This window comes from Amblyomma mixtum, chromosome 10, assembly GCF_055824585.1.
Source record: "Amblyomma mixtum isolate Tamu chromosome 10, ASM5582458v1, whole genome shotgun sequence".
Lineage (NCBI taxonomy): Eukaryota > Metazoa > Arthropoda > Arachnida > Ixodida > Ixodidae > Amblyomma > Amblyomma mixtum.
Window position 1 is genome coordinate 55,235,340 of NC_143021.1, and position 144,179 is coordinate 55,379,518.

A 144,179-nucleotide genomic window follows, 5' to 3' on the forward strand; every position below is an offset into this window, starting at 1 on the left:
TTCATGTCGTGGTAGGCCTGATGGAAGCCGGAGCTCAGATTTGGGTCCAAGGATTTTAAACGTGAATTGAAAAATTGGCTTCAATTCCACGCGGCAAGCGTGACGTCCCGCACAACTGCGCGAAGCCTGCCCGCTGCGTCTGATCTCGAAAGGGGGATCGACACAAAATCGCCGTCGTGGTGAGCAGTTCGCGCGACCTGATCCGCTCGGTGATTGCCTGCTATGCCGCTGGGCCCTGGTAGCCATTGGTAGACAATGTCATGTCCTTTGTTGATGGCAGAGTGATGTAGTTGTCGAATTTCTGCGACCAGTTGTTCATGGGCTCCACGGCGAAGAGCAGCTTGTAAGCCTTGGAGGGCAGCTTTGGAATCGGTGAAAATAGACCACCGCTGAGGGCGCTGCTGACTGATGTGTTCAATGGCGACACGAAGAGCGGTGAGTTCTGCACCTGCCGAACACGTGGGCTGAGCTATCTTAACTCTAATTTCTGTAGTCCTTGCGGGGATGACCACGGAGCCAGAAGAAGTGATAGGGTTCACTGAGCCGTCGGTGTAAATGTGCACCCGGTTTGCATGGCGCTCATGGAAATATTCAAGAGTGACTTGTTTTAGTTATATCGGCGATAAGTTCATCTTCCTCCTGATTCCAGGTATTGAAAGAAACACACGGTAATTGTGCAGGCTCCAAAGTGGCGAGGACGGTCTAGAGGCGGGTGTAAACTGGGACGGCATGTGCATCAATCGTGTCAGTAAACGATGTGCGCGACCTGGTAATAGGAAGACTGCCAAGGTGGTGAGAGGGAACCCGAGATATGTGTCGGAAATGTGGCCTCAGTGCGTCAACTGTTAAGTAGGTAGGGATTGGGTGCTCCCGGGCGATGAGTACAGACGCGCCCGTAGAGGCACATTTTGGCAACCCTAGGCAAATCCGGAGAGCTTGAGCTTGAACGAGACTTCGTATGTTCGTCTTTCGAATGTTTCCAAGTGCAGGGAGGCTGTGGCGAAGAAATCCCATGAATAAGGCATTGTAGAGCTGCATCATCGACCGCGCCGACGCTCCCCACGACTTTCCCTCCAAGAAAGGCGAGAACGTGAGAAATCACTGTCAGTCTCTTTTTCATGAATGAGATATGAGGGGTCCATGATAGATTTCGGTCGATGATTACTCCCAGCAACCGATGCTCTTTACGTAGGGTGCTGCTGTGCCGTTTATGCAGACATTTGCAGACAATAAGCAGACATTTTCTTGCGTGTAAAGGCAACAAGCGAGCACTTTTCGGTTGAAATCTGTAGGCCTTGCTTGTGAAGGTAGGCAGCAAGAATACTTGACGCCTTTTGTAGTCTCGCTCGAACTTGTGGGCGCGTAACTCCGGATGCCCAGATACAGATGTCATCCGCATAGATTGAGAGTTGCGCTGACTTTGGTAGTATATCGACAAGCCCAGCAAGTGTAAGGTTGAACAGCGTTGGGCTGAGCACTCCACCCTGTGGGACTCCACGGGAAGTAAAATGAGAAAATGTTGGGCCATCCTCTGTCTACACAAAGAGAGATCTGTTGGATAAATAGCTGATTATCGAGCAGAATACGCAACCTCCAATCTCGGCAGCTTCCAGAGCGTCCAAAACAGCCTGGTGAGTTACATTGACGTATGCACCCTTTATATCCAGGAACAATGCTGCGGTGAAGCGCTTCATATGTTTTTGGCGCTAGACGGATGACACCAGGTCCACCACGATGTCAATTCAAGAGTGTCCACGTCGAAACACGTATATTATATCCGGATATATGCGGTAGCGCGCCAGGCACCACACAATACGTGTAAGTACCATCCTTTCCGGTACTTTGCCAACGCAACTGGCCACCGCAATTGGACGGTATGATGTCAGGTCAAGAGGCGATTTCCCATGTTTCAGGAGCGGAACTACACGACTGGACTTCCACTCGATTGGAACTGTGCCCTGATTCCATGATTTGTTGTAATACTTTAAAAGGACACGCCTAGCTTCTTGTCCAATGTTTGGAAGTGCAGTGTATGGCACACCGTCGGGTACCAGCGATGATGACCGTCTGTAACAAGCCAGCGCTGCGTCAAGTTCCTCACGGAGGAGGGAAGGTTCATCCGAGAATCACGAGAAGCGGGAACATCGCTGCAATGCAGCGTTGCAGATGGGGCAGATGGTCCGGCAACCCTAGCGTAGAAATCCTCAGCTACCTCGACCTCTCCACGTCGTTGCAAGAGTGCAAGAAACTTGAAAGGGTGCAGCTGGTGTGGGGATGTTCGAAAGGCCACGAACTACATTCCAGATGCGTGACAAAGGTTTCCGTGTATCAAGCGTTTCACAGAATGACTTCCAGCGTTGTTCCTGGAGGGCTTGAATTCTGCGCTGAATTTTCTTTTGCATGCGCCTCGCATCTCTGAGATCAAGGCTGGACATGTGCGTCGGTACCTACGCTCTGCCCTCCGTCGCAGTGATCGCAGGCGCTGCAATTCCATATCGAATTCCAGGTACTTCTTAACTGGGGTGAATAACCATGTCGCGTTCTCTATGGCCTCCTTAGTCTTCCCTTCAAAACTAGCGGATGAACCTTCTCTGCAGGCACCTTCCATAAGTGTTTGAAACACTGAACAATCGATGCGTCGCATGCCTGTGGCAGAGGTGTATGTGGAAAGTTCAGTAATGATCGGATATGTAGGGACATGGTCAAATTCCGCAGCTTTCAATATCCGAAAACCACCGGACGTTGCTGATAAGGCATCGAGAAACGAAAGCCAGGTCAAGGCAGCTGCTGTAAGTTGTCCCTCGAAAATAAGTTGGGGAGCCGACTGCAATACGAAGGTGGGCAAGAAGCAGGCTGCAGAAAAGGCGGTAGGCGACTATGGCTTAGGTTCCAGGAATAGCAGGCGGGAGTTATCAGTAGAGTTCGCGAAGAAAAATAATTTACTGATCATGAATACCTTCATCCGGAAACAAAATAACAAGAAGTAGACGTTAAAGAGTCCCAACAATGACTAAAAATGAAATGGACTTCATTGCGCTCACCCTGGTATAGTGCAGGATGTGGAGGTCCTTGGTAAGGTGCGTTGCAACAACAACCACAGCATGGTAAGGCCTTGGGTTTGCTTAGACCAGAGAAGAGAGCGGAAGAAGTTAGTTAAGCAAAAGGCCATTAACGAGTTATCAGTAAGAGGGAAAGTAGAGAAATTGAGGATATCGCTCCAGAACAGATATTCGGCTCTGACTGAGGAAGACGACCATAATGTTGGAAGAACGAACGATAATCTCACAGCTATGGTTGAAGCAGGCGGTAGGATGGTTCGACAGGATACCGGCAAGCTATCTCAGGAGAAGAAAAATCTGATTAAAAGCGCTAAAACATCAAAGCGTCTAACGCTAAGGATAGAATAAAACTGACAGAGCTATCAAAGTTGCAAAATAAGCGCAAGGTAGCCCACATAAGGAAGTTTAACCTGGAAAAAAGGGAGCACGCTCTAAAGAAAGGAGGAAACCTAAAAAAAACGACGAGAAAACTAAGTATAGGTGAAAACTAGATGTAGGCACTAAGTAAGAAATAGGGTAATGTGATTAGCAATATGGATAAGATAGTTGAATTGGCCGAAGAGTTCTACACAAATCTACGCAGTAGCGAATGGAATCAGAACGTTAATAAGAGAGGCACTAGAGCCCAGCTATGGGACATCCCACCAGTAACGAAGGAGGAAATAAAGAAAGCCCTAGGAGCAATGGAAAGGGGGAAAGCAGCTGGTGAGTTTCAGATAACAGCAGATCTCTTGAAGCACGGAGGGGAGATTGCGCTAGAAAAATTACCCACTATGTATACGCAATGGCGTATGACCACGAGCGTTCCAGAAGCTTCTAATAACGCTAACAGTATTTTAATTCATAAGAAAGGAGGCGTTGCAAACTTGAAAAATCACAGGCCAGTCACTTCACTGCCTTTTGCTTACAAGGTATTTACTAAGATAAGCGCGAATAGAATCAGGACAACCTTAGACTTCAATCAGCCCAACAATCAGGGCGGCTTTCGTAAAGAATAATCGACAATAGACTATATAGACACTATCAATCAAGTGATAGAGGAATGCGCAGAATATATATGACCCCTATATATACCCTATATTGATTACGAGAAACCATTTGACTCAGTTGAAACCCCAGCAGAAAAGCAGGCATTGCGGAATCATGTTGTTGAAGAGTTGTGTGAAAATACTTAAAGATATCTATAACGACTGCGCACCTACCATATTACTTCATAAACTCAGTAATGAAATTCTAATAAGGAAGGATGTCAGGCAGGGAGACACGATCGCGCCAATGCTATTGTCACGTTGTAGTGACGGCAGTCCAGCGGTCAGCAAGACACCAACCGCAACAAACGCAACAAACGTGCTCGTCAGTCGTCGAACTACGAATGTCCGCCGCTCGCGGCATCGCTCAATTTAAAGCCACCGAAGAAACTTCGAGATAACAGGTCAAGATCATCTACAGTAATCTAGAAAAACTTAGATGCAGCTCTTCATGGCTGTGATCAATCGAGATTAGTCCGCTCGCTTCTCGCGTCGCAGACAAAAATGATAACACCCCTTTCCAGCGGCCTTGGGCGCAAACGAACGGACAATAAAATGATACGTGGCACTATTCACCGCCTGTTTACAGCAGGTGTTCCGAAGGCTGGAATGGGCACAGTTTAAGATAGGAGTTAATGGAGAATACCTAAGTAATTTGCGATTCGCTGATTACATTGTCTTGCTAAGTCACTCAAAATACGACCTGCAAAGCATGATCAATGAAACAGACAAAATAGAATGGTAGGTGTTAAAATTGACATGCAGAAGACCAAAGCAATGCTCAACATTCTCTCAAGTAAACAGCAGCTCAAAATTGCTGGTGAGGTGCTAGAAGTGGTAAGCAATACGTGTACTTAGGGCAGGTAGTCGCTGCTGATCCGGATCACCTGAGAGAAATAACAAGAAGAATAAGAATAGAGTGGAGTGCACATGGCGGGCTCTCTGGGACCATGAATGGCAGTTTGTCAGTATCCCCTCAAGAGAAAAGTATATATCAGCTGTATCTTACCGGTACTCACTTACGGGGCAGAAACCTGGACGATAACAAGGAGGGTTCAGCGTAAGTTCAGGAGTACGCCGCGGGATATGGAAAGCAAATGATAGGTGTAACGTTAAGGAGAAGCAAGCGGGCAGAGTGGGTGAGGGAACAAACGCACATTAATGACATCCTAGTCGAAATCAAGATAGAGAAATGGGCTTGGGCAGGGCATGCAATGCGAAGGCAAGGTAACTGCTGGTCCTTTGGTCCTTAAAGGTAACGGAGTGGGTCGAAAGAGAAGGCAAGCCTAGCACGGGGCGCCAGCATGTTATGTGAGTGGATCAGATTAAAAAGTTTGCGCGTATACGGTGGCTGCAGCTCTGAAAGGACCGGTTTAATTGGAGAGACATGAGAGATGCTTTTGCCATGCAGTGAGCGCAGTCAAGCTGATGATGGTGATGATGATTAGGATGATTACCCTATAGAAATGTACGATGGTATGCCTTAGCCTAAGGAATCGGAGCTCAAGTATCTCTCTTTATGTCACAACATTGAATCGCTATTCTGCTTTTCGTAATTTTCCTTACGCCGGAGCGTCACTCCCATCGTTCAAGCTCTCTGAACGGGACTTCGAACCAATCTGGTTAAAATCGACACGACGCGTCAAATAATTGAGTAGCTCAGAACCATCCGTGGCGCTTCAGGCTGACGACCGGCAGGATAAAGTGAAGGACAGAGCGGATCATTCCACGCTTGGCGGCACCGGCAGCACCAAGGAACCAGGCGAAATAGCAATTCAGGTTTTCCCAGGTTCAGTACTTCAGAGCCGGACTGCCTTCGTTGAACATGTTTGAGCGGGACTTGGAACCAATCTGTGCAAAATCGAAACACCGACTCAAATCATCGAGCAGCTCTGAATCACCCGTGTCGCTGCAGGCTGACGACACGCAAGATAAAATGAAGGACAGAGCGGATCGTCCCTCACTATGCGGCAGCGACGGAACCTAGGAACAATTAGAAATTGCAATTCAGCTTTCCGCAGTTTTCAATGTAACGGAGAGCTTCTGCCTTCGTTGAACATGTCTGAACAGGCCTTGGAACCAATCTCTGGAAAATCGACACACCGCGTTAGATCATCGAGCAGCTCTGAATCACCCGTGTCGCTGCAGGCGGACGACACGCAAGATAAAATGCAGGACAGAGCGGATCGTCCCTCACTATGCGGCAGCGGCGGAACCTAGGAACAATTAGAAATCTAAATTCAGTTTTCCGCAGTTTTCAGTCTAACGGAGCGCTACTGCCTTCGTTGAACATGTCTGAATGGGACTTAGAACCAATCTCTGGAAAATCGACACACCGCCTTAAATCATCGAGCAGCTCTGAATCACCTGTGTCGCTGCAGGCTGACGACACGCAAGATAAAATGAAGGACAGAGCGGATCGTCCCTCACTATGCGGCAGCGGCGGAAAATTGCAATTCAGCTTTGCGCAGTTTTCAATGTAACGGAGAACTTCTGCCTTCGTTGAACATGTCTGAACGGGCCTTGGAACCAATCTCTGGAAAATCGACACACCGCCTTAAATCATCGAGCAGCTCTGAATCACCTGTGTCGCTGCAGGCTGACGACACGAAAGGTAAAATGAAGGTCAGAGCGGATCGTCCCTCACTATGCGGCAGCGGCGGACCCTAGGAACAATTAGAAATTGCAATTCAGCTTTCCGCAGTTTTCAATGTAACGGAGAGCTTCTGCCTTCGTTGAACATGTCTGAACGGGCCTTGGAACCAATCTCTGGAAAATCGACACACCGCCTTAAATCATCGAGCAGCTCTGAATCACCTGTGTCGCTGCATGCTGACGACACGCAAGATAAAATGAAGGACAGAGCGGATCGTCCCTCACTATGCGGCAGCGGCGGACCCTAGGAACAATTAGAAATTGCAATTCAGCTTTCCGCAGTTTTCAATGTAACGGAGAGCTTCTGCCTTCGTTGAACATGTCTGAACGGGCCTTGGAACCAATCTCTGGAAAATCGACACACCGCCTTAAATCATCGAGCAGCTCTGAATCACCCGTGTCGCTGCAGGCTGACGACATGCAAGATAAAATGAAGGTCAGAGCAGATCGTCCCTCACTATGCGGCAGCGGCGGAACCTAGGAACAATTAGAAATTGCAATTCAGCTTTCCGCAGTTTTCAATGTAACGGAGAGCTTCTGCCTTCGTTGAACATGTCTGAACGGGACTTGGAACCAATCTCTGGAAAATCGACACACCGCCTTAAATCATCGAGCAGCTCTGAATCACCCGTGTCGCTGCAGGCTGACGACACGCAAGATAAAATGAAGGTCAGAGCAGATCGTCCCTCACTATGCGGCAGCGGCGGAACCTAGGAACAATTAGAAATTGCAATTCAGCTTTCCGCAGTTTTCAATGTAACGGAGAGCTTCTGCCTTCGTTGAACATGTCTGAACGGGACTTGGAACCAATCTCTGGAAAATCGACACACCGCCTTAAATCATCGAGCAGCTCTGAATCACCTGTGTTGCTGCAGGCTGACGACACGCAAGATAAAATGAAGGACAGAGCGGATCGTCCCTCACTATGCGGCAGCGGCGGAACTCAGGAACAATTCGAAATCTAAATTCTGTTTTCCGCAGTTTTCAGTCTAACGGAGCGCTACTGCCTTCGTTGAACATGTCTGAACGGGACTTGGAACCAGTCTCTGGAAAATCGACACACCGCCTTAAATCATCGAGCAGATCTGAATCACCTGTGTTGCTGCAGGCTGACGACAAGCAAGATAAAATGAAGGACAGAGAGGATCGTCCCTCACTATGCGGCAGCGGCGGAACTCAGGAACAATTCGAAATCTAAATTCTGTTTTCCGCAGTTTTCAGTCTAACGGAGCGCTACTGCCTTCGTTGAACATGTCTGAACGGGACTTGGAACCAATCTCTGGAAAATCGACACACCGCCTTAAATCATCGAGCAGCTCTGAATCACCTGTGTTGCTGCAGGCTGACGACAAGCAAGATAAAATGAAGGACAGAGAGGATCGTCCCTCACTATGCGGCAGCGGCGGAACTCAGGAACAATTCGAAATCTAAATTCTGTTTTCCGCAGTTTTCAGTCTAACGGAGCGCTACTGCCTTCGTTGAACATGTCTGAACGGGACTTGGAACCAGTCTCTGGAAAATCGACACACCGCCTTAAATCATCGAGCAGATCTGAATCACCTGTGTTGCTGCAGGCTGACGACAAGCAAGATAAAATGAAGGACAGAGAGGATCGTCCCTCACTATGCGGCAGCGGCGGAACTCAGGAACAATTCGAAATCTAAATTCTGTTTTCCGCAGTTTTCAGTCTAACGGAGCGCTACTGCCTTCGTTGAACATGTCTGAACGGGACTTGGAACCAGTCTCTGGAAAATCGACACACCGCCTTAAATCATCGAGCAGATCTGAATCACCTGTGTCGCTGCAGGCTGACGAGACGCAAGATAAAATGAAGGACAGAGCGGATCGTCCCTCACTATGCGGCAGCGGCGGAACCTAGGAACAATTAGAAATTGCAATTCAGCTTTCCGCAGTTTTCAATGTAACGGAGAACTTCTGCCTTCGTTGAACATGTCTGAACGGGACTTGGAACCAATCTCTGGAAAATCGACACACCGCCTTAAATCATCGAGCAGCTCTGAATCACCCGTGTCGCTGCAGGCTGACGACACGCAAGATAAAATGAAGGTCAGAGCAGATCGTCCCTCACTATGCGGCAGCGGCGGAACCTAGGAACAATTAGAAATTGCAATTCAGCTTTCCGCAGTTTTCAATGTAACGGAGAGCTTCTGCCTTCGTTGAACATGTCTGAACGGGCCTTGGAACCAATCTCTGGAAAATCGACACACCGCCTTAAATCATCGAGCAGCTCTGAATCACCTGTGTTGCTGCAGGCTGACGACACGCAAGATAAAATGAAGGACAGAGCGGATCGTCCCTCACTATGCGGCAGCGGCGGAACCTAGGAACAATTAGAAATTGCAATTCAGCTTTCCGCAGTTTTCAATGTAACGGAGAACTTCTGCCTTCGTTGAACATGTCTGAACGGGACTTGGAACCAATCTCTCGAAAATCGACACACCGCCTTAAATCATCGAGCAGCTCTGAATCACCTGTGTTGCTGCAGGCTGACGACACGCAAGATAAAATGAAGGACAGAGCGGATCGTCCCTCACTATGCGGCAGCGGCGGAACTCAGGAACAATTCGAAATCTAAATTCTGTTTTCCGCAGTTTTCAGTCTAACGGAGCGCTACTGCCTTCGTTGAACATGTCTGAACGGGACTTGGAACCAATCTCTCGAAAATCGACACACCGCCTTAAATCATCGAGCAGCTCTGAATCACCTGTGTCGCTGCAGGCTGACGAGACGCAAGATAAAATGAAGGACAGAGCGGATCGTCCCTCACTATGCGGCAGCGGCGGAACCTAGGAACAATTAGAAATTGCAATTCAGCTTTCCGCAGTTTTCAATGTAACGGAGAACTTCTGCCTTCGTTGAACATGTCTGAACGGGACTTGGAACCAATCTCTCGAAAATCGACACACCGCCTTAAATCATCGAGCAGCTCTGAATCACCCGTGTCGCTGCAGGCTGACGACACGCAAGATAAAATGAAGGACAGAGAGGATCGTCCCTCACTATGCGGCAGCGGCGGAACCTAGGAACAATTAGAAATTGCAATTCAGCTTTCCGCAGTTTTCAATGTAACGGAGAACTTCTGCCTTCGTTGAACATGTCTGAACGGGACTTGGAACCAATCTCTCGAAAATCGACACACCGCCTTAAATCATCGAGCAGCTCTGAATCACCCGTGTCGCTGCAGGCTGACGACACGCAAGATAAAATGAAGGACAGAGAGGATCGTCCCTCACTATGCGGCAGCGGCGGAACCTAGGAACAATTAGAAATTGCAATTCAGCTTTCCGCAGTTTTCAATGTAACGGAGAACTTCTGCCTTCGTTGAACATGTCTGAACGGGACTTGGAACCAATCTCTCGAAAATCGACACACCGCCTTAAATCATCGAGCAGCTCTGAATCACCCGTGTCGCTGCAGGCTGACGACACGCAAGATAAAATGAAGGACAGAGAGGATCGTCCCTCACTATGCGGCAGCGGCGGAACCTAGGAACAATTAGAAATTGCAATTCAGCTTTCCGCAGTTTTCAATGTAACGGAGAACTTCTGCCTTCGTTGAACATGTCTGAACGGGACTTGGAACCAATCTCTCGAAAATCGACACACCGCCTTAAATCATCGAGCAGCTCTGAATCACCTGTGTCGCTGCAGGCTGACGAGACGCAAGATAAAATGAAGGACAGAGCGGATCGTCCCTCACTATGCGGCAGCGGCGGAACCTAGGAACAATTAGAAATTGCAATTCAGCTTTCCGCAGTTTTCAATGTAACGGAGAGCTTCTGCCTTCGTTGAACATGTCTGAACGGGCCTTGGAACCAATCTCTGGAAAATCGACACACCGCCTTAAATCATCGAGCAGCTCTGAATCACCTGTGTTGCTGCAGGCTGACGACACGCAAGATAAAATGAAGGACAGAGCGGATCGTCCCTCACTATGCGGCAGCGGCGGAACCTAGGAACAATTAGAAATTGCAATTCAGCTTTCCGCAGTTTTCAATGTAACGGAGAACTTCTGCCTTCGTTGAACATGTCTGAACGGGACTTGGAACCAATCTCTCGAAAATCGACACACCGCCTTAAATCATCGAGCAGCTCTGAATCACCCGTGTCGCTGCAGGCTGACGACACGCAAGATAAAATGAAGGACAGAGAGGATCGTCCCTCACTATGCGGCAGCGGCGGAACCTAGGAACAATTAGAAATTGCAATTCAGCTTTCCGCAGTTTTCAATGTAACGGAGAACTTCTGCCTTCGTTGAACATGTCTGAACGGGCCTTGGAACCAATCTCTGGAAAATCGACACACCGCCTTAAATCATCGAGCAGCTCTGAATCACCTGTGTTGCTGCAGGCTGACGACACGCAAGATAAAATGAAGGACAGAGCGGATCGTCCCTCACTATGCGGCAGCGGCGGAACCTAGGAACAATTAGAAATTGCAATTCAGCTTTCCGCAGTTTTCAATGTAACGGAGAGCTTCTGCCTTCGTTGAACATGTCTGAACGGGCCTTGGAACCAATCTCTGGAAAATCGACACACCGCCTTAAATCATCGAGCAGCTCTGAATCACCTGTGTTGCTGCAGGCTGACGACACGCAGGATAAAATGAAGGACAGAGCGGATCGTCCCTCACTATGCGGCAGCGGCGGAACCTAGGAACAATTAGAAATTGCAATTCAGCTTTCCGCAGTTTTCAATGTAACGGAGAACTTCTGCCTTCGTTGAACATGTCTGAACGGGACTTGGAACCAATCTCTCGAAAATCGACACACCGCCTTAAATCATCGAGCAGCTCTGAATCACCCGTGTCGCTGCAGGCTGACGACAAGCAAGATAAAATGAAGGACAGAGAGGGTTCGTCCCTCACTATGCGGCAGCGGCGGAACTCAGGAACAATTCGAAATCTAAATTCTGTTTTCCGCAGTTTTCAGTCTAACGGAGCGCTACTGCCTTCGTTGAACATGTCTGAACGGGACTTGGAACCAATCTCTGGAAAATCGACACACCGCCTTAAATCATCGAGCAGATCTGAATACCTGTGTCGCTGCAGGCTGACGAGACGCAAGATAAAATGAAGGACAGAGCGGATCGTCCCTCACTATGCGGCAGCGGCGGAACCTAGGAACAATTAGAAATTGCAATTCAGCTTTCCGCAGTTTTCAATGTAACGGAGAACTTCTGCCTTCGTTGAACATGTCTGAACGGGCCTTGGAACCAATCTCTGGAAAATCGACACACCGCCTTAAATCATCGAGCAGCTCTGAATCACCTGTGTTGCTGCAGGCTGACGACACGCAAGATAAAATGAAGGACAGAGCGGATCGTCCCTCACTATGCGGCAGCGGCGGAACCTAGGAACAATTAGAAATTGCAATTCAGCTTTCCGCAGTTTTCAATGTAACGGAGAACTTCTGCCTTCGTTGAACATGTCTGAACGGGACTTGGAACCAATCTCTCGAAAATCGACACACCGCCTTAAATCATCGAGCAGCTCTGAATCACCCGTGTCGCTGCAGGCTGACGACACGCAAGATAAAATGAAGGACAGAGAGGATCGTCCCTCACTATGCGGCAGCGGCGGAACTCAGGAACAATTCGAAATCTAAATTCTGTTTTCCGCAGTTTTCAGTCTAACGGAGCGCTACTGCCTTCGTTGAACATGTCTGAACGGGACTTGGAACCAATCTCTGGAAAATCGACACACCGCCTTAAATCATCGAGCAGATCTGAATACCTGTGTCGCTGCAGGCTGACGACAAGCAAGATAAAATGAAGGACAGAGAGGGTTCGTCCCTCACTATGCGGCAGCGGCGGAACTCAGGAACAATTCGAAATCTAAATTCTGTTTTCCGCAGTTTTCAGTCTAACGGAGCGCTACTGCCTTCGTTGAACATGTCTGAACGGGACTTGGAACCAATCTCTCGAAAATCGACACACCGCCTTAAATCATCGAGCAGCTCTGAATCACCTGTGTCGCTGCAGGCTGACGACACGCAAGATAAAATGAAGGACAGAGAGGATCGTCCCTCACTATGCGGCAGCGGCGGAACTCAGGAACAATTCGAAATCTAAATTCTGTTTTCCGCAGTTTTCAGTCTAACGGAGCGCTACTGCCTTCGTTGAACATGTCTGAACGGGACTTGGAACCAATCTCTGGAAAATCGACACACCGCCTTAAATCATCGAGCAGATCTGAATACCTGTGTCGCTGCAGGCTGACGACAAGCAAGATAAAATGAAGGACAGAGAGGGTTCGTCCCTCACTATGCGGCAGCGGCGGAACTCAGGAACAATTCGAAATCTAAATTCTGTTTTCCGCAGTTTTCAGTCTAACGGAGCGCTACTGCCTTCGTTGAACATGTCTGAACGGGACTTGGAACCAATCTCTCGAAAATCGACACACCGCCTTAAATCATCGAGCAGCTCTGAATCACCCGTGTCGCTGCAGGCTGACGACACGCAAGATAAAATGAAGGACAGAGAGGATCGTCCCTCACTATGCGGCAGCGGCGGAACTCAGGAACAATTCGAAATCTAAATTCTGTTTTCCGCAGTTTTCAGTCTAACGGAGCGCTACTGCCTTCGTTGAACATGTCTGAACGGGACTTGGAACCAATCTCTCGAAAATCGACACACCGCCTTAAATCATCGAGCAGCTCTGAATCACCCGTGTCGCTGCAGGCTGACGACACGCAAGATAAAATGAAGGACAGAGAGGATCGTCCCTCACTATGCGGCAGCGGCGGAACTCAGGAACAATTCGAAATCTAAATTCTGTTTTCCGCAGTTTTCAGTCTAACGGAGCGCTACTGCCTTCGTTGAACATGTCTGAACGGGACTTGGAACCAATCTCTCGAAAATCGACACACCGCCTTAAATCATCGAGCAGCTCTGAATCACCCGTGTCGCTGCAGGCTGACGACACGCAAGATAAAATGAAGGACAGAGAGGATCGTCCCTCACTATGCGGCAGCGGCGGAACTCAGGAACAATTCGAAATCTAAATTCTGTTTTCCGCAGTTTTCAGTCTAACGGAGCGCTACTGCCTTCGTTGAACATGTCTGAACGGGACTTGGAACCAATCTCTCGAAAATCGACACACCGCCTTAAATCATCGAGCAGCTCTGAATCACCCGTGTCGCTGCAGGCTGACGACAAGCAAGATAAAATGAAGGACAGAGAGGGTTCGTCCCTCACTATGCGGCAGCGGCGGAACTCAGGAACAATTCGAAATCTAAATTCTGTTTTCCGCAGTTTTCAGTCTAACGGAGCGCTACTGCCTTCGTTGAACATGTCTGAACGGGACTTGGAACCAATCTCTCGAAAATCGACACACCGCCTTAAATCATCGAGCAGCTCTGAATCACCCGTGTCGCTGCAGGCTGACGACACGCAAGATAAAATGAAGGACAGAGAGGATCGTCCCTCACTATGCGGCAGCGGCGGAACTCAGGAACAATTCGAAATCTAAATTCTGTTTTCCGCAGTTTTCAGTCTAACGGAGCGCTACTGCCTTCGTTGAACATGTCTGAACGGGACTTGGAACCAATCTCTCGAAAATCGACACACCGCCTTAAATCATCGAGCAGCTCTGAATCACCCGTGTCGCTGCAGGCTGACGACAAGCAAGATAAAATGAAGGACAGAGAGGGTTCGTCCCTCACTATGCGGCAGCGGCGGAACTCAGGAACAATTCGAAATCTAAATTCTGTTTTCCGCAGTTTTCAGTCTAACGGAGCGCTACTGCCTTCGTTGAACATGTCTGAACGGGACTTGGAACCAATCTCTCGAAAATCGACACACCGCCTTAAATCATCGAGCAGCTCTGAATCACCCGTGTCGCTGCAGGCTGACGACACGCAAGATAAAATGAAGGACAGAGAGGATCGTCCCTCACTATGCGGCAGCGGCGGAACTCAGGAACAATTCGAAATCTAAATTCTGTTTTCCGCAGTTTGCAGTCTAACGGAGCGCTACTGCCTTCGTTGAACATGTCTGAACGGGACTTGGAACCAATCTCTCGAAAATCGACACACCGCCTTAAATCATCGAGCAGCTCTGAATCACCCGTGTCGCTGCAGGCTGACGACAAGCAAGATAAAATGAAGGACAGAGAGGGTTCGTCCCTCACTATGCGGCAGCGGCGGAACTCAGGAACAATTCGAAATCTAAATTCTGTTTTCCGCAGTTTTCAGTCTAACGGAGCGCTACTGCCTTCGTTGAACATGTCTGAACGGGACTTGGAACCAATCTCTCGAAAATCGACACACCGCCTTAAATCATCGAGCAGCTCTGAATCACCCGTGTCGCTGCAGGCTGACGACACGCAAGATAAAATGAAGGACAGAGAGGATCGTCCCTCACTATGCGGCAGCGGCGGAACTCAGGAACAATTCGAAATCTAAATTCTGTTTTCCGCAGTTTTCAGTCTAACGGAGCGCTACTGCCTTCGTTGAACATGTCTGAACGGGACTTGGAACCAATCTCTCGAAAATCGACACACCGCCTTAAATCATCGAGCAGCTCTGAATCACCCGTGTCGCTGCAGGCTGACGACAAGCAAGATAAAATGAAGGACAGAGAGGGTTCGTCCCTCACTATGCGGCAGCGGCGGAACTCAGGAACAATTCGAAATCTAAATTCTGTTTTCCGCAGTTTTCAGTCTAACGGAGCGCTACTGCCTTCGTTGAACATGTCTGAACGGGACTTGGAACCAATCTCTCGAAAATCGACACACCGCCTTAAATCATCGAGCAGCTCTGAATCACCCGTGTCGCTGCAGGCTGACGACAAGCAAGATAAAATGAAGGACAGAGAGGGTTCGTCCCTCACTATGCGGCAGCGGCGGAACTCAGGAACAATTCGAAATCTAAATTCTGTTTTCCGCAGTTTTCAGTCTAACGGAGCGCTACTGCCTTCGTTGAACATGTCTGAACGGGACTTGGAACCAATCTCTGGAAAATCGACACACCGCCTTAAATCATCGAGCAGATCTGAATACCTGTGTCGCTGCAGGCTGACGAGACGCAAGATAAAATGAAGGACAGAGCGGATCGTCCCTCACTATGCGGCAGCGGCGGAACCTAGGAACAATTAGAAATTGCAATTCAGCTTTCCGCAGTTTTCAATGTAACGGAGAACTTCTGCCTTCGTTGAACACGTCTGAACGGGACTTGGAACCAATCTCTGGAAAATCGACACACCGCCTTAAATCATCGAGCAGCTCTGAATCACCTGTGTCGCTGCAGGCTGACGACACGCAAGATAAAATGAAGGACAGAGCGGATCGTCCCTCACTATGCGGCAGCGGCGGAACTCAGGAACAATTCGAAATCTAAATTCAGTTTTCCGCAGTTTTCAGTCTAACGGAGCGCTACTGCCTTCGTTGAACATGTCTGAACGGGACTTGGAACCAATCTGGATAATCGACACACCGCCTTAAATCATCGAGCAGCTCTGAATCACCCGTGTCGCTGCAGGCTGACGACACGCAAGATAAAATGAAGGACAGAGCGGATCGTCCCTCACATGGCGGCAGCGGCGGCACCAAGGAACCACTCGAAATCGCAATTCATCTTTTCGCAGTTTTCAGTACTCCGGAGCGCTACTACCTATGTTGAAAATGTTTGTACGAGACTTAGAACTAATCTTCCAAATCGACACGCCGGCTCAAATCATCGAGCAGCTCTGAATTAACCGCGCGGCTTCAGGCTGACGACCGGCAAGATAAAGTGAAGGACAGAACGGATCGTCCCTCACTTGGGTGGACGATGTATGGAATAGATGTCGCCGGACTTAGATAGATCTGCGCAGCTTATTTCAGAAAAGTACGTGGAAATGCTGAAACGAATCGCCACACAAGAAAAGAATGCAAAATATATGTGGAAGAGACTGGAGGCTCTCGAAAAGAAAAGTACTGAGTAGAGAAGTAGAAAATGAGAAACTTCGATGTGAAATTAAAGACCTTGAGTCGCGAAAGCCGAGGCTAAACCTTTAATTTCATTGAAATGAGATGTCTGCAGGCGAAGGTGGAAATATGCGAAGTGAACTCTGTGGCCGATTAGATGGGCGTTTCTTGGCTTGATGCCTGAGACAATGACGCTATTATCAACGACTGCCGTCTTAACCTCTTAAGATTCCCGGTATTATCGTATGATATGCTAGGCAAGCCGTAAGGAACCAGTGGTTGGCGAAGAGGCGTAAATTGAACAACAGCAGTATTTTAGTTTTAGGAAACTCTACAAACCACCGCCACGAATTGCTACAACTGACAAAGAGTGGGCCAAAGCGACATGCGCAGCAATTTGTGTAGCACAGAAATGAGAAAATTTTGATGCCGAAGGCGGACGATGATGCAGTAACTATAGTGCGCAGTGTGCCTGACCTTCCTACATAGTTATGTTTGTCATATGTCTGAAAGTTGTCTTCGGACCACCGCATTGGACCAGTGGTTACGGAGCTCGGCAGCTGACCCGAAAGTCGAGGGTGCGATCCCTCCGCGGCGGTCGAATTTCGATGGAGACGAAATTCAGAGGCCCTTTTTAGTGTGCGATGTCAGTGCACCTTGAAGAACCCCAGGTGGTCGAATTTTGCTAATTTAAACATCCTTTCTTTCTGCAACGAGGGAGCAGAAATCGACACTTTTATCACTACTTTTTCTCTTTGTTTTGATATTTTCATGTTGACAGAAACTTGGTGCAAATACAGTCAGAATAACTGCACCTTTTCCTGTTATCATTCCTTTTTTCTTAAATCGATGAATTCGTTGTGGCGGTGGTCGTATGTTGATGGTAAAGCCGGGTGTTCAGTTTCAGTTCCGTTTCAGGCTATTTCCCACAAGTACAGGGCACGTACGAGGTGTGGCAAGGGTGACGGGATACAAGCTGCGTCAATGGCAGCTTGACTGGTCCCGTCTCTCCGGACAACAGGGCAGCAAGCACCACTGTTCGGAAGTACAGTAGATATATATGATGGGAAGAATAACAAGAAACAATCATTTCATATCGGGAAAAATATACAAAACAAGATAAGTGCAAAAACAGTGAACCAGTACAATAGTCAAAAATGGAATAAAATTGTACAGTATGTGTTAGTTGACAATGTCGAATAATATTTTCTTTGCTGGAACCCGCGGGTGCTCTTCCGTTAGCTTATATTTGCTCAGTGTACTTGGCAACCTGTTTCGAAGCATCTGGAGACCGTAGTTTGTACATTGTCGAGAAACGTGTCAATGTTCATAGTGGCGGGTGGAGCGAGATGACATGTTAATCTGCAAGTCTGCAACGGCTATATTTTTATGAATTTCCGGTTTCAAGGGTGTCAGCAACTGGCGCTCACAAATCGTAGAAAGTTTAGTAATCTTGTATTTACGGAATACATCGGAAGTGTGGGCATTGGGTTTTAAATTGCTCGAAGTGCATTTTTTCGTAAAGTAATCACCCTATTCACTGATTTCTTGGTGCCATTACCCCAAACCAGATGACAATATAATAGATGAGGTGCAAAAAGCGTGTTATTTGGGAACACGTTTTTGGGGAACAAGTTTTTGGGGAACACGTAAAAATGCTGTACTTTTCTCAATACCTAATGCTTTGCAGAGTTTAGTATGTATGTTTTCGGCGTGAAAATCCCATACCATATTTTCATGAAAAACGAAATGCAGTGATTTTGCTGATGAAGAAAATTCTATTTCCGTATTCTTGAACTTCAGTGGATTAATGCGAAGATTTATTTGTTTAGCTTGAATGAGCTTCTGTTTAGCTTCTGATTTGGATTAGTTTTTTTCTAGATTATTAGTGGTTGACCATTTATATAGTTTGTCCAAGAATAGGTTGGCGAATTTGACAAGGTGATTTGCATTTCGTGTGAAAAATGTACTGGGGTCGACGGCGTATATAACATAATTTATGGCGTTATCTCCAGATACAAGGTCATTGATGTAAGCATTGAAATCAGTGGGCCGAGAATACTCCCTTCAGGTACGCCATGCTTATTTTTTTGTAGTGAGGACATTTCATTTCCAATACATATTGATTGATGTCGATTTGTCAGCTAGCTTTTAACCAAATTAAAAGAAATACCACGAACACCGTAGAAGGAGAGTTTCCCTAGTAAGACATAATGATTGATTCTATCAAATGCCTTCGAAAAATCCACAAGAGTCCTAGTGTTATTTGCCTCCTTTCAATATTATCTAAAATTAATTCTTTTTGATGAAGTAGAGCTCTCTCAGTAGATCTACCTGTCCGGAAGCCATATTGCGATGATACATTAGCAGAGTTAGCATCAAACAAACCAGTGAGTCTTATAAAGTTGATTTTCTCCAGTGATTTTGAAATTATTGGTAATATTGATATTGGCCTATAATTTCCTAAGTTATCTATCTTTTTCTTAACTTTTGTACACTACTGTCACTTTAGCAGTTGCTCTGGAAGTACACCGGTATACAAAACTAGGTTGTAAATATGGGTTAGGTATGGGGTTATAAGGTCAGTCACAAAGCTAACCGGCTGCATTTTCATTCGATCTATATCCTCTCATTTGCTTCTCTTCAAAGCATGGAATAAATTGGAGACTTCAAACTAGTCAGTAGAATTCAAAGAAACGGAATGTACTAATGGGGCAGATAGATACCCCTGGGCGTCGGTGTTGTAAGGACTCTCGACTAATGACAGAAAATAATCATTGAATTTTCTACAAGAGCTTTTCTCTCGTACTGTTGGCTATCTATTTTTAATTCCAAGGTTCTTGTCTATGCCTGGAAGGTAGAATTGAAATCAGTTTCTTCCATGCTTGTTTAGAATCCGTAATTTCGTCAGAGAGATGTGCATAATAGTCGCGTTTTGCATGCTTCAAACGCGTATTTAACAAGCCCCGATATTTTCTGAAATCTTTTAGAACTTCAGGGTCACGACTCTCAAGAAAATTGTGATACACCCTTGTTTTAACCTTTATCATTTTTAGTAATTTAGTTGTCATCCAGGGCTTTCGTGCACGTTTCGGTTTCTTTACTACTTTATATGGAAACGGTTTTTGTGCATTGAACAAAACAGTGAAATAAAATGGTCATATTTGTCATTGGGCGAAGTGTAACGTAGCAAGTCATGCCAGTGTGTGATAGCTATTTCGTTTCGAAACAGCTGAAGTGTATTTTGTGTAACATCCTGAATGCTAAAACATTGCATGCAATCTTTTGCGGCTATAGGTTTCGAATCGGCAACGAGAAATATAGGTAAATGATCACTAATTGCTGCTGTTACAGCACCACTAAGTATATTATTATCAAGAATATTAATAATAAGTCAATTGCCGTTGCACTATGTGCACTAATGCGTTTAGGGGATTCTGCAACATTGTAAAATGAACGCGACGCAAGGATCATTAAAACTTTTGGTTCGCGGTGCAAGAGAGAATGTCGATGTTATGGTCACTACCAAGAACCATTGTGTAGTTACACTGATTTACAGAGGAAAGCACCAAGTCTAAATAACCAAAGAACTTGTCTAGGTGGCCTTCGGGTGGCCTATACATGACAAAGAACACAAAATCACCACTCTTTATGCAAATAGCTTCATAATGATCGGTAAACAGTGATAAGTCACTCATAATTTCATAGCCATTTCCACATTTAAGATATAGACAAACACCACAGGCGCGCTTACATCGATGATTCAAAACTAATGGGTTGTAACCATTGTGATGCATAGCATCACTGGCGTCACTGTACCACGTTTCAGTCATCACGGTGACTGTGAAATGTAACTCAAATGGTTCTAGAAATGCACAAAATTCATCTCTCTTATTTCGGACTGATTGCATATTCAGGTGCAAGAAGGTAAGGGTTGATACAGGTCTTCCTTTCATAAGCGAACACAAGTCATTTGGTTTAAAACATTGCTCAAACATAACGCATAAAGGATCCTCTAAACAATCTTTACAAATGGAGGAAAAGTACTACTCAAGCTCTGAGAGATCGTGTACGCTCCGCATGACCTGTGCGGAAAGACCTTCTGTTTTGCGAAGCAAAATCTTGCCGTTGTGATGCCAGGCAAACAAACTTTTGCCCATTGTTTCGTCTTGAACAACAGTTCTCTGTTCCCCTTTGTCAGGTTTTCTGTGATGAACACAGAATCTTTTTCTGTCTTTCACTGCCTTACTCTGTGTCTCGGTCTTTCTGTCGGAGGAAACGAACGATTATTCCAGGTGCGTTACCTTGTTTGGCGGGCAGCCGGTGCAGTGCCCCGATTGATTCCGCGGTAAGCTCAGATACCTTCATCTGCTGGGAAAGTTCATTGATAGTATTGAGCAGGTTGTCGTCATCTTTCTCGTGAAGTCCATGAATTTCGAGGTTGAGGCGCCTATTTCTCCACTCTAGCTCATTTAAATCCTCGCGTAGCTTTGCCACCTCTTCACTGTGGTCTTTTTCCTCGAGCATGTCAACCCGCTTATTCAATTTCTTTATATCCTCGTGTTGCCGTTTCAGCGCCTCAATGACTTTATCATACTTTGAAGACATCAGATTAATAGAGGATTCAATTCCATCAACCTTTTAAAACACTCGGCCCAAGGCCTCGATCTTTGCACTGATGTTGGCGAGAGCTACTAGAATGTCAGAGTCGGTACTAAATTTTCTGCCGCTAGCTCCTCTCGTCATTGCGGTTGACCATTTTGGATATTTCCGTGTTGATGCGAGACGCTGGGCACACCACCAGAGGAAAGTTCAGTCAGAAGGTGTCGGGCATGGGGACGGTGAATCCAAGTACAACTGTACCAAGCTATCATAAGGCTTGCGTATGCGTCGCGCTTCGGCTTGATTTGCAGCAGTTGTTTGCAGCAGACGAGCTTGACGAACGACAACGGCGGTCTTTGGACACTGCAAAAGTTGGAGAAATTCAACAGATTACCACACGTCCTTCCGTCGCTGCCGCTGCTGCCAAAATGATCAGTTCGGAACAGCTGGATTCGTTTTGTCTTATCTGTGATGATTTTGAAATTCTGTCAGTACGCATGAACAAACATCTTCTTTCTTTTCTCTTCTTTTCTTCAACTTCTTTTCAACTCACGCGCATTTCCTGCAATTTATTTTTACCAATGGTTACTATATGTGGTTTCAGGAGGTGACTTTAATATTGCTATCTCATCTCGGCGGCCACCTCCCAATGATCCACATTATAGACAAACGAAACAGGGAAGCCCGTGAACGACGACAGCGTGTTATGTGTCAGCTCTGGACAGGGCACCTCTGGCCAGTTTTAGAAGCGAATTGCAGCAATGTGCCTTTGAATGGCTACTAAAAATAGACAGTGCAATAACATGTTTACAAATAAAATCAGCAAGATTTATCAAAAATATTCTGTATTAGATACTTTTAGCTTAGGTAAAAAATCCGCAAACCCTGGATTATGCCCAAAATGCATAGCAGCATTATGTACAAGAATAGGCTTTGCAATAGTTTCCTCGAAATTGCAGATGCGAATTTTTCGAAGAAGTATAAAACATATCGAAATAGGCTACACATGACATTCAAGCAGATCTCTTTATTTTTACTCTCAATTTGAGAGTTCTTTCAATAAAAGTGATCACTGTGAAAAAAAAAATAATGCCGCTTTGAAACCTGCCAAGTCACCACAGTGTATCTCGTAACTGTTCTTAAATGGCACAGAAATATGCTGCCACGCACTTTCAAACTCTTTTCATGGTCATTTTCTTCAATATTGTCACTGCGGAGTACTTAAGGAGTTCGTCGACTTCATGCCTCTCCGTAACCAACCTTGCGCCTTTCTTAATCCAATAATCGAGTCTGAGGTTCTATCAGTTTTTCAACTTTTTTTGTCTAACTTAAATTTCCAAATGTACTGTTAATAAGGGTTATCCGAACGACGTAAGTAATAACGGCCTATCTCTGTTCTGTCAATATTCTCTATGGGGTTAGAAAAGCTCACCCATAATCGAATTTCAAACTTGTTAGATAAACGTAATTTAATCTGAGATAAACATACTTTAATAACTGAATTTCTCTAAAGCTTTTGACTGTATTCATCATTGTACATTACTTAAACTACAACTCATATCTTAATCACAATGATAATGTTAATCATATCAGAATTGCCGGCAGCGGTCTGTAAAAATCGACTCATGTCAATATCACTTCAAAACATAGTATTAGAAGAGTTCCGCAGGAGAGCAGTATGGGCCAACTACTGTTTAATGTTCATATTGTTACTTGGATGTTACGGGATGTGTATAGACGGCTGCGCTGCGATGGCCAGCACTGAGCTCAGAGGCTCCAAGGACCCAGCTTCGCACTGTCAGCGTCATCGTCGTCCAGCGCACCGCCCCTTCGTCGTTCACGATTCGTTCACAATTCATGCACGAGTCGAGTCCACTGATACCGTAAGTAGTTCACTGGTAACACTATCCCCCTCGGCTGAAGGCAACGTCCCGGTGCGTGTTAGACGTGCGATATCGAGGGTGGGTGATAGGGCTTTAGGGGAGCCTCATGAACTACTTCGGATGTCAGTGGAGCGGACGGGGACTTTGGATGGAGCGGCGTGATCTCATAGGTTACGTCTGTCACTGCCCGTAATACACGATGAGGACCTGCGTAGCGCGGCAGAAGTTTTTCACATAATTCCACACGACGGGATAAGAGCCACAGCAAGACGAGAGATCCGGCAGGGTAGCGCACATCACGGTGCAGACCATCGTAGCGGTGTTTTTGAGCCTATTGGGAGGCGGAGAGCTTGTGACGAGCTACCTGGCGGGCGGCGTCTGCTCAGGCGCTAGCATCACGCGTATAGGTAGTGACAGGGCCAGCTGTGGGCAGCAAAGTGTCGAAGGGCAGTAAGGGGTCTCGCCCAAAGAGAAGGTAGAAAGCAGAGTAACCAACGGTATCATGGCGCGAAGAGTTATACGCGAACAAAAGGCAAGCTGATGTCCCAGTCCCGGTGGTCGTCAGATACATACATGGCGAGCATGTCTCTCAGCGTGCGGTTCATACACTCCGTAAGGCCGTTCGTCTGAGGGTGATAAGCCGTGGTGAACTTGTGACAAACGGAGCACGAACGAAGGATTTCGTCAACTCGGGAGGGAAGCAGCGGCCACGGTCGGTAAGGAGTTGACGGGGAGCGCCATAGTGTAATATGACGTCGTGAAGAAGGATGTCAGCGACGTCAGTGGCGCAGCTGCTTGGAATGGCGCTAGTTATCTCGTACCGTGTGGCATAATTGGTGGCGACGGCAATCCACTTGTTGCCTGAGGAGGACTCCGGGAAGGGCCCAAGTAAATCAAACCCAACACGAGAAAACCGGTCGGTCGGGATGGGAATCGGCCGCAGGTGTCCAGAAGGCAGAACGGGGGGCGCCTTTCGGCGCTGACAGAGGTCGCATGCGGCCATGTAGCGTTGGACGGAGCGGCACAGACCGGGCCAGAAGAAACACCGGCGCACGCGGTCGTACGTACGGGAGACACCAAAATGACCAGCCGCGGGTGCGTAGCCGTAGACAGCAGTGGGAAGCTTAATGTATGGAATCGGAAACAGCATACGAAAAAAGCCGGGATATGTGTAATTTCTACGTCAGCAACGCTTTTCACCGAGGATAATTGTTGTTTCCAAAAGTAAAGGCGAACAACAACGGTACGTCGAGATAAAACCGCCCGATATTCTCATGGTTTTCAGCACGACACGAAAAATACTGCCGAGTCTGCGTGTAGTCCGAATTATTTATTTTTGCCGCGAATATCCATGTTCGCAAGAATGTTCGCAGTTTGTGCTTTAGTGCCGGGTGTCGTTTTGTTCTTATATTGCCCATGTTCATTGAAGAGCTCGAGGATGCAAGACCATACTGTTATGAACACGCGACACTAATTCCTGTCCGCCTGCCACACAGCCACAAGAACACCGTCTACCGGCTACGGTTACCTAGTCTGCACATTCGGCCGCAGCGGCTACAACATCGCTATGATGCCCATCAAGCAGGAGCTCTGCGACTTCATCGTGTTCACACACGTCGTCGTCTCAAGCGGGAACCTCTCCTCTGCCACTGGCCAGTGGTCTTATCGCAACTTCCTCAAGGTAAGTGCTGGTAACTATCTTTCCCCTCGTGGAAGGCCCACGTGTGCCCGGCTCAGAGCGAGCCAAACAGGGCCGCTTGTACCTCTCCTCACACGATCCTCCACAATTCAAGGCCGCTGGTTGTACTTTTATCCTCCTACTCTGCGCCGTTTCCAGTCACAGTAACAACCGAACGCTCCCTGATTTTGACGCGAAATCGTTAAAGGGACTGACAACCCTCCGGTCGAAAAAAATACATGGGGCACTTTGGCTCTCTAATGTGCTGCAAGGCGAAAGCGTTTCCTGGCGCAATGTTTTTTTTTCATATTTTTTATATTTAGCTTTGTTCCTTTTCTTTTTTATTTTATTTTATTTATATTTTATATTTTTATTTTTGTTTCTTTTCTTACTTTCATTCTTTATTTCTTTTATTTTATTTATGAAACCCATGCATTCACTAGATGCGCCTTTATTCATGCTCAAACCCTGAGCCTTCGTGGCGGAGTGGTAACGTCTCCACTTTTAATGCTAAAGGGCCTGGTTCGATTCCAAGCCTCGACACAGTTCTCTTTTAGGTAGACGCTGAAACGCGGACACATTTGCTAACATTCCTTGGTCACGACATTATGAGGCATTAAAGGCTTTCGTCTTAATATTTTCCATCCCGGTGAACGTGAGGCATCGCCGCCGGAAAGCGCGGAGGCAAAAAGTTTTGAAAATACTAATAGCGAAGTGATTAAAATAAAATAAGACGTACTTTACTTAACATCACAGAGTTGCCAGAATCACGGCTAAAATTCCTAGAGAAAGGCGTCCAAACGTGGCCTTTTTTTGCATAATATATGTATTTTCTTCAAGAGCACACTGCAAACCGAAAAACTCCCAAAAAGGAGTAAATGGCTCATCGCGTAGCGCACTCCCGAAAAGGGGTTTTGATACTCCTCAGAATAGAAGTATATCGTCTACTCCTCTGTTTGAAGGGGTACTTTCGGAGTGCTGGAAGGAGTGAAGTGTTACCGCTCTCTAGACGGGAGTTTATTTAGGAGTAAATTTGCGGTCACAAAGGAGTTAGCATGGCAATTAACAGAAGTATTATATACTCCTTTGCAGCTACTTTTATAGTACATTTCAGGAGTACGTGCCTGTTCCTGTTAAGTAGTTTTGACAGGAAATTTTTTTAGCAATTGCCCTTACTATAAGGCAACATTCATGATGCCCAGACGAGTTTATTATTTCACTTGATGAGGAAGCCCATTTGAAATGAAGTATTCCTATGGAAGGCTCATTTTAAAGCCTTCCCAGGATAAATGCGTCGATGAAATTGCAGTGATTTGTTTCAAACAATATTTTATTGTGTACAAAACATTTGAACCAAGTGTTCGGCAGCTTGCTTTCGATGGTTACAGAGAACCAATGTCTTGGCCCCTGTAAAAAAGAAGAAGAGTGCCTTAACCCGCGCTGTCTTTGGGTGCAGAGTTGAAATATCCCAAGGAATAAAAATAGAGATGCCACACTTGAAAGCAAGGAGGGAACCTTGAAATGCTTTGCTGTCAACATACGGGCATGTCATGCTATCGCTGGTTAAAAGGCACGACGTCAAAGGAGGCTCCTTCTGAAAGAAAGATTAGAAAAAAAAGTGCATCAGAGGAATTACAACTCTAAGCTTGAAGTATGATGTGCTTCAAGTGTAGAAGTCAAGTTCCCAAAGCAGTTCAGAGTGCACTTTTCAATACAGTAGGTGTTGTTGAAGTTTAAACGCTTCTCGTGACAAAAGATTAGCTAGTAGAACATAGTAGGTAATCAACTAGCTATAATACATATCTACACCCTGTCGCATGACAGCGGCAAAACGCGTTTTTCAGGGAATCAAAAATTCCAGAGAGCCGCTTTCGTAAACGTTAAGGCAATACGGCGAATGGGAAGCAGCGTCGATGGTGAACATTTTTCCCGTAAAGAATAAAACTAAAAAAATAAAATGGTCTTACTGAGGCACTTGCGCATTCGCGCTGCCTTTGTGTGCGTTCCGGCACTGCAAGAAGCATTGCGATATAATTTTCTTTTTCACTTGTCAGAAGGTTCCCCACACGTTCCAGGCACCATATCAGGACCAATTATTGAAATCAGAAAGTGCAAACAAAAGACTGCATGTGAGCTTCCACTGCGTGTATGCAAAGCGCTATTTCCTTGATGGGAGAACCCGCAGCCGTGCATTTTGAGGGCGTCGTCATTCTGTGTACAGGCACGGCCGCTTGATACAAAGCGCAAAGCGTGGTACAGGTCAAAGGCAGGGCAAGGGTGACTAACGTAGCAGGCACTGTTAGGAATAGAAAGCTACCACCAGACCCACCCTTCCGCCGCCACCTGTCTTCTGTTATGCTTTGCCCTCACATTCGTTGCCAGGATTCAAAAGAAAACATTCTACACAGGTCTACCTGGCTGGGAAAGGAATTTAAGTAGGAAAGAACGCCAACCAAAAAAAAAGCGAAAAAAAAAACACGACGGAACCTTCTTGGTTTTTACCAGGTGTGACTGCGAGCGAGTCACAACGCGTTTTTTAAGCCTTCGATTAGTCATCCGCCGGGTCACTGCTCGTAGACAGTTGATGCAAGAGGGGGATAGGGTTTCTAGGGAGATTATAACATTTCCTTGCGTCTGTTGAATGCGCCGTGACTCAAGTAAGAGCGTCCTGCGCGGGTGCGGCTCAGCGTCCAGCACAAGAGTTCCCTTGAAGTCAGTCTTGTCAACCCGCGCTTCGTTCCTTATTCATTTGTTTGACATCCGCTTTGTGCTGCTTCAGTTTTTCGGGGAAGTGCTTGTTTTCGCCAATGTACTATGTCCAGCTCGAGCAGGGGATCTTGTATTCTAGCGTATGCTTTATTTTTTTTCTTTCGCTACCTTCCCGGGATCAGCAGTCCGAACCGGAACGCTTGCCTCCACGAGTTTCACATAATGGAATGTGTTCGGAAACTGCACGCGAAGAGGAAACTTCTTTTCACATTTTTCAAATGCGAAGAGCTTACAAGGTACCAAATTTTGGAACTAGACGCCTAACGATCCAGAAAGGCAACGCTCAGTATGGTTGCCACCTCATGTCCGCTGCCGACAATCGCTGCTACGGTAAGACGACACCAACTCGGAAAATGTAACAATTTAGGCAATCTGCTTGAGCGCTAAGGCTTCGCCATGTCCTGTGCTATGACTGAAAAGAAAAAAATCGCTTGCATTCTTTGCATAACAAGGCCCTCTTAAAACACAGGAAAGGAAGCAACACATTAGGGCAGGCAATGTTTTGTTCTCAGCACTGTTCGTAATAACGTGACAAAAATTTCCGGACCCCAAGGCTGTGCATTTTCACCTGCTCATTGCCTGTACAGCTTTTCCATATTCATGGGGCGTGAACGCATGGAGAAAATTTGGTCCCTAGAAGAATTGACCCTACTTCCAGTCGTACGTATTAACGTAAACAGCCACGACTGCAGTGCCACTCTCTTTTTCAGCCGCATGCAACAAATTTCTAGATGCTTACTTAATGACCTCTGTGTGAGCTGGCTCCTCCGGACGACGATGAAGCCTTTCGTCTCCGTGCACCCGGGGTTCACAGCAAGCCTTCGCACACTGAAAAGGGAGCGGCGTTAAGTGCATGGGCGTATGTGGCATCAAAGGAGAGTTTAATAATGCTTACCGCTATACACGACGATGATAATCCGGTCTTTTGTATTCTTGCTGTAATACAGCGAAAGAACGAGGGGCCGTCGGTGTCGAGAAAACTGATGCGTCACACACACACCGCCATGTCGGTGCGGCGAAAAGGCAGCAGCCAACACTTGTATGCTGCGTAGACAATGAACGACCAGCCGCTGCTTCTGCACATATTGCTGGCTTGAGTGAGACGTTGATTGCAGCATCTTGCTGCTAAGGTCGATGATGTCCAGTCTCTTATGTGCCGACAAGCGCGCGAAAAGGAGCGGGCGGCAAGCTGGCGGCTGCGGGCAGGTCGACGCGTCACACACCGCCATGTTGGTTCGACTGAGCTAGGCTGGCTAAGCCTCTCGCGGACTGCCGTCGTAGGCGATGCAACACCAAGCGTTCTTCGAACACACTGGAGACTTCACAGGAACTGTCTGTGCAGAGCACACTGCTGCGCAAGGCTGCGACGATCCGGTGTCTTGTAACATGACAAACGGGCTTGAAGCAGAAAAAGCAGAAGCGAGCAGGCAGCGACGAGCGAGCAGGCGTCGTCACCTGCAAGTGCAGCGAACCGGCAGCTGCCACTAGGCGGCGGGCAGACACTAAGGAGTGCATAAAGGGTCTGAAGGAGTATTGAAGCCGATATACTCCTGCTTGGAAAAGTAGTAAAATCATGTGAATACTTTATTTTACTCCTCCGTTTCGCGACAGCGGTAAAAAAGGAGGATTTCCTCATTTTTACTACTTAAAGTCGATTGCGCAATTTTCAATAAGGAGTTTAAAAGCGGACACAAGCTATTTATACTCCTATTTGGGCTTATTTGAGTTTGCAGTGCAGAAGAAAGCGTATCGCCCTATAACATCTGACAGCAACAACGGAGGAAGAAAAGTAAAAAAGACCGGCAAATAAAAAATAACATTCATGCAGCAATGGTAAGAATGAGACTTCAGATTAATTCACAGCTCGCACACCCTTGCGAATACCAACTCGAAACAAGATGCACCTAGCAGTCTGTGCATTATCTCAAATATTCAAAAAGCGGTGCGTGTTACGGGAACATCTGATATCTATAACTGGTTAATGTCTAAGTTTATAAAAAAAATCACGTGAGGGCGTCTTGTAATTCAAGGTCGTGCGCTTCACTCTGAGCAGTTTTCTAAAAACGTTACCGGATTATCAGCTGTTATCATATGGGGCATCATTTTCGTTTGCTTGTTTAGTTATATAAGTAGTCATGGACAAAATTTTGCGGGATGCTGGAGCGGCGTTTTCAAGCTGTCTCTGCATCACTAGGCGGCGCAGTGGCCGCGTCGAGGCTGCACTCGACGATGACTAGGCGCATGCGCGTCCTATATTCGCCCGCTTGCCTGCTTGATAGCTGGTTTCGCATAAGTAACTGCTTTTTCCGAGCTTGGCCGCCGGCGGCCGCTCTTTTCCCAACTTGCGCTCGTCAGCCGCCATATGGCCTCCGTACTTACGCGCGCGCCCGGTGACTGCGATGACATGCACTTCCACGGTTCGCGTCGCATTTGTGCCCTGTTTCTTTAAGGAGAGAAATAAAGCGCTCTCTTTTTTTTCTTTGCTAATCATGTGTAATGTCTTGCCTGCGAACGAGGCCGGGTTTTTGCAAACAGTCTGCTGTATCAAAAACCTTTCTTGACGAAGAGATTCTGTCCATGCACCGCCGCCGCGGTGGCTCAGCGGTTATGGTGCTCGGCTGCTGACCCGAAAGAAGCGGGTTCGATCCCGGCCGCGGCGGCTAGAATTTCTTTGGAGGAGAAATTCTAGAGGCCCGTGTACTGTGCGATGTCAGTGCACGTTAAAGAACCCCAGGTGGTCGAAATTTCCGGAGCCCTCCACTACGGCGTCTCTCATAGCCTTAGTCGCTTTGGGACGTTAAACCCCATAAACCAACCAACCAACCAGATTCTGTCCATGCCAATCAACGGCGAGCTTTAGCGTGCAACGCAACCACTTCGTGACTATCGTGAAATTGTAAAGAAACGAAAGTATTCTTAGGCAGGAAATTTGTTGCCACAAAAGAAAAATGTGGACATAAAACAAAAAAGCAATCCAGGTGTCCATCACAGAAGCCACTTTCGGAGAAGCCGCCGTCAACAGCAATCACGCTTGATAAACGCCGCGGCATCTATTTGTAGAATGTGTAGGAATTGTCGAATGATTAGAGAAAAGAAAAAAGTAGACAGCACTTCATTTCTCTCCTAAAAAACCCGCCACAAATGCGACGGCCGCCGTGAATGCGCACTGTCATCACACTCGGCGGGACGCGCGCCAAGTATGGCGGCCATATGGCTGGTGACGAGCGTGAGCAGCGAAAAGTGACCGCCCGCGGCCAAGCTCAGAAAGAGCAGGTGCTCCCGAGGAACGAGCTATCAGAGAGGCAAGCGGAAGAATATAGGACGCGCATGCTCCTGGTCATCGTCGAGTGCAGCCTCGACGCGGCCACTGCGCCGCCTAGTGGCGCAGAGGTAGCTGGAAAACGGCGCGCCGGCATCTCGCAAAATTTAGTCCATGGCTGTACAATCTTACGTAAAGTTTGAAAAATTTCCTCTTGTGGCGCCGCTGGAAAAAGTTTTTCTGAGGGCTTTATTGTTCGCAGATTGTGCAGTTTGTTAAGGTTTGCAAGAATAGCAGTCCTCTGACAAATGGTGAGTAACTAATGCGAAAATGCGCAGTGAGTGCTCAAAACTTAATTTTACACCTTGCGATAAAAGACAGCGCTATCTGAATAAGACAACGACGACCTTCCAGAGTTTGCCCCGCCACAGTGGCTCAGTGGTTACGGCGCTCGGCTGCTGATACGAAAGGCGCGGGTTCGATCCCGGCCGCGGCAGCCGAATTTCGTTGGAGGCGAAATTCTAGAGGCACGTGTTCTGTGCTATGTCAGAGCACGTTAAAGAACCCCAGGTGGTCGAAATTTCCGGAGCCATCCACTACGGCGTCTCTCATAGCCTGAGTCGCTATGGGACGTTAAACCCCAATAAACCAAACCTTCCAGAGTTTGTTTAGAATAGTTTCCACACGTTCCTTTCAGGATAAATGCTCGCTGAAATACACTTCGATGCTTTTTCTGCTGGAACAATTTCAATATTATCTGAACCAATAAAAGGACAAATTTTAAGAGTTAAAGAAAAGTACCTCCGAACCATAAAGGCTGTGCTTTAGCGTTTTTGCATGCATTACTGAACAATGAGCATTGTGCATTCATTAAGAGAACTGGTTTGCCTCGCGGGCAAGATAAAATATAGGAATAGTTAAAATAGACTTCTCTGGTCAATTTGTGATACATATGTACAAGTGGAATAATTAAAAACATCATTGAAGTGTTCTTTGCTGCGTTTAAAGCTTTTGGCAGTGTTCTAGACATTCTCGAATACGTTGAACAGGGGTCTCAGATTAAAACTGCGATGCGGGCCGCATTGAGAAAGTTGGGACAAAAAGAGAGGTGGGGTTCACTGAAAACTCTGATCTTTCTGTGCGTGAGGATTTGCATCCGGCAATGTGTTCAAGAAAATAAACAAGGGAGATAATTGGCCTGATAAGGAAGAGGTTTCATTTTCTTATCATAGGAATTAGCCTCCAGTTCTAACCCTGCTCCCGGCTTGAGAGTTAACAGTGCGGCGTCAAGTTTTGTGCGGAGATGATTCACAGGGCGGCTCTGAGGTGGTCGTCAGAAGTCTGAGGTGGTGAGTGCAGATAAGACTTGCTCGCTTTCAGTAAAGAGAACAGGCGCTGGCACAAGTACGTGATCCCGAACCTGCCAGTGACTGTTGTCGCTTGGAGCCGCAGAGTTGGGAAAATTTTCTGATCGACACAAACTTGAAACAACGAACACAAACGACCTCAAACTTCTCTCGTAATATGATGCTTGCTTGAACACCGATAAGCTCCATTCGAAAGTGGGGCTGAACATCGGCGACTCACACATCTGTGAGTAAATAGAATTTTTTTAATTGTTCGGTGAGGCCCCAAAATGCGTTTCAAATCTGCGAAAACATCACTAGATTCTTCGGCAATGTGCCCAAGGGACATGAAATTTGGAAAGTGGTCTAGCTTATTCGATTTTATCTGGCGCTACCAGAGTGTTAGTTTCACGTGAAATGCTCAAATTACCTAGATCCTTTTCGTAACGACTCGCTGTTTCCCCCTGAGGTTTAGCTTACGAGATACTGAGAAATCCAAGGCAACGCGGCCACTTCTAATCTCACTGCTAAGTGATTGCCTTGCTTGCCTCTTTAAAGAGCAATCTTACAACGGAGGTTTTTTTTTCAAAACGGTTTCTTTCGTAGCCGTCTCGCGCTGTATGAAAATAAGCATGAAATATCAACTCACCCAGCGACTAGCTTTATACAAATACTATGACTGATTACTCACTGGCATCCACCGCAGCGCATTTATATGGCTACAAAGGTAAGCTTTCACAAAATATTCGTGGTTAATTTTTTTTCCCTGGTCCGGGAGGGAGTTTCAGTGAAAGGTGTGCAGCTTTCTCTTTGTAGCTTGTCGGGTTTCTAGCGCGGCTTGGACCTTGCACTCAGGGCTAGCTCCGTTAGCTCGACCACAGTTGCGGCCGCGAAGAATGACATCACCGAGTAATAGCCTGCAGGCAAACCGCTTATCGAGGAACTCTCGAAATTTGGACCACCTCCCTCGGTAGCGCGCAGTCTGCTGCGGCAGGCAGCAGAGACGGGAAACAGGCACAGGAAAACAGTTCGGGTCACCTGGGCCGCCGAGGTGCTGTGTCCGCCGTCGGGCGTCTTGCTCTCAACTATTTTCATCGGCTGCCCGCCGCGTCGAGGAGGGAAAGGAGGGCTGCCCACGTGATGACGTGGAGACGCGGGCGCCTCTTCCCCGCCTCCTCCACAGCCGCTCTTACGGGGTCGGCAGGGATAAGAGTGAAAGATGCCTCAAGGGAGCGAGGGGCAGCGTGGATCTCCGCAGGCTGTATGGCTGCGCTTTCATGGATGCCATCGAGTAATTAGTCTTCTTCAACGCGACAACGTTGGAAACCTGGTTGGGCAGAAAATACGCTGTCGCCGTTGCCAGGGAAAGTCAAGTGGTGGCAGGGGGTCCCCACACAGCAACCTAGCAGGCAGGTGCGCCACCGAGATCACGTCACGTAGCTGCGTACTCACGACGTGCCCACCGGATTGTGAGCAAACTGCCCGCCGTGGCAGGTGCAGATAAATTAATCATTTGTCACTTCGGAATACCATCCTGGGTCTCACAAGGCCAACCGCTGGAAACACATGCCATCGCTTAACCTCTGCACCACTGAGCCAGGAGTGGTATCAGGACTCCCGGGGACCTATGAATGTGAAGTCGAGAATGATCAATTCCACTTATACGGGCGTTACCCCACTAAAGCAATCGCGTCACACCCTTACAGCGGAGCTTGTCTCCTCCAATTTTTACAAACTACGTATGCTCTCCCTTGGGGCATTCCCCTAACACATTTGATCATACAATTACATTAAAAAGATGGGATGCGCATATGAGACAATCACAAGAAAGAAGACGGGACGGGCACAAACTAGCAACTGAGGTTTATTCAAGAAATCGACATTTATACATAAGCATGTCAGCACTGGCAACAAAGGGTATCAAGGCAGATAGGGCGGATAAAAAACGAGATAAAAATACTATGCGGATTCAGGTCATCATGTTACAGCTGAGCCCACCTCTATAACGAACGTTCACTTGTTACGAACGAAGACGACTTAACGGTGCAGATAAGTATTAGGGGATGGGCACTGTGTTTGAGACAACCGTAGCCGTACGACTCTGTTGGAGCGTTCATGGATGCGACACCAACTCGTCGACGATGCCAGAAACCGCACAGCGTAGGAACGAGAAAGCGTCTCCCACCCCATTCGGTAGAACGTGACGACACCCCCTCCTTCCGAACGAAAAAAAAACAACAGAAAACACAGAATACAAATTGACATTAGCTGCCGGGGGCTACAAGGTCAATCTGTGCGTGCGTGTGCGTAGGCTCCATGCTCCATGCGTAGGCTCAACTCCATGCGGAAGCCTAGTGGGCACAAGACAGGGTCAGCATCGAAAGCGAAACTACCACACGTGGTCGGTGATCAACCAAGATTGGAAGGCTGAGTGCCATTCAGGTCGATGTTTATAGCAAAGAAAAGCAAGTACAGCTTTTCTCACAACAGGGTCGAACTTAACGGCAGCGCGACCGAGGACAGTGCTGTGCAACTTAAACAAAACCAGCGCTGTCTCAAGGATGATCAGAGTCATTCCTTTCAGAACACACTCGGTTAGCAAACTAGGCCCGTTATCTTTTCTTCTTGCAAATTTCCGCACTCTTATTCCAAAACAGGCAGACTTGACGCTGGTTGACGCATGTGACGCTCATGTCATCTTATGAACAGAAACGTGGCTTAATCCAAGTGTCCTGGTCTCGGAACTTTCTTTTTCAAACACATTTACAATTTATAGAAAAGACCGTATTGGAGCTAAGGGGGGCGGTGTTATGATTGCTGTGACCAATTCTGTTCGCTCTTCCTTAGTTGAGGTTGATTCAGAGCTGGAAATGTTATGGGTGAATATCGGACTGGGCTTTCAAAAAATCTTAACTAGTGTCTCCTACAGGCCACCTAACTGTAGTTCGGACTTCGGTGATATTCTTTATCATACTGTAGCTAAAGTTCAGTCGCTGTTCCCAAACGCTCTTTTAATTCTAGCTGGCGATTTCAATTATGCAGGCATCAACTGGACTAAAAACATTGTGCTCAGCGAGTCCACAAATAAAAGTTCATGAAAATGCTTCATATAGCCCAAATTTTTTGTCTAAAACAACTTGTCACGTTCCCAAGCCGTGAAAACGCTCTGTTGGACCTGTTTTTATCACCCACCCTAAACATTCTACAGCATCGATAACTGACAAAATAAGTGACCATTTTGCCGTTCATGTTACTTTTTCTCTCGAAGTCGAGAAATGTGGTCATGCAAAGAAACAAATATATGATTACTGATGGGCGGACGTGGAATACCTGACCTCAATGTCGGTCGATTTCATGCCTTTTTATCGCGATGGTTTTGAGAATCGGTCAGTAAACGATAAGTGAATATTGCTTAGAGACAAATTACTTCAGTGCCAAACTGCATGGGTGCCGGTGTTAAAAATTGCCCCTTGTCACCGTAATGCCTGGTTCACCTGAACAATTATACGAAGTATACACAAAAAGAAACGCTTATACCGCCATGCAGCCAACTCGGAACCGGAGGAGCGTTGGAAGGCTTATCCCGAACAGTCTGTTCTCGTGAAAAAAAAAAAACAAATAAAAGAAGCTAAAGATACCTTCTATAATTCTGATATTTCTAGCATGATCAGGAACAATCCTAAATAATTTTGGAAGGTTGCAAACCCACTCAGGAGAACATTAGAAGATGTTCTCCCGAGTTTGGCCATGGATGACATGTCGGTCGGTGAAACCTGTTTGGCGAACCAGTTCAATATGTTTTTTAGCACTGCTTTTACTGATAAAGAGTCGATTTCTGAAATGGGTCTTCTTGAAACTGCGGGGAAAGCCACGGATGATATCATTGTTTTCTGTACTGGTATAGAGTGCGCCATTGATCATTTCCCTTCGAACTATAGCCCTGGACCGGGTGGCATGTCCACAAAGCTACTGAAGCTAATTAAGCACATATCGGGACCACTGTTGAGCATACTGTTCCAACAATCTCTTGCAAGTGGAAAACTTCCTGTTGATTGGAAAACGGCTCATCTCATTCCCTTGTTTAAATCTGGAGATAAAAATTCCCTCAACAATTACAGGCCCATCCTGCTCACTTGCATTTCGTGTAAACTCCTGGAACACATTATATCTTCCCCAATCTTGCAGTATCTGGTGAATTCCAAGCTCATCTTTCCTAACCAACACGGGTTTCAACGTGGCCGTTCGTGCGAATCACAGCTTTTTGAATTGATCACCGATCTTCACCAATCTGTTCATTCGTCTCATCCTATCGACGCCATATTTATTGATTTCGCTAAGGCCTTCGACCGTGTTCCTCACCACCGATTAATCTATAAGCTTCACATTTTGATTTCGTCACCTCAGGTCACCAAATAGATTGAATATTTTTTAACCAATCGTTCTCAGTCGGTTATCATTAACAAAAATGTCTCTGCTCCTGTCTCGGTGAAATCGGGAGTACCTCAGGGCTACATCTTAGGACCGGTTCTTTTCCTCATGTACATAAATGACTTGCATTAAATCACCTCTAGCAATCGTTTATTCACTGACGACTGCGTCATTTACCATCCCATTAAAAATCCTCGTGATCATCATTTTTTGCAGGATGACTTAAATGCTATTTCTGATTGGTGCACAAGGTGGCAAATGCAAATAAACATTGACAAAACGAAAGCACTCACCTTTACTAAAAAGAGGCAGGTTGCACTACATACGTACTTCATTAGAGGCGATGCCATTGAACATGTATCATCCACTAAATATCTAGGATTTCATTTATCTTCTGGTATCGCTTGGAATGCTCCCATTGAGTACATTATTAACAAGGCTACTAAACATTAGGTTTTCTTAAGCGTAACTTGTATCAAGCTAACCAACAAATAAAACTTCCACCCTATACATCCCTTGTCAGGTCCCAAATCGAATACGCTTCCATCATCTGGCACCCTCACCAAACTTACCTAGTTAACTCCATTGAATCACTTCAGAGTAAAGCAGCCAGGTTTATTTCCTACGATTATTCATTTGGAACCAGCAAAAATATCATTAAGCAACAATATAACTTATTGCCCCTCCAAACTAGAAGACGAAATGCTCACCTATCGTTCATGCACAATCTATATCATGGTTCATCGGAATTTCGAGCATTGTTTCAGCGTCCTGCTGCCCACATATCTTCTCGTTTAGACCATCCATTTAAAATCAGCCCCATATTCGAGCGCACAAATTTGTTCAATTTTTTTTTACCCGCCGCGGTGGCTCAGTAGTAAGGCGCTCCTCTACCGAGCCGGAGTACCCGGGTTCGAACCCGACCGCGGCGGCCCCGTTTAGATGGAGGCGAAACGCAAGAGGTTCGTGTGTGCTGTGCGATGTCAGTGCACGTTAAAGATCCCAGGTGGTCGAAATTGTTCCGGAGACCTCCACTACGGCACCTCGTTCTTCTTTCACTCCCACCTTCCTCTCTTCCCGTACGGCGCGGTTCAGGCGTCCGCCGAGTTATGTGAGACAGATACTGCGCCATTTTCTTTCCTCAAACACCAGTTTACCAATTTATTCACCTCTTTTGGCATCTCACAATGAAACCGTTTCCCTGCAGAAGTCGCCTCCATATTTAACCATGCATCTTTCTTCAGGGCTTTAGAAAGTATCCAATGTGAGGCTGTTTTGATTGCTTTGTTGTTATTGATTGCTTTAGACTTATCTCGTTTTTTAAGCATGAAATGCTTTTAGCCCCCGTTGTCGGCAGTGTGGTGACGTCACGCCGAGACCGAGAGCCACCATCCGGGCACTGAAATCCACTCATCCGGGCACTGAAATCCAGTCATCCGGGCACTGAAATCCAGTCATCCGGGCACTCAAATCCAGTCATCCGGGCACTGAAATCCAGTCATCCGGGCACTGAATTCCAGTCATCCGGGCACTGAATTCCAGTTGTAGCGCCCGGCGACGCTATAAAGCGCAGGCGCTGAGATCGGCGTTCCCGCGACAAAATAAAATACAGAACGACAGCGCGTGCTCGGAGCGCACGCCCGGCACAGAAGCCTGGAACTAGAACTAGAAGCCTAGAAGGAACTAGAAGCCTGCCACGCTGGTCGTCTCTCTCTGGTGCTCCGCTGCGACCCCGCAAACCCTCAACAGTGGTGACCTGGCGAACCGTGCCTTCTATCTCAGCGGCGTTCCAGCATGGCGTACTGGCAGCACCCAAGTTTCGACCCGCCGCTCCCGGCGTTCCGGCCTGCAGGCGTCGGCGGGTGGTTCGCCCAACTGGAGGCTGCGATGTACCTGAACGGCATCACCATCCAGCCGTTCAAACACGAAGTCCTTTGCGACATCCTCCCACCCGACCTCCTGCGTCGGCTCACCTACTCTGCTTTCGGCGGCCGGCCATACGATGAGCTGCGTGCGGCCGTCTTGGCGTACTTCGGCGCCTACTACGTTCCGCCGCCGCTCTACGACGCAGCGGACCCGTTCTCGCCGCCGCCAGCCTCTGGCCCTGCACCGGCCTCGCCCGCGCCCACGCAGCCTTCATCAGAACCCGGCCCGCCTCAGCAGCCCCTCGCCGCCTCGCCGCCACTCCAGTCCAGCGTCTCCGGCCCGGCTTTTTTAGCACCGACCGCACCAGACGCTACCGCTTCGCTTCCCGCAGCCCATGCTGCTGCCCCGGTTACGCTAGCAGTGCTGTGCGATGACTCCACGGCCCCAAGTCCGCAGTCATTCCCTCAGCAGCTCGGTGAGGTGCCTGGCCCACCGCCGTTTGCCACGTCAGCGCACTCAGCGACAGATGCGCCTCGCGCCCCCATGTTCGGCGCCTTCGGCCATACCGCCTCCAATAGGGACGATACGTAGTCTTCGGCACAGCCCGCATCGCTGCCAGCCGAAAGCTCACCTGCCGCCTCATCGCTCATTCCGCCAAAGCCGTCAGTCACTGACCTGAGCGATCGTGCTAAAGGTGAAGTGAGATTGCCGGCACCGCAGCATCTGTCAGATACCAGCACCACTACCCCGGCGGCCACACCGCCTGCCCAAGACGCCGCACCCCAAGCTCTGAGTAATGCAGCAACTGTCCAACCACCAGCTGTGCCTGTTGCTGTCAGCCAGCCGTCTGATGTAGCAGTCTCAGCTCCACGGCCTGTCACTGCCACAACCTCCTGGCAGCCACCTACAGCCAACCATGCCCACATGCGCATCAGCACTGGCCAGTCGCTCCGGACTGTCACTCCCGCTTCGCCCAAGCACCTGGAATTGAGCCCAGCAACTTCCTCCCGCATCGTCCCAGCTGTCACCGTTGTGCCGACGGTCCCACCACAGCTGCTGTCAGTCCATGGAGCCGTTTCGGCCGCTCCTGTGCTTGTGACCGCGTCCACGGCGCGTCAGATCCCCATCGACATCAGCTGCAATGTTCCAGTACCGACGACGCTTGTGTCCGCGGGCAGCACTGCAAACGGTGACGGCCCGACCATGGTCTCCCCTGCTCCCATGTCCGTTGTCAGCTCGGCACCCTGCCTCATTCGCCCCTTGCGCAGCAGCCAGGCTCGTCCACCTGAGCCGGCGCACTCCACCCGACTGCTCTTCCCGGCCCCTGACCTGAACTTACCGGACCTTGTAGCGACCCCGTGGGGCCACTGTTACTCTAGCTGCCTGCTTGACTGCCGTGGCTACTCCATCTCTGCCCCGTCGGCACGTACATTCCGACGTTCCGTCTAGGCGGGGGGCCCTGTAGCGCCCGGCGACGCTATAAAGCGCAGGCGCTGAGATCGGCGTTCCCGCGACAAAATAAAATAAAGAACGACAGCGCGTGCTCGGAGCGCACGCCCGGCACACGCAGTCCGGAACTAGAAGCCTGCCACGCTGGTCGTCTCTCTCTGGTGCTCCGCTGCGACCCCGCTAATACCTCAACACAGTCATCCGGGCTCTGAAACGAGAACATCCGGGCACCGTACGAGACTTAGCGAGATTTAACGAGACTCTGTAAGCCCTCCTACGCGACCGGCATGCAAGCGCTGGTTGGTCTCCAAAGGAGTCGGTAAAAATAACTGCTGCCAGTGCCTTCTCAATGTTTATCAAGATATCAGTCGCTGTGCGTTTGATAATGCACGGAATTATATTTTCCGATTTCTAATAACTCGTGCAAAAAGCACATAAATGCCACGATACACTTCGTTGTCATACGTGATCTCTTAGGGGCTTCGCGCATCGAAGCAAAGCCGCGCAGGCGCACAGGGGCCCGGGGGAGAAGCGCTGCGTTCAAAGGGCAAGGCATCGCGCCGAACGGGCGGTGGCGTTCCTTCCTTCCATTACGGTGTGGTTCGGGTGTCCACCGAGATGGCAGAGAATTACTGCGCCATTTCCTTTCCTCAAAAAAACCTTGCGTTCAAATGGCAAGGCATCGCGCTGAACGGGTGGTGGCGTTCCTCCCTTCCTGTACGGTGCGGTTCGGGTGTCCACCGAGATGGCATTAGGCCCGTAAACATTTCATGCTTACTCTACTCTCGGTTACGGGAGAGGCAGAGATTTTTTTCTTCATGTACAGGGCTATATTCATTGTTGTATTGCGCTCCCTGCCCAACAAGCGTCTCCTCGGTCTGGGGATGACCAACACCTTTGGGGAGTTACGAGAAGCTCATCTTAACAACCAATACTTGCGCCTAAGCAAAACACCTGCGGAGAGCCGCCTTCTGACCCGCTTACACATATCCTACGCAACACATACAGAAGAACGGGTCCGCATCCCTGAAGCCTGGCGCTTTGCACTCCAGGTGCGACCCCTTCCGAAGAACATGACTGCAGACACCCATGATGGTCGCCGTCTCGCGCGGGCGGAGGCTATTTCTCAACAATATGTCCATAAGCCAAATGTCTTATATGTGGATGCGGCCGGCCCACACCATGGGGGTTGGTACACGGCTGCCGTCATCCACCAAAGCACTACAGTTCAGGGCCTTACTTTCCGTGCCCCAAACATTACATTTGCGGAAGAGATGGCCATTGCACTGGCCGCCGCAGATCCAGAGCCCGGACTCCAGGGGCGCCTGCCGCAGTATTGAGCAAGGGCATATTCCAGACCATGCTTTCAAAATTCTCCACGCATGCGAATACACAGGGTTTCCGACCCATCGTACCATCGTGCGGGCTCCGGCTCATGCGGGTCTTGAGGGGAACGAGGCAGCCAACGCTGCCGCACGCGCGCTTACTCACCGGGCGTCGCCTCATCCGCAGCCTGATCCGGAATTCAATTTCAATCCGGCCATCACCTTTAAAGAGATCACCTCTCCTTACCAAAACTTTCATGGTCTCTATCCCCCTCCCTGTAAAGGCCTCACCAGGGTGGAGGAGCGCTGGCTTCTCCGCCTCTATACCAATACTGTACTGTGCCCGGCAGTACTTAAGCACTTCAATTCTTCCTTCTCGGGCGCGTGCCCACACTGTGAGGAGGAGTTTTCGGACCCCTACCACATGGTGTGGGCATGCCCTTCCTGTCCTGCCTACCCACCCCACCTCCACCCCACTCGAGAGGACTGGAAAGCTGCCCTGCGCGGCTGCTCCGAACTCCATGCCCAACAGGCATTGGTAGCTAGAGCCCGGGCCGCTGCGGAAGCTACAGGGATCCCGGACTAGGGATCCCTCCTAGTGTTTGTAAGGGGCGGGCCCTTCCGGCTCTCCCCATCGACCTCTCACTGTAAATAGGAATAAAAGTTTTCCACCTCCTCCTCCCTGCCCGGTAATGCGCGTGCTTATAGCTGGTTCTGTTATAGCCTTTTGTAATCATTCAAATCTATATATCTATTGTGTAAATACACAGGTTCCAAATTACTTATTTCTTCGTACATTCTTTTTCCTTTTATACATTCTATGGTTACCTTATAAGAGCGTTTTTGCTCATGGGCATATATAACCAATTTGAACAGTTGTATTCCCCCCTATGTAATGCCCAAAAGGGCACCTAGGGTAAATAAATGAAACGATAACAATAAAGAAATGTAAAGAAAAAAGAAAGATAACAATAAAAAAATATTAGTGCACTGTTAGTAACAGTAGCAAAAAGGCCATTCTAGAGCATGCAAATGTTGTTTTGGAGAACTAAAACCTTGGTTCTGTTTGAAAATGGCAGGCTCCATATAGCTGTCCGCGAAATCATGTGACAACACACTGAAGAGAAGGTCATGATGTGGGTAACAAAAGCTGAGGCCGAAGGGTATTCTCCTGGGGGACATCCAAGAATGCAGGAAAAAGCAGGATGCATAAGAAATGGCAAGGGGAATCTGCCGACGGCTGGCTGTTTAAGCTTGGATCCAGTTTAGAGCTATTGGATGCAAATTAAATCACGAGACAACCAGCCTTATATTAATAAGGGAATCACATGCTTTTTCAAAGCAAAGAAAAAAGCATCGAAGGGGATGTTGAAGTCAAGGTGCACGTCGTGAAGTAAAAGAGCAAGTTGGCTATTGCAGAAATGTTTTTCAAAGGCTTGCCAATTTTGATGAAAAAACTTAATGGGCCAAATCAATCTTGCAGGGCAAGGGTACGAAATGGGTTTGGTGATTTGCAGCAAATGCCAATGGCACAAATAGGGCTATAGGTGCTGGGTGATCAAGGGTAAGAAACATAGAGGGACCTAGCTATGATGAGGCGAAGCTATCTGCACAGCATGCACTGGAACCAGGGGGAGCCGAGCGGAGCGGACGCGCTTCACATGGGCGCTGTGAACTTTCGCCTTTATTTTCCCAATTACCCATCATAGCGCCCTAAATTCCTACCTCAGGCTTTCGTGAACACCCAAGGGACCTTTACGAAGACTCCTTTGTCCGTGAGTACGCTGTACTTTGCACAAGCACCTTACGAAGATCTCCGAAGCAGAGTCGCCGCGCTAAGCCTAACCCCTCTTGGCGGCGCACGGCGGAGCGCGTTCCACGTTAACGCCGCCAAGGCGGCGCGCGTCGGAGCGGCGTTCCACGTCAACGCTTCATATGGCCGACGCCGCTGCCTTCCCATCCAGCCACAGCGGGTCGTGCTCGCTGTCCACGGCAACGGAGACGGTCCACGAACTTGCCGACATGGATACCCAGGACGCCATGCACGGAATTTCTACAACCGACACAACGGAGGGGGGACTACCGCACGGGACGCAACGAGACAGGACTGAAGCCTACCCGAAGGCGACGCCATGGTTCAGGATGATGGACGCACGCAAAAAACAATTCAAACCTGTAACGGACGCAGAAGCACACACACCTGCCGAAAGATCACGACCCGCACGCCCCATCAAATTACCGAGGCTGCCGCATGATGACTACAAGGTGGTAATACGTCTGCGTGAAGGAGTGACGCTGCATAACAACTCCAGTAGGTATCTTCTTGCTGCTTTGCAATTCAAGCTCAGCCGCCAATTAACCCACGAGGCCAGAGTCAGGATCAAGCCAGAGCAAAACATCGCTATTCTGAGCACCCCAGATCCGGACCTCACTGAACAGATATGCAACATCCAAGCAATCAATCTAGGAGGAAAGGAATATTCAATGAGCGCTTATGCAGCCTCACCAGATAACTCATGTAAAGGCATCATTACGGCGCCTTACCGATACCTTCAAAAGAGGAATTACTAAACGGCACGGAAACATATCCCCAACAAATCAACATCATTCAAGCGAGGCCTTTCGGCACCAAGGGGGCATGTCTATATACCTTTCAAGGCAAAGCAGTGCCACGGTTTGTCTACCTCAGCGGCGTAGAATACAGGTGCAAACCATTCCGACCAGTGATGCAGGTTTGCGGATGCTGCCTGAAAATAGGGCACCGTGCTGACATTTGTCCCACTCCGCAGGGGAAAAGATGCTACAATTGCGGAGTACGTAATCCTCTACCAGGACATGTCGATTGCAAAAAGTATTGCATCGTCTGCGACACATCGAACCACTCCACCATTGACACGAACTGCCCGGCAGGACAGAAAAACTACACCACAAGAGGGAAAAAGACAAGCAAAGCTGATGAAGCCGTAATCCGACGTTATCATTATAAAGACATTGCTGCACAGAGCCAAATGCAGAAGAACCAAAAGCCCGAGCAGAAGCAAAAGAATGCGCAGAAGAACTAGACTGAGCTGGAGCACAAGACTGAGGATCGACCCAGGAATGAGCATCGGCCCAAATTGAACCAAACCCAAGCCGACCGGCCGGGAGAACTTCAAGGATATAGCAACAGCACAACACTTCCCACGAAAGGGAATCAGAAAAACGGTCCAAGCAAGGCACTCGCCATCCATCCAAAGAAAGCTTGGAACCAAAGCACAGAACAATGGCCACCCCTCCCACCACTGAGGAAGGAAAACCCAGTGGCCACCACGGCTGTCCAGACACCTTTGGAGCAGGCCATGGAGACCGAGACCTCAGAACCGTCGGACAACCAAGATAGCAAGGACCACACGGAAAAGCGCAGTGTGGACACCGTGAACGCCGAATATAAAGCTTTACAGCGCGATTTCGCACAACTTCAACCCCTTCGGGTGCCTAGTGGTACCGAGACAGACGCCACCGAGCCATGGGCCTGTACCTCGAAAGACAGTGATTGCGCATCCCACATCCAGGAGACCCAGGAGACGCAGTCACTCCGGAACGCTACAACCGAGAATGAAGCCGGTTCTGCTAAAAGCGGTGAGTTGTCCGTCCAAGCAGCCTCCACTCCTACCTCTTTTCGAAACCCTGACTCCCCTATAACACCACAAGAGGCGGTTAAACAGTACATACGTTCCGCTAAATTTCGCTCAGAAATCACTACCATAATAAATAATATAGTTGCTGAACAACTCGGAGCGATGCAGCAGCAGCTCATACTAGCCCAGGCACAGTTGATACAGTCCATGGCTGACAGGATAGAAGCTACGATTAACACACGCTTGGAAAAACATGAAGCCGGCATCAACCAGCTTTTCTAACTTGTACCGCATCAGGAATTGTCTCGCAAGCAGCGCGCAGTTGAACCCGCTGCCTGTCCTCATTCACTCTCTCCAGACCAGCAACATGGCGCAGAACAATATCACGCGAAAAGGTCGGCGGCGACACCAGTCCAATACTCCAGCAGAAACAATTATATGGCAATGGAACTGTAGCAGCATACGCCGAAAACAAGCACAACTAGCCGCAAATATAGCAAACTCCCCTAATCCCCCCCATGTCATCGCTCTGCAAGAGAAGGAAACAAATCCCATTCATATCCGCGGTTATCACACGACAGCCCTTACACCACGTACGGCAATCCTGAGACTCGCATCCATGCCGGTGCTAGACCGCACACCGACAAACACGCCCGACAGCAAGGGCACTCAATACACCGCGATAGAGCTCAGCTCCCCAGGAAACACATATGGCCTCACTATTATTAACATATAGAGCAATCCTAAAGATAAAGTCAGAGTTATTCCGGTTATCCTGGGCTCCTTCCGTTCCTCAAACCTTCTTGTGGTGGGTGATTTAATGCACGTCACACGCACTGGGGATACAACTCGGATACCCCGAAAGGTAACCTGATTTCTACCGCAATGGCTGATTACAACCTTAGCCTGATCCCAAACCCCACCGTACCCACTCGCATTGGCACAAGCGTCACCCGCGACACCACACCCGATCTCACATAGGCCACACCGAACATAATCGTTAAATCTCACACGGTGCTCCAGGATAGCCTTGGAAGTGACCACTTTCCAGTCTCCAGTATTATATCTTATGATTCCTAGATTTTCAACCCTCGTTCGCAGCTTCTCACTGACTGGGATAAATTGCGCTCATATTTGGCAACTGATTCTACAGAACCCCGTACTGCACTGACTGGACAAACCGTCTGGCGAAGGCCATCCAGGCGAACAGCAAAAACATTAAAAATACCCCTAAGGCACCGCAGGTTGATCCGCATCTGGCTCATCTATGGGAGGCCCGACAGGGACTTCTCAAGCGCTGGCGTCACCAGCGACACGATCGTAAATTGAGACTCCGCATAGCCGCTCTCACTCGCGAGGCAGAAGAATACGCGAACACGCTAGCCCGCGCAAACTGGGCAACCTTTTGTAACGACCTCAAGGGTACATTCAGCACTAAACGCACGTGGTCCCTCCGACGCGCTCTCTTGGATCCAACAACCACTAAATCTCAGACACAAGTAAACACACAACGTCTAATACAACTAGAGCTCCAAAAGGGCACCGACGTAATTGGCCAACTACGGGACACTTATATACCCACATCTCTTCAGTCGGCAGATCCACCCAATCTACCTCCTCCTAACCCAGAACTTGATGCCGACATCACCTTAAACGAAGTTCGCCGAGCACTCTTTAGTATTCGCCGCTGTACGGCGCGGGGGCCGATGGCATAACGTACAAGGCACTACTCAATCTCGACGAAGTCTCCCTCCAGGAAGTCACGGAGCTCTTTAATAACCACTGGCAAGCTGGGACGCTCCCATCAGCCTGGACCCATGCCAGCATGCGATTTATACCCAAACCGGGAAAAGCCCTCACTCTTCAAAATTTGCGCCCCATCTCCTTAACGAGCTGTGTCGGCAAGCTCTTCGAGCATGTCATTCTCAATCGCCTGCAACCGTTCCTAGAAACAACAGGCTTTCTCTCAAACGTTCAATTCGGCTTCCGCCCAAACATCTCGGCGCATGACGTACTTCTCGCGCTTAAAGAGTCCCTCTTCTGCACTAAGCGTCGTACAGCCTCTACGCGAGCCATACTGGCCCTGGATATCCATAAGGCTTTCGACACAATAATCCATGACCATATCCTCACGAGATTAGCCACCACGGGGTGTGGCACCCGCATATGGCAATATATTCGGGCCTTCCTTCAGGGGCGCACGGCAGACCTCCACCTTGGGGATATTGCCTCCAAGCGTTTTCCCCTGCCTAACCGGGGAACGCCACAAGGGGCGGTTCTATCACCTTTACTCTTTAACATTGCCCTATAGCGCCACTGGCAAAGGCCCTTGCTGTCCCAGGGCTCCACACAGCCATATACGCAGATGATATAACCCTCTGGAGAACGGGAGGATCCCTTGGAACAGCCCAGGATATTCTGCAATCTGCCATAGACATCACCACCACTCATTTAGCAAACACAGGCCTCCATTGCTCTCCGAATAAATCGGAACTCCTACAGCTGAAACCCCTCCCCAGTGACCCCCCGATTAAACTGCACATGTACGGGAATCCAGTGCCCTGTGTGCCTCAGGTGAAGATTCTCGGCCTTCTCATTAACAACACACTCGATGCAACCGCCACCCTTCAGCTCTTGCAGAGACAGACCAAACAGGTCGCTGCACTTATCAGGCGGGTGGCAGCACGCAATCATGGGCTGTCTAAACGCGAGACCCTCAATATGACAAATGCACTAATCATTAGCCGCATTACATACCACCTTCCATACCACATACTCACTCAGCGGCAAAGACAATAGGCAGACATCCTAATACGCACGGCTGTCACCTCTGCCTTATGTCTTCCACGGACGGTTAGCACGAAACCTCTCTTGGCCACTGGTACCCACATTACAGTGATCGAATTAATAGAGGCTCAACGCACCAAACAATTAGTCCGCCTGAGTCGCACGGAAACAGGACAATGCCTACTGCGACAGCTACGTCTCAATCCACCAATTCCCACCCCAACAAGTCCTACACCTTACATGATTTCTCTGCGCACGCAGGATCACATATATCAGAAGCCCCTACCGCGCAATATGAGTGCTAGACTCCATCACGGTAGGCGGCAGGCACGAGCGAGCTATTACACCAAAACATACAGCAACCGCTCCGATATCCTTTATGTCGACGCGGCACAAAATTCTAAACCAGGATATTTCACGGCAGTCGCAGCCTATGAAGACGGCACAGTGGGGGCCGCCGCCAACATCCGAACTAATTCGCCTGCAGAGGCGGAAGGAGCCGCCATCGCACTTGCTCTGGCCCGCTCCATCAGGAACAAAAACATAACCGAAATTTGCACAGATTCACAGGCCGCGTACCGCCACTACCTAAAGGGAGTGGCGACTTCGGCAACACACCGTATTCTTACCACGGCCACCTCTCTCGACCGAACGGTTACTCTGTCGTGGGTCCCTGGGCATGCCTCGAACCCCGGTAATGAGCGCGTTCATGCACTGGCCCGAGAACTCTCCTCCCGGACCACGCAGGATCAGGCACCCAACCCTGCGCAAGAAGCCCCATCGGTCCTCTCTACATATCACCAAATCACCACATTTTACAGATTCAGCCGCATGACACTGCCACCACCCCACAGTACCTTGTCGCCCTTATCCAGCGCCACATGGCGGCAATTACAGACAGGCTGCCTTATTTCACCCCACCGTCTCTCATGCTTTCACCCCACCTTTCCTCCTGATTGTAACACCTGTGGCGTGCCAAAATCCACACTTTTCCACTACCTTTCGGAATGTCCTTCCCCAAAGGCAGTACCCCCCATCCCCAATCCCACTCATTTTTCCTGGGAGGCTGCTTTACGGACCGCTCAGCCCGCCGGCCAGAAATGGCTAGCGGATCGGGCTTTACGTGAAGCACAAGCCCATGGACTCCTGGACCAGTAGGGGACCACCCTGGACGATTTTTTTGTGTGTGTGTGTAATAAAGTTGTTTCCATCCATCCTAGACATGCTTCCTGTACTCTTGTTGCTTTCTGTAAATTTCACAGAACTTGATCCGAATGCACTGTAGGGTGAACCGATGGCAAGCTGGTATGTCTATTTATTTATTTATTTATTTCAGGTTCCTTCATGGCCTTTGGAGGGCATTAGAGAAGGCAGTGAGCGGTTACAAATACGTACAGAATATATACACAACGGGTTATTTAAAACAATAGCTAACGCGCGTATTTAGCAGCATCATTACACAAAATTTCGAAGTGAAGAGAATACAAGTAAACAATATTGCAAAAAGAATGAAGCGCGAAAAAACTTTAGGTTTGAGAAACAAAAGTATACAAAGTAGTGTTAAGGCATAAGGTCATTTAGAAATACTCATAACACAAGCTATAATACAAAGCAATGACAACACAGTTAGCAACAGTAAGCGGCAAAAATAACGAAAATGCATGTTTAAAATTGGCGAAATCGCTGTATACAGGATAGCAACGTGAAAATAAATAATATGACCATTTTATCTAATCTACTACAAAATGATCCCGCAACCGTTTTTTAAATTCTTCAATGTTGTTAGTAGTAAGTAAGGCTGCAGGTAGGTGGTTCCACTCCGATGACGTCCTGGGAATGAAAGATGCCAAGCAAGCAGTAGTGCGGCAAAGTGGGATGCCGACCTTGTGCGGATGATCAACGCGTGATGAAATGTATGTAGGTGGAATGAACAGTGCTCTTTTTAGGTATTCGTTCATGTGAAAAATTTTAAAGAAAAGGCTCAGTCGTGACACTTTTCTGCGCGTCTCAAGGGGTGGTAATGAAATGCATTTTTCATGATTGTCACGCTATGTGAACGATTATAGTCCGAAAAAATAAAACGGGCTGCTCGATTTTTTACAGCTTCAAGAGCTGTTATCAATGATTTAGTTTGCGGGTCCCAAATTGAAGAAGCATATTCTACCTTAGAACGCACCAAAGATTTATAGAGTGTTAGTTTGACAGAAGAAGAAGCAAGATAAAAATTTCTTTTTATGTAACCCAGCATGCGATTAGCGTTGGCGACAATGTGGCTGACATGATCATTCCAAGTGAGGTTTGGGGTTAGATACACATTTAGATATTTAAACGATGTAATTGGTGCTAAAGATGTATTGTTAATAAATAGACTGGAGTATTAGCCATTTTACGACGTGAGAAGCGCATCACTTTGCATTTAGTTTCATTAAGGGTCATTCGCCATTTAGAAAACCAGATAGAGACCGCGTCCAGGTCAGTTTGTAGCAATTCAACGTCGTTAGAATTCTTAATCACATGATAAACAGCACAGTCATCAGCAAAAAGTTTCATAGAACAGAAAAGGTTGGAAGGTAGATCGTTAATATAAACAAGAAAAAGTAAGGGACCGAGCACCGGTCCCTGCGGCACACCAGATGTTACTGCAATTAACGAAGAGTTGTGATTGTTAGCGTGCACGAATTGTGATCGGTTCGTTAGAAAGGATTTAATCCATGCTAGTACGTTATGGTCAATATTCAGTTTGCTGAGTTTATAAAGAAGCAAGCTATGGATACTTTATCGAATGCTTTACAAAAATCTAGAAAGATACAGTCGACTTCACAACCGCGGTCAAGAAAACATTGAATGTCATTAGTTAAAGCGAGAAGCTTTGTTTTGCAAGAAAAAAATTTACGAAAGCCATGTTGCATAGGGCTGAAAAATGAGTTGTTTTCAAGAAACTTTACCAAGTGAGAATATATGACATGCTCCATGATTTTGCAGCAAATGCTGGTTAACGATATTGGGCGGTAGTTAGCTGATGAGTGCTTGTCACCAGATTTGTGGAGTGGAACCACCTTAGCTATCTTCCAGTCGTCTGGTAACCTGCCGAGCTCAATCGACTGTTCGAATATTTTAGATAATATGATAGCAGTGTAAACTTTAGTGTTCTTCAATATTTTAGTGTTAATATTGTCAGGGCCACAAGATGAACTCAGTTTTAGGTTGTCAATGATATTAATGATACCAAAAGAATCAAACCTTATCGGATCCATTGGAAACTCAATGTAATATTCATAATCAGGGAACGTTGCATTAGAAGTGCGTGAAAAGGCTTTACCAAAAGTTTCATTTAGAATATTAGCACAATTAGTAGCTGGAACAGGATTTGATTGGGAGTCGCGAAGTGAAATATCTGATTGGTCTTGCTTATTTATGATGCTCCAGAATTTTTTGGGATTGCTAGTCAACACTGAAGGCAATATCACATTAAAAAAGTTCTCTTTCGTTTCCTTCAATGTTATTTTGTAGCTTTTGCTAATTTCTTTTAGCTTCGACCAAAGCTCCGGTTTACCGGAGGACTTCGCTTTCCTAAAGATTCGACTCTTCCTATTATCGATACGTTTTAATTTCCGGTTATACCACGGATAATGAAGGTTCGTTGTGATGTTTATCTGTGGGATGTGTAAATCTATAAGTTCATGCAGTTTATCCCTAAACGAACACCAATTAATGTCGACTGAACGTTGATCGAAGTTTGTTAGCAAACTGTCGAGAAAATGCTCAAGGGCCTCACTTATAGCTGAGAAATTAGCCTTGCCGTAATTGTATATAACTTTCTTTTTACTTCGCATTTTGAACGACGGTAAGTTCAATTCGACTGCAAGTAGAGAATGGTCACTTATTCCTGGCAAGTAATTAATGTTGGAAACTAAATGTGGCGCATTTGTTAGCAATAGGTCCAATGTATTGGATGTGGAATCTGTCAGTCTTGTTGGCTGAGTAATTACCTGTGTTAAACAAAAGTCGGAGCAGACCGATGTAAAATTTGATGATTCTGAAGTACTGGCTCTTGGGCTAAACGTGGCGCATGTCCAGTTAATATCAGGAAAGTTAAAATCGCCAAATAAAAGAATAGAAAGATTGGGAAATGTAGTTGTGATAGTGTTTAGGGTGTCGTGAAGATCTTCGCAAAACCCGGAAGGACTCGACGGCGGTCGATAACAAGCACAAAATACTAGCTTTTGAAGACCAACTGTGATTTGAACACAAGTGAATTCGAGCGGAGTGGCAACATCGAACTGCAAGCATTTCAAGTCTTCAGAAACAACAATCAGTACCCCACCCCCTCGCCGGAAGGAACGATCACAGCGAAATACCGAAAAGCGTTTTTTAGTTCAAAAGATTTCTTCGTTTCGAACGGAATCACTTAGCCACGTTTCTGTTAAGATAACGATATCAGCGCAAGTAGTGTCAGTAGCGGAGGACAGTTCATCGCGATTTCTAATGGCACTGCGTATGTTCGCGAAAAGGACAGTGACGTTATTAGGCCCTTGTGGTCGTTTGTGCGATTTATCTGTTAGCTATGAAGAATCAGTAGAATCAGTAGAATCAGTACGAGAATTTGCGATCTGTGCAGTCGAAGCATGTGTGTTACTTTGTTCTCTGACACTACTGGTGACTGGATAGTACACGTAACATTTGTTGTTTAAGAGAAGCTTGTTGTAGCGAAGCTTAAACAATTTTCCTGGCGCGGTTTGCTTAGCAAATTCGATTAGTTTTTTCCTAGCGTGTAAAGTGGCTGGGCAGAAGTCTTCAGAGACTACAACGTCGGACTCTTTCAACTTTGATTTAAAGCTGAGCACTTTCTCCTTTGATTTATAGTTTGTAAATTTAACAATTGGCCTAGTTTTATCTGGCTTAGCTATACCAATCCGATGTGCTCGGGAGATATCACTGGCAGCAGTATCTAACAACGATTCCTGAAGAAGCACATTCCTAATTTTATCTTCGGATTCCTTCCATGTTTCACCTGCCACATCTGGAATACCGAAAAACACCAGATTGTCCCTCCGGAATCTATCCTCAAGAGCATTCAATCTGGCTTTCAATGCTTCATTTTCTTGTTTTAGGGCGTCGGTAGTAACTGTCAATGAGGATATGTCATCCCGACAGGAATCGAAGCTTGACAATTTGGATTCAACTGAACTGAGCCGAGTCGAAATGTTGGCAACTTTTTCATTAAGCTCCTGCTGATTAGACTTGATGCTATTCATAGAGTCAAGGATTTGGGACTGGCCTTGCTCAGTTTTAGTTGAACGGACTTGCAAGTCACGCAGGATATTAGCAATTGAAGCGTAGTCATCTTCATGTGACGGGCCTTGCAATTGGTCATTGTTGCCATCACCTCTTTTCGGTCCAGGATTAAATTCAACGTCGCCAGAAAGCAACAATCTTAACACACAGCGACATTCATAAGCATTCTGCATAAGAACTTGTGGGCATGGGAGGACAACAAGAAAAACATCATCAGAACGTTTTGAAAGCCCATAGCTCACCTGGAAAAGGTAGAAGCAGAGCGCGGTTTTCAGTCTCATTGTTGCGTCACTCCCATGCCCACTGAAGTCAGTTGAAGGGCGGCAAGCGTTTATATGCAGGGCGGTGGCAGTTGTCGATGTCGGTGCGGCTGGTAGTTCCCGGCGAGCCATGAAAACTTGCACCATGGTGGCGTTCCACGGGGCATCGGAGAGCTTGAAAATTCCTTCTGGTTTGTGTAGAAGTTGTGTCGAACCAACTTGGCTTTGACACTGTGGTGAGCTTGCGCACGCACCCAGGAAAGTTGCGAACTGGAAAAGGTAGAAGCAGAGCGCGTTTTTCAGTCTCATTGTTGCGTCACTCCCATGCCCACTGAAGGGGCTAAGGGGCGAGGACGGCAGAGGAAGGTTGCTGCCCTGTGCAGGGGTGTTGCTCCGGTCGTATTTGTTTCTAAAGTAGCTTTACCAGTTTCATATGGCTCATTTTGTAGTCTGTTGTTTAAAAGTGGTGTCAGGTAGAGCCAATCCTTATTCTTCAACCAACAAACTGCTGTGCCATACAACACATCCTCCTAATCATCCTCATAATTTGCCATGAATATTGTCACGTAGTGGTGACCGCAGTCAGGCGAACAGGAAAACAGCGAGGACGTCTTCGAAACGGAACTCTTTATTTGGCCTGACTTGCGACCGCAAAGAACTGAATCACTCGGCGGCGGCGTAGCAACAAGCGTGCTCGGCGGTCGTCGAACAGAATGCCCGCCGTGCTCTTTTTAAAGCTGCTAGCGCGCATTCGAGATAAAGCTTGGGAAGTTACTAGAACATTCTGGCACAAAGTAGAATCGGCTCTGCCTGGATGTGATCAATCGAGACAAATCTAGGCGCGTCTTGCGTCACAAACGAAGCGATAAAGCAGCGTGTCGGCAGCGTTCAAGCTTGAACAAACAAACACTACAAACAAACGCTACAAAAATTCGCGGCATTACTTTCCTCTCAAAGAAGCATCGACTCGATGCTTTAGAACATAATGCGGCTATAAAAAATCTCGCCTCCCCCGTAACCGAGAGTAGAGTAAGCATGAAATGCAGGACGATGCAGAAGCGTACGCGGACACGACGAGATTTCATTTTCATTTATTTTTCCCTTAAAGGCCCGAGGGCATTACAAGATTTGTACCAACATGGCAAGAACACTGCAAATAAAGTAAAAAAATAACAGTGAAAAGGAATAGAAATGTACAGCAGGTAAGGGGCGTCGAAAAGGTTATACAGTATGTAACAAGTAAAAAAAAATTAACACATGAGTAAACAAAGGCTAAGGAATGAAAAAAAGCAAGTACACTTGTCTGTATCAAGCACAACATATAACTGAAAAGATTGCTCTCACGAAAAATGGTCCTTAAGCATTTCACGGAATGATTTGCGATTAGTGCATGATACAATGGTGTTTGGCAGGGCATTCCATAGAGCTGTTGCGTGCGGGAAAAAAGAACTGAGTGCTAACGTGCGACAGTTGATACGAGCGATGCTATGATTATGGTTCAAGCGGCTAGACGTCCTATGGGGGGGTTCTAGTTTTGCGTGGCGTGAGCGCGGATGATAATAGAAATGATGCAGAAGACAGAGGCGAGATATGATGCGACGTGACACGAGCGATGGAATGGAGACGGACTGTTTCAGTGCAGTGATGCTGGTTTTTCTTGAATAGGAAGATGTTATAAACCGGATGGCGCGGTTCTGTACGGCTTCGAGGTCGGCGGCGAGATAAGCTTGAGATGGATGCCAAACGGATGACGCATATTCTAATTTCGGGCGAATGAATGTCATGTATGCTAGTTTCTTTATTTCAAGGGATGCGACCTTCAAGTTACGTCGTAAGTAGCCGAGTGTGCGTGAGGCTTCTGCGCAAATCTTTTGAATGTGGGTTACCCATGATAGTTATGGTGTTAGGTGGAGGCCGAGATATTTGTATGATAATGTGGGGTCGACAAGAAGTGAGCCAATGCTGTACTGATGCGGATTCACAGTGCGTTTTCTCGTGAAAGCACAGTGCGTTTTCTCGTGATGCAGGTCCGACAACAATATATATGCAGCGCGGTCGAAACTGAAGTGCGTAGAGGCGAAATCGTTTTCCGCAGCACTTTGCTTATGTGACACTGGTGACGTCACCACTGGATTACGTCACACATAATTGATGACGTAGTAATGACAAGTTACTAATTAGTGACCAATTACTGATTAATGATTAAATACTAGTTAACTGCTAATTAATTAAGCTTAAGCTTCGCTTTTAGGAGTGGAACACGACAGCGTGTTGTAGTGCTGCCAGGCAGTCCACGGAACGCCACCACCCGTTCGGCGCGATGCCTTGCCCTTCGAACGCTACGCTTTTTATGGTCACATTTCATGACATAACCATGCACGACCGCTTAGGTAGACTTCTATATCCCCCCGCACATAGTTCTCTCACCAAACCCCAAGAAGTTGCGTGGAGGCAACTCCAAACGAACACCTTCCCCAACCCCGCGATATATGCCCGCATATACCCTGGGGTCTACTCCCCTTCCTGTCAAATGTGTGGCCAACATGCCACTCTATCCCACATACTCTGGGCTTGCCCTCGGGACTACCCACCTAGAGGCTTGCAGCTCTCGAATCCGGACCAATGGGAGGCCGCATTGCTCAGCTCCGACTCGGACACACAGATCCGGGTTGGGACAAGAGCCCTAGAAGTCGCCAAACGCCACGGGCTCATGGCCACTTGATGGGGCTATAACCCCACACCGTCAGATACATCTGTCGACGAAAATAAAGTTTATCCTCCTCCTCCTGAGGAAAGCAAATCACGCAGTAATTCTCTGTCATCTCGCTGGACACCCGAACCGCGCCCCACAGGAAGGGAGGAACGCCACCACCCGTTCGGCGCGAAGCCGCGCCCTTTGAACGCAACGCTTTTTGAGGGAAGGAAATGGCGCAGTAATTCTCTGTCATCTCGGTGGACACCCGAACCGCACCGTACAGGAAGGGAGGAGCTCCACCACCCGTTCGGCGCGATGCCTTGCACTTTGAACGCAGCGATTTTTGAGGGAAGGAAATGGCGCAGTAATTCTTTGTCATCTCGCTGGACACCTGAACCGCACCGTACAGGAAGGGAGGAACGCCACCACCCGTTCGGCGCGACGCCTTGCCCTTTGAACGCAACGCTTTTTGAGGGAAGGAAATGGCGCAGTAATTCTCTGTCATCTCGCTGGACACCCGAACCGCACCGTACAGGAACGGAGGAACGCCACCACCCGTTCGGCCCGAAGCCGTGCCCTTTGAACGCAACGCTTTTTGAGGGAAGGAAATGGCGCAGTAATTCTCTGTCTAACAAAACTTCTGTTTGGGCTAGATGGTCCATAGCTTATTTTTTAAATGGATTCAAGCGCATAACAACAAGCACACAAGAGAGGAAAGACACAGGACAGGCGCTAGCAAGCTATCCAGGATCCAACACATAACATAGCACACGCTACTCGTCTTGACACCTTCTAACTTGTCGCCGCAGCTCGGGCCTCAAAAGCTTCAATAAACGCTTGAGAAGACCCCAGGGGGGACGCATAAATCCCAACAGCGCACTCACATCCGCCGGCAGCAGACCCTTGCGAAGGCAAAATCCAAGATATCTTGGACGGCATGTCAAACCGACGATGAAAGAAACACAAGTGTTGACGTGAGTAGACGAAGGGGACGAAGTACAGCCTTTGTCAAAAGTTTAGAGCCCAGGCGGTTGGGTTGAAAGCACTATTGTGGCGCTCCTGTAGCACTCATGGGAGTCCTACATGTCGGAGGGAGCAGGACGAAAAATCTTCTTACGTTCAAGTGATTTTGGACGCTGAGCGCGCATTACGAGCAAAGCAGTGTTGCCGAGAAGCAAACTCCCTGGGCTCTAAACTTTTGACAAAGGCTGTACATACAAAATAGCCCCCATATTTCGATAGATAATTTAACAAAACTTCTGTTTGGGCTAGATGGTGCATAGCTTATTTTTTAAATGAATTCAAGCGCACAACAACACGCACACAAGAGAGGAAAGACACAGGACAGGCGCTACACCAAGCCATCCAGGATCCAACACATAACATAGCACACGCAACTCGTCTTGACACCTTCTAACTTGTCGCCACAGCTCGGACCTCAAAAGCTTCAAAAAACGCTTGAGAAGAAATCATATTCTTAGCGGTAAGAAACAGACACAACACCAAGATACACACAGGACACCCGCTAGACCAATCCATTCTTCAGGGCGAACGACATAAACCTTGCACGGCAGGTGGTAACAGCGATGAGGTTGATATACATAACATGAGGATGAGAACACAACGGCGAAAGGGCAGGGCCCAAGGACCTAGACAGAAACTTCGTTAAAACATTAAGTTGGGCTAGTTGGTAACGGCTTGAAGGAATCATATTCTTAGCGGTAAGAAACAGACACAACACCAAGATACACACACACAGGACACCCGCTAGACCAATCCATTCTTCAAGCCGTTACCAACTAGCCCAACTAAGAATATGATTCCTTCAAGCCGTTACCAACTAGCCCAACTTAATGTTTTAACGAAGTTTCTGTCTAGGTCCTTGGGCCCTGTCCTTTCGCCGTTGTGTTCTCTTCCTCATGTTATGTATATCAACCTCATCGCTGTTACCACCTGCCGTGCAAGGTTTATGTCGTTCGCCCTGAAGAATGGATTGGTCTAGCGGGTGTCCTGTGTGTGTGTATCTTGGTGTTGTGTCTATTTCTTACCGCTAAGAATATGATTCCTTCAAGCCGTTACCAACTAGCCCAACTTAATGTTTTAACGAAGTTTCTGTCTAGGTCCTTGGGCCCTGTCCTTTCGCCGTTGTGTTCTCTTCCTCATGTTATGTATATCAACCTCATCGCTGTTACCACCTGCCGTGCAAGGTTTATGTCGTTCGCCCTGAAGAATGGATTGGTCTAGCGGGTGTCCTGTGTATGTGTATCTTGGTGTTGTGTCTGTTTCTTACCGCTAAGAATATGATTCCTTCAAGCCGTTACCAACTAGCCCAACTTAATGTTTTAGCGAAGTTTCTGTCTAGGTCCTTGGGCCCTGTCCTTTCGCCGTTGTGTTCTCATCCTCATGTTAGGTATATCAACCTCATCGCTGTTACCACCTGCTGTGCAAGGTTTATGTCGTTCGCCCTGAAGAATGGATTGGTCTAGCGGGTGTCCTGTGTGTGTGTATCTTGGTGTTGTGTCTGTTTCTTACCGCTAAAAATATGATTCCTTCAAGCCGTTGCCAACTAGCCCAACTTAATGTTTTAACGAAGTTTCTGTCTAGGTCCTTGGGCCCTGTCCTTTCGCCGTTGTGTTCTCATCCTCATGTTATGTATATCAACCTCATCGCTGCTACCACCTGCCGTGCAAGGTTTATGTCGTTCGCCCTGAAGAATGGATTGGTCTAGCGGGTGTCCTGTGTGTGTGTATCTTGGTGTTGTGTCTGTTTCTTACCGCTAAGAATATGATTCCTTCAAGCCGTTACCAACTAGCCCAACTTAATGTTTTAACGAAGCTTGAGAAGACCCCAGGGGGGACACAGAAATCCCAACAGGGCACTCACATCCGCCGGCACCAGACCCTTGCGAGGGCAAAATCCAAGATATCTTGCACGGCATGTCAAACCGACGATGAAACACAAATGTTGACGTGAGTAGACGAAGGGGACGAAGTACATACAAAAGAGCCCTCATATTTCGATAGATAATTTAACAAAACTTCTGTTTGGGCTAGATGGTGCATAGCTTATTTTTTAAATGTATTCAAGCTCACAACAACACGCACACAAGAGAGGAAACACACAGGATAGGCGCTAGCAAGCCATCCAGGATCTAACACATAACATAGCACACGCTACTCGTCTTGACACCTTCTAACTTGTCGCCACAGCTCTGACCTCAAAAGCTTCAATAAACACTTGAGAAGGTTTAGCTATCGAAATATGAGGGCTCTTTTGTATGTACTTCGTCCCCTTCGCCTACTCACGTCAACACTTGTGTTTCTTTCATCGTCGGTTTGACATGCCGTCCAAGATATCTTGGATTTTGCCTTCGCAAGGGTCTGATGCCGGCGGATGTGAGTGCGCTGTTGGGATTTATGCGTCCCCCCTGGGGTCTTCTCAAGCGTTTATTGAAGCTTTTCAGGCCCGAGCTGCGGCGACAAGTTAGAAGGTGTCAAGACGAGTAGCGTGTGCTATGTTATGTGTTGGATCCTGGATGGCTTGCTAGCGCCTGTCCTGTGTCTTTCCTCTCTTGTGTGCTTGTTGTTGTGCGCTTGAATTCATTTCAAAAATAAGCTATGCACCATCTAGCCCAAACAGAAGTTTTGTTAAATTATCTATCGAAATATGAGGGCTCTTTTGTATGTACTTCGTCCCCTTCGTCTACTCACATCAACACTTGTGTTTCTTTCATCGTCGGTTTGACATACCATGCAAGATATCTTGGATTATGCCTTCGCAAGGGTCTGGTGCCGGCGCATGTGAGTGCCCTGTTGGGATTTCTGTGTCCCCCCTGGGGTCTTCTCAAGCGTTTATTGAAGCTTTTGAGGTCCGAGCTGTGGCGACAAGTTAGAAGGTGTCAAGACGAGTTGCGTGGGCTATGTTATGTGTTGGATCCTGGATGGCTTGCTAGCGCCTGTCCTGTGTCTTTTCTCTCTTGTGTGCGTGTTGTTGTGCGCTTCAATTTATTTCAAAAATAATTCTCTGTCATCTCGCTGGACGCCCGAACCGCACCGTACAGGACGGGAAGAACGGCACCACCCGTTCGGCGCGAAGCTACCGGCTCTTGTATGCCGGTCCTGTAGCTCATTGTTCCTCGAGGTCCGAGCTGGACAGGGCCGCATTCCAGCCCTCCCGAGTTGGCTGATTTATGATGTGAATGCTGTCATTTTCCTGACAAGCCTATACCATATGGTATAGGTTTGCCTTCTGGCCACAAAATTTGCACTGTGCCGAAAAGGACTCGGGCTCAATGGCATGAAGCGTAGCTGGAATATTGAGACATAGTTTGTAGCCATATGAAAGTGAGAATACATCACATGACAAAAGAACGAAACCGTGAACTGATCAAAAACAAAGTGAGACCGCTCTTGTCGAGGGTGATTATTTTCAATCACCAGTAGGGTATTTGTCATGGTGTTCTTGAATGCGTATAAGATATTCTCCTTAATATCTGCGCAGTTGAGCTCTCTTCTGCACATCTGTTGGCTGCTAGTTGATGGAAAATAAACGTTTACAACTAGAGCCACACGTTTTCGTTGATTTCTGAATGCTAGAAACTTCATGAGTAGCCCAAAACAGTAGAAGCACGGCTGCGCTCCGCTGCTTTTTGCCTCTGCAGGCTGCGCCACCTGGGGCTTCCACTCCAGCCAGTTTTATATATCCTCCTTGGTCCGCTGCTGGTCTTTGATCTTTAACCGGGCAAGTCTTCGGGCTTCTTCTGCACGTTGAAGGTAGGCGGCGACGTCGACGTTGTCTTCCTCGGTAACGCTGGGCAGCATGGCGTCTAACGTGGTCATTCCCTCTCTGCCATGCACGAGCCTAAAAGGCGTCATCTGCGCAGTCTGCTGCACTGCGGTGTTGTAGGTGAAGACTATGTAAGGCAGGATGACGTCCCAGGTCTTGTGTTCGGCATCGACATACATGGCGAGCATATCGGCGATGGTTTTGTTGAGGCGCTGGGTCAGTGCGTTGGTCTGCGGGTGGTATGCAGTTGTTCTCCGGTGGCTGGTTTGGCTGTAATGGAGGCTGGCTTGCGTCAGTTCGGCCGTGAATGCTGTTCCTCTGTCAGTGATGAGCACATCGGGGGTGCCGTGTCGCGGAAGAATGTACTCCAGGAAAAATTTGGTGACTTCTGTTGCTGTTCCGTTTCGTAGGGCTTTTGCCTCGGCGTAGCGGGTCAGGTAGTCGGTCGCTGTAATGATCCACTTATTTCCAGATATTGATTTCGAAGAAGGGCCAAGCAAGTCCATACCGATCTGCTGAAAGGGCCTTGAGGGGGGTTCAATGGTGTTCAGAAATCCTGCTGGTCAGGTTGGAGGGGTCTTTCGTCGCTGACAATCTCGGCAGGTTCTGACATAATGTGCGACATCGGCAAACAGTCGAGGCCAGTAATACTTGTCCTGAATGCGGCGGAGGGTGCGAGAAAACCCGATATGTCCAGCTGTCGTCTCGTCGCGTGAGGCCTGAAGAACTTCTCCGCGCAGACTTGCAGGTACAAGGAGGTAGGCTGTCTTGTTCGCTGCAAAGCTCTTCTTCACGAGGACATCGTTCTGTAAACAGAACGAAGAGAATCGTCACCTGAACGAGGCGAGGGGTGAAGAAACCTTGCCTTCCAAGAATTCGATGAGGCATTTTATGTCGGGGTCCGCGCGTTGCTGTTGTACAAAAGAGCTGGAGCTGATGAGTCCCAGGAAGGCGTCCTCATCGTCGTCAGGCGGAGGTGCATCTACAGGGGCTCGTGACTGGCGGTCGGCGTCAGAGTGCTTGCGTCCGGACGTGTAAACGACGGTTATGTCAAACTCCTGGAGCCGCATGCTTCATTGAGCGAGGCGGCTGAAGGGGTCTTCTAAACTGCCGATCCAGCACAGTGCGTGGCGATCGCTGACCACCTTGAACGGTCGTCCGTACAGGTAGGGGCGGAATTTCGACCTAGCCCAGATGATGGCAAGGCACTCCTTCTCAGTTGTCGAATAATTAGCTTCGGCTTTGGACAGAGAACGGCTAGCGTACTCGATGAACTTCTCCACTCCGTCAGTTTTCTGAACGAGGAATTTCAGTCTCGGCGTTTTCATCGAAGTGCGCGAGAATCGGTGTGGACTGTAAACGACGCTGAAGTCCCTTGAAGGCTTCCACTTGCGGCGCTTCCCATTTATATGGCACGTCCGTCTTTGTCCGGTGGGTCACTGGCTCGGCGTTGAGCGAAAAGTTCTTGACAAATCATCGGCAATACGCGGACAGTCCGAGGAATCTGCGCACAGCTTTCTTATCAGCCGGTAGCGGAAACATTGCGATAGCAGCTGTTTTCTGCGGGTCTGGGCGTACTCCCTTCTTGTAACAATATGGCCTAGAAAAAGCAGCTCTTCATAGGCAAAGTGGCACTTCTCTGCTTTCAACGTTAGGCCGGACGATTTGATTGCATCTAGTACTGTTCGAAGCCTTTTTAGGTGTTCCTCAAAGTTCGAGGCGGAGACAACGACGTCATCTAAATATACCAGACAAATCTGCCACTTAAGGCCTGCCAGCACTGTATCCATTACTCGCTGAAATGTCGCTGGGGCGGAACAGAGACCAAATGGCATCACCTTGAACTCGAACAGGCCATCTGGAGGGATGATTGCGGTCTTCTCGCAATCTCTTTCATCGACTTCAATTTGCCAGTAGCCGCTCTAGAGGTCCATCGATGAGAAATACTGAGCGTTGCAGAGCCGTTCCAGTGTGTCGTCGATGCGGGGAAGGGGGTAGACAGCCTTCTTTTTGATGTTGTTGAAGCGGCGGTAATCAACGCAGAATCGAAGCGTGCCGTCTTTCTTTCTCACTAGGACAATCGGTGCGGCCCAGGGGCTCTTTAAAGCTTGGATGACGTCGTCGCGAAGCATTTCTTCCACTTGGTTCCGGATGGCCTGTCGTTCCCGCGGCGACACTCGGTAGGGGCTTTGGCGGAGTGGTCGGACGTGCTGGTCGGTTATAACGAGATGCTTGGCAATCGGCGTTTCTCGAACCTTGTCGAAGGAAATTGCGGATCTGGTCTTGTCGGTTCCGGGGCAGGGCTGGTTTTATGTCGAAAGAGGGCGAGTTCTCTGGGTAAGGCGAATCTTCTTCGGGTGGGTCGGAGAGGGCGAAGAGGTCTCGTACATCGGATATTTCGTCGAGGAAAGCAATCGTGGTTCCTCTGTTTACGTGCGGGTATTCTTCGCTGAAGTTAGTGAGCAGTACTTCGGCTTGTCCTTTGCAGAAATGTGCGATGCCTCTTGCGATGCCGATTCCTCGGTCGAGAAGCAACTGCATGTTCCCCTCGATAATGGCTTCAGTGTTATTCGCTTCTGTGGAGCCTACGGTGACGACGACACTTGAGCGGGGTGGTACACTCACTTGTTCCTCCAGTACACTAAGTGCAACGGGGTGTTCCGGAGTTCTCAACAATGGGATGGCCTCGTCCGGGGAAAGTGTGATCAGCTTAGATCGCAGCAACAAGTGAAGGCAGGTCAATGATGGCCTGATGCTCATTAAGGAAATCCATGCCCAAGATCACTTCGCGGGAACATTGCCGTAGCACTACGAAGCTCGAGGGATAAGTATGTCCCTTGAGAGTCACTCGCACTGTGCATCATCCTAATGGCGTAATGAGGTGCCCCCTGGGGTGCGCAGTTGCGGGTCGTCCCAAGCGGTTGTTACTTTCCTCAGCTGCGCAGCGAATGGTCTATTCATCACGGAATAATCGGCTCCCGTGTCGACTAGAGCGGTGACTTTCCGGCCGTCGATAACCACTTCTGTCAGATGTCCTGGCTCTGGCGTTGCACGTTGTCCTCGGCGTCGGGTCACGGCTTCGTCGAGTATGTGAATTGTGGGTGGGGCGTGTGATCGAAGCTTTTCTTGACGACGGCGTCGTTTTGAAGGTGGCTCGCGTTGTGGCCGAGGATGTCAAAGTATGCGTCGTCGGCGTAGTAAGTGCGGCGTCCTCATACGGCGTGGTCGCTGGAGGATCTTCGTCGTTTCCTTGGCAAGCAACCTGACCTCCACAGGTTGCTTTGTTTAGCTTCCCCTACGTGGGCCATGGGACCTTCCTCGGACAGCCGCGGCGCAGCTGCGGTCCGGTGGTGCAAAACGGCGGTGGACGGCGACGTTTCCTTTGAGAACCGTTTGCTTACATTATAACCTCACAGATGCCTACCCGCAGCCCAAAATGCTAGGTTAGCACTTTTTAAACAGACTACACCACAGAAGAAAAAAATGCAATCTATGCACGGAGGTAAGAACATAACTAGGCGCCGGTGCAAAGCATTAGCAACTGCTAATGCAAGCAGCAACAGCCATTTCATTGAATCCAAGGAGTAAGGGAATAGGTTCAAATTAAATGTAATCTCTGCCTCGGCAGGTCAATGGTTCCATTGATACTACAGTACTCCCAGAAACGTGGCAGCGTCGGCATTGCAGAGCCAACCATCATGCAGCAGTGCTTAGCCCATTTCAAGGAACTGAAATAAGCCTTGTTATTGCAGTTTTGGAATGTGTGCAGGTACGATGAAGTGACCAAACATATGTGAGCGGGTAAGTGTGCCAGGAGACCTAGTCGATCACTGAGGGAGGTGCAACTGTGCATGTATGTGTGAGCAAATAAATTTTTCACTTGTAAAGTGCAAGGAGGATTACGGAAACTTGGGAAGCGTTCTGCACTGCCGAAACAGCCGTTTGTGCCCCCCTTCCTGTCGCCCAGCAGGCAAGTAATGAATGAATGAATGAATGAATGAATGAATGAATGAAAGTTTATTGGACAGAAATAGAAAGAAAGTCTGTCGGTGAGGGTGACAAAAAGGGGGCGAAAGCCTGACTAAGTGTCAGTCTCATTTCTAATACACAAAACACTCAAGCAACACGCGGTAAGCAAACTACACAAAGTATATACATACAATGAAAATGCAATGTACATGCAATAAATAACCGTGAAAGCATGTTTCAATTTCAAGGTAAACAATCATATTTGAATTCATAAGAAGTACAAAATCACTTTTTTTTAAGTTTCCTAGAGATGATGATTCGTTTACAATAGTGAGAATGGTAGGGTGATGATTTAGAAAACCTGGAATTATGAAAGATTGCTTTTGCATGCCGTAGACTGTCCGAACCTTGCTCGTGTTGTACGTAATGTGCCTTGTATTATATTTGTCTTCTTTTGGATGGCCTTTTCTAAAAAAGGCGCTTTCATTTGGCCTGATCTCTCGAAATATTACAAACGCTTTTTTTTGTTGATACGATTTTGTATTGTTAATATACTATTCTTCTGGAAAAGTGGCTCCGAATGACTTCTATAGGGCGCATCTTCAATGACACGTATCATACGTTTCTGTAAGGTTAGCAAGCTATCGATATTAGTTTTCGGCGTGGCACCCCAGACAGATAAACAGTATTGGAGGCGTGAGTGCACTAGGCTATAGTAAAACTGTTTTTTCAGTCCGGAAGGAAAGAGTTGCTTTAATTTATTAGTAATGCCGATGGATCATGCAGTGTCGTTTTTCATGTTGTCGACGTGAGTGGTCCAGTTTAAGTTTTCTTCAAACGTAACACCAAAGAACCTATGGCAAGTGGAGCGCTGAATGACTGCTGAATGACTGCCTTACGGAATTTTATTACTATGTTGTCATCAATACACTTGTTACGAGGGCGAAAAGCAACGTATTTTGTCTCTTTAATGCTTAAATCTAACTTATTTACCCTAAGCCATTCGGAAAGACACCGAGCCAAATGTTTGTTTCTGGTTGGAGAGCATACTAGTTTCCGCCAGAAAAAAAAAATATTAGCGTCATTAGCGTATGTGATTGTCAGGTGCTAGAGGCACGTTTGTAATGTCAGTAATGTATAACAGAAGAAGCGGTCCCAGAATGGACCCCCGCGAAATACCGGCTTTAATTTCACCCAGCAATTTGGAATCACGAATGCCGGTATGCTGTAGTCGGTTCGTTAGGTAGTCTTCAATCCCATACTCATTTAACTTTTGAAGCAAGATATCATGCTTCATAGAATCAAACGCCTTTTTAAAGTCTATCTATACAACTTGTCTTCAAAGTTACTTCTTATTTTTTCTTCAATATTTAGCAGCGCCGTTTCGGCACATTGTTGTTTTCGGAAACCGTACTGTTGGTCTATTAACATACTATTTCGGATACAAAAATTTAAAACCCTGTCATTAACAACTTCATGACTGCTGAAAAAACTGGTAGAACTGAAATCGGCTTGTAGTTGTTCATGTCGTTCCTGTCTCCCCCTTTAAAAATTACCGCTACTCGTCCACTTTTAGCTTATCCGGAAACGAACCAGTACACAATAATAAATTACATAAGTGTGGCATAGGTTTACTAATAAGCGCCACCACTGCTTTATTGCCTCTGCCTTTATGCAATCCACACCACATGCTGTGGAATTTTTTAACTTGGAGAATAAGCTACTAATTTCAGCTTCAACTGTTGATGCAAGAAAGAGTGATGTTCTCAGACTACATGGAATATAATACCGATAATTTCGGCTGTCAAAATCGAGAGCATTTTACACACCACAATTTAAGAAGTGCTGATTAAACTTGTCGGGCTGTGCAGTCTCTGTAAATAAAACACCTTTGTCAATGAGCTCAGAAACCGAGCTTTGTTCACTGTGTGGGAGCAGATTATTCAATGTTTTCCAGTTTTTTTTTATCATTAAGAATATGATCGATCCCGGGTTCGGTCCCGGCCGCGGCGGTTGAATTTCGATGGAGGCGAAATTCTAGAGGCCCGTGTACTGTGCGATGTCAGTGCACGTTAAAGAACCCCAGGTGGTCGAAATTGCCGGAGTCCTTCACTACGGCGTCCGTCATAGTGATCTTATTCTCACAACAGCTCTCACGAGCCAACTTTATGTCGCGGCTTAGCTTATTCCTGACCTTTTTGAATTTCGATAGATATTATGGTTGCTTTGTCTTTATGAAAGTGGTGAAAAGATTATCTTGTCCTTTAATTCGCTTTAAAAGCGCGGTATCAACCCATGGTTTCCTACATTTCCTGCTTCTTTTTCTTGCTCTAAGGGGAAATGCCTTGTAATAATGTTCTTTGATTATACTAACTTAAAGGCTGTACGCCTTAACAGGATCCGTCAATGTGTATACCTCGGACCATTCGATTTTGTTTACTAATGCATAAAAATCAGCCATGGTATTCTTTCTTATTAGCCTATCTTGAGTGCGGGTCACTTTTGAGGTGTGGGCGTATTTAGTCATACGTGTTAAAAATAGGAATATGGGCATGTGATCGCTTACGTCAGTGATGAGGACACCCGACTCTAATTGTTCATGTCGTGAAACACTAGTCAAGTAGGCTTTCAGAAACATTCGTTACTCCGGTTGAAACATTGATCACATTTTCATAGCCAAAGGAAATTAATCCATATAAAAACATCTGTTTGACACGTTCTAGAGAAAGCAGATTGCTTTGGTTTATGGGGTTTGACGTCCCAAAGCGACTCAGGCTATGAGAGACGCCGTAGTGAAGGGCTCCGGAAATTTCGGCCACCTGGGGTTCTTTAACGTGCACTGACATCACACAGTACACTGGCCTCTAGAATTCGCCTTCACCGAAATTCGGCCGCCGCAGCCGGGATCGAACCCGCGTCTTTCGGGTCAGCAGCCGCAGAAAGCTGATTAATGTTGAAATCACCTGTGAAAATGAGGGGATAACCGAGTTGTGTACAAAATTCCAACATACATTCGAAAAAATCTACTACTAGGGATACAACACCGGAAGAAGGCCCGTAAATAACCACTGTAGGGCGGTTTCTCGCACGTTTTAAGTGCAGGCGACCAAGACACTAGCGCAAGAACTAGTCTAAGAACCTGCGAGGCGAGAGACCGGGACACAAGCGGCAGTTCTCCAGCACGAGCATTCGACGGGCGGCGCTAGCGCTTCGTTGTCGTTGGTGGCGGTACTGAATTATGTTCTTCATTCCAACTACCCCGGCGGAAAGAGGGAGCCATCCTGGCGACTCAAAGCGAGGAGACGGCGTGGGGGCTGTAATAAGGCTTCAAGCGGCTGTCATGAACGACGTCACGACCACGGCGGCGATGGTGCAAAGAAGGTGTCACCGGTTTGATGATATAGGTCACAGGTGTCGTGCGCTCTAAGATACCGTAAGGACCAATGTGCTTGGCCGAAAATTTGGAGGCAGCCGGAACAGAGAGCCAGGAAGTACCTTGATTTGGGCTAGTTGGTTCATATCTTGAAAGTAGTTCGGACGGCGCGAAAACAACAAAGACAAAGGAGACACGAACACAACAGGACGGGCGCCAACTTGCAACTGAAGTTTATTGCACCAGACCCCTACAATTTATGCATCACCCCAGCCATATCTCGCAAGCCTATCACACATCAAAACGAAATTGTCATCAAAAGTCCTAACATATGTATCAGCAGCGCGAACACAACACAGGAAGAAGAAGGAGAAGAAGGTAAAGAGCGCTGAACTTCCAACTTTTATTTGAGCAAAAACTGAACCCGCACTTTTATACACATACCAGGTAAAATCCCACCAGGGGGTAATCAAGGCGTTCTATCGAATTGGGACCAACACGATGTCCAGGGCATCAAAATGATAACTACTATCACACTATACAAAGACTTCCATGAAAAGCACGAATGACATGCGGAAAAAAAAAACAAGACAATGTAAAAAACAGGGCTGAGTGTGCGCGAATGGAAAAATGGAAAAACAGGGTTGAGGGCGCGAATTTTGCTAAAACCATGAGAAGGCAAGAACACAGTAAAAAGGTAAAAACAGGGTTGAGAGTGCGCAAATGGAAAAAATGGAAAAACAGGGTTGAGGGCGCGAATTTTGCTAAAAGAAACAAAGAAAAAAACATGAGAAGGCGAGACACGGTAACAACGTAAGCGATGCGAAGGGATGAGCGCCAACAATTAACACGGCTAGAACTAAAATGCAGGGTGCCCCTAAAAACCAGGTAAAATCAGGTAAAACCAGAGAGAAAGGTGATTTCTTTTTCAGATAATGAGATGGAAGGGGTGCTTACGCAACCTTCTTTGAGCCCTGAGATGTAGGTAGCTTCAATGATTTCGCGTGTTAATTGGTTTTTATGTTTCTTTAAGACGGTTGCTTTCTTAAAATGAGGAATGCACTTCTTTTGGCTGTCACATACGCTGCAATGGGCGGGCAGGTTCCTCAACGGCGCCCCAGTTAGATCGTTCCTATGTTCCATTAACCTTTCGTTTAAGCATCTTCCTGTTTGGCCTATGTACGCCTTACCGCCTTAGCTTGCGGTAAGGCGTACATAGGCCAAACAGGAAGATGCTTAAACGAAAGGTTAATGGAACATAGGAACGATCTAACTGGGGCGCCGTTGAGGAACCTGCCCGCCCATTGCAGCGTATGTGACAGCCAAAAGAAGTGCATTCCTCATTTTAAGAAAGCAACCGTCTTAAAGAAACATAAAAACCAATTAACACGCGAAATCATTGAAGCTACCTACATCTTAGGGCTCAAAGAAGGTTGCGTAAGCACCCCTTCCATCTCATTATCTGAAAAAGAAATCACCTTTCTCTCTGGTTTTACCTGATTTTACCTGGTTTTTAGGGGCACCCTGCATTTTAGTTCTAGCCGTGTTAATTGTTGGCGCTCATCCCTTCGCATCGCTTACGTTGTTACCGTGTATCGCCTTCTCATGTTTTTTTCTTTGTTTCTTTTAGCAAAATTCGCGCCCTCAACCCTGTTTTTCCATTTTTTCCATTTGCGCACTCTCAACCCTGTTTTTACCTTTTTACTGTGTTCTTGCCTTCTCATGGTTTTAGCAAAATTCGCGCCCTCAACCCTGTTTTTCCATTTTTCCATTCGCGCACACTCAGCCCTGTTTTTTACATTGTCTTGTTTTTTCCGCATGTCATTCGTGCTTTTCATGGAAGTCTTTGTATAGTGTGAGAGTAGTTATCATTTTGATGCCCTGGACATCGTGTTGGTCCCAATTCGATAGAACGCCTTGATTACCCCCTGGTGGGATTTTACCTGGTATGTGTATAAAAGTGCGGGTTCAATTTTTGCTCAAATAAAAGTTGGAAGTTCAGCGCTCTTTACCTTCTTCTCCTTCTTCTTCCTGTGTTGTGTTCGCGCTGCTGATACATATGGCTCGCAACCAACTAGCCCGACAGATGGAGTTATTAAAAGTCCTAACACCGGAAGTAGGCGCAACTATTACAGACAGATATGCATTCTGCACTATAAACTTCAGTTGCAAGTTGGCGCCCGTCCTGTTGTGTTCGTGTCTCCTTTGTCTTTGTTGTTTTCGCGCCGTCCGAACTACTTTCAAGAGAGCCAGACCAATGATCCAATGGAGAAGTGTGTAGCGGGCAGGTGTTTATCGGACTCATGTTTACGGAGTCCTTGACGTTCGGCGGTGAAGGAGCGAGCCAACTGGCAGCACTGCTCAGCATGGGTGGTAATGTCAAAAAGGGAAGTATATTCTGAGCTGTCGGGGTTGTAGGGAAAGATTCTGTCTAGCAGACAGGGAGGCTCGCGCCCATGTACTTCTGCGTCATGCACTTCTAGATTGATCCATTTGCCGTACTGGTCGAGGTCTTTTAATTCCAGTCTAAGTGTGTTCATTTCTTGCTCCTTCAACTCGACCGCGATGTTTTTCCACACATTTTCGAAGGCTTGCAATATCTGCATTTTGCTGTTTGATATCAATAATGACATCATCATATTTTGTAGCCTTTTCCTGCATTGCCTGCTCAACGCTTGCCACAGTTTCTTTTATTTCTTCAAGAGCGTCTAGCTTAGCTTTCATTTCAAGTAGCACTGCAATTTCGCTGTGCATTTCTGAAATTTCACTTGAAAGGCTCAGTTCCGGTTCTTCATCGTCATTTGTTGCGTTCTGACCGCTTCGGTCTTGCCCGCTTTGCAACTGGCCCATTTTCAGGATTTCAAGGCGGTTTCCGAATTTTTTGCGGTACGCGGTTAACATCACCCCCAAGCAAATACCAACATCATAACTGCAATCGCATTCGGAGCACAATAGTGTATTTCATCGTCCTGATGCAGTTTGTTAAAAACAAGACAGTTGACATGATAACGATTAGTCGCTGCGCCAAAAAACAGGTTCACTGAGCACCAGGGGCAGCAATATACGGGTAAATGCAAGCTGAAAACCAACCTGCAACTTGAGAACTGCCGTCTTTGCAACAGGCCAGGACCACTCGGCACTACCGCTGCCGACCATTGCTGCTGAGCGTGTCCGTGGAAAGCACTCATAGGCAAATGAAGGTGCATCGACGACATCTTCTCAAGGCTTCGAGAATGTCTTGTTAAGCAAACTGGTGTGGCTGAAGCAGGGAGCGCTGCTGAACAATTGCTAACACCAATAAAGCCGAGTTCGCGAGCAGCTCTCCAAAAAATAGCAATGTAAACACATCATCCACTCTCGTACCGCTGATCTCCCGATCGAAAGGGACCGTGGCCAGAATCAACAACAAACACTGTCATTCGCGATGAGGCGCTTCAAGATCAGTGCATTTTTCTAGTTACAGTAGAAACCAAGATTCCACTTCAACTTCATATTCCCCAGCATATGTCTCTATTCACTTAAGGCTGCTAAGCAAGAAGAGAAAAAACGCAATGCCCCGCCACGATGGCTCAGTGGTTATGGCACTCGGCTGCTGACCCGAAAGACGCGGGTCCGATCCCAGCTGCGGCGGCCGAATTGCGATAGAAGCGAAATTTTAGAGTCCCCTGTACTGTGCAATGTCGCTGCACGTTAAAGAACCCCACGTGGTCGAAATTTCCGAAGTCCTTCACTACGGCGTCCCTTATAGCCTGAGTCGCTTTGGGACGTTAAACCCCAATAAACCAAATCAAACCAAAAAATACAATGACACAAGTTCTCTTAATACCTCTGTGTTTTTCATCAAGACTCATTTCGCCCAACTTGTTCTGCGGACAGTTTCGACTGCATAAGCTGCTCCAACTATTTTTTTCGTAACATCGTCAAATGCTCACAGATAACAGGCTCATGAGTTGAAACATATCAGGGATTTGTACGCTGTGAACCAGCCGCGATGGAATTCCGGCAGTGATTCCTGTCTTTAATCGCGTAATACGATGTGGTCACCACGTAAATCAAAATGGTTAGAAGTGTTCAGTCACCCATTCATGACGCAAATATTTATGGCAGAGAAATGCTCGCACAGCCGGCAGAAAATAATAAGATATGACGCGCCTGAAGATGCACTTTCACTGCGCACCAATGTTTTCACAAAGGTTACACAGTGCCACCGACCAGTCGTAACCCGAGCACCCATCATCACAAAATATATTGAATGGAGCACCAAGGCGCAGAAAGAGGGCGACGCTGTTGTTGTCGCCACAGAGAAGATTCCGACGGCCGCACAGTGAAGATTTTTCACGTTGCACACACGGCAGTTCTCGATCACAGTGCCCGCACAAATCGCGATCAAAATTGTAGTGGATACGTAGTAGAAACAACATCGTATGATTGCTTCTGTCGCGATCACTGTAACTATCGCAACCAATACGACTAGCTGTACAACGCCATGTTCATTTCAAAATTTGGAAAGCATGGCATGTGTAGTGAGCTTTCGCAGGTGCACATTTCGCTGTCTTGACGTAATGGCACTCGCTCGATCGCAATCACCTTCCCTACGCGGACACTTATCGCATTGCTATGCAGCTCATGCACGCGTAAGAAATTCAACGTTAGCAGCTGTTACTCGCCGCTGTACGTAATAATCGGTTCGCTGTCCGCCTCTGCCGTGAAGAATTGGGAATGTTTGCAACAACCACGAACAACTCCATATAAACATTTTGTGCCAGCCTCCTAGGTCGCTCAGTGGTTATGGCACTCGGCTGCTGACCCGGAAGACACGAATACGATCCTCACTGGGGTGGTCGAATTTGTATTGAGGCGAAGTACTTATTTATTTATTATTATTTATCAATACTGTAATCCTTTGAAAGGCCTATACAGGCAGTGGGTTACAAAGGTATTCACAGTGTACAACACTTTGTAAAATATATTAACACTCTAACTTATTATCTGCAACAGAACATCATTCCAACCAAAATCAAACGCTAGAAAAGAGCAGGAAAGAAAGCTTCCGCGTTATGGCACTGAGTGAAACAAAGATTCTACCGTATTGACAAAGCTAGACACAGAATCGTCGACAACAACATCCCGTCAACAACATCCCTGAAATATACAGGTTAAGAACCACAGATGATTGCTGTTTCCGCACCCCTCTACTACGACGTCCCTCATAGCCTGAGTTGCTTTGGGACGTTAAACCCCTATAAACCAGAAACCATACACTTTGTGACACCGCCAACGAGTAAGCTTCCATCGCACTGAAAAGGCGCTCTGTCGACTTCATCAGTGTCGATTATTACAGAATTCAACTCGAGGAACTGTCGCGTGCCGCTGCTGCACGCGGAGAAGTTGGCAGTCGCTCTGAACACTCGTAATATCAACATATGGGAACATAATATGCTTTGCAGCACAGCTAACATCGGTTAGGTGTGCCTCGCTCCCCTGTTCAGACTGCGGACGGCCACCTTGCCCCGCCAGAAGCGGAGATGGAGGGGCTTCAGTCGTCACGTAAAAAGCAGCCAGTAGCTGCAATCCGGTCGCCAGGCGGACACGCACATCGCCATAAAAGTTGAAGTAAAAGCTTTTAGCGCAAAACGTCTAAGAAAGGACGGGGACAGAACACAGACACAAAGGAGCGCTAAAAGCTTTTATTTTACTAAGATGAACCAACTCGCCCAGCAGAACGTGTTACTGAACTTCATAAAAGTCGAAGTTGACCAACTTTCCCTCCGGTCGCCGGACCGGCCGAACGCCTATCGCCAGGACCGTGTGGTCCGTCGTCGGCGTGCCGTGCGGAAGGCAGAGAGAAACGATTGTACGACAGCCCTTAGTAGGCCTTTATTAGTAGATAAATTTGTTTCTACTCGCTCAAAGAAATCAAAGCAGCGCAATCTGGGTTACCAGAGAGATCGTTCACATAAAGCGCAAGATAAACAGATTATGGAGGAAACAAAACAAGGTAGGAGACCTGTAAAATGTCAAGAAGAGGCTCAGAACTCAAGACCTTAAGAGTCGAGAAAAACTTTCTTCAACAATACATCGACAAACTTTCTCCAATGCTCGTCCCAAAAGTTGTGTCAGTATTCTTCAATATTTTTCAGAAGTTCTGTTTATGGCCCAATTTTGTTTTCGTTGTATAAAATTGATATTTCTGCTATCATTGAACCGCCTGCTAAGATCAAACTTTTTCCTGGTAACTGTGTAATTTATTGTCCTTTATGTTGTCTGGAAGATGAGGTTAAAGTAAATAGGTATCCTCAGTCCTTAAACTCCTGGTGCCTTAAAAGGGGCATGAAAATCAACTACAAAAAACGCATACACACATTCAACAAGAAAGCAGAGTGCTATGCAGTTTCAACATAGTATCAGTAAGAATGCCTTGGATGAGGTTCAGAGTTTCATGTACTTGAGGGTTATATTAACATATAATCATAATTACCGCAGCTACATTTCAAGTATATATTCAGAAGCTTCCCAGACAATTGTTTTTAAGGAGAAAGCTGCGTGTTGCGACCAGAAAAGTTGATTGCCTACGAAACGTTTATAAGATCAATTATAGAATATGCAACTGCTGTATGGAGCACACATCAAGCGGGTTTAAAACACAAACTGTAAAGAATACAACGGACTGCAGCGCCTTCTAAATATCACCGCACTCACTCAGTCGCAGAACTGTTAAAAGAATGTGTTACTATTGATAGGAATGAGAACAGAAAAGCACAGGTCGAAACTTTTTGTTTTAAGAAAATGCAAGGCAAATTAAAAATTAAGGGAATACTACGTAAAATCACCTCTGAAACGTTGCTCACGAAAAAACCGCAGTAGAGTAATACAACCCATGATTACATGTATCGATGTGTACCACTGTTCACTTTTTCCGGATGTGATTGAAATGTGGAATGATTTCCCAAGTGATGCTGTTAACACACTGGTGCTGAGAAATTTGTTATCTCTGGAGAAGTATTTGCGAGAACGGGGTGTGATTTGCTAATTCTGTTTCATGAATTTATTTTTCCCGATAAGAGTTGTATTTCTAATTTTATTTGCGTATGTTTTCCCTCCCTGTATTGACTCTCATCATAGGATTAAAAGCATGAATAAAAATAAAAATGAATAATAAATAATTATCACTCGGAAACACGATTACAGTCAGTGCTGTGGTTCAGTGAAGTTTTGTCCTTTCTCGCGCGATTCGCCAATCGTGCGCCGGCGGTGAGCGCTAAGCAATTCGCATCGCATCACATGGCACATGTTCCATGCGACTTTTCCTGCCCCGCCCGTACAGCAGTGCTCATGCTGCGCCAGCCGAAGAATTGCAGAAAGTCTGGAATGAGCGGCTTGGACATAACATATGTGCGAAGTATTTTCATAAAGCAATATAGCGTATTTACTCGCATATAGATCGACCACGAATATTGGTCGCCCCGTATACATTGTGCTCACCGAGAAATAAAAAAAAATATTCGAATATAAGTCAGCCCATATAAGTCGACCCATTGAACTAGCACTTCTGCTAGATTTTAACTGACGCAAATTTTTGATTTTTAATATATGTGTTATGCGCGACTACGGCGTCGACATGCATGCCGGAGCTTTTGTTTTGATCACGACCCCTCTATAAACTCTAATACACTGGCTTTGGTACGTATTTAAACGCCAAAATGTACTGCTTCCTAAGCTGTCTACCACGATAAGACCACAGAAATGAGCGAAAGAGCAATGCGGGTGCACACAGCAATAGTATAGTATACTATACTATAGTATAGTATAGTATAGTATAGTATAGTATAGTATAGTATAGTATAGTATAGTATAGTATAGTATAGTATAGTATAGTATAGTATGGTATGGTATAGTATAGTATAGTATAGTATAGTATAGTATAGTATAGTATAGTATAGTATAGTATAGTATAGTATAGTATAGTATAGTATAGTATAGTATAGTATAGTATAGTACAAAGTACAGTACCAATGTAGCCGGCGCTGCTTGAAACGGCCAGCGTGACAACCGAACTCCAGTAGCTCGCTACTTCTGCTCTTTTTGGCCACGAATATAGGTCGAAGGTCTTTCTTTTGTCACGAATATTGGTCGATAACTAATTATGGGCAAAATTTAAAAAAAAAGGTTGACCTATATGCGAGTAAAAAATTCAGCGGGCACTTTGACTGTCTAAAGTGGGTAGAGGCGGAAGCGTTTTCCGCACCACCTTCGCTGTTTCTGTGGCACTGGCGGCGTCACATGTAATTGAGTACTAATTACTAAGTGATGACAAATCACTAATTAATGGTTAATTACGGATTAATGCCTGAATACTAATTAACTGCTAATTAATGACGCTTAAGCTTCGCCTTTAGGAGTGGAACGCGACAGCGCGTTGTCGGGAGTCCACGGAACGCCACCACCCGTTCGGCGCGATGCCTTGCCCTTTGAACGCAACGCTTTTTGAGGAAAGGAAATGGCGCAGTAATTCTCTGTCATCTCGGTGGACACCTGAACCGCACCGTAGAGGAAGGGAGGAAGTGGGAGTGAAAGAAGATAGATAAAGAGGAGCCGTAATGAAGAAAATGAAAATTGTATTTGAGGAAAGGAAATTACGCAGTAACTGTCACAAAATTCAGGGGGGCACTTTTTGACCTAAAGTGTGGTCACTGATGTGTGGTTAAGATGTTAAGCTTCGCCCCTAAGAGTGGAACGCGACAGCGTCTTGCAACGCTGCCAAGGAGTCCATAGAACGCCATCGCACATTCGGTTCTACGCCTCGCTCGTCGGTAAATTGGTTTTTGAAGGAAGGAAATATATCTGTCTCTCATGTCTCGGTGGACACCTAAACCTCGCCGGAAGGGAGGAGGATGGGAGTGAGCGGAGACACCGCATTCATTAGTGGTGCCTTTGTTCATTCCAAACCATCGAGCTGGCATGGCCGAGTTCGATGGTTTGGAATGAACAAAGGCACCACTAATGAATGCGGTGTCTCGAGCTGGCATGGCCGAGTCAGGCAATAAAGACAAAAAAAAAAGCTGGCATGGCCGAGTGGATAGCATGCTCGTCTCGCACGCCGAAGACCGGGGTTCGATTCCCGAGCTCGACCAATTTCTTAATCGGTTTTATTTATTTATATGGCCTGACTAGTAAAGCTAATTAGGCTAATTTGGTAATTAAGCAATTAACTAAGCTCAGTACCACTTACTTGGAGCATCACTATACGATCCCTTCAATTGGTTGCATGGTTACTAGCCAAAGTACAATTGGCCCCGTTTGAAATTCGCGCACTGTGACGTCACGACCGTTTCCACCAATTGAAAAGCGTGACATTTTCTGTCGACAACTGCTGCTTACAACAATGAGACATTAAAGGCTTCCGCCTTAATAAGGTATTGAATTATCTTTCTCTTGCTGACTTCCAGCCAAATTCGCCAGACCCAGCACTTACTGGTGGGATGAAGGCCAGCGAGAGAGCTCGATGCACGCACCAAGCTTTGTCTCTTGTATTGACGCATGTTTCTTTCGCATATTTCCTCTGCTTTCCCATTTCCTGGACACCTTGACCGCTTTTTTTAGGGAATTAAGACGCTCTGGTTACCTGCCTAGCTTTATTCGCAGTCTTGACTCGATGCTGAATTTGAGAAGTCGTTAACTGGCTCAAGGTGGACCCCTAATTGTGCCGTGAAATAACTATTTTGTGAACACTTAAGTTCAGCCTTTAAGGTCATAGTACGATAACATTAATGAGTCCCATTAGCTTCTCATTTTTCCCACGCAGACACGCGTGCTCTGTTTCTTTAATGCGCGAAAGGCCACGTGACCCACATATAGAGCCCCAAACCGTACGAACCCGCCTCTGTGGCCCAGGGGCCTATGTACGAAACGAAGAAATAACCACGTACCCAAGACATATTTGGAGAGAGTGTTACACAACTTTTACAAGAAAAATAAAAATTTAGGAAAAGGCTTCCGTTCCATACTAGAAGGGCATTGTGTTTGGCGTTGCCTTATCTTCTACGCCTCCATAACGTTTCTGATAGACTCTTCAAAGTATGAATTCAAATCCCTAGCATCCGCCTCAGCATGTTTGGCCGCGATTCTAGATCGCCAAAAAGTGGGAAGGCCCAGCAGCCTTATCATATATAGTGACATGCCATCATCATCTTCCATTGCCAGAAATCTGATTCTACAGGCGTCTTTTGTAGAGTTTTTTCGGATAACCAAACACTTGTGAGGCTAGTTGGTGATGCATTGTATTCTGCTAAGCTCTCTTTCCTGTCAAATTCATTCTGTGTCCTTGTCTTACACTGTAGGGATGGATTACTTTTTCAAGAATACAACTCTTTTCAGTGTCTGTTGGAGAATATAAAAAAAACATAACTCACCTAACAAAGTAAAAACGTGCTCAGTAGTTTGTCTTCCTACAATTCTAATAGTGCGTTCCCCATGCTAGAAGAAAAGCACTTTTCTTCGAGATAGGCCTTCACTTTTATTGAATTGAACCCTTTGGCCCCATCTAGAACGCACATATTTTTGACGCATTTTAGAAAATTCCAGCCTAGACCTTCACATAATATTGGGATTGACAGAACAGAATCGCACATACGCTTATAGTTTTTTTCTAAACACACTGCTAAGATACTCAAAAAGAAAATGGGGTTCAAGAAATCCACGACCTAAATAGTGTTCTCTGAGGCAACCAAAACAGCGCCCGGAAATTTTCTTTGTTAAGGCAACCAAATTTCGTAAATATCTGCCCAGCCCAGATCGGTATACACTTCGCAAAAATTAGTCCAAAGCGTCTCGGAAGAAAAGAGATCTGCTGATCAAATGTCGCAAGTACAGGAGAGCTAAACTGAGTTTAACGCCGGTTCGAAAAAGGCTCGTTCTATTGATTCTTTCATACGTAGATCCACAAGTCAGTTGTGCATGTATGTTTCTGCATGTTAAATCGAGAGCAATAAAAGACCTGGAGCGTGTACCTTAGCTCGCTCACTAGGAAAAAGCTGCATACAACGGCACGTGCAAATATAGATAGTGCAAGGCTCTTGAAGTTCTTTGTGTTTTCGCGCACCTGTTTTGCCTCTCCAATCCAGAAAGTTGACTCACCCTATAGCATAGCACCGCGACTCCCAGGTATTAAATGTGGGCCACTCACCCAAGGCATGTTGGCGAAAATGTCCGGAGTGGCACGCCAGTCACCTTGCGAGAACCCAACTTTCAGCAGTTCACTGCACTACCACTAGCAGTACATAGTTTTCTCACAATTTGAACCGTATATAGAACTCTGTCGTAGCCTGTCTGACCCGCATTCAAAAGTTCAGAGTTTTGATACCCGACTAATTATCGCACAGCTCTTTACAGCGTGAATCATTTGCTTGATATACTTGCATTTTCTAATTACATTACAGTTTTGTCGCCCCCTTCTAATCACCAGTTTTCTAAAGTTTTAGTCACTTTTCATTCCACAGCTTCACATACGACTTCATCACCCTCTCACCCCGCCGCGGTGTCTCAGTGGTTAGGCGCTCGGCTGCTGGCCCGAAAGACGCGGGTTCGATCCCGGCCGCGGCGGCTGAATTTCGATGGAGGCGAAATTCTAGAGGCCCATGTCTCTCATACCGGCGTCTCATAGCCTGAGTCCCTTTGGGACGTTAACCCCAATAGACCAAACCAATAAACCAATCATCACCCTCTCGACCAATCCGGCTTTTCGCACATACCGACGACAACGCCAATCACGCCAGGTTTTTCGCTCAACGGGACCCTTAAGGCTACTGCGAAACACGAACGCGACTAAAAGACAAGTCGACAGCAAACGTTTTCGTTCTTTTTAGTCGTTTTTACTCTTTACAGCCCAGACACTCGAACTAGCAAGAGGAACCATCAGCATTGACAGCCAACTGAATCTTTTATACGACATTCTTACATATTTTTGACCAGGCAAAAACACCTTTCCATGGCTAAAATCCAGCGGAGAGTTGAAGTTGAAAGTTTATTGAGAAATTCAAACAAGGTTACAAGCGTATACAGCGATAGGTCCCATGGTACAAGACCGCAGGCGGGACCTGTCATGAAAATAAATTTCAATAAGCGACAAAATACAAAATACACAACACATTAATTAGCGATGCAGAGAATAAATATAGGTACATAGTGCATATTAGTTCCTGAAATATTTAAATACAAACAATTTAAGAGAGTCTCGACTATGACTTGCAAAAATTCAGGGGGCACTTTGGCTCTCTAAAGTGCTGCAAGGCGAAAGCGTTTCCTGGCCACTGTTTGTTTTTATTTACTTTTTATTTTTGATATTTTGTTTTTTTTGCTCCTTTTCCTAATTTTATTGTTTTTACTTTTTATTTTCACATCTTATTTTTATTTTGTTTTTATTTTGTTTATTTTCTTATTTTTATTTTTTATTTTCCTTTTCTTCACATTACTCCTTTTATTTTATTTATGAAGCCCATGCATTCACTAGATGCGCCTTTATTCATGCTGGAACCTTGAGCCTTTTAAGCAGTGACGCTGAAAGGCGGACGAATCCGCCTTTCAGCGGATTCACCCCTGCCGACGCGTCTGTCGACACTCCTGCCAAGGCAGAAATTTGGGCGAGTTGGTAAGTATTCATGATATTGTTCACAGCGCAACAAGAACGGAAAAAACGAAAGACGAAACAGCGCTTGTTTGTGTTACTCTTTCGTCTTTCGTTTGTCCCGTTCTTGTTGCGCTGTGAACAATATCATGGACACTCCTGCCGACGCGTCGGTCGACCCGGCTGCCGACGCGTCTGTGGACACGGCTGCCGACGCGTCTGCTAACGACAGTATGAGGCATTAAAGGCTTTCGCCTTAATATAGGTAGACGGAATCAGACCGTTTTGCGTGTTTTGTCCAAGCAGGCCCTGTTAATTTTCCCGGCCTTGTTTGGGGCGCTCGCAGGCCGCCGGCGAATACCAGGGCGACCCCCACACCAATTTCGGCATCAGCTACTCGCCTTACACGCTGAGTATCATGCTGCAAGGCAAGGAGGACGCGACCAGCTTGGCCTCGTCGTTCGTGAAGTCAGCGCACAAGGTCTTCATGGAGGCGGGGCTCTCTGCGGTCGGGGCCATGGGCCTGGTACGCAAGGTCGACGAACTCAAGCACGAGCCCAAGCTGATGACATGGTTCAAGGTCAGTGATGGACGTCGCCGTACTGATCATTGCCTTTGGTCCCTGTTGCTTGTGCCGCTCACGGGGAAACCATTGGGTCCTGAGGGGTCTGACTTTGCGCAGAATATTGCCGTGGCGATCCTAAAGTGATGCTGAAAAATGGGAGAGAATGAGAAAATAGAAATGCACACAGCACAAGCTTTAATGTTAAAATACTGCACACTAAGAAGTGGAGCACATTTTAACCGGCCTTTAAACACTCAACAAGGTTTTATTAGATTGCAAAGTGTATCTCAAATTCACATATTGTTGAATTCGTGTGTTATGCACGATGACTTAAAAACATCCTGCAAACATGAACATCTTTATTAAATTAATAATTTATACAAAAATAGCGAAACGCTGAATACATTTTGCACTTTTAAAGGTTCACTCTATTTCACCTTTTAACTTTCGCAGGAGGCTAAGTTGTAAGCCGTTGCAGCAGGCGAGACAAAGTAGCTACTCTTGCTGTTAACTTTTTAGTCCTTTTTTGTTAATGTACCGCCATTTGTAGCAATAACAGAAGAGGGGGTTCAACGCAAGAACAAACACTACAACAACGAGCAGTCTTGTCTAGAACGCTGGAGTTTCTCAAATATTTAATCAAAATATTTAAGCACGCACTGCGTCAGAGACAATGCTTGTACTCAAGCAAAGCAGCACAGAGCAGTGAGCCTGCCCCGAAGAGCGCACCTGCAGTAATATTTCATTTGCCTGAGTCGCTGTACACCGCTCCAGTGCGCAAGACAAGCCTGCGCATGTCTCTAGATCTTAAAAATTCAAGGAAAACAAGCACACAAAAAGTACTTAATGTGGTTATTCTTACAACAATTGTATGTCACTAATTGCAGTTCCGAGTGCCTCGTGGAAGTGAATGAAAGGAGTCGCGCAGCTTATTGCAAACTTCGATGGCTCAGTGGAGAAGTGCAAGAAGTTCAAATATATTGGTTCGAGCAGAGCAAGAGGCCTGCGTAAATGTTACGGCAATATTTCATTGGCGTAGGCTCAGCTAGAGCAGTGCAACCAGAAACTGAATGCTGATATGAACGAACGACACTGCGCAAAACTACGAAACAGGTTTTACAAAGCTGCACCTGTGATCAGCAGTCAACTGTGATCAACGGAGCGTAGAAGGAAAACAAGATCATCAACATTCATGAGAGCTGAAACGAATGGCTTTCTTCTGTGCAGCTTTAATCTAAGTTTTACAGGATCTTAGTAACCCAAGCACAATATGGCATGGCACGAATTATTAACGTTAGCCACACCGGTTCCTTTAAGGCGGAGTGCTCCACATGAATTCGAATTATTGCTCCTTTCCCGCTGGGCCATGTCTGCCATTCACTTACCACACCACTAGTTTACTTCAAATTTGCCGTGAAATTTGCCGTGAATTTGCCGTGACAGATAAGTAGCGTTGAAGTAATTCTGTGAAAATGAAGTCCTGCTTTTAAACTACTGTAGAAAGACCATGAAGGATGTGGTTTTTTTTTTACTTGCGGCGCACTGCGGTCAAGACCCCAAGCAGGAAAAGCATAAGTGGAAATAGTCAGTAAAAAGCATTATGCAATACATAATGAGCTTGGTTAGAGCAACGCTTGTATGATGTACGCTGTACCCTTTTCCCGTTCTGTTAGTCATCAAAGAAGATGAAAAAGAAACAAATTAAGTACAGAAGGACCATGACCTGATGAGGTTTGTCCGGCTTAAAGCAAATTTCAGAAGAAAAAACACTCGTTAGTCAACTTGTTATCTGATTGCTAGCCACTGCGTGCAAAATTGCTGGCGGCGACAGTGACGCCAGAGTACCTTGGTTAGAGGTGATGAAAACTCCCGACGGCGATCGAATTTGCCGTGTAGGAGCGGCGCAATTCCTTCGCATTTTAATAGCGATGGATAACCTCGAAGGCCCTCTGCTCGATAGATTTTGAAAGTGCCCGCGTGAAAGATATATTAAACTCTTTCAAAGATGACTGGAAACTTATTTTCGCTGCGGCGCGTGCTTGGTTCATCACACGACCAAAATGTTAACTTTTGTTTACGCAGCCGATGGAGCGATAGTGACTTAGGTGAAAAATGTGACTACTCGCAAGCACTCCAATGCCGTAGTGATAGCAGCCGCTAATGGCAGTGCTGCGATGGGAAATTCTAGAAAGCGGGCAGCTTCAGGCCACGCTACTTGAGCCATGCGTAGATCTCCGGCCGCTGCACTGACTATCTATAGTCGGATACAACTCAAGAACCAAGCTGCAGATGCCCCTCAAAGGGGGCCCTCCAGCCAGTGGCGCCCACCGATTTTCACGATTAATCCGATTAAGCCACCCTTATTCTCCATTCATCCGCCACCCACTTCAATTTCACGCTAGCAGGTCCAAGGGGATTGGTCAAGGGGGAGAATCGGTCGACGCCATTTCTGGAGAGACTCCTCTGAGAGGCATTGCCGCTTCGTTCTTCAGTCGCATCCGACTATAGTTCACTGCAACTTCCGCGCAGATTTGGGACTGATGGTGACGATGTCGGCTACCTCCCCCACCGCATGGTTTCGGTTTTGGGTTTTCACATACTGTGTGTTTTGCAGTGCACTGCCTACCTTGGCCGATGCCACTGACGTTACGTTTGCGCACCGTGAATACGCGAGCATCAGTGTGCCGCCGGAGTGTGCCATGCGGTACTTGCTGAAAACCTGCGCCAACGCAACGCAGCATCGCCTCTGTTTTCTGCGTCTGTGCAGCACGCCATTCGGCACCTTGCGCAATGTTTTCCCGACCGAGACCTGCTGAAAATCTCGCTACCGCAGTTTTTTATGCGACCTTGCCTACCGGACGCATACGCAATGCGTTAACAAACATTTAATAGTTAGTTTTCGCCCCTGCCTATCGCGGTCATGGGTCCGGCTTCACGTCCTCCACACATTGTACTTCTTGCAATTCAAGCACGCGGAATCACCAATCAAGGAGAAAAAATTTGTCAATTTATTTACGTAACGCTGGTTGCCTCACTGAACATGCACAAAGGGCACGGCGGATTCCGTGATTATTCACTCACACGCAGACAATCTATGCCTGTATGCATAAACTCCCATGCAAAAATGTGAAAACAGTAATTTCAGCAATGTATAAAATAATTGCTACCCATACACGTTAGTCACAATAGCCATTCTGCTATTACAATTCATTCGCATCCTACTCTTGAATTTCTTATGCGCGAGATTTTGTGCTCGACCTTCACCAGCTTCTTGTAGAAAATTGATTTCTTTTTCTTAACGCTTCATATTTTTCTGAACAATGTCTAAATATACTTCTTTACAAAGAGAAACAAAAAGCGAAATCACGCAATTTTTTGTTCACAATTCTGGCCCAAATCCGCCAGTGTTGCGATTTTCGCAAAATGAAAACACTGAGTTCTTTCCAGACCACTAGGAAAATAAATTCAGGCTGCCTGTAGAGGTGTACCAAGAAAATATAAAACACGCGCATTCTATAGCCAAGTTACTGCCACGGACTACTCACGATTTTTTTCGGCTGGAATTTTATTTCAAGTGATATCAATGTTTCTGAAGTTGAGCGCCTCAACTGCCGCCATTTTTCTCGCCGTACAGCCAATTCGGCGTATAGCTCTGTCATTTACTCGGGTCTCCAAACGTTCATGCTCCCTCTGCAGAGTGCGGTTGGCGGCAGCTCTGTGCTCGTGTGTGCTCTGCGGTGCTGTGTGCTTGTGCGAACTGCTCTCTGCATGAACGGCGTCAGGTATATCTGTACTCGGACGCTGCGTCCGCGACAGCCTCGAGTTTCGAGTCTGTTGCCATCGCTCAGTGTTGCCTCCTGCTGTTTGCTACCGCATATCCTCCGCAGCCCCGAAGCTGAAGTTTTTTCCCGGGCTCTTGAGATCCTTAACTGCTTTAAATCGTCTCTTAAACAAGGTGTGCTACAATCCACCTCTCGAAATTATTTATTCTCAGAGTCACTGCGTTAGAGGACAATAGAAAATAGAACTATGCACGGAGTGGCTTAGATTGGGCTGGACACTGATGCATGAAAGAGACTGCTAGAGGTATTGCGAGAGAATATGCACTTGTAGTCGAGGTTCGGGAAGGAGTTCGTCGGCAGCTGACGCCTTCTGCCTCTTTGGAACAGGCTAGAGCGTATCATACAGTGGAGTAGAAATAAATGTGCGTGATGCTTCACTTCAATTTTTTCTTCCCTACAACATGTATTACTCCAGAAAAACAACCCCTGAGAAGGCGGCCCGAACAATTACGCATTTTTAGCACCGTCACAGGTAGATGCGCTAACTATGGTAACTACGACTATACGCAAGGTATGGCCTTGAAAAGTGTTGCAACGCTAGCAACATCAAAGCCTTATCGTATGGGCAGAACGGTTTTCCGGCTCTGCTAAAACTATTAGATCTAAAATACTAAATAATTTGTACTTTTACTGTCACTGCCTGAGCACAGAATTTAAGGCCGAATACACGAGAGAATGATATCATTCGAATGAATTTGCAGTAACAAAGTCATGATTGCTCTCCTGTAATAACTCTCTTTTTTTGCGTAGAAAGTACTGTTAATTGCCTTGAAGTACGGGCCAATCACACTTGAGTATTGTTGGAATTTATTTTAATTCTGCCAAACTTATTTTGCTTACAAGTAACTTTCTTTTAAGGAAAGTTAATAAGAAGAACCAAAATCTACCCAACTTCCTACTAAAAAATGTCACTAAAAGTCTTCAAGTCAAGGCACGTTTACGAAATCTGGAGCAAGTGTTCTGTTATCCACTGTCCTTGTTTACCCTAAATCTTAAATGCGAAAGCAAGTGTTTCTCACTGATATCATTAAAATTAAATTCCTGTTATATGCTCACTCGTTGTGCTGGGCTTGCCGACTGTCATTGATCCTTTTTCTTTCGTGTTCAAGGTTGCTTAAATTGCTTTTAAATGTTTGACAGCAGCTTTAGACAACTATTTGCATTTATTGGTATCAACGAGAATGTTTTCTCGTTTTCTACTATATTTCTGTTGACACCAGTGCATAAACAAAAGAAAAATTTATTGACTTCCTATCAACTGTAAGGTGGAGTTTATTTAGAGAAGCTTCGGAAAGAGATCCGGGCAGACAGCAGTCAGCGATCAGCCAGTCCCGCCAGAAGTGTGCACTAGGCTCGTGCATGTGCCCGTCTTCTTCCTTGCAATGGGCCCCGGGCAGAAGAGGAGCCATCCTAGCGACTTAAGGGGCGGACAAGACAGCGAGATGAAAATATGTCTTGAGGCATTGGACATGTAAAGACTCGCGGCTGCGGCGTCAGAGGTCGGGAAAAAGCATGAGTGACTCAGCAGTATAGCTGACATATGTTCGCGTCATGATGTGATAGGGGCCTTGATATTTAGCGAGCAGTTTCCGGCAGAAGCCCGGAGTACGGAGAGGCATACACAGCAAAACAAGACAGCCGGGCAGGAAATGCTGGGCAGGGTGATCTTCATCGTGGCGGGTTTTTTTTTTCCGGCGGGGGGGACTGGATAGCTGTCGTGACTGACCAGGTAATCTGCCAGCAATCTTCGGTGTGCCTGGTGTGGTTCGAACTGACGTACTTTGTCAGCGTTTCACCCAGCGTGTGGTTAAAGTGTTCACTGAGGCCGTTTGTCTGAAGATGGCAAGCACTGCGAGTCCGATGGATGACATTGCATTCGCGGAGCAGAGCTTTGATGACTCCAGACAGGAACACGCGGCCTCTATCACTGTGCAGTTCACGAGGGGCACCCGTTTAGGGATGAACCACCACAAAAAAAGGATGCCACATCCTGGGCTCTCGCAGCAGGAAGCGCGGTGGTTTCAGCATACCTCGTGAGGCAGTCAACGGCAACAATAACTCGTCGTTTGCCACATGCAGTATACAGGACAGGCCCGTATGACAACGCGGTCGAAAAGGCGAGGCAGACAAGGACATAGTAGTAACGCTAAAAAACAGGGTCGACAGGGTAGAAAAGACAACTCTAGAGCTTGTGTTGTCTTCTTCTACCCTCTCGTGCCTGTTTTTAGCGCTATTACTACGTCCTCTTAATCTAAACACCAATTACGCCAACTTTCTGCCTCAGAGGCAGACAAGATAGTTCCTGCAACTTGAGGGGGTGCCTTTGAGTGGGTGTGATGGGTGCGTGGCGGCGTTGACAGTCAAGGAATGAGTGTTCGTACTTGAAAACGAAGTTGTGCATGCCGCACCAGTCGCATCGGAGGTGGAGGCACATGTAAGTCATGAAAAGACCCGCGTGACCGCATTGTAAGTCAGCTTAAAAACATGAGCAGATGCACTACCGCAGGTTCTGAAAAATAACGATGAGCCATTTTCTTCCATCGGAATGAAAATTGCGCTAATTAAGCAGGTTATCTTGGATTTCAAAATATGAAGCTTGAAGGCGCAGGGCCCGCGATGGTATAACCGCCGATGGGTCGTAGAGAAAGTCGAGAAGAGCCCTAATCCAGGGATCCTTGCGCTGTTCAGAAGGCAAGCCGCTGAGGGAGGGAGCGCAGGGGCTTGTATTTCGCAGAGGCTGGGGAATTCGGCGGGTAGCTGGGAGCGACCCAAAACATCGGATGCCATATTATTGGAGATGCAGGGCCCATCGCGCCAGGCGGCAAGAAGGATCTTTCAATGAAGAAAGCCAACGAAGGGCGTGTTGGTCCGTAATGGCCATGAAAGGAAGGCCGTACACGTAAGGGCGAAACTTTGCTTAAGGCCCACTAAATGGCGAGACACTCTTTTTCAGTCACAGAGTAGTTAGACTCAGCCTTGGTAAATGGTATATGTAACTAGATATTCGTCGAATCCACATTTGCACTGGGTGAGCACTACACCGAGACCAATACCACTGGCATCAGTGTGGACTTCATTCGGGGCCGCCGGATCGAAATGGCATTAGATAGGTTTATGGTTTATGCGGATTTACCGTCCCAGAGCAACTCAGGCTATGAGGGATGCCACCACGCCACCGCGGCGGCTTGCGTAATATAGGTGGCGCAGGGTTTTGTAGGCGTCGTCGTATGCGGGTGAGCAAGCTGAAAAATCGATACTGCTGCCGAGAAGGAGGTGCGCTTGTGAGATACGTCAAAACGTGCTTCAAGCAGCGTACATGCGTCTCAAAGTCGAGCAAAAAGATGACTATATCCTCCAGATGGCAAAGGCACGTCTTCCGCTTGAGACCACGCAAAACTATCCATCATTCGCTCTAAAGTAGCAGGAGTGTTACACAGGCAGAAAGGCATGACAGTAAACTCGTAGAGGACGTCAGGGGTCACATACGCGGTTTTGGCACGATCTTCATTCGCCATTGGGACCTGCGAGTCGCAAATCAAGGGAAGAAAAGAGTTCCGCGCCTTGTAGGCAAACCAGAGCGTCGTCATTACGGGCAGAGGGCGGACACGCGGGATTTTATTCTTGCGGTGGTAATGGACGAAAAATCGAACAGAGCCATCGTTCTTCCTGACGAGGATAACCCAGGAGAGCCATGGTCCTTTGGAATGGTGAATAACTACTCATTTAAGGTAGGTATCCCCATTTTCTTCAACAACGTGCCTTTCAATGGTGGAAACACGATATGAGCGCTGTCGCAGAGGGGCATGGGTACCGGTGTTAATACGGTGCTCGACAGTGAATGTGGGCCCCAGAACGACTTTGTGGCAATCGAAGAAGAAGCGAAATTTCTCATGCAGCTCAAGAAGCTCGGTTCGCTGAGTTGGAGGAAGAATGTCGTCAATATAGAGCAAAGAAATAGGTTGGTCGACAATGGGGCGGACGCAGTAGTTGGCGAGCTGAGGGCGTCCACGTCGACCGGCGGCGATTCTGCGGCGGTGCCGTGGTTGAGAACACAATTGAAGAGCTGCACGGTGCCGACGCGTTCGCCGCGGCGCAAAACGAAGGGGCTCGAAAACGGGTTGGAGACCACGGTGCGAGCCTCGCCGTGGTGGCTCAGTGGTAAGGCGCTCGTCTACCGAGCCGGGTTCCCCGGTTCGAACCCGACCACGGCGGCCGTGTTTCTATCGAGGCGAAACGCAAGAGGCGCCAGTGTGATGTGCGATGTCAGCGCTCTTTAAAGATCCCCAGGTGGACGAAATTATTCCGGAGACCTCCACTACAGCACCTCTTTCTCTCTTTCTTCTTTCACTCCTACCTTCCTCTCTTCCCTTACGGCGCGGTTCAGGGGTCCGCCGAGATATGTGAGACAGATACTGCGCCATTTCCTTTTCTCAAAAAAAAAACAAAAATGAAACCAATTACCACTGTGCGGTGAGGCCAGCAGATATGGTGAGCAGGGCATACGGCAGTGGCAGACAGTGGCGGCTCATAAAAGAGACGGCGTGAAGATACTTGCCACGCGAACATTCACAGGAGAGAGGCACAATCACGGAAGAGCACGCAGGAATATTGGTACTATCGGCGACAGGAGCTTTGGTAGAAACAGAGACATCGCAAAGTTCAGCCTCTGGCACAGGATTCGACAGCATAGAGAACGTTACTTGAGTCCGAGCACAGTCAGTGACCACGTCGCGGAGCGATAGCAAATCTTTGGAACTCCACATCCAAGCGCCACCTCCACCAAATGTAAAGTTGGTGTGCATTTGGAGAAGTTTCTGACAGGGAGTAGAGCTAACATCAGTCCTAGATCAGCCAGGAGCGTGTACTGCAGGCGATGGCCAAGCGGCTCGCGCTTATATGTGTCCGTCTTTTTTCTTGCACAACAAATGCAAATAGAATATCTGCTTCTTCTCCAAAAAAGTTTTTTTCATATCCTCATATTATTCCATGTGCAGTGGTGCGAATAAAATGAAAGGTTTTTGGATCTAGGGAAATTCTTAGGAGAATGGCCTCAGGGGCGAGTTGGTGCATGATGATGAGCGCTGGCGCAACGAGGACACTAACAAGAAAGAGACACCACATGCACACATGGAAATTCTTAGCTATAGCTGCAACGAATTTCACCATGCATTCAGATCAGCTCTGTTATCTTGATATCCGCAATAAAGAACACGAGCTTCTGAAATTTATTTTTCATCTATTTCAATATTTCAAGATTTTCCTGTAATTTTTTATTGCGACGAGTATATAGAAAGAACTAACATTCTACTAACTCTGAAATAACACTTTGCTTTGGGGGAGTTTAACGTCCCAAAGCGACTCGGGTTATGAGGGACGCCGTAGTGAAGGGCTCCATAAATATCGACCACCTGTGGCTCTTCATCATGCCCTGCTTTCGCACAAACAGGGGCATTTTTCCTCCATCAAAATTCGACCACTGCGGCCGTGATCGAACCCGCGTCTTTCAGGCGACAGCCGAACGCGATAACCTCTGGGCCACTCTTAAGGCTCTCTGAAATAACGAATATCAATGTGTTACTTTTGAGAAGTGGGCGTGAGGACAAGAGTATTCGAAGAGTAGTCACTACCGCATGTAGGGGCGGTAACAAGTTGACTTAAGCCAAAAGTGATGCAGGTGTTAACAAAGCTGCTTTCTGTGTTTTCTTTTGATGTGGTATGAGCCAGATTGACCCAGGTTATGGACGGAAAGTTAAAATCACCGAAAAGAAGAATCTGAACATTTGGGTGAATGCAAGATGTGATATGCAGGGCGTCGTGAAAATTTGCTACAAAAGTAGAGTCAGCGCCCGGTGGACGGTAAACGCGGGGACACGTGCGAAAAGTGCGTGCGATTCGCTGCGGCGCGTCGTTGCGACCGTCGTCGCAACGACCGAACGCAGCTCGTCGCATGCGTCCAACCTGCTGGATGCCAACGACGAGCCGCATGCGACAAACGCAACGACGGGAAGCAGGAGCCAATGCGAGCGCAGAGAGCGGCAGCGTCATGATGACGTAGAGCGCGATGCTCAGGCCGCTCGGGGCCGAGCCATCCCGTCTGCCGGTGTCATAAAAGCGAGCTAAAGTGTGTTCTTGACTTAAATAATAAACCCTGGGATGAGAAATGTGAAAGAATATGTCATTTTTGAGGATCGCTGACCAATACTGAGCTGCTGCTAAAGGTAACGACTGCGATACAAGCAAACTTCTTTCCACAACCGCTTCGCAGCTGCCGCTGGCCGGCTCGCCTGGCGCCCGCTCGCTTCGCTGCCCAAGGCGTCGCGGAAATTGACCATATTATTACTTTATTGTGAGATCATGCTGTTGACAGTAGAGCGATGTGTGGAGTAGGCCTTTTATTATAGCTCAGGCGACTTCCGAAGCACCGGCCGCTGCGGCTTCGATACGAAAGAGGCTATAGGCCTAGCGACGACCACGGCTGTCAGGCAGTAGCAGAGCTCGTCGCCCAGAGCGCCCGCGAGCGGTGCCGTTGCCGAAAGCTCGCAACATAAGCAGGCATGCTTTGTCGCTGCTCGAGCAGACTTTCTGATAACAAGGCAATCTTGTATTTTCTTGGGATATTTGTACACGATCACAAGCAGCGCTGAGGCACCGCTGCACGGCGGCGAAGTGTGACAGCGGTTGTGGGCGGAGCTTGGGTAGAGCGGAGCAGCGATGCTCACCGCTCCGTGTGTCCCTGCTTGCAGTGGGATGGCAGATCGCACGCGACGATCGGTGCGGCGCGTCGGCGAAGTTGTAGCACATGTGTTCCCTGCTTAACATACACCGACGACTAACGACGGATAGGAAGACGTGCATGATAAAAAAAAATTTCTGAAGAGGACCTAATATTTAAAGGACACCACCGCCGCGCTGATCCGAACGCTCACAGAGAAAGATATCGAAATCAGAAAAGGTAGCCTGAAGTTCAGTGTCGTTTACCGTTGTGTCTAGCTACGCTTCAGTGAGCAGAATGATTTCGGACTCTGTAGTGTCAATGAGATGATGAAGAGCATCATATTTCGGTAAAATGCTTCTGATATTGGTGCACAGAACATTCAGTGGGCGTTTATTATGATTTGCTGAGGTGATTTCATGGAGCTATGGGCGGAGTGGAGTGACCTGTTTCGTAAATTGGTCTAGATATGTGTAGTATCGCCAAATATCATCTTATCGCGGCGAAGCTTAAACTTTAGTTTCTGGGACTTGGCAAAAAGCTATAGGGATTTTCGAGATTTGCGGGTGTTTGTCGAGTAATTTTCCGAAATCGCGTAACCTGAGTCTTTCAATTTTTTTGCATTGGAAAGAACGGGTCCTTTAACTTAAAAAAAAAAGAAAAGTTAACGATTGTAGGTCTGTCTTTACTTGGTTGAAAAGTGCCCATGCGGTGTGCGCGCTCAATGTCTGTTTGTTGTAGTGTTCTAATGTTCTAATGTTCCGATTGTTCTAATGTCTGCCTAGATGGTCTTAGCAAACATTAACTGTTAGCTTTTCTGACTCAGCCCACGTCTGCCTGTCAGTATCTTTAAGGCCAAAAAACACGAGGTTACAGCGTCGATTTTTCTCTTCTGCGTCATCGATACGGGCGCTCAAGTTATAAATATCAGTAGAATGCTGCTCTGTGACTCTCTGGACACTCTCCAGCTGTGTGTGAAAGGATTCTGTTGATGAAAAACAGTCTTCAGTTTTTGTTAGCCTTCTTTTGATGTCGTCGAGTGTTTGGTCATTTTCTGATGTTTTGAGTGAATTGGTTTCATTTCATTCAGGAGCTACGCTTGACCGGATCTAATTTTGTCAAGAAATGACGTAAGATCACAGGTCGTCTGCGATGAACGGGTGGTAATGAGACCCGGGTTTTCCTCTACGTCACCAGACAATAAGAGCAGATCAAGCAGAATTTCAGTGCAATCGCGGACAATTGGTATATAGCCGCCGACAGTCGGTATATAACAGCCGACAGACACACAGCCCTGACAACGCTGCAGATTGAGCGATCAAAACCTTTCCCATAATACGAGCTGATAATCTCTGGTGGCAGTGTATATGAACTGGTGGAATTAACTTTCTGGCGTTCTCGCAATGGCCGTGCAGAGTGAGTTTAGTTCATCCGAACACCGTGGGAAACCTAAAGCTGGAACCGCATGGCGCGTTTTTGGGCGCGATTGCCGCGCGGATGGTGGGACGCGCGCGTTATTCTGACGCGTGCCCAGCATAATCCAACATGAAATCGCGCCGCCGCGTGGTTCTACGCTTGTAGAAAAAAACGCCTCGCGCTGCGCGTCCACTGACGTCACGGCCAGCGTCCACCAATCAGCGTGCAGGCACGTGTCATTTTGGTTTTTCGGTTTGCCAACAGATGGCTCTGCTCCCCGCGCATCTCGGCGGCACCTTTTTTGGGGGAACTGCTCTTTCCTCTGAGGAGCTGGCTGTACTGTTGAGCACGTCCAAAGAGCCACGTGCATTCACGCATCGTGTTCGTTCGCGCGTAGTGTTCGGCCAACATGTACAAGACAACCTTTAACGAGGTATAATTACATGAAGATTGTTTTTATTGTAGTGTCCTGTAAATTAAAGGGCATATTTTGTATGCGGTAACAGAAAATTCACCTCGTTGGCAGTTGTGTGGTCTGGCAACCCGAAAAAACGCGGCGCGACAGCGCCGCTTCATTTTTCTCGTACGGGTGCTCGCGCGTCGGCGGTAACGCGGGCGTTTGCCGCGCGTCGCGTTTTTCGCTCGCGAAAAACGCTCCATGCGGTTCCAGCTTTACATACATAACTCACTCGAATCCGCAACCATGCTCCTGCGAGGTATTGTTCAGCAACAGTGCGAAAAGATATGCGGATCCGCATTTTCTCGGCATAGCCTGTTGCATAGAGCGTCCCGTTTCACAGCGAAAGGTTTCTTCTAGACATCAAAACACGATCCTGCAGCCGCCCCAGGGGCACCGCGAATGCCAACAGCGAGAATCAAGCACACGTCCTTCGGACCGACGGCAGTATTGTTAGAACGGACGGTGGTAGCCGCACAGGGCATTACCCCCTTACCTTGAGACCAGTGGGCGCCGAACGCGCCGAACCTCCCCGCACGACGACCTCGGAGGGATTATATGCCCTTTCTGGGAAAGGGGTCGGGACGGTCGCGGTGGGGACGGGAGATGGGTTTGTCAGGCGGTCAGTGTGAGAGTCGGCAGGCAGTGTGTGTTAGGAGTGTGTGCTGGGTGGTGGACTTGCCGTGGTCGATGATGGAATGTGCCGCCTTTTCTCATCCATGTAAATAAATGGTGGTTGTTGTGTTGTAAAAAAAGAATGTGTGTGGTGGCGAGTGATTAAAACGCCGAACGGATCACTCCGTTGCTGCACTAATTTCTGGTGCCGAAACCCGGGAGAACGATTCTGCAACATCAACGGACCGCCAAGATCGACTCATCGAAAGACATGGAGATCTCGAAGAGAAAGAGGAAGGCCCTGCGAACTCAAGCAACGCGTCTGGTTGGTGAGGCAGAAGCATTGCTGAAGTCTACAGCACCGAACGCCGAGGATCTGGAGGTAATTATCGAGCGTCTGCAATTGACTCAACGCCAACTGAACGATGTAGACGCCGCCATCGAGCCTCTGATCAGCGAACAGGAAGCCGACGCAGAGTTTGCAACCGTCATCGAATACGGCGACAAGATCGTGACTTCTCTAGCCAAGCTGAAGTATTCAGCGAAACGCACAGAAGGAACGAACGTGGGCAGCACTAAATCAAACGACGATCGAAGCCCAACGACAGGAACGACTGCCAAGACAAGACTCCCCAAATTGGAACTCCTGAAATTGAATGGCGAAAGAAGGAATTGGCAGCCATTTTTGGAGCTATTTGAAACATCGATCCACAAGAATTCGGACCTATCACCAGCAGAGAAATTTCAGTATTTGCGATCTGTACTGACAGGAGACGGAGCATCTGCCATCGAGGGATTGCAACTGACGGCGGAGTGCTACAACCACGCCATTGACATCCTCAAGCAGCGATTCGCGAATCAAGCCATCCTCATCCAGGACCAGATGGAAGGCCTCATGGCTGCCGCACCGGTGTCATCGACAGGCAGTGCCCACACTCTGCGGCGCTAGTACGACAGCCTTCAGGCTCGCATGCGAGGCCTTAAGGCGTTGGGTGTGGGCGAAGAATCGTACTGCGCAATGCTCTACCCTCTTGTGCTCCGGGCGCTTCCGACCGACCTGAGCCTTCTGTACAACAAGATGATGGCTTCGAAGGACGCAGAGGGCTCCAGCAACGGGAACACCTCAAACACCGACACTAGCTGCGAGACAAGAACAGAGTCGGTGCATGAGAAAGAGCTGCGCGCGCTTCTGGAATTTCTTCGGATCGAAGTTGATTGCTGAGAAAGAGCGGGCAGGGAGCAACACAACGACGCAACTTGTAAGCCCATGTCCCGTAATCAGGCGCATGAACTGGTGAAGAGTGCTGCATATCCTGGCAATCCTCGACACTCGTCGGCGGCAGCCTTGCATGGCACAATGAAGGACCTGGAATGCTTCCTGTGCAAGTCAGAACATCATGCAACGGAGAATTGCACCACCGCAAGAGAGCTGCCGGAGAAGAAGCGCATGTTACGCGAGCACGGCCGACGTTTCCGATGTACGAGGCCAAAACATACGGCAAGAATGTGCAAGAGCATGCTATCTTGCAGCAAGTGTCGCGGCAGGCATGCCTCAACGATGTGCGACCCGAGCTTCATTCCCGACCGGCGAGACGCTCGATCGCATGAGACACAGAAAGACGTAAACGGAAGCTCTAGTCCAGTCAGCCTACAAGCAACGCAGTGTGGCGCGACACCGGCGGTTCTGCTCCAAACTATGACAGCATGGGCCGAGAGCCCGAAGAAGAGAAAACTGGCTAGAATTATGTTGGACACTGGTAGCCAGCGCTCCTTTATTACCGAACAGCTATCAAAGAAGCTGAACTGCAAGCTGCTCGGTACCGAAATCCTAACAGTTGGCGTGTTTGGAGGCGATAAACAAGAACGTACCTTTCGACGGGTTCAGCTGACTTTGCGAAGCAGGCAAAATAACCGAAGGTACGAGATCGACGCTCTCGAAACACCGACTATCTGTCAACAGGATCTCCCAAGCCCAGACGAAAGTATCATACAAGAATTGCTCAACCTTGGCTGCAGTTTAGGCGATGACCTGAACGAGCTAGAACACCGCTCAATTGATATTCTGATCGGATCGGACCATTACTGGGGAGCAGTGACAGGCCAAATTCGTAGTCTAAAAGGCAGCCTGACCGCGTTGGAGACGATGTTCGGATGGGCGGTGCACGGAAAGAGCAGTTCGTCGTCCCCGGGACTGAGTTGCGCCCAGGCGATCGTTCTGCGGGCCACATTAGAGGAAAACGACACACCGGCAGAAAACCCAAACGAGAACGAAATTCAACAGGATAGACAAGCGGGCGAGTTGGTGATACATTATGCAAAAAAAACAGCGCGAACAAACGGGGACAAGACGAAGCATACACAGGAACAACCGCTGACTCTCAACTAAAGTTTAATCACAAGAAACACGCTCATAAAAGGAAACAGAAAACAAACAAAACACCAAAAACAGAACGCATGTTTTACTATGTGATGTCCAGATATGCAACCTCACAGTCACCTCACAGATATGCAACCTCACAGAACGAAGTAGGACGAAGGTTAGATAACCTACGGAAAAAGCCCCATCGTCCTGCAGAAAGACCAGCGGCATCTTTCTCTCTTGTCAATCGACGCACACCGAAAAATGCTGCACGCCGGAGCAAGGGACACAATCGTGCAACTGCACGAGAGGTGTTGGGCCCCCTCGGCAGAGATTTCGTGAAAATGGTGGTGCGTGCTTGTGTCACTTGTCAACGGTTCAGTTCTCCACTGCAAAGTGCTCCGACGGGACCGTTACCAAACGCGCAGACCTGCAAGCGAGCAGCAAACGAACTGACCGAACTGTAGAATACGCTGCGCCACCCAGATGTCGTGGACCATTTTGCACGTGCAGAAGTTGAGGGGCGCTTTATTGTTGACCGGGCGCCATGGTGGGGTTGTTTCTATGAGAGGATGGTGCGCTCAGTGGAGATGACATTAAGAAAAGTGATCGGAAAGAAATGCCTAGAAGCTGAACACTCAGCCACCATCCTTTGCGAAGTTGAAGCCGTTGTAAATCCTCGGCCATTGACTCATGTGTACAACAAGGTCGGAGCGGGTGACCCCATAGCCCAGCCTAGCCAGCTCAAACTTTCTCCTTGGGAGAGGGCTAACGACTCTGCCGACGGCGGATGGGGAGCCGCCCGCTTCGACCCCTGAGATGCTTGGTTCGTTTTGGCGGCAGTTGACAGAATTGTAGAATGCGCTCCACGCATTCTGGGGGGGGGGGGGGGGGGGGGGGGAGTGTTAGAACGGACGGTGGTAGCCGCACAGGGCATTACCCCCTTACCTTGAGACCAGTGGGCGCCGAACGCGCCGAAGCTCCCCGCACGACGACCTCGGAGGGGATTATATGCCCTTTCTGGGAAACGGGTGGTTGTTGTGTTGTAGAAAAAGAATGTGTGTGGTGGCGAGTGATTAAAACGCCGAACGGATCACTCCGTTGCTACAAGTATCACCTCGCCACTCGAGAAAATCTAATGTGAGAGAGCTGTCCCCAGCAGCGCCAAAGAACTTCGAGACAAGAAATTAAACAGTCCCATTGTCGCCGTGTCGTAGTGTGCTCACTCACTGCACTCCACTTACAAGAGTCTTTGTCAATGCTGGCTGCAATTTAGCTTCTGGATGCACATCAATACTGAGATCAACGGAACAAACGCAAAGACGCACCAAAAGGCGCGACACAAGCTTTGGTATCGTTAATTCCGGCGCACCAGGCTGTTTCTCCAAAACAATCTCCATAAAATCTTTCTTCTAACGGTGTATCTATTGGCACCGATTATTGCACTATGGACTCCAGTTTTAAAAACTCAGCAATTGACGCCCATCTTGAAGAAAAGCCAGTGTTCGTCGTTTGTGGGTAGGCGAATGTTCGGGTGCGTATTTTTGTCTACATGTTTTATTAATAAATTATATCCTCCCATATTTATAGCGAATCGACCCCATGCCGGCGCCAACGGATGAGCTTCCTTGGGCGCTCATTTCAACCACTCGGCCAATGCGGCAGCTTTGCATCGCGTATGCTGATCTGCCAGGTTCTCGTGCTTTGCTCAGACCATAAGAACTAATTTATTTATTTATTAGTACCTCAAAGGCCCACTAGGGGCATTACATGAGGGGTGGGCATACATATCATTGAAAAAAAAAATCAGTGATGAATGATTTGAAGTATTCCAGGCCAGGATGGATGAAAGCTTCATTTCATTTCATTTCATTTCATTTATTGATACTGTCAGCCTTTCTCAGGCTATTACAGGAGTGGAAAACCTAATAAATTCACATTCAAAACAAGGTACATTTCACAACTGCGATATCGACACAAAAACAAAGGAAAAATCAAACAGTAGACAAGAATAACGTATGCAAGTGCTGAGGCAAAACTATTACATTGTTGTACTACGGTCCAGGTAAGATTTTAGGCATTCTAGAAAGGCGTCGAGGGAGCTAATATTTACAACGGACTCTGGCAGCATGTTCCATTCTTTAATAACACGAGGAAAAAAACTGTACTTAAAACAATCGTTATAAGAACGCGGCACAGGAATATACATGGAATGGCGATGTCTTGATGTTTCATTAGGGTGTATTGTAAAATATGGTGATGTGTTGATATTCAAGTGGCCATGGATTAAAAAGTAAAGAAATTTCAGCCTATCTACCTTAGTGCGGTATTCTAAACTTTTAAGGTTTGCTAATTTACATAATTCGGTCGGTGAATCAGTTCGGCGATATTTATTGAAAATAAAACGGGAAGCAAGTTTCTGAACTTTCTCAATTTTTAATTTGTTAGACGCAGTGTAAGGATCCCAAACAATTTTACCATATTCAATTACAGGTTTTACAAGGGTGTTATAAGTGAGTGCTTTTACATCGGGAGCTGCGTTACGGATTTTGCGTCTTAGTGCCCAAATTGTTTTGCGTGCCTTAGAGCATATATTATTTATGTGAGTATTCCAGTAAAGGTCAGAAGTGAAGGTTAAGCCGAGATACTTATGCTGATGTACTCTATTAACTGGTTTACCTGCAATGGAGTAAGGGTATATCATTATATTTTTCTTTCTAGTAACAGACATAATTACGGATTTGTCAGAGTTAAGCACCATCTGCCACTTAGCGCACCAATGTTCTATTGCATGGAGATTCGCGTTCAGTTCTTCTTGATCAGTTGGGGTCCTAATCGTTTTGTATACGACACAGTCATCAGCGAAAAGTCTGATTGGGACTGTGATAGCTTTTGGGAGGTCATTTATGAAGACTAAAAATAAAAGGGGGCCCAAGACACTTCCCTGTGGAACACCTGAAACCACAGGTGAAGAAGACGATTGAAAACCTTCGAGGTGTACAAACTGTTCACGGGAGGTGAGGTAGGAAGAAAACCAGTGTGTTATTTTGGAGTTCCTGAAAATAGCATTAATCTTTAGCAGCAACTTTGGATGGGATACCTTATCGAATGCTTTTGAAAAGTCCAAGAATAATATGTCAGTTTGACCTCGGCTGTTTATTCCCTCGGAAAGATCGTGAACGGTTTCTATGAGCTGGGTAATTGTAGAAAGGCCTTTTCGGAACCCATGTTGAGAAGGATGAAGTATGTTATTATTTTCAAGATATTCCATAAGGTGTTTAAATACAATATGCTCAAGCAACTTAGAACATGTACAAAGAAGAGAAATTGGTCGGAAATTATTGACAACCGATGTAGAGCCACTCTTATGGACCGGAATAACTTTGGCATATTTCCAAGCGGACGGGAAAGAACACGAGGTAATGGATATTTGAAAAATTTTTGTTAGGTATTTGGCAACCCACTCTGCATATCTAAGCAGGAATTCATTGGGGATTCCATCAGGGCCAGGGCTTTTCTTTACAGGCAATTGAAGCAGCAAGTTAAGCACTCCTTGCTCTGAGACTTCTAAGTCTTGAACTGGAGGGCAGCCAGGCGCGTCTGCTACTTCTGGTGACAAGCCGTCGTCAGAAGTGAAGACGGATGAAAAGAACGAGTTCAGGTTTTCAGCTCTTTCTGCATTAATTTTGTCTCCATTCTTTTTAGGCTTTGCAGGAATAACATAGCGCCAAAATTTAGTAGGTGCCTCTATTAAAAATTTTTTTAGTGTTACATTATAGAACTTGTCCTTAGCCACCTTGACAAGATGCTTGAGTTGCTTACTCATTTGGCTAATTGCACTGCTATCGCCAGGAACAGATTTAATCCTGTTTGCCCTCCGTTTTCTTTTTAATTTCCGTTTCATGTGTATGATTTCTCTTGTGATCCAGGGATTCTTCTTCCCTGTACATTTTGAAAGCTTTGGAATAAAGTTCGTAATACAATGTTCCACCGTGTTTGAAAAATAGGCCCATAATTTGTCGACGGTAGCACCATTGTCGGCAAGATGCATAAAATCATCAAGTGAACCCTCGAGGCATTCCAACACACCAACGTCGTCAGCGGCTGCAAAGTTTAGAAACGTCTTACGTTTGCTATGCGAACGATCTGGCACCATATCTAAAACCATTGTTACAATTTTATGATCAGATATACCTTCGCAGGGTTCGCAATCACGAAGATGTGGTAGCAGTTCTGAGGATATAAAGACTAGGTCCAGAAGTGATGATGTTGTTTCGCATACTCTGGTGTAACCTTCTACAACTTGAGTTAGGTTATGACAAAATGCAAGCTCAATTAGTTCTTCACAGCTAGGCATATCCGTTGCACTAAAGGAGAGAGTATTCCAGTCAATTCCGGGCAAGTTAAAATCACCTAAAAGTAAGATTGAGTCGTCCTGTTTTATATTCCTGTCCATGAAGTTTCTTAAGCTAATAAGCACGTCTACAGGGGAGTTTGGGGCTCTGTACACACCACCTACTATCACCGAGCGGTTATTTAACCTAACTTTTATCCATACTGATTCAATGTCACTTGGACCCTCCAGAACAGAAAATACTATACCGCTTTTGACCATTATTGCCACTCCGCCCCCTCTTTCTATCCGATCTCTTCTCACTATTAAATAATTTGGCGGCGTGACTTCCTCGTCCGATACATCCTGATGAAGCCAAGTTTCGGTTATTACTAGTATATGTGGTTCATGTTCCAGGATAATGCTTTCAATGGCGGTTGCTTTATTTACAATGCTTCTGGCATTTATGTTTATCGCCTTAAAGCCTGCGTTGGGAGAGTTATTGAGTGCTTATTGAGAGTTATTGAGGTCAGCGGGGAGGTCGTTCCAGTCTCTTGCGGTCTGGGCGAAGAATGATTTTAGGTGCTCAGAAGTAGATGCTCGAGGTGTATGAACAGCTTTCGGATGACTGATGCGAAGTGAAAGGCGGTATGCAGGGGTGATAACAGATTGGCTGAAATGCGAATGATAAAACTTGTGGAAAAGGCAGAGTCTGGCTATTTTTCGACGGGATTCAAGGCTGGGGAGGTTAGCTTTTGTTTTCAATGCTGTTACGCTCGTATGATATGAGTAATCAGAATATACGAATCTTATCGCGCGGCTCTGGACGCACTCAAGGGTTTTGGCTAGGTTAATTTGTTGGGGGTCCCAGATTGAGCATGAATATTCAAGTTTAGGACGGACAAGAGTTAAATAGGCGGACAGTTTTACGGAAGCAGGTGCCAAACGCCGTTACGCTTTAGATAACCAAGAACACGGTTAGCTTCGTTGGTTATGTTCATTATGTGGGTGGTCCAAGAGAAATCCTGTGTAAAGCTAATACCTAAATATTTATATGAAGATGCGTGTGTTATCATGAACCGCGAAGGGTGTAATTGGGAGTAGGATACGATTGACGACGATGAAATGATACTAGCGTTGTTTTATTAACGTTTAAAGACATCAGCCAGTTTGCGCACCACTCTTCCACAAGTCCTATGTCGCACTGCAGATGGTAAGTGTCTCTGTCACAAGTGATGCTCCGGTAGATGACGCAGTCGTCGGCGAACAAACGAACGGTGGAAGATAGATTACTTGGGAGGTCGTTGATGTAAATTAAAAATAATAGAGGTCCTAAAACCGTGCCTTGAGGTACGCCGGAGGTAACAGGGGAGATGGAAGATGCAAGATTGTTAGCCCATACAAACTGCTGACGGTTAGTCAAAAAATTCCGGAGCCAATCGTATACTAGTGGGTGGAGGTTTAGGCGCGAAAATTTAAATAAGAGGCGTTGATGGGAGACTTTGTCGAAAGCTTTTTCAAAGTCTAAGAAAAGAGCGTCGACGGGTGTGTTCGTGTCCATACTAGAACTGATGTCATGAGTAAAGAGGGCCAGTTGGGTAGAGCAGGATAGGTTTTTCAGGAATCCGTGTTGAGAAGGGTCAAAAAAGCTGACAGACTGCAAGAAGGTCATGATGTGTGAGTAAATTACATGCTCCATTAATTTAGAGGGAACGCTAGTGAGGGAGATGGGACGGTAGTTCTTACTAGACGATGGGGGGCCTTTTTTGTGTACTGGGATGATTTTCCCCACTCTCCAGTCGTGGGGTACAATACCGTGGGGTACAATACAATACAATTGTGAAGCTGCGCAAATAGGGTGCCACAAATCCGTGGCGCACAGGCTAGTTTGCCTTTGGAAGGTTATGAAGTGGTTTGCTGGTAGTTGCGCGATAGGCACCTTTAGCAGACGTGTGTCGTGTTACCGCTGCCGAAGTACCAGGAGCACGCGCGCCGTCAAGGCGCATGCGCAAGTCGCCTTGAGGGCGCAATTGGCCACATGTACCGGAAAGCTGCGAGTACAACTGCCGCACCGGGACCAATCAGCGTGAATCCAGGACATCCTTCCATGCGTATACCAGGTGCAAAGCGATAGCAAAGAAAGCATGCAGAGGCAAAGGGGCAATGATTCTAACGTTTTGTCGTCTCATAATGATGGATTGTGGGGCACAAGAATTTTTTGTACTCTTCCAAATGCTTGAAACCACTGAGCAGCTCGTGCCGTATAAACGCAGGAGGTGGCCTCGTTCGCGGCCAATCTGCCAAACGTGACCGGGACCGTGTTCCTCGGCCTCCACCTGAAGGAGAAGGGTGTGGACCTGGCCAACAAACCACAGCTGGCCAGTGAAGTCTTCCACACGGTGAAGAGAATGCAGTAAGTCTTGTTTGTCTCATGAGAGGAAGGCACAGCTCTGGGCAACGCGCCGAATTCCGGCGCTGTGGTAAAACATTACGCTGAACGTCATTGTTCTCCTTTTAGGTATGTTTGCCGGTGTAGTGGTGTCGTTGCCACGTAATACACATGCGCTGCGCCGTTCGCCGTCCAGTGGATTGATGCCATCCTTCGTACGGCGAGAACCAGCGCTCGCGCCATTTGCGCCTATGAGAAGAGCCGGCGGCACTGAATAGCACGGTCAACGGTGCGTTCACCGTCGTAAGGAGCACGCACAGAATGTCATGCCTCACAGCCGCTGTAGCCGTCGGAGAGTTATTTCAAGACGATTGCCCGGAACACTCGCCAGTGTGCTTTGTCGCGGTAAGAGAACGCACACGAGGAACAAAACGGATAGAACAGGGCTGTGGCTCTACTCAGGAGGACGTAACCAAAAGAGTAAACAGTGAGCAATAACAGCTCATATTCCCCACTGTCTTATAATACTCCGCTGAGCAATCCCAGCAGTTAACGGAATAAGCCATAATCTTGGCGCTTACAACGCTGTTTTTCAATATTAGCCTTCTGTTCAGAAAAGAAGATCTTCAGCAACGATCCGTATCCGCTTTTATGGAAGGAACAGCCGGCAGTGTCCATTAATGTGGACGCAGGTTCTCTGCTGACACGTGTGGTATCCGAGTAGAATTGCATCTGTATAAAGGTCATAAACAGTACGCTGGACAGACAGCGGAACTATAGCTCTACTCTATGTCCAGAGGGATTTCTTCGCCGTCTCGCCATCACCACTCGTAGGCTGAGGCACCCCACAAGAGAACCCCTCCAACTACGCAAAGGAGAAGTTTACGTCATCCTCCACACACAAACACAAAGTCTCCACGTCCAAGGGACGCACGAGAAGCCATGATCCGCTGCACGCAATAGACGACCCGAGTAATGGACACCTCTAGCACGTCATAGCAAGAGTGGGGATCCCCAGGGCAATGCTGTAATCTGATCTCTCCACGGAGTCCACTGGGTTGATTCCCAAGAGAGAGTGAGCCATCAAGGCAAGGTGCGCCTTTCGGGGTTCACTGAATCCCACTGCAATAGAGGAGACATCTGTGCTGGTTGGTATGGTGACATAATCTGGTGAGTGTATATATATATATTGTAAGACAGGCCCCTCAAGGCTAGGCCACTTGTAGGCATACATACCCCAGAAAGCAATAAATCTGACTGCCGTCGTCGTAGCTCACTTGGTAGAGCAGCTGACGCGTAATTCGGAGGTCGTGGGTGCGGTATTATATATATATATATATATATATATATATATATATATATATAATACCGAACCCACGACCTCCAGAGGGAGAGAGAAGCCAACAGTCACAGAAACCAAGGAACACAGAGTTTTTTATAGTTATTTATTTTGCGGCGTTGATCAATGGAGAACATTACGGAATATGTTGTGGCTTCAAGATACTCGATTAGAAAAGCAGAAGAAAAAACAACCACGTGCCACCGTATGTAAATATATAATATATATATATATATAAGATTTGGACAATTTTGCACGAATGTTGCGACTCAAAGAATACTTTTGTGATAAGCCCCAACTTCCTGCGGTTAGCGGACAATTCTGCGTTAAAAACCAACACTGGACCCCTAACAGGGGAAGAGACAAACACTTAGACATGTTTATTAATGGGGTTCAAAATGACATAATTCGCGCCTACAAAACCCACACTCCAAGGAGACCGAACCTCTCCAAAAAAGAACGGGAGGCATTGGAGGCACTCAGGAGACGTTCAGATGTAATCATAAAACCAGCGGACAAAGGAGGTGGTATAGTAGTCGTGGATAGTGAAACATACATTGAGGAAGGCATAACACCTGTTTCTATAAACATCTTGAAGGGGACCCAACTACACAATACCAACAGCATATAGCAGTGACTCTGGATCAGTTTGCGAAAAATGGGGACATAACCCTACGGCTATCTGAAGCCCTCAACGCACCACACCCGTCGCCAGGTCGATTTTACTTGCTACCGAAAATCCACAAAAAGAATAATCCTGGCTGCCCTATAGTATCTGGCATTGGCACGCTTACGGAGCCAATTTCCAGTTACATTGACACATTAATCAGGCATATTCCAACAAAACACCCATCCTCCATACGCGACACAAACCATTTCTTTCGTGAAATAGCAGGTCTTAAACTTCCGTAAGGAGCCTCCCTGGTAACATTGGAAGTAGTCTCTCTCTACACTAACATCCCTCATTCCGATGGCATCACATCTCTCATCGAAGCGTACGAGCAAAATAGAAAGGAGGAGCTCCCTGCTGAATGGTACGGCAAAACAGCGCTGACGGACGAGACAGAAGAAGACCAGACTCGCGCGCTGACTCACGGACGGGACAGAAGAAGACGAGACAGACGCTGTGTTTGTTCAGCGCTGTGTTTGTCCTCTTCTTCCCTTGGCCTTGTGCCGTTGCGCTGCTTCACTAAGACACATGCGCTGACTCACGGACGGAACAGAAGAAGACGAGACAGACACATGCACTGACTCACGGACGGGACATAAGAAGACGAGACAGACACATGCGCTGACTCACGGACGGAACAGAAGAAGACGAGACAGACACATGCGCTGACTCACGGACGGAACAGAAGAAGACGAGACAGACACATGCGCTGATTCACGGACGCGACATAAGAAGACGAGAGAGAGAGAGAAACAACTTTATTGCCATAGATTGGAGGGATTTAGGGCAGGTGGGCTTGGTGTGGCCCCAGACACACGTCTTTTTCTCTCGAAGACGAGACAAACACGTGTTCTAGAAATACTTGCGAAAATCGTACTCGAAAACAACCATTTTCAATTCAACAATCAACACTATTCACAAATTAATGGCACAGCCATGGGAACAAGGATGGCCCCCACCTACGCCCACATATTCAAGCATAATATTGAATCTACATTTTTGCAAGACTCTCTCATTAAGCCCATCCTATACAAACGCTATTTAGATCATATTTGTTTTTAATTTGGACTGACACAGAGCAAGACCTCCTACATTTTATTACACAATTCAACCTTGTCCACCCCAACATATCGTTCACTCACGCGTACTTCCACAGCACAATTCACTGCCTAGATGTCGAGATTACGGTAAAGGAAGGCTCACTTAACACCATCGTATATAGAAAACCGACGGCCGTCAACAGTACTTCCACTTTCAAAGTTGTCATCCTCGTCCCTCTAAAACAAGTATTCCATACTCTCAGGCACATCGATTTAAAACAATCTGTTCCCGAGATCAAGAAGAAGAAGTTTCTTTATTTTGCTTGAGCAAAAAAGGTGACGGAAGAAAAAGCTGCTCAGTTGCAACTTGACAAAGCTCCCGCCACCCAGACAGCAAGCACTTGCACAGCAGATAGTTTTACAAAAATTGATAAAACAGTCCTCTGAAAAGAGCAGTCAATTGTCAACTGTCACGTGCAGAATAATGAACAAAATAGACACTTGAAACAAGATTAAAAAAAAAGAAAAAAAAAAGAAATCCGCGGCACAGGTTAAACAAAAATTTTAAAAATTCCCTTGTGCGACATTTGCTGAATGTCTATTTGTTTTTCATCCAGTTCATTGAGCGCATGCGGTATGACGTGTTTTAGTCGTTGTTTTCCGTACATTGTACGGGAAAATGGAATGAGCCATGGTGACTGATAGCGAAATGAATAGGTATTTGTTGTTTTTTGCAGTCTAGCTAAGGTCAGAAATGTCTCAGATTTTCCTTGGTAGAGAGAGGGTGTGGTAGATGGTCCTCGGCGATCACAAAATGAACAAGGGAGGAGAAAACCTCAGGTTGCTTGAGCCAACGTTTCGACAAGGGGACTTGTCTTCGTCTGGGCAAAGCGTTCATCATTGGCAGGGATTAAATAGGGCCTTCGCTCCGAGGAGGAAGGCCCCGGGGGTGGGGAAGGAAAGTGGTGTGAGAGGGGATGCGTGTCAGGAATTTCCTTGTATTGCATTCTTGTACTTACTTAACAGGTTATAAGAGTGCATATCTTCCACTTTTAGAATACAATATTTGAGAAAAAGGGGTCCTGTGTGTTCTAAAGATGATGTGTTTTCAATAATGCGGATGACCTTTTTTTGTATTAAGGCAACTTTATTGATGTTTGACTTGGTGGTATTTCCCCAAAGCAGTATACAGTAGCGGAGTTGTGGATAGAAAAGGGCATTATATAAGAGCTTTCTTGTAGCTAGTGGGAGGGTGTGACGGTGTTTGTTTATTGTACCTACAATCTTACTTAGTTTTGTCGACAGATGTTGAACATGCTCGTTCCGCGACATGTGCTCGGAAAAGAACACGCCAAGCGTTTTCACACACGTTTCCAGCCCAAATGTATACGGACCGAAAGTAATGGTGGGAGATATTCCAGGTAGGACTCCGCACTCTAAGAACTGCTACTCCTCCATTAAGAGTAAAAGAGCCTCGCTACTCCTGCAGGTCTCAATCTACTCTCTCTACAAACGAGAAAGAGTGAAAGGTCCTGTTCACTCCTCTTGACAAAAGAGTAAAATGGCATTTCCACTCCTGCGTACTTCAAGGGAGTTCAGTGCTTGTTTTACTCCTCCGCCCTTACGGCCATACATTCGTAAGGGCGCGCTAGCTTCTCGGGGCCGGCCTGCCAGCCTGGATGCCGGCGTCAGAAAAATGCACTGGTATTGTTTGTTCACGACCAAAGCTCTGGGATAGAGTATCATTAGCCAATGTCGAGTTGTTGGTAGAAGCGATAACAGCCATACAAATTTCCTCCCATAGCCGCTTTGCTGCTGCTCTGGAGTTCGCCTGGCCTCTGCTATAGCTCCGCTCCTGAAGGGGTCGCGGAAACCGAGCATATATTTATTTCCCTATGACGCGGGGTTCAGAGTAAAACGGTGCCGAGGGTAGCACCTAAGTGCTGGCCAGTTTCGAAGCGCATTCAGCTACAGCATCTATGTGAAATCAGCTAGGTTTAGCGACGACAAGGGCAGCCAGCGAGCAGCGCACAGTTCGTCGCCCGGCGCGTCCGCGGGCGGCGTCGTTGCCGAAAGCTCGGCTCGCTCAATGATTCGCTCCGTAGCTTGCGAATCGCGCACGCAAGGCTGGAAAATCGAGCAGCGACTGGCCTGCGATTGAGCGAGCCTTTATGTCCACGTTTGCAGCACAGGTGAACAAATTTAGCACACATGTATGCATGGAATATCGGCTGCGTTGCGGCGATTCTTAAGCTCGTCCTCGACGCCATCATCACCGTTCGGGTCGACCCGAGCATATCTTCATTTCACTACGAGACATAGTTCACAATAAAACGTACTTACAATGCAAAGAGTAGCACCTCAGCGCTAGCCAGTTTCGAAGCGCTCTCAGCTCTGGCATCGAAGTGAAACCTCCTAGGCTTAGCTACGAATACGGCAGCCAGGGAGCAGGCCGAAGCTCGTCGCGCGGCGCGCTCGCGAGCAGCGTCATTGCTGAAAGCTCGGCTCGCTCACAGATTGGCTCAGAAACTTGCGAATTGTACTCGCAAGGCTGGTAAATCGAGCAGCTAGCGGCTGGCCTGCGACTGAGCGCACGTTCGCAGTACAGGTGAACAACAATTAGCGCACGAATGCTTGGGATACCGGCTGCGTTGCGGCCACGTTAAGGCGATTCTTAAGCTCGTCCTCGACGCCATCGTCACCGTACGTGACACACAGGCTGAGAACTTGAATTCGAGTACGTGCTAAAGTAAGCTGCTCGTATTTCTCGGAACAATCTGAACTCGAAAAGACAGTTGCTTCTGTCGGCTTCCATGCATGTGGGCTCTTGCTAGTGAAAGTACACTCGAACAGGATGCGGCGAGTGCGGGTCGCTGTTGCATATAAGCTAAAGTGTGAAGCAAGTATCGTCGTAGTTCCGTAACGCAGTTGATATCACAGTAATCCGCTTGTACGGGTCACATTTAAGCTCTGTTTCATGTCTCCGTCGAGCATGCCAGTGTCGCGTTGAGTAATGCATCGCAGCAGCTCTTTGTCCTACCGCTCGCGTCGAACATATCCTTGATATGGACCAGTTTGCGATACGGTGCGTTTCTTTGCGTTTTTTGTCGCATTTAAGGGATTTTCGCTGCCGTCAATCGAAATTGCATTCCGTCAACAGCGTCGTCTGCGCCGTCGTCTGCTAGGACACCCGGGGATGGGATCACAGGATCGCAGCTTCTACAAACGACATGTCAGCAAAACTATCTAAAAGCGCTTTGGTATTCGCATTTAATAAAGAAATAAAATGAAAAAATATAATTTGTTTTTGTTGCGAACACAATTCAAATATTAGTGATAAAAAAAGCGCATTTGTAGGTTTTTTCAACGAAGCAAAACTGCAGCCGTCGTCACGTTTTGTGTTATTTGGGTTTTCGTAGCATTGTTTGAGTGCTCGTGCGGTGGACGTGTATGAAGAACACAAGTGTGTTTTGGAAACCAACGACGAGAATTACGCCCTGTCAACACTGGTGATTTTGAACGGGTAAAGCCCTGAAGAAAGGTAGCGCTACGACTTCTTGTCATCTGGAGAGGCAACGAAGAAGAATGTGCGGTTTTGCTAAGCCTTGATGAGCCGTTTGAACGGTGAGTCCCGTGTACGTTTCTTTACTTCTGATCTCTATTCGCACGCGTTATTAGTGTGCGCCTATATAGGGATGGCAGTGCAGGCAGTCTGCGTGCGGTTGCCTCAGCTATAATGCGTTAAGGCCGATTCACACGACGGTCCGTTCGCCCGCGGCCCGCGCACTACGTATTCAGGCGCGCTGTCGGCCGCGGCCACCAGTTATCACAACAGAGTTATGCGGTCGCTTGCTAGCGCTGCGAAAAACAACAGACAATGTTTACTACATTCCAATAGCATAGATTTGTGCTACGTAGGAGAGGATGATGAGCGTGCAGTGCCACGTTAGAGAGCGCTCTTGCTAGGCCAGCTGCGGACAGACAAGGGAACTGACAACGGTCGAGTTGCCTCGCGGCTGGTGACCGTCGGATTGATTTGTGCTACTTAGAAGATGACGATGAGCGGCAGTGCCGCGCGACAGAGCACTCGCGCTAGGCCAGCTGCCAACAGACAGTGCTCAGTGTGTGTACTCGTCGGATTAGTGCTTACGCCTTAATATTTGTCATACAATTTTTTCGGGGACAATGATCGCGTGTAAAAGGCTGGGGCATATCCCTTGCCTAGTCATTTGTAAATTTTTATCTGTGCTTCCCCATGGAACAGAATTTGACACAGTATTATGTCAAAGTTAGATCGTTCTTGCGTCTGCCCTGAGGTGTAGGTGTCGATGCTTCCTCGCCTTCAGATTTTGAGAACTGTTTGGGATGCAACTGCGCACTTATTTATGATTTCAAGCTTTTTGCTATATCCCTCGTTTGTGCGGCCCGCTTTCAAGTCGTTCGCTATATCGGTGATGGTTTGTTATTGATTTTCACTTTCTCTTATTTATTCTTGGTTGACTGCCACCAGCTGTGCTGCCGGCGATTCTCCGCGCTCGGAACTATTCCCAGGCACGAGACCCTACCCACAGACCTCCCTGCAGCACACTCACCAGTTTTCTTCGGTATTTTTTTCCCTTGCTCTTACTTGCATTGCCACTAGGCAGTTTTTATTTCTGTGCAGATTTGTTAAATGCAATACCAATTTTCGTTTCATGCTGTGATGTGAGATATCGTGCTTCTTGCTAATGAATGCATGCCTTTTCCATCCTCTCGTCATTTGTGCAAAGCAGACGGGTCTACTGGTCGCTACGTTCAATTTAAAAATACCTTCGGTGCTGCTCCAAAGCACCCTAGTAGTAATAATTAAATCCTGTGCATGCTATATTCGAATAGTTACGCTCTTTTCATCATGCATAAAAATAGTGGTATTCCAGCCTGCTCATCTTTCTATGCGGTTGTGACAGTCATGTAAATCTACTGAAGAAATGTACGAGGGGGTACCCAAAAGAAACCGGACTAATTTTTTTATTCGGCACAGCTTCTGTGGTACCGCGTTTTACCGCTAGGAGCGCATAGAACGAACATTCCAGAGTCAGTAAGCCGAGTGCCGTCGCTGAAGGAGGTCAGACTAGTTTAGTAAGAGTTTTAGAGTGACGACTGTTTTGTGTGAGCGTCGTTTTTGCAATGGCTGATTTTCGTGAACAGTGTGCTCCTGTGAAATTCTGATTTTTTCTCGGAAAAAGGGGAACGGAAACTCTTGAAATATACAGAAAGACGTTCAAGGACGATGCTATGGGGACAACTCAAGTGTTCCTGAATTAAATCCTGAATCAAAGCAACAGTCACGCCAATGGAAAACTCCAAATTCACCTCGCCTCAAGAAAGCTCTTCAGGTGAAACCAAACCTCAAAACAATGCTGATTTGTTTTTTCGACGTGAGAGGAGTCGTCCATTCAGAATTTGTTCCGCAGGGTCAGACAGTTAACCAGGCTTTCTGCTTGGATGTTTTGAAAAGATTGGGCAACAGTGTTTGACGGAAGCGGCCTGATTTGTGGCAGACGGGTGACTGGTTTTTCCACCATGGCAATGCCCCTACTCACACAGCCCTGTCTCTACGACAAATTCGGACCAAAAATGGCATGACCTCTGTTCCTCAACCCTCATACTCACCCGACCTTGCCACGTGCTACTTTCTTTATTTCGTAGAATGAAAAGACAGGTGAATGGAAAGCGTTTCGCTTATGTTGCTGAGGTGAAGAAAAAAACGACGGAGGGACTGTCAAGCATCACAAAAGATGAATTTAAACAATGTTTTGAAAAATGAAATGAAAGATTCGACAAACGTATCATTGTAAGTGGAGAGTACTTTGAAGGATATTGAAGGTCTGTGCTGAAAATGTGAACAAATAAGTTCAAACAAAAATAAGTCCGGTTACTTTTGGGTACCCCCTCGTATATCTGTGCATCACATACAATCTGTTCATTTCTTTTGTCATGGGCCATCTCATTGCTTTTTGTGTTCCTATGTGAATACCTTATTCTAATTTATGAAGCAGTAGACAATTTCTTCTCTTGTCATTCATGACATTGTTACGGCCACTGACAACAGTTGCTCTGACATATTTATTTGCAGTTGCCAGCTGCCAGTATCTACTGGGCCATTCGTGCTTCCAGCTTTTGGCTGTGCTATCTCTCCTCAGCTGTTTGTGGTAGGTATTGTTTTCCAGTGATGCATACCTTACCTGCCTATTTAGAAAAATTTCGTAGACATAGACTCACAGCCGGGTTTAGAAATGCATGCAGAGCTCTACGTGCACTTAGCAGCAGTACCTCCCTGTATAATCACATGAATCTGATCCTGAATTACATGAATGTAATTACATGATCTGTATGAAATAGTCGCTCATGAAGCTTTTGACTGCTGCTGTTAACATAATGGAATTTACACTGCTTCAGGTGGAGTGACTATTTCACACATGTTGCCTCTTATGCATATGTGCCCTCTGAAAGGGCGAACATATTCCTTTATCCCTTTAAAAAACATTGTGTTCTATCATGATGCTTTACCGGTATTTCTGGTGTATAGACCAAAATGTCACTCAGTATTGTAACATGAAGCGGGAACTCAGTTTGTCCAATGTTTTAGAGGTAACATGAAGCGGGAACTGAGTTTGTCCAGTGTTTTAGGGGTCCTAAAACATTGGACCAACACAGTTCCCACTCGAGTTATTGATCACTTCGCTTTCGCCCTACCATAAGCTTGCCGTCCAGGTTGGACAAATTGATAGAGCGACTGCTCCAGTGAAGTGGTGGTTCTGAGTTCGAACACCGGACCAGGACGAATCTTTCTTTAACTACGAAGTTTCTGTGAAAGCTGTATAGCTTTCCTTTGTAGCCGTTTGGCTGTGCTCGAGTGGATGTCAATGAGTAATTACTCCTTATTACAGATCTTTTGTCAACGCCAAACTGATTCAGTAGCAACAAATAGTAGAAGGGTAAAAGCATGCTGCTCCCAAAAATTCGTTAAGCATGTTATAAAATGTATGCTGTATTGTTTTAACTGCTGCAAAGAAATAACGGTGATGTTAGATGCCCAGCCCCTATTAGGTAAACATAGCTCGCAACTAACACAGTGGATAGAAAAGAAATATGGACTTCAACCCTCACGACGACCCTCACCTCAGTAAAACAAAAAGTGCCAGTGTTGCCATACTTGAGAGCTTTGCTCTTTAAAATTGCAGTAGACTGCTACTCAAAGTTGACAAAAAAATGCGTCTCGTTTTCTGCATGTGCATTCCATAGTGCTGGTGCCATTTTCACTGGCCATTGACATTCAGTCGCATGATGTGCACCCCGCTCCTCGAGTTGATTTTGTTTGTCTTGTGAACCTGCCGTCAAAATCAGTGCAGGATAATGCTTCCCCAGTTGATCTGCAGTTAACCTTGTCCTTTGCCAGCTGCTGTCACCCTTTCTCCACAGAGAAGGGCGGTGGGAGTCCAAGCCAGGTGGAGTTGAAATATTTGACTAGTAGTGGACAGGGATCCTGCGGTTTGTTGAGGACACAGGCAAATTGGAGACTTATGGAAGAATTTTCTTACCAGCCAAAAAAGACGCATACACAAGAGAGAACCGCACAGGACAAGGGCTGGTAAAAGCCGTAGTCCTCTGTGGTTCTCTTGTGTATGCGTGTTCCTTGGCGGGTAAAAAAATTCCTCCGTAAGTCTCCAATTTGCCGGTGTCCTCCACAGATTGGAGGATCCCTGTCTGTTACTAGTCAAATTTCACTACTCCACCTGGATTGGACTCCCACTGCCCTTCTCAAACTTTTGAAATCCTGTTGCCCTAGCAGATCATCAGCTGTCGGTTGTATTACTTTCGCTTCAGTGAAATTTGACGTGTAGCGGACAGGGATCCTAGAATTTGTGGAGTACACAGGCAAACTGGAGACTTATAGAAGAATTTTTTTACCAGCCAAGGAAGACACATACACAAGATTCGTTGTCTGTGTTTCACAACTGAAAGTTCTAAATACGTGCAAAAGTGTATCGTGCATTCGCACGTATTTTGAAAACTCAATTTTTGCAGCGTTAGGTTTTCGGAATTGGAGCTGTAGCATTGCCGCCAAAGAATCCCGCTCGTTAACAAAGTGCACACTTATTTGCTAGGTATATATTCCGTATACCGCAACCAGTACACGTCACTGTTTGGAAGGTTCTGTCGCGAAATTTCTGATTGTGCAAGGTAGCTTTTCTTTTAAATTCAAGCGCTCTCTATTTGCTTTTTCCTGTGCATATTCATCGGTCGTTTCAATTCGGAAGCATTGGTGCTGCAAGACGTGCATACGGAAGCTACATTTGTGCACAAAGCTCCTGAATTTTTGAAAGCGCAGCTCTGACAGTTCTCGTCATAAATAAGTACAAAGCAGCCTAATCTTTTTGGACACACCATTTCATGCTCTTAGCTGTTTCTGAGAAACAGGCTGCCTTTTTTTCTGTTTTTGGTGTGAAACATTCCTAACAACTTCTTTCTTTCTCCATGCACAGATAGTCTATGCATACATGGGCAGCTTGATTGCAATATTTAGGGCAATATTTATAACAGGTGCAGTGAGCCTTGGTGCATGTGGACAGAAATTAAGCTAGGGTGGGGTGGGGTATTTTCGCACAGGGTAATGTTATGCGGAGGGTCTGGCGTATTGAAACCGAGTCTTTCTGAGCTCTTATTAGACGTCCCAGCACCAGTCCCAGTCCCAGCATTCGTATACATACAATTGTTGCATAGTATTCGTCTCCAATCGCTAAATAATTACAACCAGATTTCTTTTCTTCCCTGTTTCAATAGCATAGCATTTGCTATGACATCAATGTTCAGTATAGGTTATGGAAGGCACAAAAAAGCTACGATATCGCTACTTCATCGTTTTAATTAGTTACAATGCTAAAGCCAGCCTGCCTTAAGAGTCTGAATCACAATGAATGACGAAGCCGCAATTATATTGCAGTTTTCCTCATGCCTCCCCTGGCTTATACTGACCTTTGATGCCATTGCCATTGCTCAGTTTTTAAAAGTGAAGCAGGAGAGAGAAGATATTTAATTACAAATTATTTAGCAGTCATAGGCGAATACTGTGTGGTTATCCGTGCATAGTAATGCCTTATGCATCATTAAAAACAAAACAAAATGTGCAACTGAAATTTGCTCGGCTGCTGACCCAAAAGACGCGGGTTTGATCCCGGCCGCGGCGGCTGGAATTTCTTTGGAGGAGAAATTCTAGAGGCCCGTGTACTGTGCGATGTCAGTGCACGTTAAAGAACCCCAGGTGGTCGAAATTTCCGGAGCCCTTCACTACGGCGTTTCTCATAGCCTGGGTCGCTTTGGGATGTTAAACCCCATAAACCAACCCAAACCAAACTGAAATTTGTTGTCTGCCTCTTTGAGATGAAAAATTTTGAATTTTTCCTTCACTATTTTAGAGCATGAAATTCAGTTAATGGTATCTGAGGAACAGGAATTGCAACAGCCATTTCTCTTCAGCAAGAAAACTGTCATTGGTTTAAGTGTTTTCCCGATTCAAGGTTACCCTGAATAACACCATCTGTCGGGCTAGTTGGTTGCGATTCATATGTATCAGCAGCGCGAACACAACACAGGAAGAAGGAGAAGAAGGTAAAGAGCGCTGAACTTCCAACTTTTATTTGAGCAAAAATTGAACCCGCACTTTTATACACATACCAGGTAAAATCCCACCAGGGGGGTAATCAAGGCGTGCTATCGAATTGGGACCAACACGATGTCCAGGGCATCAAAATGATAACTACTATCACACTGTACAAAGACTTCCATGAAAAGCACGAATGACATGCAGAAAAAAAAAGACAATGTAAAAAACAGGGTTGAGTGTGCGCAAATGGAAAAAATGGAAAAACAGGGTTGAGGGCGCGAATTTTGCTAAAAGAAGAAAAAAAAACATGAGAAGGCGAGACACGGTAACAACGTAAGCGATGCGAAGGGATGAGCGCCAACAATTAACACGGCTAGAACTAAAATGCAGTGTGCCCCTAAAACCCAGGTAAAATCAGGTAAAACCAGAGGGAAAGGTGATTTCTTTTTCAGATAATGAGATGGAAGGGGTGCTTACGCAACCTTCTTTGAGCCCTGAGATGTAGGTAGCTTCAATGATTTCGCATGTTAGTTGGTTTTTATGTTTCTTTAAGACGGTTGCTTTCTTAAAATGAGGAATGCACTTCTTTTGGCTGTCACATACGCTGCAATGGGCGGGCAGGTTCCTCAACGGCGCCCCAGTTAGATCGTTCCTATGTTTCATTAACCTTTCGTTTAAGCATCTTCCTGTTTGGCCTATGTACGCCTTACCGCAAGCTAAAGGTATAGAGTATACAACACCCTCCGCACAAGGCACAAAAGGATCTCGGTGCCTGGTTGTACAGCTACTATTCTTTTTCTTTTTATTAACTTTGTTGCACAGGCTTGACAGGCGCAGAGGGGCTGAAAAGACTACGTCTACGCCTGCTTTTCTGCCAATTTTCTTCAGATTATGCGAGATTTGGTGCAGGTATGGCAGAACGGCGACCTTTTTGTTCCGCTGTCACGTATCATCCGGGGCTTCACATTCATGCTTCATACTTATCAGGACTTTTTTTGCAACAGACGAAAGGAGAGATTGCGGGTATCCTGATTGCGTCAGCCTCAGCACTTGGCTCGAAAAACTGTCCTGCAACCTGTGTTCACAAGATTTTGTGAGTGCGTTCTTAAAAGTTGACTTCACGATGTTCCTTTTTACATGTTTTGAATGGGCTGAATCGTAGGGTAGGATGGGCTTATTGGCTCTTGGTTCAAATAACCAGCACACATGGTCCTCTCCGAAAAACAACTCTAACTCTAAAAACCGCATGGCGTTTTGTTCTGGGAATTCATGAGTAACTTCAAGAGGTGATATAGTATTAGAAAAAGTGTGGAGGACTTGAGTTGCTTCTGTTTTAAAGGCTTCAGTGTCGCAATCTAAGAGGACCAGGAAGTCATCGACGTACCAGAAAATTTTTAGAACGCTTGAAGACTCAAGCTTGTCCTTCAGGGATCTGTCATGCATAGCGAGGAAAAGGTCGCTCAAAATGGGGGCGATGCATGACCCTATACATATGCCATGCTTTTGTATGAATCTCGAACCGTTCCACTCTGCCACTGTTGATTTTAGGTAAGCGCATAGCAATTCAATGAAGCCATCCGCAGAAACGCCACACTCATTTTGGAAGGCCGCAGTGTGGCGTTTCTGCGGATGGCTTCATTGAATTGCTATGCGCTTACCTAAAATCAACAGTGGCAGAGTGGAACGGTTCGAGATTCATACAAAAGTAAGGCATATGTATAGGGTCATGCATCGCCCCCATTTTGAGCGACCTTTTCCTCGCTATGCATGACAGATCCTTGAAGGACAGGTTTGGGTCTTCAAGCGTTCTAAAAATTTTCCGGTACGTCGATGACTTCCTGGTCCTCTTAGATTGCGACACTGAAGCCTTTAAAACACAAGCAACTCAAGTCCTCCACACTTTTTCTAATACTATATCACCTCTTGAAGTTACTCATGAATTCCCAGAACAAAACGCCATGCGGTTTTTAGAGTTAAAGTTGTTTTTCGGAGAGGACCATGTGTGCTGGTTATTTGAACCAAGAGCCAATCAGCCCATCCTACCCTACGATTCAGCCCATTCAAAACTTGTAAAAAGGAACATCGTGAAGTCAACTTTTAAGAACGCACTCACAAAATCTTGTGAACACAGGTTGCAGGACAGTTTTTCGATCCAAGTGCTGAGGCTGACGCAATCAGGATACCCGCAATCTCTCCTTTCGTCTGTTGCAAAAAAAGTCCTGATAAGTATGAAGCATGAATGTGAAGCCCCGGATGATACGCGACAGCGGAACAAAAAGGTCGCCGTTCTGCCATACCTGCACCAAATCTCGCATAATCTGAAGAAAATTGGCAGAAAAGCAGGCGTAGACGTAGTCTTTTCAGCCCCTCTGCGCCTGTCAAGCCTGTGCAACAAAGTTAATAAAAAGAAAAAGAATAGTAGCTGTACAACCGGGCACCGAGATCCTTTTGTGCCTTGTGCGGAGGGTGTTGTATACTCTATACCTTTAGCTTGCGGTAAGGCGTACATAGGCCAAACAGGAAGATGCTTAAACGAAAGGTTAATGCAACATAGGAACGATCTAACTGGGGCGCCGTTGAGGAACCTGCCCGCCCATTGCAGCGTATGTGACAGCCAAAAGAAGTGCATTCCTCATTTTAAGAAAGCAACCGTCTTAAAGAAACATAAAAACCAACTAACACGCGAAATCATTGAAGCTACCTACATCTCAGGGCTCAAAGAAGGTTGCGTAAGCACCCCTTCCATCTCATTATCTGAAAAAGAAATCACCTTTCCCTCTGGTTTTACCTGATTTTACCTGGCTTTTAGGGGCACACTGCATTTTAGTTCTAGCCGTGTTAATTGTTGGCGCTCATCCCTTCGCATCGCTTACGTTGTTACCGTGTCTCGCCTTCTCATGTTTTTTTTTCTTCTTTTAGCAAAATTCGCGCCCTCAACCCTGTTTTTCCATTTGCGCACACTCAACCCTGTTTTTACTTTTTTACGGTGTTCTTGCCTTCTCATGGTTTTAGCAAAATTCGCGCCCTCAACCCTGTTTTTCCATTTGCGCACACTCAACCCTGTTTTTACTTTTTTACCGTGTTCTTGCCTTCTCATGGTTCTAGCAAAATTCGCGCCCTCAACCCTGTTTTTCCATTTTTCCATTTGCGGACACTCAACCCTGTTCTTTACATTGTCTTGTTTTTTTTTCCGCATGTCATTCGTGCTTTTCATGGAAGTCTTTGTATAGTGCGATAGTAGTTATCTTTTTGATGCCCTGGACATCGTGTTGGTCCGAATTCGATAGCACGCCTTGGTTACCCCCCTGGTGGGATTTTACCTGGTATGTGTATAAAAGTGCGGGTTCAATTTTTGCTCAAATAAAAGTTGGAAGTTCAGCGCTCTTTACCTTCTTCTCCTTCCTCTTCCTGTGTGGTGTTCGCGCTGCTGATACATAAGGTTACCCTATATTTTAAACTGCACAATGTATTACGTGACAAGAAACCGTCAAGCACAATAGGTGTGGTTTTAGAAATGACTGGAAGTGATAAGGGAATACATTTACTTAGAGCAGGCAGTGACCACTGATCCGGATCATGAAGGGTAATAACTAGAGGAATATGGATGGGGCGGAGTGCATATAGGCAGGTTCTCTCAGATCATGAATGGCAGTTTTCAATACCCCTCAAGAGAAAAGTATACAACAGCTGTATCCTATCGGTATTCACCTATGGGGCAGAAACGTGGAGGCTAACGAAGAGGGTTCAGCTTAAGTTAAGGACAACGCAACGAGCTATGGAAATAAAAATGATAGGTGTAACATTAAGAGATCGGAAGCGGGCGGAGTGGGTGAGGGAACAAACGCGGGTTGAAGACATCCTAGTCGAAATCAGGAGAAAAAAGGGTGCTTGGGCAGGGCATGTAAGACGAAGGCAAGATAATCGCTGGTCCTTAAGGGTAACGGAGTGGATTCCAAGAGAAGGCAAACGTAGCAGGAAGCAGCAAAAAGTTCCATGGGCGGAGGTTTGCAGGAACACGGTGGACATAGCTGGCGAAGGACAGGGTTAATTGGAGAACATGGGAGAGGCCTTTGCCCTGCAGTGGGCGTAGTCAGGCTGATCATGATACTTGCAGAAGAGGTTGCTCATGTTAAAATTTTCATTTGGTAAATATGTGCTTGTTTTACATGCACACAGCTTTTGAAAGGACTAGCATAGTGATAATTGTATTGGGCTTCATAAAATTGTAGCTCTGAATGAAGGTTTGCAATGAAAGGTGTCTGCACTTGGTAACAATATAGGTAGACACTAGTGGCGACATGACACACACGATCAGTACATTTTAGTTGTATTCTTTCTTTTTTTTTCATGGGGTTATATGCAGGATAGTATGAAAAGGGCATTGGAATTGACTCTTACTTGCATTATTTTCATTCATGTTTGCAGGCACCCGGAGAAATGCACGCATAGCCAAAGCTCCTTCACTCAGCCGAGCAAGCTACGGCATCATCCAGCATCTTAGTTTCTTTTGAGCGCTTACAGCTCACTGCGGTGGATTTGGTAGATGGGTTTACTTTGCTTTTGGCAGTGTTCTTGGCATTTAATGTCAAGTACACCCCAAAAACAAAGCGGGCTTGTCTGCTGCTTGAGACACTAATGGGGCTTGATCCTAGCGAGTGCCTCCCGAGCGTGTTTTGGGCAGCCACAGCAATCACAGCAATGACTTGAGAAATAAAAGTTATCAGTGTTGTACATTTGTGTCATTATTTCTTGAACCATTGTTATTCCCAACGCAGACAGAGCACCATACTAATGTGCAAACTGTAGTGTAGCCATAAAGTAGTTGTATGAGCAAAAATTATAATCCCTTTTGCTCATTACTCTTTTGTAGATGTAGCGCAGGTGGATCCTCCAAAACATACATATGACCAACTTGCTCTGAAGAATATGTGAAATAAGAAAATTAGTAGGATACATTGAAAACACGTGAAACTCCTTTTGAAGGAGTAAAATAAGATCTGGGCTGATACTCCTTGAAGGAGTATAGTCACTCTAACAAACGGAGTCCTGGAACTCTACCTGAAAGAGTAGTAGGATGCTGTTTCAATGTGGTAGCTTTACTCCCTCGGAGGAGTGCCTGTACTCTATTGCAGGAGTAGTACAGTACTCCTTGAGTAGGTGTTGGATCACTCTTTGTCCAGAGGGAGTAATTTTATTCTGGAAAAAGGAGTGGAATATGGGACAAGCGAATACTCCTTCAAAGTGTGTTCTGGGCACTCCTCTGCACTCCTTTAGTTCTAAGAGTGCGGGTGCACGAAAAAGAATACATTTTGTTTCGGATTCATTTAGCATCAGGCTATTTTTTCGGCACCATTCCTGTAGATTGTGACCGAATAAACTGGCATCTGTTTTTATTTCTTCTATGTTTTGTCTAGATATCGATACTGTGCAATCGTCCGCATATATGACAATTGTGCAAGCTCTGTAAATTTCTACAATATCGTTGATGTAGAAAAGAAAAAGAATAGGTCCTAAAATGCTTCCCTGTGGGACACCCGATTGAATATCTTGTAAGTGCGATTTATTTCGGTTTATCTCAACATATTGATGCCGGCCAGTCAAGTATGACCGAATGAGCTTAAGTGAAATACCCCGAAATCCATAGTGCTCTAATTTTTCTAGTAATATTGGATGATTTACACGGTCAAATGCCTTGCTGAAATCTAAGTAAATACCTAAAGTTGTAAGTTTTTTCTCGAAACTTTCCAAAATTACCTCTTTTTGTCTTAAAAGAGCGTCTTCTGTGGAGCGGTGTTTTCTGAAACCGAACTGGTGATACCTTATGAGGTTATGTTTTCTTGAAAAGCTTTCAATGCGTCTATTAACAACTTGTTCGAGTCCTTTAGAAAAAATCGGAAGGATGGATACTGGTCGGTAATTGCTTAAATTATTTTTGTCTCCCCCTTTGTGTAGGACCTTGACACGGGCGACTTGCATATTCGTGTAAAAAACGCCAGTAGATAGGGAAGAAATAAATGTGTGTGTTAACGTGGGCGCAATTATATCCAGAACATATTTTATCGGTCTTACTTCCATATCGTTCGCATCAACGCTGTGGCTGTTCTTGAGTCCTTGAAAAACAAATATTACTTCTGACTGACAAGTAGGGTGAAAAAATAAGCTTTGCGATACTGAACGCACACAAGAGGAGGCCTCGGAACAGTAAGCCGTGCTTCCTATTTCTACGAAAAATTTGTTGAAGCGGTCCGCAAGCACTGTTCCGCTTACTTCTTGATTATCAATTACGAGGTTTGGTATTAAGCTTGCCTGTACGTTCCTCTTTAGTAGTGTATTTAGATTTTTCCAAACTAGGTCACTATTTTGCAGACAATAACTATCAAAAAGACGAGCGTAATACTCGCGCTTAGATTTTTTGATAGCTTTATTTAATTTATTTCGAAAACGCTTGAATTCCCTCAGTTTTCTGACGTCACGAGAGTCTACAGAAGATTGATAGAGCTTGTGTTTTTCAGCTATAAGTTTGACTATGTTGCGGGTAATCCAAGGCTTACGGGAGCGCTTGAAACTACGATGTGTTTTTAGTTTGACGCAAGCAAAAGAGTGTTGCTTGAAAATTTCTATAAACTTGTTGTATGACGCATTAGAATCTTCAATTGCAAAAATTTCACTCCAGTTCGTTTGAATAATTGCATGCCGGAACTTTTTCAATGTATGCGGTGTTATTTCGCTGTACGTGACTGTATGGCTATTTTGGTTCAAGTTATTTTGTCGCTTTATCAATAAAAAAATTGGCATATGATCACTGATGTCAGAGCTTATGACACCTGACCTAATATTACACGATTAATTTGTCACGAATAAATCTAACAGTGATGATGATAAAGGAGTGACTCTTGTTGGAGTGGCAATGACATTCTGAAAGACATTGCACTGTAAAACAAGTAAAAAGTCTGTAGTGGGTTCTGTGTTCTTCAGAATGTCAATATTTAAATCGCCGCCTATTGTTAGTAAGCAACCACTACAGTTTGCGTGAGAGAATAACCCATCAAAAAATTGCAGGAACGCGGAAATACTTCCATTTGGAGGTCTGTTAATAACAGAGAACATATTTGTGCCTTTCCTAATACAAAGAGTTTCACAGTCGTCGGTAATACAGCTGTACCCCGGTACGATTTCAAAACCGGTTAGACAAGTTTGAATAGACACAGCACCTCCTCTAGTATTTTTTCGATTTAAGAAATAATGATTGTAGCCCTCTCGCACAAAATAGTCGCTGTCGTCAGTGTACCACGTCTCGGTCAGCATCAATACATCGAATGGTATAGCACATGCCTCTAGTAGCAACAACAAATCATCATGCTTTTGGTTAACAGATCTCGCGTTCAAATGAATCAGCTTTATTCATTTCTTTGTCTCTGTCGCACTAAAAAGACCAGCAATAGCCTCAGGGCAAATGCTATCCGTACCCATCATTTATACAAAAGAAAACGGTAGTATTCCGAATCCACGTATACAATCATTTCAACTGCTGTCGCAAATCTTTTGCAGATCACTGTCGTATTGAATCGGTATAACCGTGGATGACTCTGTCTGGCGCGCGAAAATGCTGCCATTCTTAATCCATACGAACCGTCAGCCGAAGTCACGCTTGCGCACAATTGCCTTTCCTAGGAGCTTTTTCACGTACGAACAATGATGTTCATTTATATAAATTGGTGTGTGGTCTTCTTCGGAATTTTTCTCTGATTCTGCCGCTATGATAGACGTCGTGAGCCTTTTCTTGCCCTATTTATCAAGGACCTTATCGCGTTTCTCTCGTCGCTGAAACTGGACTACTATGTGTTTCTGATTTTTTTCCTTCGTTGGCACACGGTGACATACGTCCACATCACTCGATGATATAGGCTCACCGATAGCGTTCCCAATCTTTTCCAAGATACCAAGAAGGTTTTCATTTGGTTCTTCGGTGATACCTTTGATTTCAATATTTCTATTTCGTGTATATTGCTCAGACTTAACAAGGTTGTTCTGGCAATCTGCAAGATCTTTTTCAAGTGTGTAGATTTGCTGCTTCAATTTTTCGTTCACAAGTAACCCCCACCTCGCACCCTCAACCGAAACAAAATTTTTAAAAAACATTTCAACATTCTCGAACAAAGCGAGCGCCTCACCAAAATTTTCACTACTCCCCCTCACGTAGTCTACAGACGACCGAAAAACATTCGAAACATTCAAGTACACTCAAAAATATCTAACCACCTGAGGTTAGGGTGCCGACCCTTTGCAAAAAGTAGATGCCAGGTCTGCAATTATATGCAAACAACATGTGCAATAAGTACAGCTTCAGGCTTTGAATGGAAAATCAATGGAAAATTTAATTGTGATTCCTCCAACGTTATCTATCTCCAAGAATGCAATGTGTGCTGTACGCAGTACATTGGGCAGACGGCTAACCCTCCACGAATTCGCTTTAATAACCACCGCGCTCATGTCCTATCTCTACCCAACCTCCCCTTGTCAAAACACATTGATGAGAAAAAACACCCATTTGACACATTTAAATTAACAGTCTGACACGGTGGGCTCAACAACACCCGGCAACGGGAGCAACGCGAGTCTTACTTTATTTATAAGTTTGGAACAATTACCCGTGGCTTTAACGAGAGCTTGGGCGTTTTGTCTTCAATCCGCCCCTTGCAATGCCAGTGCTGACCTGCTGGTTGCTGGCTTGACATGCCTCGACCGTTCCTCCCCATTCGAACCCTTTTCAAGCCTCCCCCCCCCCTCTTCACTTACACAGATGTCTTCATTCCACACCGCACCCTTCCCTTCCCCAGTTCGACCATCTTGACGACCGCGGCGCAGTCAACGAACCCTCGCTTAAGCACTCCCGCCATTCATAGTGCGCCACGCGACTTTTCTTCTTCAAAGGCACGTACAGCCGGCCAAATCTTTAGCTGGCGTGCGCGGCAGCCGCGTTTTCCGTGCTCCTGCAGCTTATGATGGCCCAAACTTGCTAAGATATGAAATTTAAGTAGAGGCTCATTAAGCCCCTGCTTAATATTTAGCTTTCCCGAAATTTGCTTCGTCACAAAGCGCACGAGCGCAGAAAAAGCGGCCGTCGCGCACGCCAGCTAAAGATTTGGCCGGCTGTACGTTTCCGGCTATTCTGTTCTTGTGGGTGTGTGCATGTGTGCGCGTCTACAGCTGCAGCCAACGTGGTTCTAGTTAAATTCCACTGTGCCCGCCTTGACTCATCGTGCCGAAGGAGTTACACAAGGCTGAAGTCCTCCGTCCTTTCCAAATTTGTTTCGCTGTATTTTTTTCACTCGTTTATGTCCACAACACGCGAGTGCATCTCAAATCTATTCTGTGCTTCGGCCACTCTGTCTCCACACACTTTACTCGCTTTAAGAAGAGTAACTTCATGTAACTTCAGCCTTGAAAATGGACAGGCTCTGTCCGAAACGCCGACTCCGAATAAATGTTTACCTAAATGAAGCGTTTCTCAATTTCGCATTTTACCACTAGCAACCAAGTACGTTAATCTTTTTGTGTTATACATACACGGTCTGTTCTGAAAGTAGTAGGACTCATTTTTTTAAACAAAATTTATTCAAGAGAATAGTACAAACGATTACAATTTTTCAAGGTAGCACCCTTCCGCACCTGCACGCTGCTGCCAATGAGTTTTACAGTTTTGAACTCCTGGACTGGAATGCTGTTTAGCTCCCTCGTCACGGCCTGTTGAACCACCTCTACCGATCCGTGATGTTTCCCCTCGAGCGTCGATTATATTCTCGGGAATAGAAAAAAGTCTGGCGGGGCCAAGTCGGGGCTGTAGTGGGCCTGAGACAGCGTTGCCGCCTTGTGCTGGGCAAAAAATCGGGGTCCTCATTCACATGATGAAGAAGATCCTACCGGTTGGCCTTTTCCTCCTCTGACAACACTCCCGGCACCAGCTTCGCGCACGCTTTTCTCATGGATAAGTTTTGTGTCACGATCTCAAAAACTGGGGTTTGAGGAATGCTCAAGTCATCAGCAATCATTCTAATACTCATTGTACGATCACTGTTACGTAAATGTTTCACTCGCTACACATTTTTGTTGGTCTTGCTGGTCGAAGGGCGTCTGGAGCGGTCCTCTTCCTCCACTCTTTCCTTACCTTCTCGGAAAAGCTTGTGCCACTGAAAAAACACCTCATCTACCCATGGAAGCGTCACCGTAGGCCTCCTTAATCATGTTGTGAGTCTCTTTGCCCGTTTTACCAAGATGTACTCAAAATTTGATCGCGTATCGCTGATCCAGTAAACGCTCGACGATTCTGCGTGACGAGACGTTTCGACAGGGGTTCACAGTACAAGCGACCTCCTCTCTTCAACGGCCGAGAGCCGACTGCCGATTTTCTCCAGCATTCCCAATATCCCCCTTCAACGATCCTGCACGCGCAGACCACCTCTCATCCGCCCGTTCGCCCAGGAAAAAACCAGTCCTACTACTTTCAGAACAGACCCTGTATATTGTAAGACAGGACTCGCAAGGTTAGATCACTGAGCCACCCCGCCAGGGTGGCTCGGTTAAGTTGTTACGGCACCCTGCTGCTGACAAAAAAGACGCGGGTTCAATCACGGCCGCGGCGGCCGAATTTCGATGGAGAAATTCTAGAGGCCCGTGTACTCTGCGATGTTAGTACACGTTACAGAACCCCAGGTGGTCGAAATTTCCGGAGCCCTTCACTACGGCGTCTCATAGCCTGAGTCGGTTCGGGACGTTAAACCCTAATAAACCAAATAAACCAATCTTGTTAGCATAAATACCCCCGAAAGCACAAGATCCTACAGCCGTCGCCGTAGATCAGTTGGAAGTGTAGCGGACGCCTAATTGGGAGGTCGTGGGTTCGGTATCATATATATATATATATATATATATATATATATATATGCATGCGAAATCGAGAAACGCTTCATTTGAGCATATATATATTGCGAGTCGCCGTTTCGGACAGAGGCTCTCCTTTTTCAGGAATGAAGTTAATGGTCCTTGCTTCTCTTCTTAAAGGGTCTTCATCTGTACAAGTGTTCGACACATGAACCAAACAAGAAGCAAACGACGCGGCAGGGAAGAAAACCTAAAAGAAACTAAAATACACAAACGGAACAGGAAGGAGAAGAGTAAATGTCGCCGCCCGATACCCACGTCTCCGATCGCGGGGAGAAAAGAAAGACAAAGGAAAAGGGAGAAAAAAAGCGGGAGGCAAGATTGTTGGGCAGCCTGAGCCGCAGCAATTAAAGTGTATAGAAACAGACAGTGACCGAAGCACAGAATAGATCTGAGATGCACTCACGTGTTCCAGACTTAAACGAGTAAACTCAATACAACGAAAAAATGTGAAAAAGGCGGGGACTTCCGCCATGTGCATGTTATAAAATTCGGCGCATTTTGAAACAAAGAAGCAAAATCAGCGCCGCGCGGACGCATCTCGGTCGTAAAACGAGAGAGAGCGACTAGCCTTGTGTGTGTGTGGCTGCCCCCTCCACCGCCGCTCGCTGGAAGGGATGAGTCAGCCACGACGCCGATTTCTCTAGAACGTCGGAGTCGTTTCTACGAGGTTTTATTAAGGTTTGAAGGTTTATTAAAACGAAATACAAATGAGTTGTAAGTTTCATAAAAAAGTTAGTACAGTAGGAGGTCCCAGAGTGAAAACTGTCTGGGGGACCTCCCATCAGGGATACACAAGGAAAGTGCATAATTTTGGCAGAGGAGCTATAAAAGTATACAATCAAGTTAAAACCTATTAGTGTAATTTGCGGCAATGAATAAGTTATACAATAGTTAGCGGGCATAATTTAACAAAAAAGGCATAAAATAGCAGAACATAAGAGCAATAGAAAGAACACAAAAAGACATCAGATAACAATGGGCATTGAATAAATGCAGATATAATACACAGGCGGAGAAAAAAAAAAGAGGTTCCAGAAGATTAACAATATGACCGTTTGCTGTCAGAGTGGAGAACAGAAAATAAGATGAAGGCAACCTTAAGCATGGCATGAAGCTGAATGGGTTGATAGGAGATGTTTTTTTAGTAAAGTGTAGAAAGCGGGCTGCGAACGTGCGGATTTGATTGCTAGTGGTAATGAATTCCAGGTTTTGATGGCGGAGAAAAAAGCAGTTTGTTTTCCATAATTTGTGTTCACTTTTGGTAGAAGCATATTGTTTTGTTCAGAGAATCTAGTGTTATTGCTATTAGAAAGGAAAGATACGGAAAAACAGAGAAGTTGATTGTTATTATTGCGAGCGCGGTAGATTAGAAGACCTAACCTAAGATTAAGGAGGCATTTCAATGGCAGAATGTTTAGGTCACAGTAAAGAGGTGAAGCAGTGGCTGTGTATGGGCTGAAAGATAAAATTCGAAGCGCTTGATCTTGAAGATGAGAAATACATGACATATGGCATGAATAGGTATTACCCCATGATGATAGGCAATAATTAAGGTGACTGTTAATGAAAGCATAGTACAGGGATAAGAGAACATGGCGTTGAAAGAAAAGTCTAGTTTTTATTAACACCCTTATTCCAAATGAAATTTTTTTACTGATAGATTTGGTGTGTAGATGAAATTTTAGATGACAGTCAAGCGTGATGCCGAGAAATGTAACGGATTCGGAGGCAGTGATAATATGATGTCCCAGATAAATGGCTGGGCTCGGGATGACATGCTTTTGATGAGAGCGGAATATCATGAAAGTGGTTTTTGTAGGATTAAGTTGTAGTAAGTTATTTTCACACCATAAAACAATGTTCTGTAAGTCCATGTTTAATTTGTTTATTAGGCTTGTGAAATTGCTATCCTGAGTGAATAATGTCGTATCATCCGCGTAAAGTATACATCTTGTGTTAATTAAGGACAAAGGTAAGTCATTGATGAAAATGAGAAAGAGAAGCGGACCTAAAATGGAACCTTGTGGCACTCCTAAATTAATAGTTAAAGGGGAAGACAATGTTTCTTGTAGCTGGACAACTTGTATACGGTTAGTAAGATAACTGCGTAAAAGAGCTAAAGCAGGCCCACAGATGCCTAGAGATTCTAATTTAGTGTACAGTATAGTGTGGTTAATTGTGTCAAATGCTTTGGTGAAATCTAAGAAAACAGCACCGGCAAACAACCCATTATCAATATATTGCTTAATACTGTCTGTGAATTCTATTAAAGCTAGTTCTGTGGAGTAATTAGGCCGGAATCCAAATTGCTGATCTGCTAACAGCTGGAATTTAATGAGGTAGTTCATTATGCGATTAACAATTAACTTTTCTATTATTTTACTAAACAAAGGCAATATAGTTATTGGACGGTAGTTACTTAGGCATTCTTTGTCGCCTTTCTTGAATATCGGCGTCACCTTACCTTTTTTTAAGTTCAGTTGGAAAAACACCAGTCCTAAATACTAAATTAATAATGTGACTAAGAACATTAGACAGCTCACGACCCACCAGCTTTACTTTGAAAGAAGGAATTTCATCGATCCCAGGAGCGGTATTTTTTAGGCTAGAAATTATTTGGAAGACTTCGTCTGGTGAAGTAGGGCGCAAGTATAAAGAGTGAGGGCATCGACGAGGGCCACAGTAACTACTTGGAGGCGGGTAACCGCGGCGCGAGAAGAAGGAATTAAATGCATTAGCAATGTCAGTTTGATCAGTTAAAGTACACTCACCGTCAGAGACTTTCGTTATGCTCGTTTTGTTTTCAGCTATATTCAGAAATTCCTTAACTGTTACCCAATTCTTACGAGTGTCATTTCCATTTCTAAGTATTTCATTTTGGTAGTAATCTTGTTTGGAGCGTTTAAGTGCTGCGGAGAGAGTATCTGAGTATTTTTGATATCGCTGTTTTAGGTGCACGTTAAATGGCTGCTTTCTAAACTTTTTGAGAAGGTTATTTTTTTATTTATACAGCTTAGAAAGCTTTTGGTTATCCATGGATTCCGGGGAACTGAATACCAATGAGTGATGGGAGTTACTGATGTGCATGAGCTAATTATTTCTTTGAGCTTCGCAGAAAATTTACTGAACGCTTTATTGGCACATGTTTCTTGTAGTATGCTATCCCAGTTAGTCTCAGCCACTATCGCTACAAACCGGTTTCTATCAAATGTTTGCTTATAGCGTTTTCTGGGGGGCGTGTTATTAGGGCATTCAATTAACAGGAAAGTGGGATAATGGTCCGTGATATCAAAGTTGATGACTCCTGCGATTTGAGGCGTAATGACATTAGATAATATATGATCAATGAGGGTGCTAGAGCCTCGATGAGCAATGCGCGTTGGTGAAGCCAGTAATGACTCCAAACCATGGCCGAGAAAGCAGTTTGTGTATACAGAACAAGAGCTGTCAGAAATGTCAGTTATGTCAATATTAATGTCACCTACGATTACAATGTTCTTGTTTTCACGATTTAGAATTTGGAGGATGATTTCTAGTTCAAGGCAAAAGTGCTCGTAAGACGCGGATGGTGAGCGATAGATACTACCAATGACAGTGTTTCTGTGTGAAGCAAAAATTGCTTTGTCAAATTCCAACCATACTGATTCGCACTTTTCTGTTTGAAACGCGATGTCGTGACGGCGTTTGTATGATATAGCGTTAGAAATAAAGATAGCAGATCCTCCGTGTCGATCAGCTGACCTGTGATAGTATTCATTGTGATAGCCAGGAAGAGCAAACAGCCTATCATCGTCGGATGACAGCCATGTCTCAGAAAGACAAATGATTGAAAAGGCGTGATCAACGAGCGTTAAAAAGTTTACTAAGTCATCGTAATGCCTTGGTAAACTGCGAGAATTAAAATGAATAATAGACTTATGGGTATCAGCTGAATTAAGGAGGAGGCTTTTAAAGTGGTCTAGTGAGAAGTGCATGATGATTATTGATATGTGGTGCTCCTTTTACGTGAAGACTGAAAGATCATCAACTCCAGAGATACGGTAGACGTCGCTATCCTTGGTCTCCCTTGCCTTGATACGGCCATTGTCTACCCACACAAATTCCCAGTAGGCGGAAAGGGCGTAGCCTTGCGTGCGCTAAGACACGTCCCCTCGCCTGACGGCGGCTACGCCACGACAGAAGTTACGAGAAGCTCCACGAAGCGACTCCCGCCTTTTGACCAATGAGGACGAGCGGCCGGCGCGAGAACGAAAGGGAGACTGCACGGCCGATACTGCGTGCATGTGCGCGCCAACTTTGGCGCGTAGAACTAACAGACGCGGACAAAGCCTATATAAGAGGGGCGTTTACCACTGTCACTTTAGTCCTGGGGGGGAAATCTGACTGTGCAGCCTGCTCGTGGCCCCCCCCGCCACCGAATACGGGCCGGTGTAGTTACGGCTACTAGGCTTTGTTTCGGTGCAATGCCAGCAGTGGGGATGGGATGGCCGGGACCCATCCTCTGGGGATGCAAACCCCCAATGGGAGTGGCAGCGACTCCCAGACGACTGTGAGGGCCAGTCGTGCACGTGAGGTCCGATGCCTGAGCGGAGGCAGGCCTGGGTTTATACTCAGGTTGGACCCACGAAATCCGGCCCGGAAGGCATGTCAAAACGCCAAAAGGTTTTCGAATACATGCTACCTTCCTTCCTCTGCGCGCGGGGGCGTGCAAGTCTGGCTACCGACGCGTCGGTTTCTGGTTACGGAGAAACCAGGTCCGCGCGGGGGTTCATAGTGGCCAGGCTCTGAGGACCGCCGCCCCGGGGAAGCGGCCTTACGGCCGGCCGCAGGCTTAACCGCCTGCGGGATGCCGGGGGATGAGGGCTTAGTACTGCCTCGTAAGAGTCTGGCGAAAACCGAAGATGTGTGGAGTACCGGTGGAGTAGGCCCGGGTCATCTCATCCTAAGCCACGTTCTTGGTTAGTGGCCCGGTCGCCCAGCCTTGAACACTCTCTCCTCAGTAGGAGAAGAGTAAGCTAGGAGAGGAAATAAGTGCATGGATGGTTGGAGGAAGCACAGATGGGCCCCCCGGAGTCTGACCGGTTCTGAGGCCGCGAGGCCGTTGACGAACTGGGCGTCCACTGGCGTGGACAATCACACATACTTCCGGTGTCCGAAAAACCGCGAAAAACCTTCAACGGCTAGTAGCCGGCAGGTGGGAAAAGCCTTCTAGTGAGCGATGAGGAGCCCCAGGTAGCTACTGACCCCGTGTTAGGTTTTCCTGTCTCCGACGGTCGGAGCCCGTTGCGTATGGTGGGTGGTCGGGCATCCCGTGAGTGGGGCCGCACCATTGGGCAATCTCGATGCTCTCCCTGCCCTGGCCAGGCGGGCCAGTAATGGAGTCGAGATAATTGAAGGATCAGAGCAAAAATCTCGCTGTCCCCATTCCCTTCCCACGTCCCATTTCCCTTTCCGCTACTTCCCAGGGGAGGTCAGGGGAGCCTCCCTGGGCCCGCTCTCTCGGCTGTGGGTCGCTAATGTAGCATTATCCCTAATATTTTATTTTTCCACCCACGGGTGGTCAAAATACAACTTGCCTACGGGCATCCTCTTTTATTTTCCAATTGGGTTAAGCCTGTTGTGTGTAAACGGTGCAGGCAGGGGCCTATTATTTTTATTTCCTTTTCGGTTGCCCCAACCTATTCAATGTCACTTTAGTCCGAACCGCCGTTTAAGCTTCAGAGAAGCGCGCCCGTTCGACTCCCGGGACAACACGCCCAGCCACGGACCAACGAGGCAGCGTGCACCATTCTGCGGGACAGTGTCGTCGTGGACCTCTGGTCGTCGGACTGTCGCAGTGCCCGGTGAAGAAATTGTGTTTTGTTTGTTGCCTCTCTCTTCTGTAGTACACTTTAGGTGCAATATTGCCTTTGTATTGTATTCTCTCTCGAGTGTAAGTTTGCACGAGTTGCATTGTTTTGTTAATCACTTTGTATGCGTTTGTACTAATGATTGTGAAATCGTCTGTATCGTCTCTTTGCTGTAGAAACTTTGTTTTGTTTGTGAACCTTTGGCTCCGACCCATTCTATGGCTTGCGACCGGCGAAAGCTGGGCACCGAACGACCAAAAACCTCTTGTCACTTGTTAGCTGGTCTCCGCTGAGCTTGCCACGCTGAGTCGAGGGCATCTCCTTTGAGTCCGACACCGCTACCCGCACACGCTTTAAAGGGACAGTGAGGAGAGCTCTATTAATATTATTTTTATAGCAAAATTCGATAGTTCGGCATTTCATGGCTTTGTTGCCACTTGACCGGCAGCGAAAGATGCATTTATTTCTAAGAAATTTGCATTCGAAGTTGAAAAAGTTTTTCCCGCCGCTCAGATTCAAACTTGGGATACTCCTATGACGACACAGGACTAAGTGACGTGAAACATGACGTGCACATGACGTAGCGCAGACTCCGTGATTTCTGACGGCCAGCAGAGCGGCCTAGCAGCAGCCGAAATGAAAGCTACCGCCGGCCGCACGTTGAAGGCATCTATTGGCTATTGCGGCCGTCGCTACCGTCGCTTCGCTTACGTTCACACCGGCGTTTTGCCAGCGTTACGATGGATGCTGTTCTCGAAGTCGTCAACGAAGTTCTCGCAAATAGACACTTTAGCATACCGTGTACCTTGTTACCGTTAGCGGAATACCGGGAGCCCGTCTAAAGCCGGTGAGCAGGCGCTGATTGGTCCTAATGCTCCAGGCGCGCGCGTAGCTGCAGGGCACGTGGCGCCATCTGGCGACGTCAAGGAGATTTACGCATGCATTGGCGGCGCCTCAGTGATTTGTGGCTTCTCGTGTCCCAGTGCTAATAGAACCATTGGCTCTAGCAACACTGTTTTGTCCTATGACGTCATCACGCTTGTACTTGCGAGTTTGGCCTGTGGCGGCTATACCTGTATTTTTATTCTTGCTCTTTTCTACGTTACAAGAGCTTTGTTGTCAGTATGAGTGGCGTTTTTGTGATCAGGAGGAGGTATTCTGTCGATACAAGCCAACTTCAATTTCTCCTCAGTGTCCCTTTAAGGGTGTCTGAGAACGCCACGCTAAATGTGCGCGAATATGGGTGACATATATTCTGGCGTCCGCAACAAGACGTTTAGTGTTTGTAAGCGCAGAGAACGGAGAAGAGTGGGAGGGAGTTTACGAAGAGGTCGTAAACGAGTGGTAGGAGCAGAGATATTGTGAGGTGCCGCACTGAAGCGGTTAGTGAGGTTCACCGTGTAGAGGTATTCGTTGCCATGAATGTAGAGTTCTGTCTCCAAATATGAGCTTAAAGGAGCTAAAGTGGCTAATAGAGGCTGGCCTCCAGATCGGGGTAACCGGAGCAGAACTGCGTAAATGGGCGGACCAGGAAAGAGAGAGGGCTCGAGAAGAAAGAGAGAAAGGGAGACAAAGGAAGCGTGAAGAAGAAGAGAGGGAACGGAAAAGGCGACAGGAAGAGGCCAAAGGGCTTTTGAAAGAGAGATGGCAATCATTCAGAGGAAGCTAGCTGAGATTCGGCGTTCCAGGAACGTCAGAGATCCAGTGGAGCTTACCCCTGGAGAGGTCGGATGGAAGACTGACGAGTCTGTTTTGTTGACAACCACGGAAGAGGTTGTAACTAGCTCCACTAGTGAGAGTGAGGTTGTGGAACAGCCTGTTCCTGCAACTGAAAGCACAGAGAGTGAAGAATAGACCGGAGTGTCGCTACCTCAGGTAACTGAATGCGTAGCTACTACCGAGGTAGCAGGCACTGAAGCAAAGGCCGACCTGACTCTTCAGTCAGAGGGAACCCTAGGGCAGCCGCCTGAGGGCGAAGAAGTAGATCGAATCTCTATGGAGGAGTCCGAGTGCAACACGTCTGAGTCTTGCAGTGCCGACCTCGAGAAGGAGTGGTTAAATGGCATTGAGTGTGAAAGCTCAGACGTGGTAATAGCTGAGGAGAGCGCACTCAGAGAAAACACGGAAACTGTTCCGAGTGAACCCTCGAGCAGCGAGGAGGGCTTTACCGATGAGGAAGGCGAGGAAATTTTTGCCTGCGAGGAAGGAGAATGTGCAGTAGAAGGGAAGGAGCGGAGGAAAGGTCTGTTTACGGCTGCACTGTAAGTGACCAATTGAGGCAAGGAATTGGCAGAGAAGAATTCATAAGTGAGAAGAATGATTCTCCAAAGACCTCTGAGCCGAGCTCTGAACACTGCGCTCGAGCAGGAGTCAGAAAAAAGAAGAGGAGGAAAACATCGGACCGAAGAAAAACTTCTGTCCATGAAGAACAAAAAACGACGTAAACAGTGGCTTCATCGCGGGAACACATCTCGAAAGAGGCAACTGGGAATGAACCGGGTGTGCCCTGTAGAAGAGCTTGGAAGAAAGCGAAAAAAAAGAGAAGAGTATCGAGCACCACCGATACAGGTGGAATTGAACAGGACGGGCCTCGCAGAAAGGTGAGGAAGAGCGTGGAACGAAAGAGAACTCAGCTGAAGACAGCTGCGTCGTATGCAAGCAAGCTGCACGAACATCGCAGCAAAGTAAGAAAGAAGTTCAGCAATGGCTCAGTCCGGAGGCGCAAAAGAAAACAGAAGAGCACACACCGGGAAGAAAGAAGACACGAGAAGCGTAGCCGTCAAGAGGGACCTGGCGTTAATTTTGTTCGCAACGGACGCGCTAGTGGCATGAAAAGAGGAAGGGTTCGAAGTATGAACCGAAACACAGAGAGCAGTACGAATAGGAAGCTGGGCCAGAACAGCGTACGAAAGAGAAGCCTCACTAGTGAAAGTGGAACTCCTTTGGGACGATGAGTCAAGGTGCGTAGAGTGGAATTTAACTAGCTAAATTAACTGTCTGGTTACCTATCTTCCTCTTCCTTCGTCTTTCTTTTCTCCCCGCGATCGCAGACGTGGGTTGCGGGCGGTGACATTTACTCTCATCCTTCCTGTTCCGTTTGTGTATTTTTGTTTTGTTTTTTTTGAAGCCTTCCTTCTTCCTGCATCGTTTGCTTGTTGTTTTGGTTTATGTTTTGAACACATCCACAGATGAAGAGCCCTTAAGGAGACTACCAAGAAACATGTAACTTCAGTCTTGAAAAAAGACAACCTCTGTCCGAAACGTCGACTCGCAATAAATGTTTACCTAAATGAGGCATTTCTCAATTGCGTATTTTCCCTCTAGCAGCCAAATACGGTCGTGAGCAAAACTGGTATACAACACACAGCCGGCGGCGGAGCTGAGGAAAACTGCATTGGAACGCCATCTAGAGACAGCTATCTGGGATCGACACAAACGTGGCGATGCCCCATTTTATCGACTAGCATGTCAGATACCTCGACTTGATGCGTCACGCTCTTTCTCGCCTAAACGTTCTGGCGCAATATCAGCCTTTCTCCGGAGCAAGCGCCAGCCGCCCGTGGTATCTTAATCGCTGAAAAGAAAAAATAAATAATAAGGGCACCACTGGTACGGTTCTGCTGCGGCACCGCTAGGCATTTCACCGAGCGGTAGCGCAACACAACGAAAGGATTCAACTTACATGCCTGCAGATAAGATGGATCCTTGCCGGGCCAGTTGGTACATGATCACACCTTAAAACAGCGCGCTTACACAGGACGAAGATGGCGGGCTAGATGGCGTTTCGATGCTGTTTTCCAGAGCTCTGCGACCGGCTGCGTGTTGTATACCGCTTTTGCTCACGCCTGTACGTTTATCTTTTTGTGCTATACATTGCCGAGAATGTTTGTAGTGTTTGTTCATTCTTCAAAGCTGCCGGCACGCCGCTTTATTGCGTTGTTTGTGATGCAAGACGCGCCTAGATTGATCTCGACTGATCGCATCCAGGCGGAGCCGGTTCTACGTTGTTCCAGAGTGTTCTAGTAACTTTCCTAGCTTTATCTGGAACGTTCGCTACCAGCTTTAAAAAGAGCACGGCCGAGAGCGGTGGACATTCTGTTCGACGACCGCCGAGCCCGCTTGTTGCTTACGCCTCCGCCGAGTGATTAAGTTCTTTTGTGGGCGCAAGTCAACCCAAATAAAGAGCTTAGTTTGCAAGTTTTTGTTGCTGTCTTCTTGACCGCTGGATTGCCGTCACTACAACATGATATCTGGTGGAGGTACTGACCTGCTACCCTGCTATGCCCCTCACGATGGAACCTGGCGCACAGCCAACGCCCGTCGTGCTTCGCCAGCCCCGTGAGCCACCGACTTTCCGTGGAGAACCACACGAAGATGTGGAAGACTGGCGGGACTTGTATGACCGTGTGCCAGCGCTGAACACCTGGGACGACGGCGCTAAGCTTCGAAATGTTTTTTTTTTTTTGCATTAGATGGCACTGCGAGAACGTGGTATCAAAACCACGAATCTTCCCTCACGACCTCGGCTATCCTCAAGAAGCAGCTAGTGGGTACGTTTACCAGCGTCGTACGTAAGGAAAGAGCGGAGGTCCTGCTGCAGACGAGAATTCAACGCCCAAACGAGACCGTGACTGCGTATGTGGAAGACATGAAACGCCTTTTCAGGCGCGCCGACCCCGACATGACTGAAGAAAAGAACCTGTCCTTCCTGATGCGTGGCGTGAAGGAGCAACTTTTCCCCAGCCTCATCCGGGATCCTCCACAAACCGTCGCCGAGTTTGAAGCACAAGCTTCAACCATCGAAAAGACCCTGGGCGCCCGGACCGGGCACTACAACCGACCACTTGAAGTGCTGCCGACAAGCCCCCCACAATATACCCCTGCAAGCGAGTACAACATTCGAGATCTAATACGCGAAATTGTTCGAGAACTTCGCCGACCCCTGCCATCCCTAACACAGCTGACGCAGCAGGCTTGAGTGGCGTCGCTCACGGAGATTATCCGTGAAGAAGTGCATCATGCACTTGGCTGCCCGTCACTAACGACACCACAGAAGCTACAGCTATGACCGACGCCACAGCACTACGCAGTCCTCCGCCTCGACGAGAACCCCCAAGCCCTCTTCTGCGGGCACCAGGTCTACGAGAACGAGGTCCCCTAGCTCCTACCTGCCCACCTTAAGAGCGAAGCAACGGAACCAGGAAATGCGACCAGCGGACGACTCCCGACAGCCGCCCACTTTGTTTCCATTGTGGCCACGCTGGGCACATACTTCGCCACTGCCCGTACACACGCATCGGGTTGCGAGGTTTCGCCATCAACGACCCTCGACCGCTCCCCAAACAGCGACCACGGGAAATCGACGACTACCTGTGCAGAGGGGAGTATGTGTCTATATATATATATAATCATCATCAGCCTGACTACATCCACTGCAGGGCAAAGGCCTCTCCCTTGTCTTTCCAATTAACCCTGTCCCTTGCCAGTTGCGGCCACTGTATCCCCGCAAACTGCTTAATCTCATCCGCCCACCTAACTTTCTGCCGTCCCCTGCTACGTTTGCTTTTTCCCTTGGAATCCACGACTACCTGCGCAGAGGGGAGTATATATATATATATATATATATATATATATATATATATATATATATAGATAAGGGAAGGGAAATGAGGCGCTCGTTATAAATATGACAGAAGCCAACAGCCACAGAAGCCAAGGGGCAGAGGAGATTTCTTTTTTTATTTATTTTTTTATTTATTTAATTTTTGGTGTTGATGAATTTAGATTATTAATGAATATGTTATCGCTTAATGCTAATTGATTAGAAAAGCAGAAGAAAAAACAACCACATGCCGCCGGTGGGATCCGAACCCACGACCTCCGAATTACGCGTCCGGTGCTCTACCTCTGAGCTACGGCGACGGCTGTCAAATCTTCTGCTTTCGGGGGTATTTATGTTTACAAGTAACCTAACCTTGAGAGTGTTCATCAGCGCCACCCACGTTCATAAGCGGCGGACGTGGAACGTCCTGAGTTACCGCAGGTGTGACGTAGAACGTCATCGAACGAAGAGGGTGGAAGCTGCGTGAAAACCCTCTTATGCTTCCTATGGCGTCAAGGCTGCCAGAACCGAGGCCCTCGCTAAGCAATTAAGCAAACAAGGGAAGGGGAATGAGGGGCTCGTTATAAATATGAGAGAAGCCAACAGCCACAGAAACCAAGGGGCAGAGGGGATTTCTTTTTTTTAATTTTTTTAATTTATTTATTTATTTTGTGGTGTTGATCAATTTAGAATATTACTGAATATGTTATCGCTTAATGCTAATTGATTAGAAAAGGAGAAGAAAAAACAACCACATGCCGCCGGTGGGATCCGGACCCACGACCTCCGAATTACGCGTCCGGTGCTCTACCTCTGAGCTACGGCGACGGCTGTCAAACCTTCTGCTTTCCGGGGTATTTATGTTTACAAGTAACCTAACCTTGAGAATGTTCATCAGCGCCACCCACGTTCATAAGCGGCGGACGTGGAACGTCCTGAGTTACCGCAGGCGTGACGTAGAACGTCATCGAACGAAGAGGGTGGAAGCTGCGTGAGAACCCTCTTATGCTTCCTATGGAGTCAAGGCTGCCAGAACCGAGGCCCTCGCTAAGCAATTAAGCAAACAAGGGAAGGGGAATGAGGGGCTCGTTATAAATATGAGAGAAGCCAACAGCCACAGAAACCAAGGGGCAGAGGGGATTTCTTTTTTTTTAATTTTTTTAATTTATTTATTTAATTTGTGGTGTTGATCAATTTAGAATATTACTGAATATGTTATCGCTTAATGCTAATTGATTAGAAAAGGAGAAGAAAAAACAACCACATGCCGCCGGTGGGATCCGGTGGCATGTGGTTCGATGACGCTCTACGTCACATCAGCGGTAACTCGGGCCGTGCTACGTCCGCCGCTTAAGAACGTGGGTGGCGCTGATGAACACTCTCAAGGTTAGGATATTTGTAAACATAAATACCCCCGAAAGCAGATTTGACAGCCGTCCCGTAGCTCAGAGGTAGAGCACCGGACGCGTAATTCGGAGGTCGCGGGTTCGGATCCCACCGGCGGCATGTGGTTGTTTTTTCTTCTGCTTTTCTAATCAATTACCTCTATGCGATAACATATTCAGTAATATGGTAAATCGCCGAACAGCACAAAATAACTATATAAATTAAAAAATCCCCTGTGTGCCTTGGATTCTGTGGCTGTTGGCTTCTCCCATATTCATAACGAGCCCCTCATACCCCTTCCCGTGTTTGTTATATATATATATATATATATATATATATATATCATCAGCCTGACTACAGCCACTGCAGGGCAAAGACCTTTCCCATGTCTCTCCAATTAACCCTGTCCTTTGCTAGTTGCGGCCACTGTATCCCCGCAAACTTCTTTATCTCATCCGCCCCTAACTCTCTGCCGTACTCTGCTACGTATGCCTTCTCTTGGAATCCGCACCGTTACCCTTAAGGACCAGCGGTTATCTTGCCTTCGCATTACATGCCCTGCCCAAGCCCATTTCATCCTCTTGATTTCAACTAGGATATCATTAACCCGCGTTTGTTCCCTCACGCACGCCGCCCTCTTCCGATCTCTAAACGTTACATCTATCATTTTTCTTTGCATAGCTGGCTGTGTTGTCCTTAACTTTAGCTGAACTCTCTTTGTTAGCCTCCACGTTTCTGGCCCATAGGTGAGTACCGGGAAGATACCCCTGTTGCATACTTTTCTCTTGAGGGATATTGGTAAACTGCCATTCCTGATCTGAGATAACCTTCCATATGCCCTCCACCCCATTCTTATTCTTCTAGTTATTTCCCTCTCATGATCTGGATCAGCTGTCACTACCTGCCCTAAATAGACATATTCTCCTACTACTTCTAGCACCTGGCCACCAACTGCGAACTGCTGTTCTCTTGCTAGGCTGTTGAACATTACTTTGGTTTTCTGCATGTTTATTTTTAGCCCCACCGTCTGCTCTGCCTGTCCAATTCATTGATCATGCTTTGTACTTCATGTCCTGACTGGCTTAGCAAGGCAATGTCATCAGCGAATCACAAATTACTCAGGTATACTCCATTAACTCTTATCCCCAACTCTTCCCATTTGAGGCCCCGGAATACCTCATGTAAGCAGGCGATGAATAGCACTGGCGAGATCGTGTCTCCCTGCCTGACACCTTTCTGTATTGGAATTTTATTGCTGAGTTTATGGAGAACTATAGTAGCTGTGCAATCGTTATAAATATCTTCCAACATTTTCACATAACACTCTTCCACACCCTAATTCCGCAAAGAATGCATGACAGCTGAGGTTTCCAGTGAGTCAAATGCTTTCTCGTAATCAATGAGCGCTATATATAGGGGCTGGTTATATTCTGCGCATTTCACTTGATTGCGTGAATATGGTCCATTGTCGAGTATCCTTTACGAAAGCTTGCCTGGTCATTTGGTTGATTGAAGTCTAAGGTTGTCCTGACCCTATTAGCGATTACCTTAGTAAATACCTTGTAGGCAACAGACAATAAGCTGATCGGTCTGTAATTCTTCAAGTCCATGGCGTCTCCTTTCTTATGAATTAAGATAAAGTTAGCGTTTTTCCAAGCTCTAGGTACGCTCCAGGTCACAAGGCTTTGCGTATACAGGGTGGCTAGTTTTTCTAGCACAATCTCTCCTCCATCCTTCAACAAATCTGCTGTTATCTGATCCTCACCAGCTGCTTTCCCTCTCTGCATTGCTCCCAAGGCTTTCTTTACTTCTTCCTTCGTTACTGGCGGGATGTCCCATTGCTGTGTTCCACTGCCTCTCTCAGTAACATTCTGATTGCAATCGCTACTGTAGAGATTTGTGTAAAATTCTTCCGCTACTTTAACAATCTTATCCATGTTACTAATGACATTGCTCTCTTTGTCTCTTATCGCATGCATCTCATTTTTACCTATGCTTAGTTATCTCTTCGCTGCTTTTAGGCTACCCCGCTCTTTAGAGTATGCTCGATTTTCTCCATGTTAAACTTCCTGATGTCGGCTACCTTGCGCTTATTTATTAACTTCGACAGCTCAACTAGCTCTATTCTATATATGGCGTTAGACGTCCTCATACTTTGCCGTTTCTTAATCAGATCCTTAGTGTCCTGAGATAGCTTCCCGGTATCCTGTCGAACCATCCTACCGCCCACTTCTACGGCGTACTCCGTTATGATATCTGTGAGACGATTGTTCATTGTTTCAACATTACGGTCGTCATCTTCAGTTAAAGCGGAAAATCTGTTCTGCAGCAAAATCCGGAATTCCTCTGCTTTCCCTCTTAATGCTAACTTGTTAATAGGCTTCCGCTTCACTAATTTCCTGCGCTCCCTTTTCAAATCTAAGATAATGCGAGAACTTACCATTCTGTGGTCGCTACAACGGACCTTTCCGAGGACCTGAGGTTTCTACTGAGTCGAATGCTTTCTCGTAATCAACGAACGCTATATGTAGGGACTGGTTATATTCTGCGCATTTCTCTATCACCCGATTGATTGCGTGAATACGGTCAATTGTCGAGTATCCTTTACGAAAGCCTGCCGAAAGAAACTATGCCCAAATTGAGCGCGAAGCTCTAGCCATAATCTTTGGGATTCAGAAATTTCACAAGTACTTGCTCGATAGTCAGTTCGAAATAGTGACTGAAAATCAGGCGCTTACGCAGTTGTTCGATCCGAGGAGACACGGTTTCAAGTAGTGATTGCAAAAGTGCGGCGATGGAAAAATTCCTTGGTCTCTTATCATTATGTCATCAAGTACAAGAAGGGTCAAAAAGTAGGCCACGCAGACGATTTATCAAGGCTCCCGTTGAAAACAGCTCCTGGTGACGAAGAGGAAATGAAATCTTTTTAGTCACTATCGGAGGTTCCCTTCACAGCCGCGGAAGTAACTCAAAAACAAGCAGGGATGAGATTTTGAGAGCAATGGTCGACATGGCGTGGCGAGGTTGGCCGCAAGAAACAGAAGAGCAATACCGCCCGTATGTCAATCATCGACATGAGTTGTCGATAGAGCAGGGTTGTTTGTTGTGGAACAATCGGGTTGTTATTCTGACAGCCCTCAGGCCAAGTGTTCTGTCTTTAATGAATGAGTGACCCATGAATGACGAAAATCAAAATTCTAGCCCGAAGTTGAATTTGGTTGCCAAATCTTGATACAGAACTATAGAACATGGTACGAACATGTGAGGTCTGTCAAAGTGTGCGGAATTCTACGCAGTCAATACCAATTCAACCTTGGCCAATAGCTGCAAACCCGTGGGAAGGGTTCATTTGGATTTTGCGGAAGTAGAAGGAAAATCATTGCTGCTGCTGGTAGACGCCTACTCAATATGGCTCGAGATAATAGTAATGCATGACACATCAGCCTTCGCCACGGTGGAGGCGGTAAGGAGCAGTTTTGCGGCGTATGGCCTACCCGGCGTTGTCGTGACAGACAACGGCCCACAATTCAGATCCAGTGAATTTCAACACTTGGAGGAAAATGGTGTAAAGTCAATTTTTACGCCACCGTATCACCCTCACTTGAACGGTGCAGTTGAAAGATTTGTGCAGTCCACAAAGAGGGGTATCTTGAAATTTCAGGTCGAAGATGAAAGAGCCGGTCGAAGGCAGTCTTTACAGCACCGCATTGATAATTTTCTGTTTTCATACAGGACAACGCCTCCTAAAGAACCCCAGGTGGTCGAAATTTCCGGAGCCCTCCACTACAGCGTCTCTCATAGCCTTAGTCGCTTTGGGACGTTAAACCCCATAAACCAAACCAAACCTTTTTATTTATTTATTTATTTATTTATTTATTTATTTATTTATTTATTTATTTATTTATTTATTTATTTATTTATTTATTTATTTATTTATTTATTTATTTATTTATTTATTTATTTATTTATTTATTTATTTATTTATTTATTTATTTATTTAACCATACTGCAGGCAAATGCTTTGGCCCTAGCAGGAGGCGCATTTTAAAAACAGTGCAAAGTAAAAAGGCTACCCAACATTCATTCATTCATTCACCGAATCAGCGCCCTGCGAGTTGTTTCTCGGACGAAGAATTCCGACCAGACTGTCCATGCTGAAAACATGCAGAATGAAAGTATGTAAAAACATAAAAGAGAAAAATAAGCTCACGGCAGATGCGAGAAGGGGAAACAGCCGCGAGTTTACGCCAGGTGAAGAGGTATATGTCCGCACTGTTCGCAACGAAAGGGTGAACTGGTGGCTAGGAAAAATTGTTAAGAAGGTGTCAGAAGTGACGTTCCTGGTACG

General features: G+C 46.7%; 1 protein-coding gene and 2 long non-coding RNA genes across 4 annotated transcripts; 2 read left to right on the top strand and 1 right to left on the bottom strand.

Moving 5' to 3' along the window:
* The first annotated feature begins 23,021 nt into the window (after positions 1–23,021).
* On the top strand, positions 23,022–103,389 carry LOC149325835 (uncharacterized). Its single transcript, XM_089564397.1, has 4 exons — positions 23,022–23,067; positions 24,650–24,834; positions 81,020–81,253; positions 103,246–103,389. The coding sequence occupies exons 1-4, from the start codon at positions 23,022–23,024 to the stop codon at positions 103,387–103,389; spliced, it is 609 nt and encodes a 202-aa protein (XP_089420523.1).
* On the bottom strand, positions 26,255–28,611 carry LOC149325836 (uncharacterized). The gene is made up of 3 exons (XR_016286319.1): positions 28,496–28,611; positions 28,340–28,428; positions 26,255–26,425 (listed from the first exon to the last, which is right to left on the bottom strand). It is a non-coding gene; the product is annotated as an uncharacterized LOC149325836 (long non-coding RNA).
* Positions 103,390–110,845: 7,456 nt separating the features above from the next.
* LOC149325837 (uncharacterized) lies at positions 110,846–120,784 on the top strand. Of its 2 annotated transcripts, XR_016286174.1 has the most exons (3): positions 110,846–111,014; positions 112,526–112,601; positions 120,479–120,784. It is a non-coding gene; the product is annotated as an uncharacterized LOC149325837 (long non-coding RNA). The 2 variants fall into 2 exon arrangements; XR_016286173.1 differs by lacking the exon at positions 110,846–111,014 and having other exon boundaries at positions 112,382–112,601.
* The last annotated feature ends 23,395 nt before the right edge of the window (positions 120,785–144,179 follow it).

Coding starts and splice junctions, on each gene's coding strand:
- LOC149325835 (XM_089564397.1), top strand. CDS start 23,022: ATGGCCAGCACTGAGCTCAGAGGCTCCAAGGACCCAGCTTCGCACT. Junction 23,068..24,649: donor CAAGGACCCAGCTTCGCACT/GTCAGCGTCATC, acceptor CCTGCCACACAG/CCACAAGAACACCGTCTACC. Junction 81,254..103,245: donor AGCTGATGACATGGTTCAAG/GTCAGTGATGGA, acceptor GTATAAACGCAG/GAGGTGGCCTCGTTCGCGGC.